This window comes from Enhydra lutris, unplaced genomic scaffold, assembly GCF_002288905.1.
Source record: "Enhydra lutris kenyoni isolate GAN:26980312 unplaced genomic scaffold, ASM228890v2 scaffoldscaffold19, whole genome shotgun sequence".
NCBI classification, from domain to species: Eukaryota; Metazoa; Chordata; class Mammalia; order Carnivora; family Mustelidae; genus Enhydra; species Enhydra lutris.
In genome coordinates, this window is record NW_019154103.1 from 7,208,710 (window position 1) to 7,352,888 (window position 144,179).

Sequence of the window (144,179 nt, forward strand, 5' to 3'; positions counted from 1 at the left end):
CCAGGGCTGCAAGGTTGGTTCAACATCCGCAAATCAATCAATGTGATACAACACATTAATAAAAGAAAGAACAAGAACCATATGATACTCTCCATAGATGCTGAAAAAGCATTTGACAAAGTACAGCATCCCTTCCTGATCAAAACTCTTCAAAGTGTAGGGATAGAGGGCACATACCTCAATATTATCAAAGCCATCTATGAAAAACCCACCGCAAATATCATTCTCAATGGAGAAAAACTGAAAGCATTTCCGCTAAGGTCAGGAACACGGCAGGGATGTCCGTTATCACCACTGCTATTCAACATAGTACTAGAAGTCCTAGCCTCAGCAATCAGACAACAAAAGGAAATTAAAGGCATCCAAATTGGCAAAGAAGAAGTCAAACTATCACTCTTTGCAGATGATATGATACTATATGTGGAAAACCCAAAAGACTCCACTCCAAAACTGCTAGAACTTGTACAGGAATTCAGTAAAGTGTCAGGATATAAAATCAATGCCCAGAAATCAGTTGCATTTCTCTACACCAACAACAAGACAGAAGAAAGAGAAATTAAGGAGTCCATCCCATTTACAATTGCACCCAAAACTATAAGATACCTAGGAATAAATCTAACCAAAGAGACTAAGAATCTATACACAGAAAACTATAAAGTACTCATGAAAGAAATTGAGGAAGACACAAAGAAATGGAAAAATGTTCCATGCTCCTGGATTGGAAGAATAAATATTGTGAAAATGTCTATGCTACCTAAAGCAATCTACACATTTAATGCAATTCCTATCAAAGTACCATCCATTTTTTTCAAAGAAATGGAACAAATAATCCTGAAATTTATATGGAACCAGAAAAGACCTCGAATAGCCAAAGCAATATTGAAGAAGAAAGCCAAAGTTGGTGGCATCACAATTCCAGACTTCAAGCTCTATTACAAAGCTGTCATCATCAAGACAGCATGGTACTGGCACAAAAACAGACACATAGATCAATGGAACAGAATAGAGAGCCCAGAAATAGACCCTCAACTCTATGGTCAACTAATCTTCGACAAAGCAGGAAAGAATATCCAATGGAAAAAAGACAGCCTCTTCAACAAATGGTGTTGGGAAAATTGGACAGCCACATGCAGAAAAATGAAATTGGATCATTTCCTTACACCACACACGAAAATAGACTCAAAATGGATGAAGGATCTCAATGTGAGAAAGGAATCCATCAAAATCCTTGAGGAGAACACAGGCAGCAACCTCTTGGACCTCAGCCGCAGCAACATCTTCCTAGGAACATCGCCAAAGGCAAGGGAAGCGAGGGCAAAAATGAACTATTGGGATTTTATCAAGATCAAAAGCTTTTGCACAGCAAAGGAAACAGTTAACAAAACCAAAAGACAACTGACAGAATGGGAGAAGATATTTGCAAATGACATATCGGATAAAGGGCTAGTGTCCAGAATCTATAAAGAACTTAGCAAACTCAACACCCAAAGAACAAATAATCCAATCAAGAAATGGGCAGAAGACATGAACAGACATTTCTGCAAGGAAGACATCCAGATGGCCAACAGACACATGAAAAAGTGCTCCACATCACTCGGCATCAGGGAAATACAAATCAAAACCACAATGAGATACCACCTCACACCAGTCAGAATGGCTAAAATTAACAAGTCAGGAGATGACAGATGCTGGCGAGGATGCGGAGAAAGGGGAACCCTCCTACACTGTTGGTGGGAATGCAGGCTGGTGCAGCCACTCTGGAAAACAGCATGGAGGTTCCTCAAAATGTTGAAAATAGAGCTACCCTATGACCCAGCAATTGCACTGCTGGGTATTTACCCTAAAGATACAAACGTAGTGATCCAAAGGGGCACGTGCACCCGAATGTTTATAGCAGCAATGTCTACAATAGCCAAACTATGGAAAGAACCTAGATGTCCATCAACAGACGAATGGATAAAGAAGATGTGGTATATATACACAATGGAATACTATGCAGCCATCAAAAGAAATGAAATCTTGCCTTTTGCGATGATGTGGATGGAACTAGAGGGTATCATGCTTAGCGAAATAAGTCAATCGGAGAAAGACAACTATCATATGATCTCCCTGATATGAGGGAGAGGAGATGCAACATGGGGGTGTTAAGGGGGTAGGAGAAGAATAAATGAAACAGGATGGGATTGGGAGGGAGACAAGCCATAAGTGACTCTTAATCTCACAAAACAAACTGAGGGTTGCTGGGGGGAGGGGGCTTGGGGGCGTGGGGTTATGGACATTGGGGAGGGTATGTGCTATGGTAAGTGCTGTGAAGTGTGTAAACCTGGCGATTCACAGACCTGTACCCCTGGGGATAAAAATACATTATATGTTTATTTTAAAAAAATTAAAAAAAAAAAAAATAAAAACATACTATAAAAAAATAAAAAAAAATACATGGATACTGATATAAAAACAAAGCAAGCCTGTGATTTAAACCTACACCACAACAATTACACAAGAGTTACTACCTATTCTTTTCCTTCCTGTTTCTGGGAATACCCTGAGAAGTTTGAAGTTCCTTCTATCACACCAGCATTAGCCTGATACCAAGACCAAAGACACAAAGGAGAAAGAAAAACCATAGGTCTGTATCTCTGAACATATGCAAAATTCCCCTATTAAACATGAGCAAAACAAATTCAACAACACATGAAAAGGATCATTCATCATGGTCAAGTGAGATTTATTCCTGGGATACAAGGTGGTTCAATAACCACAAATCAATGGGATACATCACATTAGTAAGAGGAAGGATAAAAATCATATGATCATCTCAACAGGTGCAAAGAAGGCATCTGACAAAATACTACATCTGTTCATGATACAAAGTCTCACCAAAGTGGGTTCAGGGGAAACAGAAATGAAGGCTCTATATGAGTAACTCAGAGCAAACCACATACTCAATAGGTGAAAAACTGAAAGCTTTTCCTCTAAGATCAGGAAGACAAGCACATCCACTCACCACTTTCATTCACCATAGTACCAGAGATCATAGCCACAGCACTCAGAAAAAAAAGAGAAAGAGAAGGCATCCAAAGTGGAAAGAAGGAAGTAAAACTGTCACTAGAGGTGACATGATACCATACAAAACCCAAGAGTTCCCATCAAAAATCCCTATAAAAAACCAAGAAGGTTATCAGAATACATGAACTCAGTAAGGTCTCAGGATACAATATTAGTAGACAGAAATGTGGTGCATTTTTATATAGTAACGTGGAAGCAGAGAGACAGATACTAAGAAAACAGTTCCACTCACAAGTGCACCAAAAAGAAAACACCACCTATGAATAAATTAAACCAAGGAGGTGAAAGACCTATCCTCTGAGAACTAGAAGTCACTGATGAAAGAAATTTGAAGAGGACATAAACAAATGGAAAAATGTATCACGCCCATGAACTGGAAGAGAAGTATCACTGGAATGCCCATACTGCCCAAAGCAAGCTACAGATTCAGTGCAATCCCTACAAAAGAGCACCAGCATTTTCCACCAAACAAAATAAATAATCTCCAAATTTCCACGAAATTGAAAAGGACCTCAAACAGCCAAGGCAACCTTTCGAGAGAAGAACAAAGCCGGGGCTATCACAATCCCAGATTTCAAGATGTGCTGCAAGGCTATAGTGATTTAAAAAGTATGGTACCAGCACAGAGATTCACAGAACAGGAGAGAGAGCTCGGAAATGAACCCTTGATCCTCTGGTCAATCTACAGCAAAGGAGGCAAGAGTATACAATAGAGGAAAGACGGTCTTTTCAGTAAATGGTGATGGGGAAACTGGATAGCTACATGAAAAAAAAGAACGAGACTGGACCACTTTTTTATTAAAGATCCATTCACTCATTTGAGAGAGAGAGAGAGAGTGCACACAGGCAGGAAGGAGGAGCAGAGGAAGAGGGAAAAGCAGACTTCCCACCAAGCAGGGTGTCCAACACAGGTTCCAATCCCAGGACCCAAGATTATGACCTCAGCTGAAGGCAGATGTTTAACTAACCCATTGACCACTTTTTTTTTTAAAGATATTATTTATTTATCTGATAGAAAGAGACACAGTGAGAGAGGGAACACAAGCAGGGGGAGTGAGAGAGGGAGAAGCAAGCTTCCTGCTGAGAAGGGAGCCCAATGCAGGGCTCGATCCCAGGACCCCATGATCAGAACCTGAGCTGAAGGCAGACACCTAACGACTGAGCAACCCACTTGCCCTGCTGGATCACTTTCTTATACTACACACCAAAATAAACTCAAGATGGATTAAAGAGCTAAACATGAGGCACGGAACCATAAACTTCTAAGAGAAAACCAACCTGAACCTTTGGATATTGGCCTCAGCAACATACTTATGGATAGTTCTCATCAGGCAAGTTAAACAAAAGCCACAGACAAAACTGGGAACAGAACAAAATAACTAGCTTTTGCACAGCAAAGGAAACAAACCATCAACACAATGAAAAGGCAAACTACTGAATGAGAGATAATATTTACAAGTGATATTTCCAATAAGGTGTTCATTCCCAAATATATAAAGCACTCATACAAATCAACATGGAAATAACAAATCATCAGATTAAAAGATGGGCAGCACATCTGAATACACATTTTCCCCCAAAAAGACATACAAAGAAGCTGAAATAAGATGAAAAGATGCTCCACATCACTATCGTTAAAGAAATGGAAACCAAAACCACAATGAGATAGTACCTCACAACTATCAGAAAGGCCAGAATCACAAAGATGAGAAATAACAAGTATGGGTGGGGATGTTGAGGAGAAGGAGCCTTCATGCATTGTAGGTGGGAAAGTAAATGGGTGCAGCCACTGGGGAAAAATATGGAGTTTCCTCAACATATTAAAAATTAGAAACACCAGGGGCGCCTGGGTGGCTCAGTGGGTTAAAGCCTCTGCCTTCGGCTCGGGTCATGATCCCAGGGTCCTGGGATTGAGCCCCACATTGGGCTCTCTGCTCAGCGGGGAGCCTGCTTCTCCCTCTCTCTCTCTGCCTGCCTCTCTGCCTACTTGTGATCCCTCTGTCAAATAAATAAATAAAATCTTAAAAAAAAATTAGAAACACCATATGATCTACTAATTCCACTATTGGCTGTTGACCCAAAGAAAACAAGACATAAATTTGCAAAGGTATATCCACCCCATGTAGATAATACTGCAGCACTATTTACAATGTGGCAACTATCTAAGTGTCCACTGATAGGTCGAACAGATTAAGGTCACATGGAATATTACTCAGCTATAAAAAGAATAAGATCTTGCCCTTTGCAACAGTGAGGTTGGATCTAGAGGATATTTTGCTAACAAGTTGGAGAGCAAGCAAGTACCATATGATTTCACTTATATGTGGAATGACAAACAAAGAGAGATGAATAAAAATGAGACAGACCGATAAATACAGAGAACAAACTGTTGTATGCCAGAGGGGAGGTGAGTGTGAGTGTGGAATCAGTGAAATAAGTGATGTGGATTAAGACTTACAAATTTCCAGTTATGAAATAAAGTCAGAAAGATTTTTTAAAAAGTATAGGAATGGGAACACCATCACAAGAAAAATAAAATCTCTATCACAGCATCCCAAACAACGTAATTATTAACAGGAAGAACTAACAGAATATCTACAGCACAGGAAGTATAGTTATTATTTCTCTTGTTATGTTTTTACCTAATTCATTTGTCACCTTTGCCATTCATTCTACTCATCAATAACCAAACTACATCTGCATTGAATATTAGTTTGCCCACAGACTTTAATTATCTCATCTACACTTGAAACTATTGATATATAAGGCTATTTGACCTTTACTGTATTATCAGGAACTACTCATCTGTAATTTTCCTTTTTAAGAACAAGATATTCATAACTAAAGACAGTCATTTAATAACCATCTCTACAATGAATTTCTAAACACTCAATCTGGCATCTCAATTTTTGTTGAAATCTCCACATTCATTAAATATCCTTTCCTGAATATCCCTCAATTTTCAGATCATTTAAGAGCATCTAAATTGGATAGCAGAATATCCTTTCTCCTCAAGCATTGCCAAACATTTGATAGATATAATCTTGTTAGCAGAAGTCGTGGCAAGTTATACTTCTGCCACAAAAGGTAAAAATAAAAGATGTTTTATGTGAAAGTGAGTATACTGAAGGAGATAAAGAGACTTGTAAGTATTAAAATTCTAGTTGGGTGCCATATCTTCCAGCCTAAGTAGTCATAGCAAGCAAGTAATTCTTATTTCTAAAGGTCTAGTTCAACCAATCATGAAGCTGAAAATAACATCGTTCCTAGTCATGGGACCTTTTCAATTTGCTGTATTCCCTGTATCTGAAGCAGAATGCACATTAAACAGGGTTTGATGGCTGGGAAATTATTCTGGTTCTCTTTCATGGAGGAAGAGAAATCTAGATCCTTCTCCTTGACTTCTGCACTGCTACAACATCATAAGTACGTCTGCTTATGGGGTTATTTTCCCTCAGGCCAAAAGTCATTTAAGAACATGTTTTGGAAGCAACCACAAGTTGTTTTAAGATCAAAAGATTTGCCTTAATTTCAGGCTCTGCCACTAATCAACTATATGACTAAGGGCACATTTTTTTATACTTATTTTTCTTTTTCAAATTTTTATTTAAATTCCATTTAAATTTTTATTTAAATTCCAGCTATTTAACAACAGTCTAATATTAGTCTCAGGTTTACTATTTAGTGATTCATCACTTCCATATAACACCCAGTGCTCATAACAATTAGTGCCCTCCTTCATGCCCATCACCCATTTAATCCATCCCTCTGCCCACCTTCCCTCCAGCAATCCTCAGTCTGTTGTATGGTTTGCTCTCTTTCTCCCCCCACGTTCATCTGTTTTGTTTCTTAAGTTCCACATATGACTGAAATCATACGGTAATGGTCTTTTTCTGACTGACTTTTTTCACTTAGCATAATACACTCTACTCCAATCACATCACTGCAAATGAGAGGATTTCATTCTTTTGATGGATAATATTATATATAAAGGCATAAAGAAGTTTTTAATATATATAATATATATTATATATAATATATATTATATACATATAAATGCATAAATAAGTTTTGAATACACACACACACACACACACACACACACACACATAAATACTGAGGTGCATGTATCCCTTCAAATCAGTATTTTTGTATCCTTTAGATAAATACCTAGCTGGCTTGTAGGGTAGTTCTATTCTTAACTTTTTGAGGAACTTCCACACTGTCTACAGTGGCTGCACCAATTTGCATTTCCACCAACAGTTTAGGAGGGCTCCCCTTCCTCTGCATCCTTACCAACATGTTATTTCCTATGTTGTTCGTTTTAGCCATTCTGACAGATGTAAGGTGGTATCTCATTGTAATTTTGATTTGGATTGCCCAGATGATAAGTGATGTTGAGCATCTTTTCATGTGTCTGTTAGCCATATGTATGTCTTCTTTAGAGAAAAGTCTACTCATGTCTTCTGTCCTTTTTTTAAACTGGATTATTTGGTTTTGGGTTACTGAGTTCTATAAGTTCTTATATATCTTGGATACTAACCCTTTATCAGATATGCCATTTGCAAATATCTTTTCCCATTCCAAAGGTTGCCTTTTAGTTTTGTTGATTGTTTCCTTTGCTGTGCAGAGCTTTTTATCTTAATGAAGTCCTAACAGTTTGTTACTTTTGTTTCCCTTGCCTCAGAAGATGTATTTAGTAAGAAGCCACTTAGACCAAAGTCAAAGAGGTTAATTACTGCCTCGGTTCTCCTCTAAGATTTTGATGGTTTCTTATCTCATATTTAGGTCTTTCATCCATTTTGAATTTATTTTTGTGTATGGTATAGGAAAGTGGTCCACTTTCATTCTTCTGCATGTGGCTGTCCAATTTCCCCAACACCATTTGTTGAAGAGACTTTTTTTCCATTGGATATTCTTTCCTGCTCTATCAAAGATTAGCTGACCATTAGAAGGAAAGGAAAAGTGAAATGGGGCAGATTGGAGGGGGAGATGAACCATGAGAGACTGTGGACTCTGAGAAATAAACTGAGGGTTTCAGAGGGAAGGGAGGTAGGGGGATGGGTGAGCGTGGTGGTGGGTATTAAGGAGGGCTCATAATACATGGAGCACTGGGTGTTGCACATAAACAATGAATCTTGGAACACTGCATCAAACACTATGTATTTTATGGTGACTTAACACAATTTTAAAAGAAGATCAGTTGACCATATAGTTGTGGGTCCATTTCTGGGATTTTCATTCTGTTCCATGGATCCATGTGTCTATTTTTGTGTCAGTACCATGCTGTCTTGATCACTACAGCTTTGTAACACAACTTGAAGTTCCAGAACTGTGATGCCTCATCTTTGCTTTTCTTTTTCAAGGTTGCTTTGGCTTTTTGGCATCTTTCGTGATTTCATACAAATTTTAGGATTGTTTGTTCTAGTTCTGTGAAAAATGCTGTTGATGTTTTGACAGGGATTGCATTAAATGTGTAGATTGCTTTGGGTAGTATAGACATTTTAACAATATTTGTTCTTCCAATCCATGAACATGGAATGTTTACCATTTCTTTGTGTCATCTTCAATTTCTTTCTTAAGTGTTTTATAGTTTTCAGAGTACAGATCTTTTACTTCTGTGGTTAGGTTTTCTTCTTTTTTAAATAACTAGAGTCTTGATTTCATTTGTAAAATGCAAGTGACTCCTGCCTCAAAGTTTTTATGATGATTAAATAAGGCAGTGACTTTTTTTGCTGTAAACTATGTGAAAATATTTTGTATTAGAATACAGTATACATATATGAGTGTATAGTGTATAAATTTAAAACTGAAATGTTTCACATAATAATTACCTTTATTAGTTAAGATGCAACTAATATTTTTCTATTTTATAGTATCCTCTTTGTTTTTGAAAAACACCTGGGGTATATGGGAGGGAGATTTGTTTACTAATCTCACAGCCTATGCTGGAGGGGCACAATTCATTAGGAAACTTCTCCAAGAACAAAAGATCCCGCAGACCAGGAACCAGCACTCTCTTTGGAGTGGAAAGAGAGGGAAAGATAACTATACATATCAGAGCAGCTCTCTTCCCAGCAGTCGGCTGGGAATAGACATCTGGTCTGAATCCAAGCCCTATCCACCAACCAAAGCTTCTCAGGGGACAACAAAGGTAAAGCAAAGTGCAGTTCAGTGCTTCTGCAGCCCTGGTGAATACCTGCTCTAACTCAACTCAAGCCCTAGTGGCTCCAGATTGGCCCACTAACAACACAGGGACCAAACCCTGCCAACAACAAGTAAAGAGAGGCATTGTAGACAGCTTGAAGACAAACATGATTCAGTCACAACAGCAGGGAGCATGCAACATACATAGGAGACTCCCCTCAAGTGCAGGTTCTGGTGAACAGGGGACGATGTACTGCAGGGCACTACAGGACCTCTTCTCCATAAGACCACTGCTTTCAAGAGCAAAAGAGACAAAAACAGACACAAAGAGTTAGACAAAATGAGGAGACAGAGGAATATATCCCAAATGAAAGAACAGGTCAAAAATCACAAGAAGAGAGCTAAACAAAATGGAGATAAGTAATATGTTTGATACACAGAATATAAAGTAAGGGTGACCGTCATAGAGTTACTCATTGGACTTGAGAAAACAGTGGAGAACCTTAGTGAAATGAATGAGACAGAACATAGAGAAGAACCAATCAGAGAAGAATTTAGGAACTGAAATAAAAAATACATGAGATGAAGTAAATAGACTAGAGGAAGCAGAAGAATGGATGAGCAACCTGAAGGACAGAGTGATGGAAAGCAATCAAAGTGAACAGCAAAGACAAAAAAATAATAAAAAATTAAAACACATTTCAGGAACTCAGAGACTCCATCAGGTGTAATAACATCCACATTATAGGGTCCTCCAGAGCTCTACAGAAAGCATTCAGGGAACGAAAGTTCCTGAGAGCTAACCTGAGCAGAATACTTAGCCTGGCCCCTGGCAAGAGCAGCGCAATTCCACCCCAGGCAAAAACACTTGAGAATCACTACAACAGGCCCCTCCCCTAGAAGATCAGCAAGAACATCCAGCCTAGACCAAGCTCACTGACCAAGAACAGTGGAATTCTAGGGGCGCCTGGGTGGCTCAGTGGGTTAAAGCCTCTGCCTTCGGCTCAGGTCATGATCCCAGGGTCCTGGGATCGAGCCCCGCATCCGGCTTTCTGCTTGGCTGAGAGCCTGCTTCCCTTCCTCTCTCTCTGCCTGTCTCTCTGCTTACTTGTGATCTCTGTCTGACAAATAAATAAATAAAATTAAAAAAAAAAAAAAAAAAAAAAAGAACAGTGGAATTCCAGAGGAGGGACTGCAAGTTGGTTCAACATCCGCAAATCAATCAGTGTGATACAATACATTAAAAAAAGAAAGAACAGGAACCATATGATACTCTCAATAGATCCTGAAAAAGCATTTGACAAAGTACAGCATTCTTTCTAGATGAAAACTCTTCAGAGTGTCGGGATAAAGGATACATACCTCAATATCATCAAAGCCATCTACGAAAAACCCACAGAGAATATCATTCTCAATGGAGAAAAACTGAGCGCTTTTCCGTCAGGAACACAGCAGGGATGTCCATTGTCATCACTGCTATTCAATACAGTACTAGAAGTCCTAGCCTCAGCAATTGGACAACAAAAAGAAATTAACTGCATCCAAATCGGCAAGAAGAAGTCAAACTATCACTCTTTGCAGATGATATGATATTTTATGTGGAAAACCCAAAAGACTCCACTCCAAATCTGCTAGAACTTGTACAGGAATTCAGTAAAGTGTCAGGATATAAAATCAATGCACAGAAATCAGTTGCATTTCTTTTTTTTAAGATTTTATTTATTTATTTGACAGAAAGAGAGATCACAAGTAGGCAGAAAGGCAGGCAGAGAGAGAAAGGAGGAAGCAGGCTCCCTGCCGAGCAGACAGCCTGATGCGGGGCTCAATCCCAGGACCCTGGGATCATGAACTGAGCCAAAGGCAGAGGCTTTAACCCACTGAACCACCCAGGTGCCCCTCAGTTGCATTTCTATACACCAACAACAAGACAGAAGAAAGAGAAATTAAGGAGTTGATCCCATTTACATTTGCACCCCAAACCATAAGATACCTAGGAATAAACCTAACCAAAGAGGCAAGGAACCTGTACTCAGAAAACTATAAAGTACTCATGAAAGAAATTGAGGAGGACACAAAGAAATGGAAAAATGTTTCATGCTTATGGATTGGAAGAACAAATATTGTGAAAATGCCTATGCTACCTAAGGCAATCTACACGTTTAATGCAATCCCTATCAAAATACCATCCATTTTTTTCAAAGAAATGGAACAAATAATCCTAGAATTTATATGGAACCAGAAAAGACCCCAAATAGCCAGAGGAATGGTGAAAAAGAAAACCAAAGTTGGCAGCATCATAATTCCAGACTTCAAGCTCTATAAGAAAGCTGTAATCATCAACACAGTACAGTACTGGCACAAAAACAGACACATAGATTAATGGAACAGAATACAGAGCCTCAACTCTATGGTCAACTAATCTTCCACAGAGCAGGAAAGAATGTCCAATGGAAAAAAGACAGCCTCTTCAACAAATGGTGCTGGGAAAACTGGACAGCCACATGCAGAAAAATGAAACTAGACCATTTCCTTACACCGCACACAAAAATAGACTCCAAATGGATGGACTCCAAATGGACCTCAATGTGATAAAGGAATCCATCAAAATCCTTGAGGAGAACACAGGCAGCAACCTCTTTGACCTCAGTCACAGCAACTTCTTCCTAGAAACATCACCAAAGGCAAGGGAAGCAAGGGCAAAAATGAACTATCGGGACTTCATCAAGATCAAAAGCTTTTGCAAAAACAAAGGAAAACAGTCAACAAAACCAAAAGACAACTGACAGAATGGGAGAAGATATTTGCAAATGACATAACATATAAAGGGCTAGTATCCAAAATCTATAAAGAACTTACCAACTCAACACTCAAAGAACAAATAATCCCATCAAGAAATGGGCAGAGGACATGAACAGACATTTCTGCAAAGAAGACATCCAGATGGACAACAGACACATGATAAAGTGCTCCATATCACTCAGCATCAGGGAAATACAAATCAAAACCACAATGAGATACCACCTAAACAGTCAGAATGGCTAAAATTAACAAGTCAGGAAATGACAGATGCTGGCGAGGATGCAGAGAAAGGGGAACCCTCCTATAACTGTTGTTGGGAATGCAAGCTGGTGCAGCCACTCAGGAAAACAGCATGGAGGTTCCTCAAAATGTTGAAAATAGAGCTACCCTACGACCCAGCAATTGCACTACTGGGTATTTACCCTAAAGATACAAATGGAGTGATCCAAAGGGGCATGTTTGTTTATAAACCTGAATGTTTATAGCAGCAATGTCCACAATGGCCAAACTATGCAAAGAACCTAGATGTCCATCAACAGATGAATGGAGAAAGAAGATGTGGAATATATATATAATGGAATACTATGGAGCCATCAAAAGAAATGTAATCTTACCATTGGCAATGACGTGGATGGAACTCGAGGGTATTATGCTGACTGAAATAAGTCAAATCAGAGAAAGACAATTATCATATGATCTCCCTGATATGAGGAATTTGAGAGGCAACGTGTGGGACTTGGGGGGTAGGGAAGTAAAAAAATGAAACAAGATGGGATTGGGAGGGAGACAAACCATAAGAGACTCTTAATCTCACAAAACAAACTGAGGGTTGCTGGGGGGATGTGGGTAGGGAGAGTGTGGTTGGGTTATGGACATACCCAATGGGAGGTTATGTGCTATGGTGCTATGGTGAGTGCTGTCAAGTGTGTAAGCCTGATGATTCACAGACTTGTACCTCTGGAGCTAATAATACATTATATGTTAATTTAAAAAAATAAAGAGGAACCCAAGTATATTACTAATATACTTGGATATTATCAATATTATCAAACAGTGAGAGAAGAGAGCAAGAAAATAACAGAAGAACTATAAAAACAACTATAAACTGAGTAACAAAATGGCAATAACAATATACCTATCAATAATTACTGAGAATGTGGGGCACCTGGGTGGCTCAGTGGGTTAAGCCTCTGCCTTTGGCTCAGGTCATGATCTCAGGGTCCTGGGATCAAGCCCCACATCTGGCTCTCTGCTTGGCGGGGAGCCTGCTTCCTCCTCTCTCTCTGTCTGCCTCTCTGCCTACTTGTGATCTCTCTCTCTGTCAAATAAATAAATAAAATCTTAAAAAAAAAATTACTGAGAATGTAAATGGGCTATACTCCAATCAAGACACAGGGTGTAAAAAAATAAAAAAAAAATTTTTTTAATTTTAAAAATTAAAAAAATTTTTTTTAAAAATTTAAAAAATTTTATGGGGCACCTGGGTGGCTCAGTGGGTTAAGCCGCTGCCTTTGGCTCAGGTCATGATCTCAGGGTCCTGGGATCAAGTCCCGCATCGGGCTCTCTGCTCAGTGGGGAGCCTGCTTCCCTCTCTCTCTCTCTGCCTGCCTCTCCGTCTACTTGTGATCTCTCTCTGTCAAATAAATAAAATCTTTAAAAAAAAATTTTTTTTAATTTTTAAAAAGACACAGGGTGACAGAATGGATAAAAAGGAAATACTCCTCTATATGCTGCCTACAAGAGACTTATTTCAGACCTAAAGACTCATACAAATGAAAAGTAAAGAGATGGAAAAGCACTTATCATTCCAATGGAAGTGAAAAGAAAGCCAGAATAGCAATACTTATATTGGACAAAATAGGCTTTAAAACAAAGCAAAGTGGTAATTATAGAAGGTGATGGAGGTGTTAACTAAATTTAATATGGTTAAAATTTTGCAATATATACATCTGTTAAACCATCACACTGTACACCTTAAACTTACACAATGTTATATGTCAGTCATATCTCAATAAAACTGGAAAAAAATGAAAAAAAGACTATAACAAGTGACAAAGAAGGACACTATGTATTAAAAAAAGAAACAATCCAAGAAGACCTAACAATTGTAAATATTTATGCACCCAATGTGGGAGCATGCAAATACATAAAGCGGCTAATAACAAGCAAAAAGGAAGTAATCGATAGTAATACAATAATAGTAGAGGACTTTAACATGCACTTACATCAATGGATAGATTATCCAAACAGAAAATCAACAAGGAGCAGTAGCTTTGAATGGCACATTGGACCAGATGGATGTAACAGGTATATTCAGAACATTCCATCCTAAAAAAGCAGAATACACATTCTTTTCAAGTGCACATGGAACATTCTCCAGAATAGATCACTTATTCGGTCACAAAACAAGTCTAAACAAATTCACAAAGACTGAAGTCATATCATGCACCTTTTCTGACCACAAAGCTATGAAACTAGCAATGAACAGCAAGAAAAAATATGGAAAGAACATAAATACATGTAGGCTAAATCACATGCTACCTAACAATGAATGGGTCAGCCAAGAAATCAAAGAAGAAATCAAAAAGTACATGGAAACAAATGAAAATGCAAACACAACAATCCAAAATTAGGGGGAAGTACCTAAAGCTGTTCTAAGAAGGAAGAATATAGCAATGCAGGCCTAGCTTAGGAAACAAGACAAATCTCAAATAAATAACCTAAACTTATATATAAAGGAGAAAAGGAGCTTATAAAGGAAAAACAAAGAAAACCCAAAAGCAGTAGAAGGAAGGAAATAATAAAGACTGAAGCAAAACTAAATGAAATAGAATCTAAAAAATAAAATACAACAATGAAACCAGGAGCTTGTTCTTTGTAAAGATCAACAGAAATGATACACCTCTATCTAGACTCTTAAAAAAAAGGGGGGGGGGAGGACTCAAACAAAGTAAGAAATGAAAGATGAGAAATAATAACCAACACCAAGATACAAAGGATTAGAAGAGTATTACAAAAAATTATATGCCAACAAATTGGAAAACCTAGAAGAAATGGATGACTTCTTAGAAACCTATAACCTCCCAAAACATAATCAGGAAGAAATAGAACATTTAAATAGACCAATTACCAGTAATGAAATTGGATCAGTGATCAAAAAACTCCCAACGAACAGAAGTCCAGGACCAGATGACTTTGCAGGTGAATTCTACCAAACATTTAAAGCATTTCTTTCTTCTCAAATTATTTCAAAAAATAGAAGAGAAAGGAAAGCTTCCAAATTCCTTCAATGAGGCCTACATTACCCTGATACCAAAACCAGATAAAGGCACTATGAAAAAAAGAGACTACAGACCCATATCTTTGATGAACATAGATGCAAAAACAAACAAAACAGTAGCTAACTGAATCCAACAATAGGTTATAAAAATCATTCACCACGATCGAATGGGATTTATTTATGAGATTCAAGAGTGGTTTGATATTTGCAAGTCAGTCAACATCATACATCACATCAAGAAGACAATATGATCACTTCAATAGACATAGAAAAAGCATGTGACAAAGTACATGATAAAAACCCTCAGTCAAGGAGGTGTAGAGGGAACACACCTCCCCATAATAAAGGCCATATATGAAAAACCCACAGCTAACATCATACACAATGATGAGAAACTGAGAGTTTTTCCCCTTAAGATCAGGAGCAAGACAAGGATGTGCACTCTCACCACTTTTATTCAACACAGTGCTGGAAGTCCTAGCCTCAGCAGTCCAATAAGGAAAAGAAATGAAACCATCCAATTTGAAGCGAAGAACTAAAACTGTCACAACTTGCCGATGACATGATACTGTACATAGAAAACCTTAAATACTGCACAAAAGAAACTACTAGAATTGATAAATGAATTCAGTAAGGTTGCAATATCCAAAATCAATATACAGAAATCCATTGCATTTCTATATACTAATAATGAAATATCAGAAAGAGAAATTAAGAAAACAATCTCATTTACAATTGCCCCCCTCAATTATAAAATACCTAGGAATAAACTTAACCAAGAAGGTCAAGGATATATATTCTGAAAACTATAAAACACAGCTGAAAGAAACTGAGGATGACACAAAGAAATGGAAAAACATTCTGCGTTCATGAACTGGAAGAACAAATATCATTAAAATGTCTGCACTAGGGGCACCTGGGTGGCTCAGTGGGTTAAAGCCTCTGCCTTCAGCTTGGGTCCTGATCCCAGGGTCCTGGGATCGAGCCCCACATCTGGCTCTCTGCTCAGTGGGGATCCTGCTTCCTCCTCTCTCTCTCTCTCTCTGCCTACTTGTAATCTCTGTCAAATAAATAAATAAAATCTTTTAAAAAAAAGTCTACACTACCCAAAGCAATCTACAGATTTAATTCAATCCTTATCAAAATACCAACAGCATTTTTCATGTAACTAGAATAATCCTAAATCCTAAAAGTTGTACGGAACCATAAAAAACCTGAATGGACAAAGCAATCTTGAAAAAGAACAAAATTGCAGGCATTATAATTTCAGATTTCAAGATAAACTATAAAGCTGTAGTAATCAAAACAGTATGATATTGGCACCTAAAGAGACACATACATCAATGGAACAGAGAGCCCAGAAATGAACCTAATTATAGGGCCAATTATTCTTTGACTAAGGAGGCAAGAATATACAATGGGAAAAAGTCTCAACAAATGGTGTTGGGAAAACTGGACAACTGCATGCAAAAGAAAGTGGACCACTTCCTTACCCCATACACAAAAATAAATTCAAAATGAATTAAGGATTTAAATGTGAGACCTGAAGTCATAAAAATCCTTGAAGAGAATACAGGCAGTTTCTCTGACGTTGGCTGTAACAACATTTTTCTAGGCCTGACCTTTGAGGCAAGGGAAACAAAAGCAAAAATAAACTATTGGGACTACATCAAAATAAAAAGCTTCTACAGAGCAAAGGAAACAAGTCAATGAAATGAGAGAAGATACTTGCTAGTAACATATCTGATGAAAGTTTGAATTCCAAAAATACATGAAGAACTTATACAACTCAGGGCGCCTGGGTGGCTCAGGTGGTTAGGGATCTGCCTTCAGCTCAGGTCATGATCCCAGGGTCCTGGAATCAAGCCCCGCACTGGGCTCCCTGCTCGGTGGGGAACCTGCTTTTCCCCTTCTCCGATCCCCACTTGTGCTCTCTCTTGCTAGCTCTCTCTCAAAAAAAACAAATGAAGTCTTTTTAAAAAAAAATTTATTTTTTTTCCAGTGTTCCAACATTCATTGTTTACACACCACACCCAGTGCTCCATGCAATGCATGTCCTCCTTAATACCCACCACCAGTCTCACCCAACCCCCACCACCCTCCCTTTCAAAACTCTCAGTTTGTTTCTCAGTGTAAGGGTCTGCCCCTCCCAGAGGAACTGGCTTGTGGACCCTGGAAGTAGGGGCGGGGCAGGCCGGGTGGAGATGTCCAATCGGTGGGGCACGCGTGTATCCACTGGGGTGAATTGGGATTCAATTGGCGGCCTGCGTAGGGGTGGGGCTCAACCACCCCCATAAAGGTTGGTCTGCGAGGCTGCAGAGGAGGAGAAGAAGGAGAGCTGTCAGAGGAAGAAGAAGGAAGAAGAAGAAGCAGAAGAAGAAGAGTCGGAGGAGCAGCAGCAGCAGAAGAGTCAGCAGGAACAGCAGAAGAGTCGGTGGGAGCAACAGAAAAAGAAGAGATGGCGGGAGCAGAAGAAGAGCTGTAACAGCTCTTGCAAGAGCTATAAGCGCCGCCGGCGGTCTGGCCGCCGGCAGCCCCGAGCCGCCAGCGGTCCAGACGCCAGCAGTTCCGACGCCTGCAGCCCCAAGCTGCCAGCGGCCCCGAGCTGCCAGTGGTCGAGACGCCAGCAGCCCCGTGCCGCCGGCGGCCCCGAGCTGCCAGAGGCCCAGACGCCAGCGGTCCAGACGTCTGCGGCCCCGAGCCGCTGGCGGTTCCAGATGCCAGCAGTCCCGCCGCCAGTGGTCCCGAGCCGCCAGCGGTTCCAGACACCGGCGGTCCAGACACCGGCGGTCCCGAGACACTGGCGGTCCCGACGTCTGCTGCCCCGAGCCGCCAGCGGTCCCGACGTCTGAGGTCCCAAGCCGCCAGAAGCCCCGAGACGCCAGCGGTTGAGATGCCAGCAGTCCTGCGCCGCCAGCAGCCACGAGCTGCCAGCGGTCGAGACGCCAGAGGTCGAGACGCCAGCGGTCCTGCACCACCAGTGCCCCGACGCCTGCGGCCCGAGACGCCTGTGGCACCGAGACACCAGCGGCCCTGATGCCAGTGGCCCCGCCCACACACTGCGACCCTCCGCAGCGGCGCCACGGGGAATGGCCTAGACGGCAGCCTGAGCCGCTACCTCGCCGGAGCTGTGTCATTCCGGGGAGCGGCCTCGCCAGAGCAGCCTTGTCAGAGTGGCATCATGGGGAGCAGAATCTGTGTCATCGGTGTTGTCCTCCTTGTCTTCGTCGCTATCATCATCGCCTCTTCGTCATTGGGAGCGGCCTCGTCCTGGGAGCGGCTTCCTCCAAAGTGGCCCCTTCTTGGGAGCAGCCCCAACCAGGGAGTGGCCTCGTCGGTGAGCAGCCTCGTCCAGAACGGTGGCCTCCTCTGGGGAGCAGCCCTGTCAGAGTGGCGTCATGGGGAGCAGAGTCTGTGTCATCGGTGTTGTCGTCCTTGTCATCGTCGCTATCGTCATCGCCTCTTTGTCATTGGGAGCAGCCACATCTGCGGAGCAGCCTCGTCCGGAACGGCCTTCTTGGGAGTGACCTTATTGGAATCATCGTCGTCGTCTTTTCGTAAGAGACAGCCCTGACCGGTCAGTTTGATTTTTGATGCTTGGTGTGAAATAAAGCTTTGTTTGATTTTTGCTTTATATCAGTCTCGTTCCTTTGATCACGGACCCTAACACTCAGAGTCCACAGTATCTCATGGTATAAATAAAGTCTTAAAAAGAAAAAAAAAAAAAACTTGTACAACTCAACACCAAAAAAAACAAATAATCCAACTGAAAAACAGGCAGAAGACATGAACAGACATTTCTCCAAAGAAGACATACAAGTGAAAAGATGCTCAACATTACTCATCATCACGAAAATGCAAGTCGACCACAGTGAGGTAGCCCCTCAACCTCTGAGAATGGCTAAAATCAAAAACACAAGAAACAACAAATGTGTTAAGAATGTGGAGAAAAAGGAACCCTCTTGCACTACCGGTTGGAATGCAAACTGGTGCAGCTGCTGTGGAAAACAATATGGAGTCTCCTCAAAAAATTAAAAATAGAACTACCATATGATCCAGCAATTCCACCACTGGGTATTTACCCAAAGAACAAAGAAATACTATTTTGAAAAGATATATGCACTCCTGCATTTATTGCAGCTTTATATGCAATAGCCAAATTATGGAAGCAGCCCAAGGGTCTACTGATAGCGGAATGGATCAAGATGTGGGGGGGATAGATATATACATATTTTTACACACACACACACACACACACACACACACACACAATGGACTATTACTCAGCCATAAAAAAGACTGAAATCTTGCCATTTGCAACAATATAGATGGATCTAGAGAGTAAAATGCTAAGTGAACTCAGTCAGAGAAAGATAAATACTTTATGATTTCACTCATATGTGGAATTTAAGAAAGAAAACAAAGAAAAAAGAAACAAGCCAAGAAACAGACTCTTAACTATAGAGAACTGATGGTTACCAGAGAGGTAGTGGGGCGGGATGGATGAAACAGGTGAAGTGGCTTAAGAGTACACTTCTCTTGATGAGCACTGAGTAATACATAGAAATGTTCAATCACTATATTACACACCTGAAATGAATATAACACTGTATATTAACTCTGGTGAAATTAAAATTTAAAAAAACATAGTAAGTCAAGAGAGATTGATATTCTGAAGACAACGGAAGATGTAAAACTTCTGATTTTAGTAACAGTCGGAAGACTTCTCAGCGAATATAACAACAAAAAACTACAGATGCATGTGATAAAACTGATCAATCTCCAAAACATAAAAAAAAAAAAAATTCAGCTGAGCCCATACAGCCCAAATAATCATAAAGGATTATAAAATGGTTCTTTTTTAAGCCCCCCCCCAAAAAGATGACGGGAGGACATTTTATAATTATGTACATGTAAATCCACTAAGAAAACTTAAAAACTCTACAGATGTATTCATCTAATAAGTTTCAAAATACAGGAAACCCAAACTGATAGAACTAAGAGGAAATAGACAAATCTACAACATTCCTTTCTCAGTATTCCATAGGACAAGTGAACAAAGTGTCAGGAAGAACCCAAGGGCCTGAAACAAGACTATCAATTGCATCAGGGTCCACCAGGAAGCAGATGCCATGGCAGGATTCAACATGATTACTTGTAGGAGGGAATATGAGAAAGGGAGAGCTGTTCAGAACATGATACTGAAATGAGAGGGAAGAAAGGAAGTCCCAGACTACAATGCAGGCCCAGGAAAGTTTCGTGCACGCCCATGGGGGTCTTCATGCCTCTTAGGAAAGTCTTGCATGTCGTACGGCAGGAATGGGCTTTGCTCATTCATGAGCTGAAAGCAGAGCATGGGAAACCTGGACTCAGGAGGAACATGATGGTTGATCCAGAGGGGTCAACCTGGAGTTGTCAACTACATCCCCTGCAAGGGGAGATCTCAGTGATAATTTTGCATGGCTATGACCATCTACTCTTTGTACCATACAGACTTCTAGGACAAGCTCCCTGTGGCTTCCATGGATCTCACTTCCTAAGGAACATTCAGAAAATGTGGGGTGGGGGGGTGGTTGGGTTAGTGGTATGAACTAAATCCCCCATTGTTCCAACTGGCATTTCTCTTCAGCCTCTTCCATTATCCTTTCTGTATTTCCCTAATTTTCAACTACCACCTTGGCTGACCTTGGTGCCTTATCTTCCACTGTGAGCAAAACCTTTAGTCCCAAGGTCTTGGCAATTACAACCTTCTTGGGTTAGGGCTGTTTTTACCTTGTTACAATAATACAAAGGAGTACCAGGGGGTGTCCAAGTGGATCATCTGGGTTCCACACCTATTTCTCCCCATCCCATTGTGAAAAAAGCAGCTCTACACCTCCTTCTGCTGTCAGGATAGATTATCCCTTTTACAATGATGATTCCCCTTCTCACCTGCTGGTCCCCACACAAAATCTTGATTCCTTTCTGTATGTCAAAAGTATTTCCTAACAGGGGCGCCTGGGTGGCTCAGTCAGCTAAGCGTCTGCATTTGGCTCAGGTCAATGATCCCAGTGTCCTGGGATCAAGTCCCATGAGTCCTGTATCAGGCTCTCTGCTCTGCAGGGAGCCTCGTTCTCTCCCTGCCTGCTGCTTCCCCTGTTGTGTGCATGCTCTTGCTCTGATAAATAAATAAAATCTTAAAACAAAAAAAAAAGTATTTCATAACAACTTTTTAAAAATTTTAAATGGAATAAAGCCTAATTTTTAATGTGAAGAGCTATATAGCTATTAATTTTAAAGGAGGAAAACACTGGTATAAATAATGCAATATCTATTGTATTTAATTCAATAATCAAGGTAGAAATGGGTGGCTCAGTCGGCTGAGTGTCTGCATTCGGCTCCAGTCATAATCCCTGGGTCCAGGGATCGAGCCCTGCAATAGGCTCCCTGCTCAGTGGGGAGTCTGCTTCTCTCTCTACCCCTCCCCCCAATTTGTGCTCTCTCTTTCTCTTTCTCTCTCCCCCCCCCAATAAAATTTTTTAAAAATTTAAGGGAGAAATCAAATACTCACCATCTCTCAATATTAAAAATACAGTCAATCCTTGCACAATGTGGGGGTTGGGGTGCTGATCTCCCACACAAAAATCCACATATAACTTTTGATCCCCCAAAACGTAACTGATAGTATACTGTTAATCAGAAGCTTTACTGATAGCATAGTCAGTTAACGCATATTTGTATTTGTATTATACATACTGTGTTCTTACAATAAAGTGAGCTAGAAAAAAGTCAAGAAAATCATTAAGGAAAATACATTTACAGTACTGTATAGAAAAGATCCACATATACGTGGATCCATGCGGTCCAAACCCATGCTGTTTGACAACCAACCGCATTTATTTTTCTTATATATGTAGAGACCCATACTTATACTTCTGTTGAGAAACAGAGCACATATGAGGGATCCTCAAAACCCTCAAGAAAAAAAGCTACAATTGCCATCTGAGAATTAAACTAGAAAAATCAGCACATAATGAAGATTAGTCCTCTGGAAGACCAAACGAAGAACTGCCAAGTCTACAATCAAAAGATTCAGAAAAGAAAGCCAAATTAACTATATTTTATCTTTTCTATAAAGAACCTGTATGAAGAGAAGGCAAATGGTTATCATGGAACCTAGAAAAGGGGGAGGTCACATCTGATGTGTCATATCATTGAAGAAAGCCCTACCCAATTGCTACGAGTGTCTAAATGCTATTGTTTTGTTCTACAGTAGGGACAGGGTTAGACGGTTTCGTATCTTGCTTTAGGCCCATATGTTCACGGAGTCACTTATCCTAGTGCTGTGAAAATACCCACACCAGATAAAAAATACCTCAAAGATTAAGGAGGTGTACCATAATTATCTATTCTTTCTGTAAGAATAAATTATACTTGACAATGAGTAAATCAGTTTGAGAGATGTAATTATGGAACTGTAAAAGCAGAATTTAAGAGAATGGGGTAGCTATATACAATGGAACATTACTCAGCCATAAAAAAGAATGAGATCTTGTCATTTGCAACATGGATGGATCTAGAGGGTATAATGCTATGTGAAATCATTCAGCAAGAGGAAGACAAATACCACATGTTTTCACTTCTAAGTGGAATTCAAGAAAAAGGGGGAAAAAAGAAGAAAGAAACAGACACTTAATATAGAGAACCGGTAGTAGCCAGAGGGGAGGTAGGTGGGGTGGGAAGGGAAATGGGTGAAATATGTTAAGGGGATTAAGAGTACACTTATGATGAGCACTGAGTAATGGATAGACTCACTCAATCATTATATTAGACACCTGAAACTGTATGCTAATTATATCTGAATTAAAATTTTTAATTAGTTCTATGAATCTTTGGGCTACAGTGGAAATACAGTGAACTGAGCCTGTCATTTACTTTTTAACGTATACACCAGACTCCTTACTTTTCAAAAATGCTTTTGACTTACATAGGTGCTCTGTATACTGAATCCGAAGATGGGGGAAGACAGGTTCTATTTTGGCATTTCTACGAAATCTGTTTGCACAGAACTTGCATAAAAGCAGCTCTGAAAATAGCAATCTCTTTTGCATAATATACGTGAGGTCAGAAAGAAGACAGCGGGTTCTGGGATGTAAAAGCTGTGCTGAAGACATGGATAAACACGCATGGAGTCGAGGTACACAGACATGTGATTTGCCATCTTGGCTTGAATTACTGAGAACTCATCAGTGCTGATGAGGCACTGACTACATTCCGGTGCACTTCAATCAGAACCAGATTATACCACTAGAATTAATGAAGCACTAGAAGACTTTAATGAGTAAAAGAGGGTTGTTTTTAAAGCCTTTTATGCACTTTATTCATTTGACAACAATTTGGTTGACAGTGCTATCACCTCTCCTGTAAAACAGGTAAAAAGTTTACTAAAGGTTTGAAGTAACAAATTATATTCAACACACTCCCTGGCACAGTTCAACATTCACTTAATGGTCTAATGCTTTAGCTTATTTAAGACGGATCAATTTGTCTTTTGCCATCCTGTGTGTGTGGGGCGGGGGCTAACAGACACGAAACAATTGTTCTCTCTCAGATCCCACATTTTCATTATACTGATGAGATTTTTTTTTTCTCTTTTAAGCTGCTAGGAACTTTCAAGCCAATAAGGCTCCTATTTTTCATCTTTTCTAGAAATATATTCATCATGAGTATGTGTTGGGGGGCTGGTGAGGGATGGGGAAGGGAACCACCCCCAAACAGGAAGGCAGTAGGAGATTCAGAAGAATATTAAACTGGGAAGGGCAGATGAGTATTTTCCAGGTATCAATGTGTATTTTAGTATGAACCTGAAAAATAATAGAATGAATTATTAGGCAACCACAGGAAGGGACATGGCCATATCTCCGAGTACAGGAAAGGGACCAGACATTTTAGATCCTGGATCCAGTTTTGGCAGATTTAATGTTAGTTATGCTCTCCATATCTTACTTTTTCCCAAGTGTAAAGGACTATTACTGTTCATGAGTACTAGTATGTAATGAGTACTACCATTCTTAACTATTTGGGAAGCTTTAGAGCACAAAATGCTTAATACATAGTGGGTTTTTTTAGATGCTTTGTTCTTCACAAAAATCGCCTTCTAAATTCAAAATGGTAACTGATTTTTTTTTATAAGAAAGGGAAATTACATGCAAATAACAACTCGATTCTTAAATTTAAGAACAGCTCCTTAAATAGTAAAAGATGTAAAAATGAACTTCAAGAGAAGCAAGATGAAAGTACTACTGTTAAAGGTTAAATATCAGTTTTTCTTTTTTAAATTGTAGTAAAACATCCATACAATTTACCATTTTAAGTATAAAGTGGTACTAAGCACACTTACAGTGCTCTACAACCATCACCATCATCCTCAATATGTTTTTAAGACAAAGACCCAATACAGGAAAAGTAGCAACACCTGCAGACTGAAGAGTGTACAATCTGGTTTAAAAGAAGTTCCACTATCTGGTTTGCTCTCCTGCTCCAAAACACATTGTGTAGTTATCTAAAAGCAACATATACTCAATGCAACTAATGTGCTATTTGAAAGCTTGCTAGTGATTTCCATATTGAGCTGCCTTGGGCACATATGCACACAATTCCAATAAATTCCATTTATTCTGTGGGGTATTACAGGCCTAAGTGTTTTTTCTGGGGGGTATGGACTATGCCCAAATTCATCTTCTTGGAGCTCTCCACCCTAGGTTCACATCTTCCAGAATATATATAATATCACTTTATACATTTTCCTGGTCCATAAATATTTCCTAAAATATTTGTGGGACCTCTCTTCCCATGACCAGTTCTTTTCTTAGTATTCAAATTCCATTATCAAACAAAAGGTATATTTAGTTTCAGAGGCAGTGTTCAATTTACCAGTTGCACATAACACCCAGTACTCATCCCACTTATTTTTCTATACCAAACCTTTTGGAGGGCTAGCTTTGTGATTCTCTTAAATTAGTTCATCCTAAGTCATTTATTATTTTTTACCCAGAGAATCATAGGTAGATTTCTTATGGTAGTTACTAAATCTGTACTATATATTTTGGTCACTTGGTTCTGTTCACTTTCATCCTTTATGAAGTATTACCTTAAGTTCTTCTCCTTCCTTCTGTGCACACACCTCATTTACACAAGGCATTTCAGTTTACTGGAGATCATGATTACATCGATTATTTCTTTTTCTATCGACGCCTCCCCATCACCTCCCTCATTCCCCTCTCCAGTTCTCTGCAACACAATCTATTGTGAAGCTTCCTAAAATCTCCCGGAAGAATGAATTTATCTGTAATCTTTACTACTAATGTAATTCCTTCATTTACTTCTTTCCCAGTGGTTTACCAGTCTGTGTATCTCACCCTCACAGGTTGTCGGTTGTTGACAGGCAAGCACTCTGTCATTTTTATATGTCTAGCATTTAAGAAGGTACTGGCATACAGGAGAGATCAAAAAATGGTTTTTCCTCACCTGCCTCATTTTATAGAATTCCATCTATAACTACAGACCTCCCACTGCTCCCTTTGAAGGGACCATCCGGGGCCCAAATCAGGTAGCATTTCCTCAGACATAAGAAGAGAAGCAGAAGTAAGTACTCCTTTTCAGACAAGAGAGCTTGGAAATCTTACCACTTACATGTAATTTAGGTTTAAGTATTCATTTGAAGCACTTGTCGCTGCCACTAAAAAGCATGATTAGGAACTTGAACTTGAGAGATAAACCAGAAGAGGGTTAGATTAGAGTCAGAGAGCCATATCACTTGTGATTAATATTCACAATGCTATTCTTACTCATATTTAAACAAAGAATATGAAAAAGATTTAAGCTTTTTCAGGGGAGAATACAAATGTCATAGTATTCCCATTCCCTATTGTTTAGTGACCTCAAGCAGCTGCCACTAATGGGTTTCTCCTGTTAAACACTTCAGATACTGTTTTTTTGTTTCACTTTGAAATAAAGCAGTACTCCTTATAACTTTGTTACTGAGAAAACCAACATGGCAAATGAAATAAAAACACAGGGCCATCTCCATGTGCATGTCAGGTAATAAAGCTGTCACTAGTAGTGTGGCAATCACTTAAGTTCTCTGACATTTAGTTTACTGACTTGGAAAACAAGAATGTAAGATTTTTAAAAGGTATGTACTTCTATAGATCTACATATAATTGGAAATTCTCATGTGCAGCCTCACAACTCTCAGGGATTAAAAAACTCTTTAGACCTCAGTGTGAGGCAGGAATCTATCAAAATTCTAGAGGAGAACATAGGCAGTAACCTCTTCGACATTGGCCAACTTCTTTCAAGACATGTCTCCAAAGGCAAAGGAAACAACAGTGAAAATGAACTTTTGGGACTTCATGAAGATCACAAGCTTCTGCACAGCAGAGGAATCAGTCAACAAAACAGAGGCAACCCATGGAATGGGAGAAGATATTCGCGAATGACACTATAGACAAAGGGCTAGTATCCAAGATCTATAAAGAACTTCTCAAACTCAATGCCCCAAAATCAGATAATCACGTCAAAAAATGGGCAGAAGACATGAACAGACACTTCTCCAGAGGAGACATGCAAATGGCTAAAAGACACATGAATAAAAGTTCATCATCATTAGCAATCAGGGAGATTCAAATCAAAACCACATTGAAATATCACCTTACACCACTCAGAATGGCCAAAATTAATAAGACAGTAAACAACAAGTGTTGGAAAGGATGTGGAGAAAGGGGAGCCCTCTTACACTGTTGGTGGGAATGCAAGTTGGTACAGCCACTTTGGAAAAGTGTGGAGATTCCTTAAAAAATTAAAAATAGAGCTGCCCTATGACCCTGTAATTGCACTATTGGGTATTTACCCCAAAGACACAGATGTAGTGAAAAGAAGGGCCATCTGTACCCCAATGTTCATAGCAGCAATGGCCACAGTCACCAAACTGTGGAAAGAGCCAAGATGCCCTTCAATGGACAAATGGATAAAGATAAGGTCCATATATACAATGGAATATTATGCCTCCATCAGAAAGGATGAATACCCAACTTTTGTGTCAACATGGATGGGACTGGAGGAGCTTATGCTGAGTGAAATTAAGCCAAGCCGAGAGAGTCAAGTATCGTATGGTCTCATTTATTTGTGGAGCATAAGGAGTAACAAAGAGGACATTGGAAGGAGAGGAGAAGGGAGATGGGGGAAATCGGAGGGGGAGATGAACCATGACAGACTGGACTCTGAGAAACAAACTGAGGGTTTTGGAAGCGAGGCGGGTGGGGGGCTGGGGGGTTGGGTGAGCCTGGTGGTGGGTATTAAGGAGGGCACGTATTGCATGGAGCACTGGGTGTGGTGCATAAACAATGAATCTTGGAACATTGAAAAAAATAAAAATTAAAAAAAATTAAAATTAAAAAACACATCAATTGGCAAAATCTGGTCCCAGCTAACCTTTCTAGATTTGCTATCCTCCATTACAAATACTCTACAATTAAAGAGCTTGTTTTGAATCTGCTCACCCTAATGTATGACTCAGCTAGTGGGCTAGCTCCCTGAGGCTGGGCCTTGGACACCCCTACTCCTGCAGCACCTCTAGCTAGTCTAGCCAATCACCTCTTGAGACAAGCTAGACAAGAGTAAGATTCAAAATTCTAATGGGAGTGCTTCCAATTTCAGGTAAGAAGGAATAAGCACACTCCACCCTGTGTCTCCCACTGAATGCATCAATAAAACATAACACATAGATCAGCTATTGGAGAACTTGAAAAATAAAAAGCAGCAGGCAAATTATGGAAGAAGACCAGAATTCAAAGTACCACTGAACCAGTGTAAGTTTACATCCTGGTTTTTATCCTGGGCATTGTGGATGTTATTTTGTATATACTCTCAATTCTAAACCTTACAGAAAAAAAAAAGTTTTTTTAGTAGGCAATTAACTTTTTTAGACTTGTGTTACAGGCTTTGTCTCATTTTTTATAGGTGTCCATTCCAATCTCAGTTCATTTCCTTAAGCCTCTGAGTTTGTCTTGTGCATGTGGGGTCAGGAGTTAGCACATGGGTTCACATACAGAAGTAGAAGAATCCTTTTTATGGCTCTCTCCCTTCCAGGATTCCCCCTCACTTTAGAGGTGTGGCTGTTACATGCTTTTTCACTCTGGTTCTTCCAGCCAGTAAAATGATGGCAGGATTTCAATTATAGTTTTAGATGCTCATGCATTTTGTGACTATGACCCACTCTCAGGGCCAAGACACACACACATACTCACCCATGTGCTGGTTGCTTTTATGGATTTTGACTCCCCTCCACAAGGGTCTGTGTTTACTTACTCTTCAGAGTCCTCACATAGTTGTTTTTTCTATTTTGCTCAAAATTTCTAATTATCAGGATGAGAGACAGTTTACAGAAATCTGCTATCATAACTATTTTGTTGGAAACATAAAAATGTATTGCCTGGGTAAAAAACTACGGTAATATAATTTAAATCTATATCTGGCAAGAGGTAGTTTCTTAAACTGGGTAGTGTTCACATGATAATTACTTTGTATATTTTTTATCCTTTTTTGATGTACAATACACTTGAGAATTTTCTAAAAATGAGGTACTTTGATCCTTCATAACCAAAACTTAAGCTCCTCACTTAAATTCACCCTGTAGAGGGGCACCTGGGCGGGTCAGTTGGTTAAGTATCGGACACTCAATTTCGGTTCAGGTCATGATCTCAGCGTTGTAAGACTGAGAGCCACACTGGGCTTTGGGCTGAGCGTGGCATCTGCTTGAGATTCTCCTTCTCCCTCTGCCCATCTCCGTCCCCGTCCCCCTATCCCTCTTGCGTGTGCATGCTCTCTTTAAAAAAAAAAAAAGAAAAAAAATTTACCCCGTGGATAATACTGTTATGAAAATAGCATACCTGTAGTATTTCAATAATATACGAATGGCTCAAATTTAATAAAAAGATAACCCCATCAACTGTAAAACTGAGTACATTCTAAGAAAATAAAGTCTTCATTTCAAAGAAGGTTCAAACAGGCAAACAATCTCCTACAGTATTTCAATGTAGCAGAGCCCACACCTTTGAATCGATATCTTCATTCAAATCATTAACTCTACCTCTTACTAGATGTGTGAACTTGGGTAAGTTACTTCAGCTTTCAGAGCTTGTTTCCTCATTGTAAAATGGACAAAATGTAGTACCTACCTCTCAGGATGAAGTGAAGAGTGAAGTAAGCAATTATGAAGAACATTCAGCACACAGCGCTAGGTACCTATAAAATGTTCAATGAAAGTTAGCTGTTATTAGTAGTGATATTTTCTTCTGAATCCCAAAGGACCTCCATTTATTTACTCAATTACTAATCTTCACTTGATATACTTACACAAAAACAATTTGAGATTATGTTCCTTCACTACCAGGAAATGAACTTTGTACAGTTTAAAATTCAACATAATACTAAAAAGACAAGTTTTAGTTGAATGCACCCTCTAGTGGTTTCCATTATGTGCAAGTACTTGCTTCTACAAAAGAAAACCTTTTTATGAAATGTCCCTAGTTTGCTTAGAACCTGAAGCCAGCTGGTAGAGAACATGCTATGAAGTGGATAATCATACAACTAGAAAGCTCCCTCTCTTCAAGAGCTGGAGGAATATTTTCTTTTACAACCCCCCCCCCCGCCACCATAAAACCTAGAATATTTGTGATATTCACCATACCAAATTCCATTATTTCTACAGCATTGACTTTAATCTTTACTCCTAAAGAAAATCAGGCCACTTCCCAGTTTGCTTTAACAAGCATTGCAGCATACTTATTCTTTGTCTAACAAAACCATACTGAGTACCAACTATGTATACCAGGCAATGGGAATACAATAAACAACTTATTACACAATTATTATGTAATTACTAATTTGAGCAGTGTTTTAAGTAAAGACTGCCACGAGTGTACAAGAGGGGATTGGTCTAATTTGGGTGGCAGGGGAGCAGAATAGGAAAGCTTACTTAAAAATAAAATGTAAAAAGACTTTAAGGGTAAATACTTTAGCTGAAAGAAGAAAAAGTGCTGTGCAAAGACAACAGCATATGTAAAGGCCTGGAGACTGCAAGGTACGCACAGCATTTGAGAAATTGAGGAAAGTCCCCGGGGTCAAAGAAGGGGAGATTGTACAGGGAGAGACTAGTGAAGTAACTCCAACTCAAGGAGTTTGAAGTTCATCTTAAATACAATGGGAGGGGGGCCCCTGGGTGGCTCAGTGGTTGAAGCCTCGGCCTTCAGCTCAGGTCATGATCCCAGTGTCCTTGGATCGAGCCCCGCATCGGGCTCTCTGCTCAGCAGGGAGCCTGCTTCCTCCTCTCTCTCTGCCTTCCTCTCTGCCTACTTGTGATCTCTGTCAAATAAATAAATAAAAATCTTAAAAAAAAAAACAACAACAATGGGAGGGGCACTTGGGTGGCTGAGTGCATTAATCGTCTGACTCCAGATTTCGACTGAGGCCATGATCTCAGGATCATGAGATTGAGCCCTGCCTGGGGTTCTGCGCTGGGCATGGAGCCTGCTTAAGATCATCTCTCCCTCTGTTTCTCCCCCAAGCCCTCTAAAATAAATAAGATCTCTTAAAAGAGAGAGAGACAGAGAGAGAGAAGAAAAAGATCAATGGGAAACTATGGAAGGGATTAAGGCAGAAGAGTAAAAAAACATTTTATTTAAAGATTTACTTATTGACCTGAGAGACAGAGTGAGAGCAGGAGCTGAAGGGGCAGAGAGGCAGACAGGGCTCAGGACTGGATCCCAGGACTCTGAGATCTTGACCTGAGCAGAAACCAAGAGTCGGCACTTAACAATGGCACCTACCCGGGCACCCCTGATTCACACTTCCAAAAATTCACTTTGCTAAGAAATGAAAATGGGTGAGGAAGTGGCGTAAAAAGTAGATGCCCAGACCATCTGCCAGTAATCCGGGTGAGATGGGATGAAACCTGGGACAAGGGAGGAGCAGTAGAGATGAAGTGGAAAGATAGTTAAGGGGCAAGATGGATCGACCATGATGATAGGTATGGAAGTAGCGAACTTGGTGAACGAAGTGATGTGACAATGCCATTGTCCCCACTAAGTACAACTGGTGGGGGTAGCTGTTTGAAAAAGATTTGAGATAATAAATTAACAAACTAGGGTTTTCCTCTTAAAAAGAGAACTTCTTTGGCCACAAAGTATAATTTTTTCAGTTGAAGGCTTAACTAGCATTAGGCAGGAGGATCACGAGGCACCACTCTCCTCTCAATTGGGCCCTAAATATCTTTTTTTTTTAATTTTTTTTTTTTAATTTCTAGGAGAATGACCCACTACTACTGCGCTAAGACTTTTACCTTACATCTACCTGAAAAGCCCTTCACTCATTCCCACCCCCAAATGATTTTAAAAGTACAGTTCAAAGGCCACCTTCTCCAGTCTTTACCACACCCCCATGCTGCCATGCAGCTCTTCTACTGAGCTGTGGGTTCCGGACAGCACGGATTAAGCACTCTTCATCTTTGCGTCCCCGTTGTGCAGCGCTGCACCCCTCAAACCCTCGGCGCTCCACAAATTTTCACTCAGCCGCACGCCCCGGCCCACGAGAGCAACTCTAACTAGCACACGTGCCCCGCCCCACATTAGCCTGCCGGAAGTGACGCACTCTCGGGGACGTATTTCCGATCCCGAGTGCAGACTCAGTCGCCGGGGGCGGGCTTCTCTGGCTGGCTAACTCAGCTGCCCTGGAGGATTCGTGCGCGGTAAGTAGCTGCGAGCGGCTCAGCGAGATAGGACCATGGGACACCCCCCACCCCGGCCGGTGCAGTGTGTTTCTCCCATTCGCTCCCAGGGACCTGCCGGGAAGGCGCAGAGACTGACTGCTGGGCCCCCAACAGCTCTCAACGGCAGATGGGGCTGGAGTGCCGGGATCCGAGGCCCGCCGAGGGTGCCGTCGCGGGGTCGGCTCTCAGCGGTCGGGTGCTAGCCGCCTGGGCTGGCGCATCCAGCCCTACCGGGACCCGGTGTCCAGTGGGCTCCCCCAACTACATCTTGATACTTAGAGCTTCCCCCTTTCCTTGTCCTCATAGGAAGGATAATGCACCTCTTGGACAGCTCCAGTCCCTACTGTGACAGTCGCAGGATCTGCAGTGAGCCGTGTGCGCGCGGGGTGTAGAAGTGTGTAGCGTCTCAGTGACTCGTTGGCTCCGCCCTTCAGCGTGTGTTTCCGGGAGGTTTCTAACCACGAGACTTGAGAGGTTTTAACCCTGTTTGGTAAACGGCATGCCGCCCCCAAAGGGGCGCGGCTCAGTAATTGAAAATGATTGGAAACCACTGGGCTCGAAGTGGTTTATAGTCTGATGAGCTAGAAGACCCAGCATCCTTACGTGACCATAAACAAACCCTTTTGTATATGTTACGTATCAATCTGCGGGAAGGGTTGTAATGGCAAACTTTGCGCCAAAGGACAGGATTTCTGTGTACTTAATTTGCTATGCAGATTGTTTGCACTGAACTGACTCAGCGAGAAGGTGGGATGAAAGTAGCCTTGGGACTTAACAGATAGGAAAACAGCCAGGAAAACTGCAGAATTTGGGAAGAGTAACTTCATTCACTGTATTACTTTGTGATTCAAATTTTACAAAGTAATTTGGTTACTTCATCAAATGTTTTACAGTTTTAAGCATTTATATATGTGTTGGGTTTTTTTGTTTTGTTTTACTGGTGTGGTAGCTCTTTTGGTAAGGGTCGATTTATTTTACAGGCATATCTGTGCCGCATATTATAAAATTAAATATACAGATATCTAAATGAAGTGTTTAAATAATTAAGGCTTTAACTTATGGGCATAATGTGATACAGTGTGGATCTTTAGTGGTTTTTGTTTTTTTTTTTTAATGGTTACTAACATCCATGCTTGTCTTAAAGCTTGATAAAGTACCGCTGATGAAATCATGACCAGGTGGGCCCGAGTTACTACCACTCATAACAAGAGACCTTTGGCTGCAACATCATGGGAGGACATGAAGAAGGGGTCCTTTGAGGGAGAAAGCCAAAATCTACCAAAGAGTAAACAACTTGAAGCCAAAAGGCTCTCCGTTAAAAATGATGCTCCCCAAGCAAAACACAAAAAGAACAAAAAGAAAAAGGAGTACTTTAATGAAGATGTAAATGGATTCATGGAATACCTAAGACAAAACTCACAGAGAGTTCATAATGGAGAGATGATAGCAGCAGACAGTGAGGAGGTAAGGGAAGAAATTGCAGTTGCTTTAAAGAAGGATAGTCGACGGGAAGGAAGAAGACTAAAAAGACAAGCAGCAAAGAAAAATGCAATGGTAAGATCATTACTTTAACTGAAATATTACTTTATATAGGTCAGAACTATTATTCATATACTCACACAATGTATATTCTAACAGAATCTGATGCTCTTACATACTAGATTTATAAAGCATCTTTTTGAAGGCTAGTAATAACATTAGGACTTTTTTTTTTTTAAGATTTTATTTATTTGACAGAGAGATCATAAGCAGGCAGAGAGGCAGGCAGAGAGAGAGGAGGAAGCAGGCTCCCCGCTGAGCAGAGAGCCCGATGCGGGGCTCGATCCCAGGACTCTGAGATCATGACCTGAGCTGAAGGCAGCAGCTTAACCCACTGAGCCACCCAGGTGCCCCACATTAGGACTTTTTTAGCACTTCCTGTATGCTGGGCACTTGATGTGATTAATTATCACAACAACACTATAAAGATAGTAGCATTAGTCTCATATGCGGATAAAACACTGATGTACAGGCAGATGTAAAAAAGTGCTGACAGCCACATAGCTAGTATAGTAGCAGAGATGAAATTCAAACAAGAGCTTGTCTGACTTCAAAACCTATGTTCTTATTCCTGCCTTCCAGTAGCTTCTTTTTAAACAGGCATTTAAAAAAAAAAAAAAAAAAGTAAGGTGGAGGGTTAAGTGCAACAGGTTAAATATGTGTGGTTCCCTTTACTTGGAAAGGATGTTTTTTGTCTTTATGCATGAAAAACTGAGGCACAGGAATGAGGTCTAATAAGACTCACACTAGTTAGTAACAGAGCAGAGTAATAGAGTTAAGATCCCTTGAGTTTGTTCCTAGTCATTGCTCCATCCCTTCTCCATACTACTCAGAGGAATGTTGGGGGCTGCACATTGATTTCTTTTGCCCACCCCTGGATTTTTAAACTGTCAGACGTAGGAAATGAAATACTTCATATAATTCTTTCCCTTCTCTAAGTGAATTTTCCAAGTCTTCTAGTAAGATGCTACATAAAAATCAGTATTTGTTATCAATTTACACCTTCATTTTTATTTGCAGGATTAGTTTTATACATACTTGCAGATAATCATTTAGAGATAATGCTAGTCAAACATTCCTTATGAATAAATATGGATAGAAAATGTAATCATTTTTATTTGGATCAGGATAGCTTTATTTAAATTGTACCATTATTTAAAAATATTTTAATTGGGACGCCTGGGTCGCTCAGTTGGTTAAACAACTGACCTGATTTGGGCTCAGGTCACAATCTCAAGGTCATGAGATCAAGCCCTATGTCAGGCTCTACACTCACTGAGGAGTCTGTCCCTCTCCCTCTGTTTCTCCCCCTGTTCATGTGTGTTCGCTCTCTAAAGTAAATAAATAAAATCTAAAAAAATTTTTATCAAGCTAATTTAACTTAAAGGTAATGTAACTTAAAGATAATTTCATTGACATAAGCACTATGATGAATTGCATAGTATTTGAAACATTTATATTGACTTTTTTTTTTTTTTTAAAGATTTTATTTATTATTTGACAGAAATCACAAGTAGGCAGAGAGGCAGGCAGAGAGAGAGAGGACAGAAAGTAGGCTTCCTGCTGAGCAGAGAGCCCGATGCAGGGCTCTATCCCAGGATCCTGGGATCATGACCTCAGCCGAAGGCAGAGGCTTTAACCCACTGAGCCACCCAGGCACCCCCATATTGTGACCTTTTAAGAGAAGTTTTATATTTGTAATTAAGGGAGAAAGACATTGGTTTTCAAGAAAAAATAAATGCTTTCTATTAAAGCATATATTTTAAAAGTATGTAGTTTGTTCAGTCTGAGCATCAATTCTTAATTGCTAATAAATTAAGATAATTTATGATGTTCACTGTCCATAGTCCCATCTAAGTTAAATTTAGGATCATTCAAGAAATTTGCATTTGAAAAAAAATAAAAAAAAATTTGCATTTGATGACAATTGGGTTTTAAAGGTGAAAACCTGGGGTGCCTGGGTGGCTCAGCTAGTTAAGCATCTGACCCACTCAGGTCATGATCACAGGGTGCTGGGATGGAGCCCTGCTTCTAGCTCCGTGTAGGGTGCCATACTCAGCAGAGAGTCTGTTTGCCCCTCTCCCTCTGCACCACCCCCACCTCGTGCTCTCTCTCTCTCTCTAATAAATAAAAAAAATCTAAAAAAAAAAAAAAAAAAAAGGTAAAAACCTAATCAGTGAACTGTCATGTTACTAGAGACCATGTTGACTTCACCAGGGTTTCCGGTCTTCTTCTTATGGTGATCTAGTTTTTAGCCATTAGCTTTTCCTGAACCTGTATAAAACTGCATTTTCTTTGTTTGGGCCACCTCATTCTAAATGTAAAAGTTAGTGAAGATTTAAAGGGGTTCATTCTTTTCCAGTATGTTATGAAATGGAAAAAATGAGGACACAGTTGCAATATATTATATGTTTTATCTGCCTGTTTAATTTGCTTTTTAAAAATCCTGTGCTTATTTTTAAAAAAAATTGTTTTAAAAAAAGTTTTTTTAAGATTTTATTTACTTATTTGACAAAAGAAGGAGAGAGAGCATGAGTAGGCAGAGTGGCAGGCAGAGGGAGAGGGAGAAGCAGGCTCCCCACTGAGCAGGGAGCCCAATGCAGGATCAGTGAGGGGGAGCCCAGGAGCCCAGGCCCCCGGGATCATGACCTGAGCCAAAGGCAGCCACTTAAGTGACTGAGCCACCCAGGCGCCCCTTTTTTCAAAAAAATTTTTGAAAAAATAAACCATTTGTTGTCCAAGAAATATATATATATACCTTTTTTCAGTTTATATAAAATAGTTTACATATCTTTGAGTATCCACCATATTTGATTATGATTATTGTTCTTATTCATTACAGCAAAAACTATTCTGCACATCAGTAGGTAGTATGTAAAGCGACCAAATAATTATTTAGTGTTATGTTGGAGCCAGATATTTCATGTTATAATTATTCTTTTAAAATGTATTGTGTAGGGGTGCCTGGGTGGCTGTCGTTAAGTGTCTGCCTTCAACTCAGGTCATGATCCCCAGGGTCCTGGGATCGAGCCCCACACTGGGCTCCCTGCTCAGAGGGTAGCCTGCATCTCTCTCTCCCACTCCCCCTGCTTGTGTTCCTGCTCTCGCTGTCTCTTTCTCTGTAAAATAAATAAGTATCTTTAAAAAATGTATTGTGTACATACTCTAAAAATGAAACACCTAATTCTGAGTATTAAAGATTATGCATTAAAGTTATGAAAACTATAAGATACATTTTTTGGTATGAAATATAATTTGAATCATAATTTAAATGGCATCATTTGACTCAAATGTATTCAATTATATGAACTTTGTAAGTACCAGTATGAATTATGCCTGATAATTTTTATGGTCATTTTCTATTTTTCACAGAAAACTCAGTTTTTCTAGAAAAGACATCCCCTTAATGAAATTAATAGTCCATATTTGCTTAATTCATTTAAGTAGTTTCTATGAAACCATTTTTAACTTTGTGTCTGAGATTGATGGATTTATGGATTGATGGTTTTCAAAAGTGCTGAGACCCTCTCCTGGAAATGACGTTTATTGTTTAGGAATGTATGGAACAACTTTTTTCTACAGATAAAACATTGAGATTTTTTTAAAAAGAGCTAGATAACAAACGAAAGACATTTTAAAGATATTTTTGAATTCAAGAATTAATAAAGCCAGTGTAGTTTTGTAATGTGGAAACTCACATTTTGTCTTCCCAGGTATGTTTCCATTGTAGAAAACCTGGCCATGGGATTGCAGATTGCCCAGCTGCCCTTGAGAATCAAGATATGGGAACTGGAATATGTTATCGGTGTGGGTCCACAGAGCATGAAATGACCAAGTGCAAAGCCAAAGTAGACCCAGCTCTTGGTATGTTTTCTTTCTATTGATTTTAGTGTGGTAAATGTCACAAGTGGGATTTTTGGGGACCGAGTTTGTCATGAGCATGCCACTTATTATTTTGAAATTGAGATTAAATTTTAAGTTGTATAAAAAAGGGTTTTTTTTCCAGATTATTTAAAATAATATGAATTATATGACTTGTTCTGTACTTAGCCAACTTAACAGAAAATGTTGATCCTTACAGGTGAATTTCCTTTTGCAAAATGTTTTGTTTGTGGGGAAATGGGGCATCTATCCAGATCCTGTCCTGATAATCCCAAAGGACTCTATGCTGATGGTGAGTACCGTTACCCTTATATGTCAGAAAAGGTGAGTTAGAATGCAGAGTTGTGATTTAACGTAGAGTCTTAATTAGCTCTTGAATCAATTCTTGGACAAAAAACAAAACCTTAAGAATTTCAGTTTTTATCAAACTCTATTCTATGTACTGGACTTTATGTGTAATATGACGTATTAATCAAGACAAAAAGCTAAAGTATATATTTTAAGCTTTTTGCTTGTTTCAGCATCATTTGTGAGAGTATGTTATAAATACCTACTTTTAAACACAACAGAAGCAAAGGGGGTATATCTCAAGCTAATATAAGATTTAAAAAAATAGTGTTGTGGATTTAATCACAGGTTAGCATACCATTTTGGATAGACGGGCTGGTAGACACTCTTCAATATGTATTGTAATCTTTGTTTCTGAATGTTTTCCTTGGGTAATCATCTAGCGTGGGATCATGTACCTCTCTTATCTTTAGCTCAACTAACATCTTAAGCTCCTTAGAGTCTGTGATGTCCGAAGCTTTAAGGAGGAAATTTTCTGTTACTATGAGTAAGGTGCTTATGTGCTAACTGATGCCATCAGGTTCCAGATACGTCTTGTATGTCATGTCCTGGGTCGCATGGGAGAAGTCCAGTGAAAAGGCACAGCATTCAAATCAAGCTGACGGGTTATAGCTCTAGTACCATCACTCACTAGTGGGACTTTGGCTGAGTTCTGTTATTTCTCTCAGTTCAGTTTCCTTGCCTGTTAAATGGAGATGAAAAACTATATTTCCTTGATTCTAAGATGTACATTTTCTCACATTTTAATGTCTCTGAACTCAGAATATATCTTACCAGTGGTGGGTGCCATGTAATTGGCAGGGATTTTTTTTTTTTCCCTGAGAGGTTTTAAAATATTATTTTTTAAAAATATTTTTTTTTAATTATTTTTTTTAAAGATTTTTATTTATTTATTTGACAGAGAGAGATCACAAGTAGAGAGGCAGGCAGAGAGAGAGAGAGAGAAGCAGGCTCCCTGCTGAGCAGAGAGCCCGATGTGGGACTCGATCCCAGGACCCTGAGATCATGACCTGAGCCGAAGGCAGCGGCTTAACCCATTGAGCCACCCAGGTGCCCAAAAATTATTTTTTTTTAAATAATGATATAGCTTATATTCAGTGTCTTAGATTTGATGAATTATGGTATTGATTGAATTATGGTACTGAAGAGCTACTGTTCAGTGTCCCTCTCCCATTTCACTCTGGCATCTATAACAGTAAAGAAGCTGGCCCTGGAAAAGGCCCACAGGTGCCTTTCTGTTTTAAACTTACGACACAGGTCTGATGACATGACTGATGATAAAGATGGCTTTGGATGGTTATGCAAAATGATTAGATGTTTTTTAAAAGTGCAGCAAAGGAAAGAAGAGATCACAGAGAAGTGAGAATTCAGCCAGGTTTACATCCTATAATGTCATATTTCTGGGTAAGTCACTTCACATTATAAGCATGTCATGATAATGCTTGACCATTAAGTAATAGTGTTTGACCATTAAGGGAAAGATTAATTTCAGAAACTACATGTGTGGTAATTCACAGTCCTGGAATGTTGTTTAAAGTAGGCAGACAGGCATTTTTATTAGTGTTAGGGTGCCTGGCAGATTGAAGGCACTAAAACAAAAGTGAATTTGGTTCCTTTTGTAACTGATCACCCCCATCTGACCTGTACAGATGAGCAATGGCTCCTAATCTTTTTGGGGTCATTGATCATTTGATAAGAAATATGGACATCCTCCTCGAAAAAATGCATCAGGACACGACTTTTGCTTACAGGTTCAACAGCTCACAAATCTTTGCCTATGTAACCACAGTTACGATCTTCTATGCAGTGGCTCTTGGACACTCCAGAGCACAAGTACCTTCTTCCATTATCTCCCTCCTCTCTGTCCCTCTTCTCCTCTGAAGGCCAGATGCAAGAACTAGTGGATAGGTACAGTTTAGGGCTCTGTGGGATCAAAAGGACAGAGAGTGGACTTATTAACAGGAATGGTGGCACCTACCTGTGTTCCTGTTTCCACCTCCCTGTGCACTGACAAGGCTGTGAGGACCAAATAAGATATGAAAAATGCTTTGAGACATTACAGTCCCTTGTAAGTATGAGAGGTTTTCAGTGACTTTGTTCTTTTAATAGGTGGTTGCTGCAGACTCTGTGGCTCTGTGGACCATTTTAAGAAAGATTGCCCTGAGAGCCAGAATTCAGGTGAGATCTCTGGGCCTCTATTTAGAAGGCCTGAGGTTATTATTCTGTGTTTTTGCTGAATTTTGTTAATACTGAGGTGCCACTAATTTTAAGACAACCTGGTTTCTTGCTGCAGTGACAATCTAGTCATTTCTCTGTCAGGAGTAGATGCAGTCGTAACTGAGCACTAGTAGCTGGTACTGTCAGGTGGGGAAAAGGTGACCACTAAGCCCTAGAGGACCCTCATCTTACAAAGCATCTTACTTATACACATTTTTAACTTCCACTAATGAATTTAATAATAAAGCCAGTTCTGTCACCAACAGAAAAATACTGATTCACTAAGAGGAAATAAAAAATATGAAAATAACTCAATATTTTTATGATTGAGCATTCTCACAAATGGTTTGCTTCATCTATATCTGAAGGATTCAGAGCTGAATGCAAAAACAGCCAAAAATACTAAAATTTTGTTAGGTACACATCATCAGGCCAGTTGTATTTTCTTTCTAATGAAATACTACTGTTGGTCATCAAAACTTCAAAAATGTTCACTATATGTATGTGAGGGAAGTGGATGTGATTATCATACTAGTTTACCTGGATTGGAATGATGATAATCTTGAGTGGAAGAAAGACAAGAGGGCAAAAGTAGTACTTCTTAGGGAAAAAGCACATTTCTTTTTATCTCAAATAGTGACAGTACTACACAAAATCTGCTCATTCTTACTTCCTACCTGAACATTTACCTTTGAAAACCCAGAGTTCTTATTTACGGTCTTGTAGAGAAGACGACAGTCTTTACTACATTGTAGGCAGGAGGACTGAAATGATGGAAGTGGAATTTGAATCCTCCCTCCTGGGAGGGTTGCCATTTCCCGAATGACAAGACTGACAAGCAGATGTTGTATAATTTCACAGGTGGAATCCTGTGCATTTAAAACCGATGCTTCATAAGTCATACTGTTTACAGATTCTTGGAATTCATTGACTCTATAATGATGAACTCTGGGAAAGAATGAAAGAGCTTTCTCATCAATTTGTGCATTGCAAAGCAGTTGCTGCATTTCCCTAATTGGGATGAGAAATTGCCTGCGGTACTCTGAAATCAAGGGTTATAATCAATTACAGAATGCTCACTCTCCTTTAGTGATGGGAGTCTTCCCTCTTTGTGATTATTCATGTCAAAACTAGTTCCTTTGCTCAGCCAGTTCCAAACTACAGGGATGTACTTGATTACCATTTTTCTTACATTCTAACTTCCATTCCTTAACAGATCGAATGGTCACGGTTGGTCGCTTGGCAAAGGGAATGAGCGCCGACTATGAAGAAATTTTGGATGTACCTAAACCACAAAAACCCAAGACAAAGATACCTAAAGTTGTTAATTTCTGATAATGATTAGTACTGTCATTAGTTACCACCTCATTGTTAAATATTCTGAACTGGGCCTACTTCGCAAATTGGAGCTGGGCTCCCTTGGAGACCTGTGTTGTAGATACCAGTATGATCAGGGAATGGTCGCATAGTTTCCTGAGTGCTGTCCATTAAAGAGTGCTTTTATCACTGGAGAAAATCACTGGAGAAGTAGAAGACGTTAGAATTGGATTCTCTAAAAGAACATTTTTAACAGAACTTAGGTATAACTAAGTGGTTATATGCTTGATTGTAACAATCATCTTTTTCTTAAAAACTATGTATTAATGTGAACCACCCCTACATAAAGTTTTACTGCTTGGCATTCGGAATTGAATTTTTAGTTAGATTGTTTTTTTTGTTCAAAACACCACCTTATTATTATGAATTTATTAATTGCCACAAAATCCACTATATTTTTAAAATAATAAAAATTCATTTGCTATTTACTTATTTTTCTGAATACCTGATTCTGGATTATACTAGCCATCCTCTCTTTATGTCCAGGTACAAACCCTTTGGAAATACCATCTTTTGTGAAGTCTAGATAAGATTAATTTTGGTTAATATTTATTTTAGTTTTGACATAAAGAAGTACAAATTATTGAGGTAAAATAGAAGAATACCTTAACAGCAGCTCTTCTTTGTTCTTGATTTTCAAGAGAGAAATTCTAGCCGAAATTTAGTTTCAGATATTCTGCCAGAATGATGTCACTTAACAGATTGTATATTACACTTAACAGCATTTTGTTCACATGTTTTAGATGCGTCCAGGTGAGAATGCAACTATCACTGTAATAGAGTTAGAACACTAATCAGAGACCCATTAGCTTCTTTGATTTGATGAATACATGCATACTTAATACATATATTTCACAAGGCTTAGGGCTCCCATTGTACTGTTTAATGGAATGACTCCAGTGGATTGTGTGTTTCATTTGGAATTTTACCTGATTGGATACATTTGTAACTAAAGGAAACAGCTGCGATTAGTCACTGATGCTTCAAAAGCAAAATATTTACCAAATAAGAAAAGAAACACTTATCTCTGTTTTAATGTCTGCATACCTCAACAGTTCTAGTTTTAATAGGAGCTGTTGTTTTATTTTTGATATGAGAGGAAAACAGGACAGAATATAGCTCAGCCTTCCAGAAAGGAGTGCCATTTAAAAGAAATCACACAAGTTGTGCAGCTGGAAGAGGGCAGCAGTACTGCCTTAGACATTTAGTACAAACACACCCAGATTTATTTCACCTGTCCTATGAGGTGCCAAAGACTCTGGAGAGTCAAAAGTCTCCTCAAGTGAGGAAGGCAAACATTAACTTTATTTATCCACTGCATCTTTCTCCAGTTCCTGCTGTGTTTCTGGTACTCTTTTAGGTACTTGGGATTATGGTTGTGATGAAGACAAACAAGGTCACACGCATTCTAATGCAGCTTTAGGATGGAGATGAGACTTGAGGGGAAAATACATATTTGACATATCAGTGTATCAGAAAAATAATATCCGAAATATTTTATTACATTTTAAAAATATTCTGTTGAGGGGCGCCTGAGTGGCTCAGTCAGTTAAGTGTCTATCTTCGGCTCAGGTCATGATCTCAGGGTCCTGGGATTCAGCCCCACATAGGGCTCTTTGCTCAGCAGGGAGCCTGCTTCCCCCTCTCCCTCTCCCTGCCTGCCTGCCACTACCCCGCTTGTGCTTTCTCACTATCTCTCTCTGTGTGTCAAATAAATAAATCTTTAAAAAATATATTCTGTTGCATCCCCTAGGACTTCGTCATTAGCATTCTTCCATCAATCCTCTGGAAATGCCACCTCTTACAAGCTTATCTTTCACTTTTCCAAGGCTGAATCCTAAATCCATCTGCTCTAATATCCCTGATTTCAGTTCCTCCTTGGATGTTTCACCAACACCTCAAGTCATTACTGCAGTAATTTTCAAAAAAAATATAAATTCAAAGACCTCTGATAGGCAGACGTTAGAAGCATCTCAGTTACAGGAGAGGTTTGAAATTATACCATACAAAATTTTAGTGTAATGCAACCCCTTTATTGCTAATTTTTTTACCTTTTTTAAAATCTAAAAATATTCTCAAAAATCTACTTCTGATCTGTATAGTCATTTAAACCTGCATATCCACTCTCTTACTGTATATCAATGTTAATTCATAAAATTGGAGCACAGTCCAAAGTTCGTGTAAATGAAAGCCTGCTGACACAGAACAAAAATAACCACCAGACCTAGGCTCGGAGAGTAGATGGGCTGGGGGAGGGGTAGGCAGGGGAAGCAGAGGTAGAGATTTGACCTACGGATGGCAGGATGTACCTAACTTCTTAATGCTCTAAACTCTCATGAAGTCCTTCAACTCTTAAATGTTGTTCTGTAGAGGAGGCCAACTTGACATGTGCTGGTTTGTCCTAGGAGTTAAGACAAATCACAGAGTAGAATAATGAATCTTGAAGTCTGGGGAATAAAGTGCTAGTATAATGGTTATGAAAGAAAAGCTCGGTTAATACCCTCTTTCTCTGTGATATCACATTTTGCAGGTACTTTTTGTGTGTATATATAGCAATAGATACTAAATTGGTCAGCCACCTTGAATATATGTGAAATGACACTAGTAAAGTAGTTCCTATTACTGAAATTGATTGAATTCCATTATGTTTTAATGTCTTCCTAATTTAAAGCTCTAAAACATGTAATACATCTTGTCAGATGCTCGTGACATACAGATATCTGCCGTATATAGAATATTCCCACACTATTAATCAACTAGCCAACTTACCATTTTTGATTTTTAAAATTTTATAAAATTTTAACCAGAACACGTTTCATCTCTGTAATGTAAAAATGCTTATGATCATTTTAAACCATATTTGTACCATTATATGGTCCATACAAAATTGCATATGGGCCATTTCCACTGCCCGTGCCCCTAGAAGGGAGGAGAGCCACAGATGATCTAAAACAGTGTTAAAACTCTTCTAATAATACAATCCAAATCACTGGTATTTGACCTGAGACCAATTTTATTTTTTAACCCCTTACTGCCTTTTGCTTAAGCCAAAATTAAATTATTTTGTGGCCCAAAATCTTGCCAGTTGTCAGGGCTAAGTGTACTCGGAATTAAAGGTGGGAAATAAAATTACAGGTAATTGAAAGTTTACCATTTAAAATATGTTTATCAATCCATCCTCAGTAGCATTCTCTAAGAATTGTATACAAGAGGCTGCTGTTTCTTCGATGGATTTTGACCAGCCACCAAGATTTCCAGCAAAGTAAGGAGAGATGCTAGCAGAAATCTGGTTGAAGTATGATACCTGTCTCAAAAAGAAAATACATTATTTTAATTGTTTATTGACTGAGACTTTTCCAAAAAAGTTTTTTTTTTTTTTTTAAGGTTTTATTTATTTGATAGTGCACAAGCAGTGGGAGTGACAGGCAGAGGGAGAAGGAAAAGCAGTCTCTCTGCTGAACAAGGAGCCTGATGCGGGACTCCATCCTAGGGCCCTAGGATCATGACCTGAGCAGAAGGCAGATGCTTAACCCACAGTCACCCAGGCACTCCCAAGAAAGGGAGTCAAGCAGGGATCTGAATCCAGTTGGGATAGGGGAGGCTATGGTCCTGATCTTCTGGGGATGTTCTGGAATGGAACTAAAAGGATGATCTCAGGATTCTCCTGATGTGGACACACGTTACAGAATTACACTTAACTAGGAAATGCAGGTAAAAGATTTCTCTGTATCTGTAGGAGCAAATTAACGTGCAGATGTTTCATCAAACTTACGGTACAGGAACTGCTGTCGATTGCATGGATGAGAAATCCAGCACAGATGATTTCACTTCTGATGTACTGTGGAGAAGGTGGGACTGATGGTAGAATAATGGATTTCACTGCCACCACGTAACTGTCACTGAAAAATGAAAGGACATTCTCTAAGTTATTGTGAGAAATGAAGGATAGTTGTTCAAAAACAAATTCCTGCAGTGAATTCCACTTATTTATTTAAGTAGAAGTGCAACTATGGAGACCCCTCTCCTAGATGAGGGCTCCACACATACATTCTCTATGGCTACCTTCAAGTGTAGGGAAGGGTAATAAGGGCCATAGGTATTGTCTGCCTAAGAATTAGTTACACTTTGCATAACTCCACAAGGCTGGAGTCAAGTTCTAAGCATGTTTTGTTATGCCCTAATGGGTTCTAAGGACCACCCTTAACAAATGTTAACATTTTGCTGTGTATCCCTTCACACCTTTTTATAAATATATAACACTGACGTAAGCAAATGCATGTACAGATTTTTGCATAAATGCATTTTATAAATATTGGCCTATAATTTGATTTTTCGCCTACCAATAAATCTTTGGATATATTTCTGAATCAGTGCCTCTATAGCTGCTTCATCCTTTTTAATGATGGCATAGTACTCTGCAGTATGGCTCTACCATAATTTATAAGACGGACCTTCAGTTTATTTCTCTACCTTTTGTCAAATAGATAAATACAGTGATATTATAATGAATGTCCATGTGCATTCCTAAACACACATGTGTGTGATTTATTTCCACAGGCCAGCTTTGACATTGGAAATTATGCCGGCCAGTTCCAGGTGTAGCCCTTAAACGTCCAAGAAGCTTCTACTGCTTATTTCTTTTCAATTCTTATGACACTTCTTAGAACGCAGACATCATGCCCGGAGAAGTCCAATGGCCACAGAGAAGTCAGGAACAAGCACTCTAGTGAACAGCCCTAGCTGGCAGCCAGGCCTTTTAAATGTCTAGCATAATTGAGCCTTTGTAAATTCTAAACCGCTCCTGATGTTTTATTTGGCAGTCACTGCATTTTTACTGATAATGGAATATTCTAAAGGTTTGCTAACAATGTGATGTGTGCATAGGAAAAGGAAAAAGGCAAAAGGAAAAGGAACTGCTTCAGGAATCGTGCACGGTGCTTTGCACACAGGTGGCATTTAATAGATGACTTTTAAAAATAACTAAAGGTCCATCTAGAAGAAATTCAGATGAACCTCATTCAAGACCAGAAATGCCAAAATTGCCTTCCTTATTTTCATATCAACTTTTTCATTCTACTCTTTTCTACAAAACATTACTACAGCACTTGGTTGCTCATACTCACCCATCTTTGAGAGGCCTTCTCCGTGATACAAGCACTACCAAGTCTTTGGGCTTGTCACCATTCACTACAGGACAAGTGATATGATATATCTGATCAGCTTCGCTCACCCAGTCTATGACTTCACAGGACCTGTGTAAACACAACAGTGAAAGAAAGGCTACACTTTCCCACCTGCTATGAATAAGGCATTCACTTCTTCTGTTTGTTTGCAGAACTACATTACTGAGGCCTACATTCACTCTTCTGTTCACATAACCATCCTGCCAAAGCCAGCATTATTTCTCAAAGTCTGTCTTTAGAAAGCTGTTTGGTCTGCAGAAATAATTATGCATGTGATGGAGAGAATGGTGGCCGTGTGATTCTAAGGTCACTGCCCTCCACACTTTGGAGAAAGGCATTTATAGTTGTTTTCCACAAAATTATTTCTGAATAATAATAATAACATCTGAAGAGTAGCAAATTATATGGACAGTCATCAAAGAAGGACTGTTAAAGGAATATGGTCTCCTGGAAAGAGCACCAAGTTCAGAGTCAAACAACCTGTCTTTGAATCCCAAATGTACACTTCCTATCTACGTTATGTTAGGCAAGTCACTTTATTTTTGTTTTCATTTGTAAAATATACATAATAACTATGGGGTTGTGGTGAGGATTAAATGAAAACACCTGGCACAGTACTGAATTAAGGCAGGTACACAAGACAAGTAAGTTGAATTAGAATTCATTCATTCACTCATCTATTCATTCAAGTTCACTTTGGAAAGTCAGGTGACCTAGAAAACAGTGCAAGAAACATTTGAAATGAATTAATACCAAATTTAACCATTGTTCCTGACAAAAGCTTTGTACTTGTAGAGTACCTACAAATATTGATGGAAGAAAACTGCAAAGTGTTTCCTCTTCTTTCAGAGTCTTTTATTACGATAGCACCAACCATGATGTATTATTTTGGCATCTATGCAAATGTAACCCATGACCCCAAAGGTGTTTCACTTTAGTGATATTAAATTGTCTATTGCAGGGGCACCTGGGTGGCTCAGTTGGTTAAGCTACTGCCTTCGGCTCAGGTCATGATCCTGAAGTCCTGGGATTGAGTCCCACATCAGGCTCCCTGCTCAGCAGGGAGTCTGCTTCTCCCTCTGACCTCTGACCCTCCCTCTTCTCATGCTCTCTCTCTCTCTCTCTCTCTCTAATTATCTCTCTCTCTCAAATAAATAAATAAAATCTTTTTAAAAAATTGTCTCTAGGGGCACCTGGGCGGCTCAGTGGGTTAAAGCCTCTACCTTCGGCTCAGATCATGATCCCAGGGTCCTGGGATCGAGCCCCACATCAGGCTCTCTGCTCAGCAGGGAGCCTGCCCCCCACCTCCCTCTCTGCCTGCCTCTCTGTCTACTTGTGATCTCTGTCTGTCAAATAAATAAATAAAATCTTTTAAAAAATTGTCTAATGCAGGGTGTCAATCATAATCAAGTTTAGCCATTTTATTTTTTTTTAAAGATTTTATTTATTTATCTGAGAGAGAGAGAGAGAGAGACGAGAGGGAAGAGGGTCAGAGGGAGAAGCAGACTTCCCACCAAACAGGGAGCCTGATGGGGGACTCCATCCTGGGACTCCAAGATCACGACCCGAACCTCAAAGGCTGACACTCAAATGACTGAGCCACCTGGGCACCCAAGTTTAGCCATTTTATTTTATTTTTTTTTTTTAAAGATTTTATTTATTTATTTGTCAGAGAGAGAGGGAGAGAGAGCAAGCACAGGCAGATAGAATGGCAGGCAGAGGCAGAGGGAGAAGCAGGCTCCCTGATGAGCAAGGAGCCCGATGTGGGACTCGATCCCAGGACGCTGGGATCATGACCTGAGCCGAAGGCAGCTGCCTAACCAACTGAGCCACCCAGGCATCCCAAGTTTAGCCATTTTAAAGATGAGCCTCCATCTCATCAAGATTAGGAAGTAAATCGTAATGCATGATATAACAGGAAGCCCATCTCACCAATCCCCTCCTTTCAGCAAGACGCCCAGTGAGGGCCCAGGAGCTGGGGCTCTATGGCCCCAGAGCTGGGACTCCTCGGAGGAGGAATGGGCATGGCTTGAGTGCAATCAGACCCAGCCGGTGCAGGTGGCCAGGTGCACAGCCTGTACTCCAGTTAAGAGGTGAAAAAGGCCGAGACTGGATTGGGTTGCAGGAGTCAGGAAGTAACAGCAGGAAGAGATATAGGCTGATAGGAGCGGGCCCTGATCAGACAGGAAAAGCAGGAAAGAATGCCTCTGACTTCAGTATCATCCAGCTGCCCCTCAGCTTCTCACCAGGGAACGCTACTTCACAGAAAGAAGGAGGAACCCCTCATCAAATACCAAGAGAGGGAGGTGGGAAGGACAATTTTGACAAACACTTCCTCAAGAGCAACAAAACTGTATATTAAAGTACAAGGGTGTGCAATTCAGAGCCTGATGGATCTGGGTTCCAATTCAGGTTCCGTTGCTTAGGAAAGCAATCTTGGCAAGCCCCAGAACCTCTCTTGTTAAGTGGAAATAATACCAAGTGTGGCATTGTTGGTAGGATGACACCAGATGTGGGTAAAGCATGTCAACTCGATAGAAATGATAAATAAATGACTAGCATGGGATGCAGTTTTCAGTGCAGTGCAAGTTTTAAAATATACTCTTTAACTTATAAACAATGGGTCCTATGTTGGGCAATGGAGATGGATTGCAATATGGAGGCTGCCCTTTACATGATGTCATTGAAGAAAATATTTTAAATAATTCTTACACATAATGGGGGTCCCACAAAGGTCTCTTGGTAAAGTCAGACAAGAGATGATAAGCCACATGTGCTGGTCTTTCCACGTGCTTTTCAACCCAAACAGATAAAATGTCATGCTCTTCCAGGGTATATATTTTTATCTAAAAGATAATAACAAGCAAAAAAATTACAAGAGAAAAATGGATATTTCGACTTTAAAAACCACACAGAGTCATACGTTGATTGTACCATCTAAGGCATCTTGACACCTGAATAACTAATGAAGCCAGACACTGGCAATGTTACTTCAAATGCTTGTGTGTCTAGAACTTGGACCAGGACGTTATCCTCTGCGTCCTCTAAATAATATGGGACTTGGGTTATTTAATTATTGTGCAACAAGTTTTCTCTTGAAAAATGAAAAAATGTAAGCCTTTCTCTTTTTATCTCTTTGTGATGTTTCCCTGCCTCTACCCAGCAACACCAGAGAAACAGCATTGGGCTGATAGGCAAGTCAGTGCTTCACCTCCCTCCAGGACCTCAGACACTTTCCTAGGATGTCAAGCATGCCAAGGGGACCCAGGAAGCAAGCCACCCACCTCCAGAACCAACTCAACCTTCCAAAAGGGTTGCTGAAGCACCACGCTTCTTCAGCACAAAGCGTTCTTTCATTTGTGAATCTCAAGGGCCCATCCTCCTGAGAGGCCAGTTCCTGGGTTTCTAATGTTGTTTTTCCTTAGATAAGAGGACGCCTGTCTTGGGAGCCATTTGACATAAACAGTAACGTATCCCCTATTACTACAAACTCTCCTGCTGTTGCACTTTTGCTAATAATCAGAGCTATGTGCTCAGCTAGGAACACATTTCTATCCTGCCCATTTTCTCCATCTCTTTCAGGGTGCTTTGAAGTTCGTGTTGAAATGTGCCATCTTATAATCATCCCCATGGCAACAAGCTGTGAGAAGACAAACAAACAGAGGGTTAAGACTTCACTGCAGGAATCAAGCAGATGGACAAGTCAGGCTGTGAGGGAGAAAACCTTTATTTAAACATAAACATCTTCAAGAGGAGAATGAAGAAATAAGAAATTGACTAAAGGCAGCCTAGAAAGAAAAGGAGTGGCTATCTTTTTACACCATTCTACCTTCCCAATTGACCTCCGTGCCAAGACTGTCTTTAAACTAAGCACACAAAGGAGGACATGTCCTGGGCTGTGGACATGTATCAAACAGAAAGCCATGAATGGGGCTCAACTGGTGGCAGACACTCACCCCCGGCACAGCCATGCCTACCTTTACTCCCTGTACGGCAGGAGTAAAAGGAGGGTCCCTGGTGTAAATCCTGAAGGAAGTCGTCTTCTCAGAACTCCGAGGCCGTGTGGCCCTAAGTCTGGGGCTCTGTAGTCTCAGAGGAGGTAAGGGCAGGTGGCCTGGGTGAATTCCTTACCTTCTGTCCAATTTAGGCCTTGGGGCAGCCATGATCTACATTAATGGAGTCAGGGTGGAAAGGGATGGAATCTAGGGCTGAGCCCTCACTAAGGGCTGAAGTGGATCTCCTCAAATTCCTATGTTTCAGGTCTCTGTGTACTTCAGAATGTGACCTTATTTGGAAAGAGGGTCACTGCAGGTGTGATTAGTTAAGATGAGGTTAAAGTGTAGGAGGGTGGGCCCCAATCCAGTAATGACTAATATTCTGACGAAAAGGAAATCTGGAGGCAGACGTGCACCCTGGGAGGACCCCATAGGAAGATGAAGGCAGAAATCAGGTGACACATTGACAAGCCAAGGTCTGCTAGAGATTGCCTGCAAAGCAGCAGCAGCGAGAGGAGAGGCCTAGCACAGCCTTTCCCACTTCAAGAAGAATCAAGCCTACCAACACGTTGATCTCAGACATCCAGCTTCCGGGACTACAGATAATACCTCTCTGTGGTTTAAGCCACTTGGTTTGTGGTACTGTTACAGCAGCCCAAGGAAACTGTCACAGCATTGTCCCGGGAAGCTGCTCCCCGGGCTGTAGACACAACGTTTCCTGCTTCCTGAAGCCACAGTGAACCCCAAGCTGAGCAGCCACCATTAACCTCTGTCCTGACAGAGCTCACTAAACCTATCCAGCACCAAGGACGTCATTGGACGAGTGAACGGGATCTCAATCCTTCCCCTAGAAGGTGAACGTAGCAGAAAGTCCTCCTCATCGCTGTGCCGTGAGAATCAGCAGCACCGATGTGGACAAAGCTGACAAGGAGGGTGGCGGTAGGTGCTGATCTCTTTAAACCCTAGTATTTTAGAAAAGCCAACTTCCACTGAGTGAAAAAAAATTCTCCAAGACCAACTCTTCAAGAGAACATGTTCTCTTTCACGCTCAGAAGAACACAGGTTAAATTCCATCTGTAACCAACTCAAACATTTTTATCACTTGATGCCTGGCGAATTTTATTCTATGAAATGAAGCTTAAAATGAATAAGCTTGCAATTTCTAACAATTCATAATGATACTGTTTTTTTCATTCTAATAAGATTCTGTTTAATGGATTTGGATATCTTCTACAAACAGCTGAAGAGAAAAGGATCTAATCTTGGAATTTTATACTATCTGTTTTACACTCTCTCTTGTTATTGAGACAATATTATGGGAAGGAGGACAAAATCATTTTATACAGAGACCTCGGTGGGGAGGGGAGGCTAACCTTCCTAGGAGGTGCCTGGGGAATGACCCCAAGGGCTCAGGGGAAAAGAACTGGACAGCTGGGGCTCTGGGACCAGCTCCTCCCCAGCTTCAGTGAGAATAGTGTCCTCTGGTCTGTTTTCTGTGCTGGGTTTTGTTCCGTGGAAAAGTTTTCAAGCAGTCCTTGCCATTCTGGCTTTCATCATCATCACTCTGTCAAGTCAGTCTTCTAGCCATGCTGATTCCTACCCTGAGGATTTGGCCGGAGCTGCTCACTTCCCGGACAGCCTCTTCCACCCTCCAGCATCTACATAAGCTATCTGCAAGGAGGAAAGAATGAGCCCCTCTCCAAAATTTTCTCTAAATATCTGTCTTGCTTTACTTTGGGCTGCCTAAGAGCTGATCTTAATGATTTAAATACTACAAATTCCCACTTGTTCATAAGCTACCTGAAAATCATTTTTCTGCTGTTGCGTGGGTATGTGTGATGTTGCCAAAATAGTCCACAAGCTCCTTTAGGGTGAGGGTGCTGCCTGTATTACTTTTGTCCCTTGCATTATTACTATTAATTCCATCACTGTACATAGAAATATGAGTTACAAGAATAAGTATTATCCAACTTAATTACAAATGCCAGAAATCATAGACTTTTGACATTTAACTAATTTGTATCAACAAGTATAGATTTTTTTTCTTTTTTCTTTTCTTTTCTTTTTTTTTTTTTTTGGTGGGCAGCAAAGCAAGATATATTGAGCGATAGCAAAGTGATAGTACAAAGTTCCGCAGGAGAGAGGGGACCTGAGAGAGTTGCCCAACAATAAGTGTGGATTTTAAAACCTGGAATAAGTATGATTCACAACAGACAGTGTAAGAATTATTCAATGAAAAGATGATAGAAAAAAGAGAGCTGTATTTTAAAATCAAAACAATGTAAAAGTTTTAAAAAGTAAGAGAGAAGAGGATAGCCTAGAACTGGAAAAAATCCAAGTTTTATCATAAATATAATCTAAAGAACTGGAGGGCTTCAAATTCAACAGAAATGATGTAAGAATGTTGCTTTGATTATATCACACCTCCTAATACGTATCTGTCCAAAAATTAAGAATTAAATATTAATGGCTCTTCTTAGACACTAACAAATGCAGCATTTTTTTTGTTTAGGTTTATTTTGGCCCCAAACTCCCAAAGAACTGAAGTTTTTATATATTATATGGCTTCACAAAACATGCTGTCTTCCTTCATTCCAGATGCATGTTTGCCCTTTCCAATGCTCCTTAGAAGCCAGCAAGAAGAAGATTAGAATTCTTAGAAGCAAGAAGCAGATTTCATACTAGTAAAAGAAAGCAAAGTCTTGAAGCATCTTTTATGTGGATAAAGAGAAAAAGAGCATTTTATAACACGAAGCCTATGTTTTTGCATCACTGAATTAGGCATGCATGGAAACAGAATTGGATCCAGAGAGGGTAAAGGGAGATCTTGAAAGGACTCACAAGTGAAGACAAAGACATAATAAAAGCCAACAACCCAGAACAAAACACTGGCAAGAGGTCAGAGTTTAAAAGAATCAGTGAAGTCGTATCTGAGTTTGCTTCAATTTTAAGGTAAGTGACCATGTCATTTATTGTCCAGACTGGGGCATGGAGGCTTTATTAGTAATTATGATAAGACAACTGATGATGATGGACCAATCACTAATTAAGATGGGACAACCAGGACTGTCCCAGGAAATTAGGACCTATGGTCACCCCATCGTAGAGGCTGTTGCTTCACTGAAAAAACCAGTACACACTGGATGTGAGCATAGAGAGCTGGTATGACTGAGCCCCTCCCAGGTGTGATCTGGGACTGCTGCAATCTGGGACTATTTATGCTGGTGACCTTACAGTCTAGTTAGTGTGGGCACCACCTGCCATGGTCTCCTAACATACCTCTGAAATTTGATAAAATCAGAACCAAAATAATACGTGTGCATTTAGGTTTGATGATCCTCAAAGCAATGTAAAAAAGTGTTAAGAAGTCAAGACGAGGCTTCTTTCTTATGAAATTCATCATCTAGGTAGGGGGAAAGACCATGAGTAGAAAGTTAAATTACTATGTAAGACCTCAACATCAATTCAGCATAGCTGTGGATGCAATGCCACAAGACGGTGCATAATTAATTGACAGATTCACTCTGAAGAAGTAAGTGCTAAGAGGGTTCCTACCAGGGGAGTTCTGCAGTCAGGGGTGACAGAAGAGGCTTCATGCAGAAGAATTTTGTCCTGGGGCTTAACGACCAGTTCATATGGGGGCTGATGGCAAGGAGAAGGAGAGAGAAGTGGAGTATGAGAACTAAGATCAGAGGCAGGAATATGCAGGGTGCACCAAAGGACCCCAAATCCACAAGCATGGAGGACTAGAGACAGAGCTGGAAAGATATTTGGCTTTTAGAAAAAGTCTCCCAGAAAAGTTTTTTACCTTCTTAGAAGCAGCAGCAGGAGCAGCAGAAACACCACCACCATGACCACTCTCATTTGTGAGGGACAGTGGGCTGTGTGTAAACCCAGATGCCTCCTACCTTTTCTACCACACTGGTAACCTGCCAACCACTTCTGGCTGCCAGATTCTGGAGAGCCTCCACATTGGCATTACTCAGGGTTCCCTAAAATACAAATATTATAAAAGCTGAGAGTTCAACCCACAGATATGGGATCAAAGAGTTTCTTTTTTTTTTTTTAAATAATTTTATTTATTTATTTGTCAGAGAGAGATGGCACAAGCAGGGGGAGCAGCAGGCAGAGGGAGGAGCAGACTTCCCTGCTGAGCAGGGAGCCCGATGCAGGACTTGATCCCAGGACCCTGGGATCATGACCTGAGCCGAAGGCTGACACTTAACCGACTGAGCCATCCAGGCATCAGGTGATCAAATAGCTTCTGCTTTGAAAATAGGAAATGTTAGAGCCAAAGTGGTAATGCTGAGCTTAGAACTAAGCTATAGGTAACATAATTTCTGTCTCCCAACTCTTAATTCAGAATTCAGACAAAATAACACAAGGCCTGCATGCTTTGCAAATTAGTGTCCGTCACATCAATGGGTGTCCGGAGGAAAGACAACATTACCTTTCAATAGGACTTGGAATCAACATGTTGTAAGGGCCTATTTAGCCAGAGCGATTCCATCCGATTCCATCCGGTTAAACAATGACTTTGTTGTTTATGCAGTAAAACTTAAACTGACCCTGCCCCCCCCCCCCCCCCCCCCCCCCCCGGGAACTTACTTAAAAGCAAGTCCGGGAAACCAGTCCCAGGTAACAAAGCCCAAATACAAGGGTGGATCAGGCCAGGTGGAGGTATCCAATCAGTGGGGGCCCATACTGTCCCCCTAGCTACTAAGGAGTATGGGCCCAGCCCTTTGGGTGCCTTTTGGGTGCCAATTCTGACCAAGGTGATAGGCTAGTTCAAATATCTACTATAGTGTAAATTGTGATTCAATTGGTCACTTATGTGTGACCTAGCATGACTGTGCAGCTTTCTCTGTGTTACAATCTCATTGGCCACCTGTGCGTGGCCAGGCCCAACCACATGGCCTTTGCCCTTAAAAGCTAGTCTGTAAGGCAGAGAGAAGTCGCCTCTTTGCAAGCGATGGCCCTGGCCGGTCAGTTTGATTCTCAGTGCTTGGCGCAATATAAAGCTTTGCTTGACCTTTGCTTTGTATCAGTCTCGCTCCTATGATTATGAACCCAACAATGTCATCAGTAAATTTGTATTTCCCTTTCTATTTTATGGTCAAAAACTTTAAAAATGCCCAATACTGGGGTGCCTGGGTGGCTCAGTAGGTTAAAGCCTCTGCCTTCGGCTTGGCTCATGGTCCCGGGGTCCTGGATCGAGCCCCGCGTCGGGCTCTCTGCTCTGCGGGGAGCCTGCTTCCTCCTCTCTCTCTCTGCCTACTTGTGATCTCTGTCTGTCAAATAAATAAATAAAATCTTAAAAAAAAATGCCCAATACTTTTGTTGTTGTATCATAAAAATGCAAGCTGGAAGGCATGGCATTCAGCACAAATCACTGAGAAGTCAGATCCCAGGGTCACGCTGCCTGAATGCATCCCATGACAGAGCCTTCGGGGTCTGTGCTTTGGAAACTGCTTACTGATTGGTTTTGTTTCGTTTTGAAAGGACTGGTTGATATAATGCTCCTTTTCCTCTAACCTGTGCAGGCACAACCTAAATCAGTTAAACATGGGATCTGTCATTTTTATAATGATGCCATCTTCCGCTTTATAATGACTTGATTCTTACACAAAGAGCTCCCAATAATAACACCGTTACCTGGTTGCTTATGTCCCAGTGTACACAGAGTGACACCTCTTCTTTGTGGGAAATAACGTATTTTCTGGAAAAAAAAAAGAAAATGTTAAGTAACATGTTATAATAATAATGTTTAATAATAAATAAGTTTTCTTCCCGGCATGCAGCACACAATAGTAACCATGACACTTTCTTGGGCCAGTATCAACAGTTTTAAAAGCTGCTTTTATTAGTGGAACAATCAGGAAGAACAATTTCCGTCACAGTTAGCCTCCAGCCAGGAAACATCAGACCTTCTCATTTGACATTATGTGGGAACACAGACCCAGAGAGGAGCCCTTTGTTATATAATTTGTTAGATAAGAGATGATAGCATAAAATCCTTACATCCACATCCTTACCTGCCGAGGCGAATTCTCTTGCGTGCAATAGCTCCACGATACCGTCTAAAATCTTCCTTTTATAAAAGACAAAGGAAAATCAATAAATTTCTAATATTTTAGTGCTGTAGTTCTTAAGTCTCTCCTAATTCTGTTGCAAGGGCTAGCTGGGACACACACAGTCTCTGTGTGAACTGTCCTCATCACCCACAAAGGGCAGGGGCATGGATAAAAACATAATCTTGACAGCCCTGTTCTCTCCTTTTTTAAAGTGGTGGTGGTTATCATTTCTGTTCCTAAAATGACACCTATGTCTCACTGCAGAGTTTGTAGAAAAGGTGAGAGTTGGCACCAAGGGGAAGATAGAGTTCCACTGGGCGTGGGACAGCAGAGAGAATCGGATGTAAAGCGGTGGGAGAAGACAATCAGAAGTACGACCCAGAAGATGATACACTGCCCACAGCAGCACGTGGCTGAGCAGAGGTGAGGTCTCCGGGGCCTCTGTCATTCCAACAAATGATCAGAGTGACTTGGGGAAGAAAAAGAAGAAGAAAGAAAAGAAAAAGTCCATTTTACGTTGTGATGTAGAAAAGAAAAAAAAAATATCCAAAGAGGAATAGCCTTGAAAGGCATTACTGGTGTGAGGGGATTCTGGGTGGAGCTCTGTACCTACCACTTCCCCCCCAGGAAGTGATCTGATTACTGAAACTCACGTGCTAATAACTGACCTCTGACATGGGTTTGATTCTGGGAAATGTGACCAGTTCTTCCTTATCATCGACAGCATTGTAAATGAGAAAAGCACTGTTGATGTGCCGGCCTTGGCCCTCAGACCACTCCTGACAGTCAAAGGCTTCCACACGCACTCCCACTTCCACACTGCAGAGGGCGACACAGGGCAGTGGGCAGAGAACCCGAGAGAGCCAGGCCTCCTCTACCCGAGGCCGCCACCACTACTCTCTTCCAAGTGAGAAAAAGAATGACGGCCTTGGGCTTTCTCTCTCCTCCGTCGCAAATCTATGCAACTGTTAAAAACTTCTTCATCAGGCTGACGGATCTGATGCTGTAGCCCCTGGTAGCATTTCTGCTTTACTTTCCCACCATCAAGTGGGAAAAAGGCCGGTTAGGACTTTATACACATTCATGAATATATTTTGGTAAAGTGATGTGGCTGGGAGTTAACTGGACCACAGTCAAGTTTTCTCCCCTAGAAACAACTATTCTACATTAAAAAGCATCAGACACTAAAACTGGATAGGAAACATAGATACTCTTTTCCACACTTTAAAAGAAAGAATACCAAATTAAATATTTTCCTTGTGTATCAAGAATAGTAAAAATAACTGCGAAGTGGTTTGGACTTCTTGGTGATAAACAGCAGGTCCATTATGAGTCAGTTGACTATGAAGTTACTGGGACTCTTTCGAGAGTGAATTGAAGAGTTAATAATGACAGGGAAATACCAAGACCATACTGGGCCAGCTGGGAGTCACCCTTATTAAGAGACAAAAACCAAACCACCACAATTTATCAAGTACAAAGAGGCTCCAAGCAGCAAAGAGGGTGAAAATGAGTGTGTACAGATGTTGACGACTGAGTGAAGTTTCAAAAAAACAATTAGAAGGAATGTGGTTACTTTGCAGGAGTTCCTACACTCACCTCCAGATAGAAAGAAAAATAAAAAAATTATTCATGTGCAAGTCTGAATTCATTCACAGCCACCTAAGAACACTAGGCGGACTTTACCAGGTCTGAAATGTATTGTTGACAATGGCGTTGAAAACAAGCCGATCTCCAACAGTAGACGGTCCCCGGAACTTAAACATGTCCACAGACTTCAGAAGGGGGTGTGCCCGACAGAGGCGTCTGAGGAAAGAAAGGGGAGAGACAGAGGAGACAGCGCTCACTCTCAATGTAGTTTCATGAGCTGTTGATTTGCTTAACACATGCAATCGATGAATATTCGATGTGCTTTCTAAGTAAACGTCTCTTTTAACTCTTTTAAGAAATGACTAGATGATGTATGTGGAGAGAGTCCATACACAGCCCGCAAATATTTTGGGAAAGACCATGTCCCCGAGCTGTGGGATCTTTACCGAGGTGCTTTGTGCTTCTGCTCTTGTGGTGACAGCCCTGCTCTTGTTGTCTTCCCTCTAACAGTCCCCCTGAAAAACAAGTCAGTGTCTTGGTTCTCATCTGAGGTTTCTGTTCATGTGGATAGCTTGTGATCACAATCACAGGAAGTTGTGACCCCCAGGTTAGAAGGGGGACAGAGGGAAGGAAATGCCAGCTCGTACGGTTCACACTAGTTCCTTCGCTTCATAGTTAACTGAATTTACTCATGTAGCAAAAGACCCCCCCCTTTTTTTTCCCTACAGGAAAATTACCTGGATTGCTACACAAAGCCTGAAGGGCTACCAGGTACACATTTTACAATGAGTGTGTGTGTGTGTGTGTGTGTGTGTGTGTGTGTGTGTGTGTGTGTGTGAAATTTTGAAATATTTATAAAGTATATTTGATCTCAGAGTTACTTTGATAATTTTCTACATTTTAGATTCCCAATGTAGTCATTCAGTTACTCAGAGGAATTGTGCCAACACCGAGTGAACACTCTGCCACACTTAATTATACTGTAAGCCTTTACAATAGAACAGGCTCAAATACTTTATTGTCATTGAGAATGACAATCTCATTTTTAAAACGAGCTCTCTTATTTGTGCATAATTTATAAAAAGGATTTCTACAGGTTTCTAACTATTGTCACCATTATAGACATAGTCACAATAAAATTCTTTTAACTTTGGGAAAATAAGATCTTCACAATCTTCAACAGTTACAAAAATTGTTGGTAGGACAATTCCTGTTCAAATGCATTTTCAGACAACACAATGTTCCTTAAAGCTGCTCAGTTGCCTACATGGCTCCATTAAGAATAAAATGCCTTTTGGGACACCTGGATGGCTCAGTCAGTTAAATGTCTGCCTGAGGCTCAGGTCATGATCCCAGGGTCCTGGGATCAAGCCCTCTATTAGGCTCCTGGCTCAGCTGGGGAGTCTACTTCTCTCTCTCCCTCTCCCTCTGCCCCTCCTCCTGCTTGTGCTTGCTCTCCCTCTCTCTGTCAAATAAATAAATAAAATCTTTTAAAAAAAGAGAATAAAATGCCTTTTTTTGAAACTGAAGAGTACTTAAAAGTTTTCTTCCAAATTTCTCTTTCTCGTCTTATTTTTCAGTTAATCCTCTGGCCATAATGATTGTAACCAGGGATGTGAGAGGTCAATCCTATTTGTAAACTGCCTTTAGAAAAGTTTGCAACTTGACTATTTTTAAATGTAAAGGCTGTCCTCTCTTTCTATTCTGCATCGGCTGTGCCATAACTATCATTACAGGGAGTTTCAGGATTACGTGACCAAAATCTACAATTCAGAATAAAGTATCAGAACAGTCATTTCATTTTTATTTTTGAACCAAGAACATAAACATTCACCTTCAAACAAAAGGACAGATTAATCGTAGGGTAAATGGGTAAATGACTTACTTTTTCTCTTTGATAAAAGGCAACACTCTTCTCTCCCTGTCTCCTTGACTATCTCCATAACCAGGACTCAGACCCTTTCTAATCTCTTCCCACTGGAACCCAACCTCATATGCCAAAGGTCAAAACCAAGAACCTTGCAGAAATAGTAGCCACGGTCTCCATCCAAGCCATAATTTGGCCACCAAATGTATTTCCATGATGGTTTGCGTGGGGTGGGAGGACAAGTTCAATGCTCTGAACAGATGTGCCACTTGTGGGAACCATTCCTTCCTCTTCGTCACAGATGGGGTCTGAAAGGTAGATGTAATACACATACTGGTGGAGTGAACCTCACAACCTGGGACCATGGCTGTTCCTTCCTAGCAGCACACTGAACCCAGGGGATTGTTAGAAAAATTAAATTATTCCCAAAGACTTAAATCTCCTGAGGAAATAAATGGATTTCGTTCTACAGAGTGACTTTCTCCTGAATGGTGGGTACTTAAAGGGAACTGGATAAGATAATGGATCAGAAAGGCCCGTTTAGAGATTGTATTCCAACCTATCCTTCCAGTTCACAGGAATGTTGATTTAAAGAATAGTCACATTTAAACTTCAAGTTGTTTGGAGTGGAGGAGGGGTGGGGAGAGGCAAAAAATCTGGGGCTTGATGGAGACGTTATTATCTTGATTGTGGTGATAGTTTTATGGGGTACACATGTCTCAAAACTTACCAAGCTGTACACTTCAAATACGAACACATGAATTTATGGTATGTCATAATTATTATTATTCATAACTATTCATAATTATTTATTAAATTATTTATAATAATTATCATTTGTGGTACATCGATTATACCTCCATAAGGTTGTTAAAATTAAAGGAATCAGAGCTATAAAGGGCCACCAACGCTGAGAATCCGGAATAGTTTGCTCCAGTATAAACTTCAGAATGGGAACGTGGCCTCCCACAGTTACTGTTTTGCAATGAATGCAGTCACAAACAGAAAAGACACAATGAGTACTTCGCCTGTCCTTCTGCTTCCTTTGAATTGTGTCTGCTCCGTTTACTGAGAAATTGGTTTTTACACTCAACAATGGAGAAGTCATTCACTCTGGCTGCAAAGTAGTAAAATGTATTCAATTATGCTTCCTGTGTCATCTAGTGACTCATCAGCTAGGCTTAAATCTGAGGTGCCATTGTTGAGGAGGATGGGGGAGGATTTACAAATCAGGGGTGCCATCCTAGTTGTGCTGCAGAAGGAGAGCCGGGCTGGCAGCCCAAAGGCACAGACTGGCCAGCTGTTGGGAACTGCGAATGGGGCCATTCTCGGCACAGCCACATATAACTCAGAAGCCTGATTACAATGACGAGCTACATTTTCTCATGAAATTTTTAGATTTATAATTAATTGATCGTCTTTTCATTTTCCCCCTCTTCATTCCACTGATCATTTCAGTCATTTACTTATAAACATGTCAGAAAGATCCTATAACATCCTAGTATAAACGCCCAAATCCTTCTGATGAGGGAACAGAAGGCAAGCTGAGGACAAAGCAGAAGCTGACATCACACAACCACCCCCCCACCCACCCAAACCCCTTCCACCCCCCACCCCCCCCCCTCCCCCTCCCCCGCCATGGGATATATGTGACATTCCTCAGGCACTCCTGGCTGTCTGAAAGGAAAAACAAATAGTCAACTTGTAGAGATCACAATCCTGTAAGACCTGAGTCTACCTCAGTTTACAAATGTCCTAGTGATTTACCAGGAAGAGGCTTTCGTATCAATAGCCTAACTTCCAAAGACCCATAACTCCAGTTCCTGCCCTAACATCATCTTCCCCTCCATAAAATTGAGGGAGGCTGAGACAGAGGGAAATGCAAATAAAGTTAAACTTCTTCTAAAACTAAAGCTCATTGATAAGGATGTGTGATAGCAGGAATGAGACATTCCTCCAGGAAGCTCTCAACTGTCTTACTCTTAGTGCCTTACTAAAAGGAAAAACAACCTTAACCTGTCAATGACAAGGCCTTTGGCATCCCGTAGGTCCTCTTTAGCATATGAAAGTTCTTTCAAACTCTCCCTTTTCCTTACCTCCCCAACCCCATAGTATATAATCAGCTACCCCTAACAACCCGGGGACAGTAGCTCTTTCTGCAGAAGGGTACCATCCCTGAGCTTTAATAAACCACCATTTTGCACCAAAGATGTCTCAAGAATTCTTTCTTGGTCATTGGCTCTGGACCTCACCCCACCCAACCTCACTTATTTTCTAAAACTTCATCATATCCCTTGGCCCTAAGCCCTTCCTTTCTCGTCTGGCCTAGGCCTACCACTCCATCCCCAGTGAGCTCCATGGCCACTCCTACCATCTTACCCCCATCATATTCTCTTTCAATCTCTCTCTTTGCTTCAGCTATGAGACCTTTTTTCAGTCCTATAACTAAGTACTGTCTTCAACACCAGGGCATTTACATATGCTGTTCTATCTGTCAGTTGCAATTCCCCTGGCCAAGACCACCTTCTTCCCTTTACCTCCTATTCTCTTATAGGGGAGCAAATTTTGCCATCCCAATATGTACCTCTTCAGGCTCATTGTTTTTAGGAAACTACAGATACAAGAGAAGCTCTGAAAACCCAGTAGAAGTTAGCGGGTGGTAAGAGACATTTAGGTGTATAAGAAAAATTTCCATTTGTAAGGATGTTTCCCTTGCTGTACCAGAAAGAGGGGGATGACTCGAAATCTAGAAACTTATCAGTGGAGAAGACAATGGCTTATATCTGTGTAATAACCTTATTCTTGTTTCCTGTGCTTTTCTTGGTAACCTCCCATAACTGACCCACCACCCCCAATATCATCTTTTGTCTTTGGCTGAAGATAGTATTTAAGGTGATGGCTTCAGCCTTTTCAGTGAGTTATTGTTTTTCTGGGTCTCTCCCACGTATATATGGAATTTAACTTTTGTTTGATTTTCTCCTATTACTCTGTCTCATGACCATTTAATTCTTAAACCAGCTAGAAGTAATTTATAGGATAGAGGAAAATTTTTCCTCCTCAGTACTCTATTGGCCAATCCCAGGCATCTTTTCTTCAAGAAAGCCTTCCCAGACCTAACAGCTAATTCCCACTGTTAGGAGCCTGCACACATATCTTCTTTCTTTCACAGTTATAGTTTTTTGGTTTTTTTTTTTAAGATTTATTTATTTATTTGATAGACAGAGATCACAAGGAGGCAGAGAGACCAGCAGAGAGAGAGGAAGAGAAGCAGGCTGCCCGCTGAGCAGAGAGCCCATGGGGGGCTCAATCCCAGGACCCTGGGATCATGACCTGAGCCGAAGACAGAAGCTTAACCCACTGAGCCACCCAGGCGCCCCTCACAGTTATAGTTTTATGTTTATTTGTGTGATCTTTGACTATCTGACCCACTAGATCCTAAGCTCTTTTGTTCAGGAACTGATTTTCTTTTCAAATTCTAATAATTTCTGAATATGGGCATTTGGTAAATATTTATTGAATGCATGTGCTGATTTATTCCACATTCATAGTTCTTGCTCTCAACAGAAACTTTTTAGGTAACAAAATGATTGTACTGATTTACATTTCTGTATGTTATTTTTTAGCGTTCCCACTGCTCCACATTTTCACTTAGACAATACTGTAGTTGGCTCAAGTTTTTCTAATTTTGTGGGTGTGAAATATCTAGTGTTGGTTATAATTTGCATTTCCCTGATTAAGGAGGTCCAACATATTTTCACATGTATATTAAACTTTGTTACCTCTGAATGAAATGTCTGTATCATTTGCTTCAAATGTTACTTCTCTCCCATTTTTTTTATTCTTTCTGGAGCTTTGATCAGATGCATGTTAGACTTCTTATTCCTTTCTCTATGTCTCCAAATCTTTCATACATTTCTCATTTCTTTGCCAATCCATCTGCATTCTGGTAACTCCCTCAGATCTGTCTTCCAGTTACTGTCTTATCTGCAGTTTATCCATTCACTGAGTTTTATATTTAAATTATTATATATTTTTATTATATATAATTATATATTTTTGTTATTATTATATATATTTTTGTATAGAAATTCTCTTTGTTTCTTTGTCAAACCTTCTAGGTAATTTTTTATTCCTGATTAATACTTTTGATTCTCTTTTATTTTTTAAAATACATTAACATTCTTACTTAGTGTTCTTTATATGATAAATGCAGTTAAATTATAGTCTTTCTGGGCCCCCTTCTATTGCCTAATTCTTCTCTGGATTTTGGTGATGCATTTATTATTATCCTTTATGATGTTTGTCTAAGAGTTCATATTCCTTGGACCTATGTGTGTGGGGATTCCTGAGAGCTGGGCTTAAAGTCATTTCTCCAGGGGTTTGCATTTTTGGCTACGGATCAGCTGGGGGAACTATATAACATGGTGCCACTTCCCACTTCCCCCTAAATTTGACATGGGTCTGTTTTAGTCCAAACAATCAAGTGAATTCTGAAACCAAGTCTACATGAGAATGTGCTTGTGATTGAATTCTCGAAGGGAATCAGTTTTTTTTGGGGGGGGGGGGTTGTTCTGTATATTTTTCCCATTCTGCCTAGGGCTATTGCTGAGATAGGAAAAAATCCCTACAAGAGCTCTCTGTGAATTGGGATTTTTCCACTTGACTCACCAAAAATACCATTTTTTTAGGTTTGCAGCTATATATAAGGTTTTCTGATCCAACCTTCCATGTAACATGGGCTGCTGGCTTTGTGTCCTGATTCTGTGCAGGCCCATTAACACACAAGTTCTAGGTCTTCTAGCACCAACAGAGTCCTGAACAAATGCCAGCTCTTCTATCTCCTCACATTGCTGCATTTGTGTTTTCTAATAGTTTCTGGACTTCGAGGATTTCTCTTATTTTTCTGCCTGCTGAGATGTGCTTGCAAACATGTTTGTAAATATTTTATCCAGAAATTTAAGCTTGTTCTAGATACAAGTCCGCCATATTGCCGTCATCAGGACTGGGATGATTCCTGAAGTGGTCTTCAAAAGGTACATGAAACCTTCAATCCCTTTCAACTTCTTTGTTTCTCTTTTTTTGCTATTACTGACTTTGTCAGATGATGTCCTATTATTATCTCAAACTAGTATTGATTGAGTTTTTTTAGGTCAGTATCTCTTACTTTTTTGTTCAAGATAAGTATAAACAATCTCTAAAATACAATGTTAAATGACAAAAAGAAAGGTGCATAGCTGTTTGAATACTGCCTCTAAGTAAGAGCAAGTGTGTGTGTGTGTGTGTGTGTGTGTGTGTGTGTGTGTGTGTAATATTCGTTGTCTTTGAGATAGGAACTGGTTAACTGGGAGATACTGATCGTAGGAAGTCTTAACCTTTTAACCGAATGCCGTCTCGTACCTTTTGAACTTTTCACCCTGTGCATGTGTACTACCTATGTTTAAATTATTTAAAGTAATTATAAAATTAAAACTGAGTAGGCCTTATATTATGAGAGACACTGTGAAGTCTCAAATATAAGGCGATTCCTTCTTTCCTAAGGGATAACCTTAAAGAAAAAGCTACTCAATTCTTATGAAGACGTCCACGGCATCCACGGGGATATACAGAAGTAGGTACTAGGGCAGGTCATGTGTGCATAAGCACCAGCGATGACATGTATGCAGAAATAGACGGAGTACAGGTGACTTTGGTGCTGAATGAAGCCTGTTTGTAGGAAATTGCCAATCAATGGAGAAATATGGCTCTGCCAGGCTCAGAGACCAAGTCAGGCTCACAGCTCTGGCTGTGTACTCAGGTTAAGTATGGTAAACAGACTTCACCCTTTCTGCAGGCTTCCAAATTAGAGCATACTTGTCCAGAGGTCAATTTCAATACTTGGACTTTGGATGTTCATTAAGAACTGTGTCATCATTCTGCTTGGACAACTTTTGCCTTCATCGTACAATTTTGTGTCAGGAACTTTGACCTGAATTGAGGATATTCCAGTTTTCCTTCTCATAACCAGAAAGGATCAACACAGGATAATGCTCATAAAAATTAGATTTCTTGCTAAAAAATAATTAAAATGCTCCAAATACGAAGTCTTTTCCTACAAGCCAAGCTTCTAAACAATGACCCAGGGGTATAAGAGCACATTCCAAAGAAGTCCTGCTTTTACATAATCTAATCTCATTTGTTTACCTTTTCTTCTGAAAGTATATGAGTTTGACTCAAATTTCTTTCTAACAATATGCATTTCAACCACATAAAATCTTGAAAGAGATTCCAACTAGTTGTGGTATTACTATCAATGTAGAACCCTGGGTTTTCTAAAACCATGGTTCAATAACAAAGATGATCTAGCTAACTTCCTTTAGAAGGTGTTGTCCAGTTCAAAACAAACTCCATCCAGATACACCAGGTAGCATGTAGACAAACCATGCCCTCATGGCAACTTAAAGTTCCAGGGTCCGGCTCTGATGCTAAGAGAAATTGCTTTTAGGTTCTACGCTACCTCGATGGCATGAAAGCTAGTAAATTTTCTAAAAAGATCAAATCAATGAAGTTAGGTTCAAAGTTGCTTTGTGCAAAGGAATGTGGAATAATCCATTTTAGGGTAGATCAGAGGAAATATGATAAAAACAGACTTCTAAAAATCTCTAATCTAAACTGAACTAGACCTCTAGTGTGATCTGCCCAGCTTCCTAATGAACTGAAACTGAAATCGAGTACAATCATTTTACCTCTATATGTGAATGGCTGTAGCATGTGAGAATGACTTCTGTATTCACAGTTCAATGGATAGTTTTTATTCCTAACTTTCTGGAACAAAGTTCACCTCTCATTTCTTCATGCAACTCTAATCCCCTGACTAACGATGCTAGTCTCTCTGGTTCTCCCTGCACCCCTTCCACTGGTCCTTCTAGGTCTCCTTTGTAGATCGATCCTCCTCCTCTGATCACCTCTTAAATGGCCATGTGCTCCAAGTTTCACTCTTGGTCCCCCAACCTCGTGCCACTGTGAGCCCTCCCTAGGTGACTATAGGTACTATTTCATCTGAATGACCATATGTCAGCTGTTGTGTCTCAAACGAAATCTCCCCACCCTGATTTTGTCCTTTTGGTTGTTCCACAGGCACGTCAGACTAAACTCAACTCATCATCCACGTCTTCAAAACTGCCCCTCCCCTCGCCCTCATATGCATTAGCTCAGTTCATGATACCACTATTAGCTGACCAGGTGGTCAGACCAGAAACCTGAGAGTTACCCTGAACAGCTTCTTCTTCCTCACCCATCTCCCCACATGAGCGACCCTACTCTGCTTTGTTATCCCTTGCATATTTTTGTCCTTTCCCCTCTCCCCTTTCTACTGTCATTGCCTAGAATAGCCGCCCCTCACCCCTTGCCTGGTCTCCTTCCCTCTAGTCTCCCCTCCTCTATGCAGAGTGACCATATTCAGTGCCAGCCTAATCATGCGACCCTGCCCAGATCTTCATCGGCTTCCCTCAAGGAGAGAATAAACGTCAAGCCTCTTTGCCTGGCCTATCTTTTCATGTCCTGCCTCCTTCCACCTTGAATTTTCTCTCTGGTATGCCTTTGCTTTCATGGTTCAGCCATTTCATTACTTTAGCAAAATGCATTTTAAGTATAGTTTGGTGCCGATACCATCTTTACAAAAGGATGGACTCTTCTCAGCATGGTAATTTAATGATAATGTCTTCATTTCTTTAAAAAGCTATCTTGGGGGGCACCTGGGTAGCTCAGTGGGTTAAAGCCTCTGCCTTTGGCTCAGGTCATGATCCCAGGGTCTTGGGATCGAGCCCCGCATCGGGCTCTCTGCTCAGCAGGGAGCCTGCTTGCCTGCCTCTCTCCCTACTTGTGATCTCTGTCAAATAAATAAATGAAATCTTTTAAAAAAAAGTTATCTTGGTAATGAGCATTGTCTTTTTAAAGGTCTGCAAGAATAGAAACCTTTGAAAAGCTTTTTTTCCAAACCAGAGTTCATCTGTGAGGTGGTCCCAGGACCATGATGGTGTCACGCAGGGCAGACCCACCCAGGTCGCCCCTGCCTTGGCCGTTCCTCTCTCCTCTGGCCTCTGTGTGTCCTCTTCCTCCTTCCTCTCTTTCAATATTCTCACTCTGATACTTTCTCATCTCCTTTCCTTCCTCCTCCTCTTTTTTTTTCTTTTTAAACAGATTTATCCCATTCCTATTTTATTATTTTATTTAAATTCAATTATCTAACATATAAAGCATCATTAGTTTTTGATGTAATGTTCAATGATTCATTATTTGTGGTTAACACCCAGTGCTCATCACATCGTGTGCCCTCCCTAATGCCCATCACCCAGTTACCCCCTCTCCCCACCCACCTCCCTTTCCACAACCCTCAGTTTTTTCCCAGAGTCAAGAGTCTCTCATGGTTTGTGTCTCTCTCTCTCTCTCTCTCTCTCTCTCTCTGATTTCTTCCCATTCAGTTCTCCCTCCCTGTCCCTGTGATCTTCTGTGCAATTCCTTATATTCCACATATGACTGAAACCATATGATAATTATCTTTTTCTGATGGACTTATTTCACTTAGCATAATCCCCTCCAGTTCCATTAATGTTGATGTAAATGGTTTTAAGTATTCAGCCTTTCCTTCTTCTTCTACAGGGATCTGCTTTCGGAGCTCAGGGGGAGTTGGACCTTCTGTGAACTTCCTGGCCCCTCTGGCAGTGGTGAGCAGAGCGACTGGAGCTGGACCACTCCACTTCCAACCTCACCGTTTTGATCTCCCCAGTAGGTCATCTCCCCTAGGGCTGCGGGAGATAGGGTCAGAAGAAAAGGAAGGGCAGGGGAGAGGCAAGGCAGCCCTCTTTTTCTTGCCATTCTGGCCCCACAAAGCCTCAGAGAGCCTGAGAGACCACAGCCGGAGAACTAAGACACTCTGGCTCATCAAACCCAGGGTTACGGGAAGAGCCAGGAAACAGGAATAGAAACTTAGCGCTTCTGTTCATAGCAAGAATAGAATCAGAGTGCTTCCTGTGACCTTTAGCAAGGGTGTGTACGGCTTGGTTTCCGTTTCCTCCTTTGTTGATATTATAACCAGCTCATCTGAAGTAATGAATGAGAGACTGCTTAGTAAACTGTGAAGCACCAGACGGATATAGCGTGTTGTCATTCCTTCACTGGTTGATCACTACTGAACGCATTCTTACCGATAAGGACTGCCTGGTCCCTGTCACCCTTCTTTCCTGTCTCTTCCTCTGGAGAACCCCCATTTAAAGAGGACTTTGGTGTCAGTGGTTACATATTGAATTGGCCAGGCCCTTCCTTCTCCGGCTATTGGGTTTGTTGGGGGGAAGACACCAAGCATCGCCAGGGCCGAATTGTAATAATAAGGTGAAAAGAAGTGTGTTCGAAGAAAGGACCCTTTACTTGTCACAGTCATGTAATTAAAGTTCCTGTAATAGGCTTACTGACCTTCAAACTTGCTATTTTCCTTCATCAAGTTCTTAAAGGTATCTTCATGATGTAATCGAACTTTCCTTCTCTCAGAAGCCAGATTATGTTCCATGTGATCTTGCTCAGTTAGAAGTGTGACTGGTTTTAAATCAATCTCGAAAAAGATAAACACGTCTCTTTCATTACCTTGTTAAGTTATCAGAGGACAACACGAGTTTTGTAAAACAAATGATATGTTACATTGTTTTCTAACTCAAAGTAAATAGAGCCTTTCTGGGTATTTTTACACATATTATATGACTAAATTTATTTCTTATAATATTTTGAAACTAAAAAAATCATTATAGGCTTAATTATTTCTACATACAATAAGATATGTGCTTTAAAGAGTTTTCTAAATATTTTTCCCTGATTTTTAAAATTTTCAAAAAAGCTATAAAATAAAAAAAGTTCTTCAAATTAATGAACGAGGTGGGGACTTTGAGGTCATTGAATTCCTACCAAGAAATGTTTTCTGCTCCTTGCAAAATTAAGATCTCAAAGGGAGGGAATAAACATGTTGTAGAGAAAGCTCTCAAGTACTAAGAGCTAGTTCTAATTTGGAAATTTCATCACATGGTGGAAGCATTATCTAATAAACAAACTAAAAGAATCAAAGGGTCAGAACAAAGCTTTAACTGACCTCTATAAACTTAAAAATCTGACGCAACACAACCAAGGGCTCAAGCTCTCCCATAAATACATGTCTGTTGACCTGTATGCATAGGGAAGTCACCTTGAGGCTGGATGGGGATAATTCCATGCTCATTTCCAGGACACCTGAAGGCTGGTACTGACCCGTCACCAAGAAGGCGAAGCAGCCAGTGATTTATAATATGCTGCTTTCAAGTCTAAAACTCCCGTAGACTGCCTTGTCTAATTTGTTTAGGGATATACAGATGTGATAACTTATACTGGCTTAACTCCATAGCCTTGTTTTATTTGTGTGACCAGTGGGGTAAAAAAGTCTACCTGGTGGTCTTGGCTCTCCAATCTATAGATGGAGCCTATTTTGTATAACTGAAAAGGATTCTGAGAGTGAAAAACTGAGAGCTTCTCCCCAAAGGTTAGGAACAAGACAAGGATGTCTACCTTCACCACTTTTATTCAACATAAAAGTGGAATCTGGAAAGTCCTAGCCACAACAATTATACAACAAAAGGGGAAAAGGGGCATTTGAATTGGTAAGGAAGAAGTAAAATTTTCACTGTCTGAAGATGACATGATATAGAAAAGTAACTCCACCAAAAAAGAAATGATAAATAAATTCACTTAAGTCACAGGATACAAAATCAATGTACAGAAATCTCTTCCATTTCTATACACTAATAATGAAGCAGCAGAGAATGAAATTAAGAAAATAACCCTATTTACAAATACACCAAAAACAATATCTATGAATAAACCAGACCAAAGACATGAAAGACCTGTACTCTGCAAACTGTAAAATACTGATAAAAGAAATTCAAGACAATGCAAAGAAATGGAAAGACATTCCATGCTCATGGGTTGGAAGAACAAATATTGTTAAGATGTCTATAACATCCAAAACGATCTACACATTTAATGTAATTCTTATCAAAATACCAACAGCATTTTTTACAGAGCTAAAACAAACAATCCTAAGATTTGTGTGGAATCACAAAAGACCTCGAATATCCAAAGCAATCTTGAAAAAGAAAAACAAGGGGTCTGGCCTTGGCTCAGATCATGATCCTGGGGTCTTGGGATAGAGCCCCGAGTCGGCTCCCTGCTTAGCAGGGAGCCTGCTTCTCCCTCTCCCTTTGTCCCTGCTTGTGTTCCCTCACTAGCTGAATCTCTGCCAAATAAATAAATAAAATTTAAAAAGAAATAAGAAAAGAAAAACAAAACTGGAAGTATCACAAATCTGGATGGCAAGTTATATTACAAAGCGCTAGTAATTAAAACGGTATGGTACTGGCATAAAAACAGACACATAGATGAATGGAACGGAACAGTAAACCAAGATATAAACCCACAATTACATGGTCAATTAATTTTTGACAAAGGAGGAATAAATATACTATAAGAAAAAGACAGTCTCTTCAACAAACAGTGGTGGGAAAATTGGACCGTCACATGCAAAAAAAATGAAATTGGACCCCTTTCTTTCACCATACAAAAAAATAAATTCAAAATGGATTAAAGACCTAAATGTGAGACCTGAAACCATAAAAATCCTTAAGGAAAGCACAAGCAGTAATTTCTCTGACATTGGCCATAGCAACATTTTTCTAGATATGTCTCCTGAGGCAAGGAAATTAAAAAACAAAACAAAACTATTAGGAGTACAACAAAATAAAAAGTTTCTGCAGAGCAATGAAAATAACTGTCAAAACTAAAAGACAACCCTGAATGGCAGGAGATATTTGCAAATGCCATATCTGATACAGGTTTAGTATCCAAAATATAAGAACTGATACAACTCAACACCCAAAGCCCAAACAATCCAATTTAAAAATGGGCAAAAAACATGAACAGATGTTTCTTCAAAGAAGACATAGAGATGGCCAACAGACACGTGAAAAGATGCTCAATATCACTAACTATGGAAATACAAATCAAAACTATAACGAGATACCACCTCGCACCTGTCAGAATGGCTAAAACCAACACCATAAGAAACAAGAGGTGCTGGCCAGGCTATGGAGAAAGGGGACCCCTGCTGCACTGTTGGTAGGAATGCAAACTGGTACAGTCACTCTGGAAGACAGTGTGGAGGTTCCTCAGAAAGTTAAATAGGGAACTACCCTATGATCCAGTAATAGCACTATGAGGTATTTACCCCAAAAGTACAAAAAGACTAATTTAGAGGGATACAGACATACATACACACATAGCCAAACTATGGAAACAGTCCCAGTGTCCACTGACAGAGGAATGGATAAAGAAGATGTGGATGTGGTATACACACATACAATGGAATATTACTCAGCCATAAAGAATGCTCTCTTGTCATTGGCAACTACAGGCACAGGGCAGAGATTATAATGCTAAGCAAAACAAGTCAGAGAAAGACAAATATCATAGGATCTCACTCATATGTGGAATTTAAAAAACAAAACAAATGAGAAAGCAAAAAAGAGAGACAAACCAAGAAACACTCTTAAATATGGAGAACATACTGATGGTCACCAGAAGGGAGGTGGGTGGGGGGGATGGGTGAAACAGGGGATGGGGATTAGAAAGAGCCTGTATCATGATGAAAATATAAATAGTTAAAAAAAAAAAAAAGGAAAAGGACCCTGAGAACTATGCCTAGAAGCCTTGAACTTCTCTGCTGTTTGTGCTTTCTTTCTCCTGCTATCCTATTTCTCTCTCTTTTTTTTTAAGATTTTATTTATTTATTTGACAGACAGAAATCACAAGTAGGCAGAAAGGCAGGCAGAGAGAGAGAGGAGGAAGCAGGCTCCCTGCCGAGTGGGGATCCTGATGTGGGGCTTGATCCCAGGACCCTGGGATCATGACCTGAGCTGAAGGCAGAGGCTTTAACCCGCTGAGCCACCCAGGCACCCCCCTCTCCTGCTATCCTATTTCTTTTAGTTTTAGTGAAGCCCTGCATAAGCATCCACTATGGAGTTTTGTGAGTCCTTCAGTGATCCAGTCTGGGCAACTGACCAACTAAGCCTCATCACGATCTCATCCTGGAATAAACTCACTTTGGACAGTGATGCAGCTCGGCCTGCTGTTTTAGACTGAACCACTGATTTTTCATGGCTTTCTTCATGATGTGCCACTGAACAAGAATGGTACTAGCTGGAAAGTCTGGGAAAGGTGCTTTGCAATAAAGGTTACCTGAGCCAGCCTACTATGGTAGCACTGCAAGGCATCAACCTTCCAGAACCACTTTCGGAAAACAGTTCTTCAGGCTCAGCAGAGACTAGACTGAAGTGAGACTATTATATTCTTAGTCCATGAGTCCCTGAGGTCAGAATGAGAACATGGAACAGGATGGAGAGGCAGGATCTTTTCTGTCACTTGCACTCACCCCCATGTCCTCTCTTTCTCAAGGGTTTGGAGATTTTGGAAAGACAGGATGGTTTGCAAGACCTATCTCAATGTCCTAGATTTTAATGAACATAGGATACCTGGGATGCTTTGTCAAAGTTCAGATCCCAAGTTCCTGCACTCGTGATTCTCATTCAGTAGAGCTGAAACACAGCCCAGAAAGCTGCATTTTAAATAATAGCTGATATGAACTTCAGTTTGAAAAAGAATGTCCTTGGGCACTGTGAATATGGCTTGTGGCATATCTCATATGGGACAGGGACTGGGAGACGTGTCCTGGGGCACAAAAGTCTGTAGGGACACCTACCAACCCAGGCATAGGGCGGAGTAACTCACACCCATCCATCTCTTTGCCTGCTGGCCCAGGTGAGGAGTAGTTTGGGAGTGAGTGCTGCTAAGCTGGGAACACAGAAAACATGGCTTTGTCCCAGCTCTAGAGTAGGAGTCATTCTGAGGAAGAATGCTTTTGTAGAGTGAGAAGACCTCCTTGTCCCTTCGAAGTAGAACCAGGAGAAAGAAGCCACTGTACCCACCTCTGGAGTGCTCCTTGCATTGAAAGATTTAAATTCCAAATTGGATGTCTGCATTTAAAATTGCTTAGACTAAATGTGAATCCTCTCCCGGATACCCTGATCCCAAAAAGGAAAGCCAAGAAACCATAATGAGTAAATTCCCAGGAGACTACAGACAAGCTGCTCTTGGCCAATGGCCAGGCAAGCCCGCAGGGCACACGTATCAGAACAACGTGTTTATTCGAAGGCTGTTTTTATTCCACACGCTGTGAAGCTTAGTTCAGCCTCTCTGACATTCTTCCTTCAGGTAGAAACAGACAATCCGACCACAACATGCAACGGCTTACTACGTCGCTCTTGCTTTTAAGAAAAATTATTTTAACTCAATTTTGAGTTATATAACCACAAAAGAAAAGAACAAAACCAGTAAACACTATTTTTGAGAAACGACAGACCCTTCAGATCATTTAAAACGGTGTTTTTTTCCTTTTTTCACCGACTGGCTATATCTATCTCCCTTTATCTAAGGTCCGTTAATACTCTACTACCACACAATGACAACTTTTACAGAAACAGGGGTGGATGACAAATCTTGGGAAAGCATATGTCACAGTAAGAGGAAAGGTCTTTTTGTCCATAATAATTCTGATGCAACTGTTAACATGTCCCTGAGTAACAAGCTAGACATTCCTTCACAGAGAAAATTTACCTTTTCTTCTCCAACTGGTTTGGCTACAAAGGTAGAGAAAGCCACACTGACAAGTTTCTCAATACCGGTCAACATGTCCTGGACTATGACCTTGATGCTGATCTAAAACGAAAAGAAAAATAAATCAGTAAACGTTCAGCCATCCAGATAACACACGAGATTGCAGCAGTCAAGATTCCATGATGTAATTCATCATTCTTTTGTTTTTGAATAAAATCAGCATTTTAATTTATTTTTAAGCAACACTATTCATTCAGTGATGTTCCATAAAATTAAAAAATAACTTTTTTTCTGATTATAGAAAAATACGTATTTACCATGGAGAGTTTGGTAAACATAAAAATAGATAAAAATGGAATCTCATTATCCAGAGCAAATATTATTAGCAATCCCACCACCCAGACTAATAATTACTAATGTTTAGGTGAATTTTCTTCCAGTTTTATGTATATGTATATAAAGCACACATAAAGTCACATACTGCATTTATAGTTTCATACTGTAATTTTAGAAACCGGCATTATCTGACAAGCATTTTCTAATCCCGTTGTTACTGAATATGCTTTGGAAACAAGATACTCATGAATGCCTTGTAGATTGTTGGAGAGATGGGCCACAACTTTTTAAAATCTTCAGTCTCTCGGTTTCATAACCAAGTTAATGTGGACAAAATGGCATCGTGTTATCTGTAGCTTTTCCCTGTGGCAAATTTAGCTTGTGTCCGAGAATAGAAGGAAGAGGACAGAGGAAAAGGAGCTGTTATCCATGTTTGGGTTGAATATAAAGAAGAGCACTAGCCCTCAGGAGAGAGGCCAAGCCCAGTGGCTACCATGGGGCAAACGTCAGGGCTCACAGCTGAGAAAGCGCCGTCCTAACTGGTGCTGAGAGCGCTGGTTTTTCGTTTTTTTTGTTTTTTAAGATTATTTATTTATTTATTTATTTGACAGAGATCACAAGTAGGCAGAGAGACAGGCAGAGAGAGGAGGAAGCAGGCTCCCCCCCTGAGCAGAGAGCCCAATGTGGGGCTCGATCCCAGGACCCTGGGATCATGACCTGAGCTGAAGGCAGAGGCCTTAACCCACTGGGCCACCCAGGAGCCCTGAGAGAGCTGGTTTTTAACACAAACATTTCTCTTCTGATTTCAAGTGTTTTGTGTCCTGTTCATATGGATACTGGGGTAAAGCCATCAAAGTAGGGAGGGTTACTGCCAAACAGTTCTATTGAAGAGCAGTATGGGTTGAGTGGTGTCCCCCACCAAATCCAGCACCTTATAACCTGACCTTACTTTGGAAGCAGGGTGGTTCAGATGTAATTGGTTATGATGAGCCAGAGTAGAGGGGCTCCTGATCCCATGTGCTGATGTCCTTATAAAAAGGGGGAATTTGGATGCAGACACACACACCATGAGAACACAATGCGAAGAGGAAGGCAGAGATAGGGCTGATGGAGCAGAAGCCAAGGGATCCAAAGGCATCAGCAAATCACCAGAAGCCAGTGGAGAGCCCTGAGCACATTCTCTTGCATAGTCCTCAGAAAGAGTCAACCCTACTGACGCCTTGGTTTAGGACTTCAAGCTTCTAGAGTTGTGACATGATACATGTCTGTTGGTTAAGCCACCTAGTCTGTGGGGACTCTGTTACTGTGGGCCTAACCAACAAATGTAATCCCTTCCTGTCTTCTGTGTCCAGAGATCAAAGGGACTGGTACTAACCAACCTAGAAGTTGCAATATCAGAGCCAGTAACTCCTTTCCTGCTAGTTTCACCTGGACAGCGATTCCAAAAGCCTCTGAAAATAGTTGCTATCACAACTATAGTAAAGAAATCAAAACCAAGTGGATGTAGAAGAGAAATCTTCTAAACTTCCCTTCTCACTTCAATTACTCTGCCTTTCAAAAACTAGCTAATTATGGGGCTGGTTTCCAGGAGAAGGTGAAGAGACGGAGAACAAGGAGAGTCAGAATAATTAAGAAATAAAACCATACTTTGCAAAGAACCAGGAGAGTGCCCTTCTCCCTTGTATGTTTACTTTCTGTGTACCCTTCTCTGTGGAAATAGTGCATGGCGTCACACTGAATTTTGGTAGCAGAGTCGGCTGGGAAACACAAGGCCCTTATTACTTACCTATAAGCCTGACCACAGATTCAAGGACCTTCTGAAATTCAGAATCTCACTCCAAATTATTCCAGAACTCCTCCTCTGTCTTCTGAAGAGATGGGCACCCATAGTCAGGAGAAATGAGGTCACTTACCTCCATGCTTGTGCTGAATGCTCTGGTAACTTTTGCTTTGATGGTTATAACTTGTCCAACTCTAGTTAAAAAGAGAGGGAGGGACTTTAGTAATCCTAGCACAGCTCATCTCAGACTTAAAAAGATTCACCTAAATGGACGTGCCATAGAGCAGTCCCCCCGTGTCATGCTGATAATGTTCATAGATGAAACCTCGGGTTAATGATAACAGAAAAAGGCAGCTGTAAAAACAGACCCCAGTCACTGTAAACCACCTGTGTGTTCACTGACTACTTCTATTCAAACAGAAAAGGGCCTTTGCAAAATGGTTTGCAAAATGACTTCCAATATCTGCAACAGATACTTGGATTACATCACAGCTGTTTCCTTGAGAGAAGTTAAAACAAACACACAAGCCAACCTATACAACTGATACTTATTTTTAAATGTTTGTTCACAAATAAATGGGATACAAATGAGCAAGCGTCAAACAGATCAATTTCACCAGGTTTACACGGACCCTCAGGACGGCCGGAGGATTCATTCACTCTCCAGGATTATAGGACTCCTGGTCATACCATCTGAAATTGTTTCAGACCTTTTGGGTTCTGGCCCCCCAGTTACCTCCTGTCCCCTTTACCTTAGGGTCTACCCACTGTAAGCCTGCTCAATTTTTCTCCCTTGCTTTCAAAGTTAAACTACACTCTCTCTTTTCTTCTTCTTCTTCTGTTTCAGAGGAAGAAAGACACGTCTCTTCCAGACCTCTTTCTGTACCCGTGCCCTTGACCCCCTCATTATCCGTCCTCCCTCCCACCACCTGCTTAGCTCTTTTCCCTTTTCCTCAATCTCTGCCCCTCCCCTGACTTCTTAACAGTCTATGAAAATGCTCAAGGCTACTTCTTTCTAAAGATCTTTCTCTCAACCCTATTTTATCTCAAAATCTTTTCTCTTCTCCTAAAATACTACTTTCTTTTTCTAACTCATGCATTTAGGAAATGTTTACTGAGTTACAACTAGTCCTGGCACTGAGCTAAGACCTCAGGATACAGTGATGAGCAAGATAAGGTTGCTGACTCCAAGGAGACCAGTCTTCACCTGGGACAGAGTCTATAGACAGATGAAGGGCAATGCTATGAAATTTCTTGAAAAAGAAAGGCTCGAGTAATACAAAAGCATCTATAAGAAGAGGCTAATTCATTATCTTGGGATACAAAACTTGGGAAAGGAGTCACAGGAGAGGTGACATTTGAGATGGGCCTTCAAAGAAGATGATTTTTCCAGGGGCCAAAGTTTGAGGGCTTCATTTCCCATTCACTTCTCAGCCCCTCAAATCTGGCTATTGCCTCCACATCTCACTTCTGATCCTTCCACAGTCACTTACTAACAGCTAATCCAACGTCTCACCTCATTCAATGCCTTTCTTCAGGAAGCTTTATCTTCCCTTGCATTCCAAAACAGTGTTCTCTTTTCTATTTCGGTTTCCTTCACTGATTTCTCTTCCTTAATCCATCCCTTCAGTGTAGACATCTCCTAAATTTCTGTCCTTTGTCCTATTCTCACTTCACTTTCTTTCTAGAAGACCTTGTTCTTGTCCATGATCCTGTCATCTTTATAGAAATGATTCTCAAACCTACATCTTTAGCCGGCACCTCATTCTTGAAACTCAGAGCCCTATTTCCAAATTTTTCTCAACAGATTCTGCTAATAGTCATGGAGGCTCTACTAGTCTCAGTGTTAGCTACCTCCACACACACCACCCAATTTATCTTAATCTTCACATGCAGCACACACAAACCCAAATCAATTTTGTTTTTTCCCTTGTATATCTTCCTTGTAAACTTCCTAGCTCTGTTCAGTCAACTTTCTAGGATAGATTCACAGTAATAGTGCCAGGCAGAGTTAGAGTCCCTCTCCAAAGCTACAACAGTACTTTGTACTCACCAACTACTAAAATCTTATGCCTGTCAGTCACAGTTGAAGAGGGGGAAGCACAGGCCACTTTTGTCTCTTCTGTGAGCACTGTCCTGCCTTTAAAAGTAGGGGAATTCCAGGGGCACTTGGGTGGCTCAGTCGGTTGAGTGTCTGACTCTTGGTTTCAGCTCAGGTCATGAACTCGAGGTCATGGGGTCGAACCCCTTTTTGAGTCCCATGTGGAGCCCCATGCTCAGTGGGGAGTTTGCTTGGGATTCTCTCTCTCCTTCTCCCTCTGCCCTTCCCTCGTGTGGTGTCTCTGTCTCTATCTCTCTCTCTCTCCCTCTCACAAATAACTCTTTTTTAAAAAATAAAAATAAATAAAAGTAAGGGAATTCCAAAGAATCTGGTTGTCCACCAAATGAAACTCTCAACGCTGAATGTCAGATGAATGGAATGACAAGAATTTCAACTCAAGAAAACCAGTTTCACAGCATGGCATTCAAGGTCTTCTGTTATCCGGCCCCAGTCTCTTGCTGGAGGCTCACCTCTCTGCAGACCAGGCTCTTCCTGAGCACTTTCTGCTCCTTCTCAGCCTCATGCTTGGGTTCTTGCACATACCTCATTATGTGAAGTCCTTCTCCTATTCACCAGATGAAAATCTATACCTTGTTTGAGGCACACATTAAATGCCACCCCTCTCATTGATTCTCCAGTCAAAACATGCACCTTTTAAAACTACCCCAGAAAATGGAGTTTATATTTCACTCTAGGCCTGCATCCTGTCATGCTTTCTATTCTGATGATTATGTATCTGTCTGCTCTCACTAGACTTAGTGACTGCTACACTCCAAAATTGTACCATAATCATTCGTATATCCTACGAAGTACAGAGTAGTACTTTTTGTATAGGCAAAAAATATCTGAGAATTTTAAAAATATCCAATATGGTTTATAACCAAATTATATGGTTTTCTATATGTAGCTTTCACTTCTCTCTTTTTATGGTTCAGGTCCCATGTTAAAAAAAAAAAAAAAAAAAGAAGGCCCCTTTCCATGATGTTAGTGGCCACAAATCCTTTCTGATTACAGAAACACAAAATGGTGCAAAATGGAGCAAAATGGAGCAAAATGGCAATGCACATTTCACTGATGAGGTCATTAGTTAAGTCTATTTTATAGAATTTAAGTTTGGAAAATATATAATAGATATTTTATTACAACACACCACTGGCATTCCTAAATTTAATAATGGTGCTTCTATCTAGTCTTAAACAAGTTTGGATTCGTAGTAATTTGTAATTTTATTGAGATACAAACCCATGTAATTTTTTTCTCCTTCAGGGAAAAATCCCATTGCTAGTATGTGAGCTTAGTCACTGGAACTTTATCTGCTTTTATAAGACTCTAGAATGTCCAGAGCTCTATCAGTGACACTCCAGCTACCTATGAGAACCACTGGGAAGTGTTCAATAAAAATTTGAAAAGTGTTCCAAAAAACCCCACAGAAGTGGGTCAGGGAAAGCACTGGATTAAGCTTAAGAAGATCCAGGCTCAAAGCACCCTCAGTCCCCTGGTTTGCTCAGGGCATTAGGCCTCAGTTTCTCCTTGGTACAAAAAAGAAGGTCGGGCTGATCTATAAAGGTCTTGCCATGTCTGTGATTCTAATTCCTGCCAAAAATTTCTTCTGTGTCAGTTTTGAAGAAGTAATTTCTTCATCCACGTGGTTTTATTAAACTTAATTTTGTTTGTATCTAAATAAATAAATAAATGTCAAATAGATAAATGTAAGAGTAAGCCTGGAGAGACAGACTGAGCATCTCACTGGACAAGACTACTCAGGGCTTGAAAACCGTGACAACTACCCCCACGGTCTTTGAGAACCATCCAAGACGAGAAACAGATGGCCTTCTCTCTTCCTTTTCCTTGTTAGTTATGTTCATGCCTTCAAGGATCAAGATATTCAGGGAAAAACAAAAACAAAAAACAGAGATACAAACATAAAATCAAAGAAATTAAGTAAAACCATACAATCCAATTTATTACAGGTATTAGAATAAACCCTTTAAAAAACAAATCATTCTTAAGTCTGTCCCCTGGAAAAAACCTAGAAATACTGACCAACCCTTTATAAATGAGTACATTTTCTGCCCACATTGTGATCTCTACTTACTATTTTTTTTTTTACTATTTCTTTTGAAGAAATTTATGACTCTAAGTTTTGTAAAAGGTGAGCCCACCCCGTCAAACCAGAAAGTAAAGAAGTTATTGAAGACTTCTAACTTTGGGGTTATGTCCAGAGAACTTAGGAACCAGACTGAAGAAGCTCCCACTCTTCAAAGACAAGGCAGTTTGAATATCCACAAGAATATCTACACCTAAACTGAAATGTATCAACTATGTTGAAGTCCATGGGCTTATGATGATATTAAATAAAGGAAAAGAATTAAGCCTGTCTTTCCCAGACAAACTTTGCTTAAGGATAACCAAGTAATTAATGAGACAAATGGTCTCTACACAAATATTTGAGAAAATAAATGAAGAAGAAATGATAGGATTGGCATATCACCATTTTATCAGTAACTAATGAAATAATGTTCTAGGTAATGATCATCAGACATTATGTGCTCTTGATAAGAACTGGCTTTACCAAAACATCAAAACTTCATCAAATCAATTTTTAGATGTAACTATCATTTTACAAGAAATACAAAGAATGGGTGAACACCTTAAATGGGGATACAATGAGCAAATACAAAATGTGGTAAACTCTATAGGACAAATGACCAGGTTTCTTTAATAAATAAACTAAGGGAAATGAAAGAAGAGAAAATGATATGTGAAAAGGCTTATCAACCATACTGAATCGTGATTCAAGAAATCAATTGTTTAATTAAAAAAAACCCATTTTTGGAGACCACTGGGAATAACGATTTCTGTTAATGGTGCTGTGATTACGTTATTATGTTTCCTAAAAGAGCTCTTATCATATAGAAATATATAATGAAATATTCACAGATGATGCCTTAGATTTCCTTCAAAGTCATCCAGGTGCGTGGGGGGGGCAGGCGGTGCTAATAAAACAAGAGTGTCCATCAGTTGGTCATTGTTGTAGTTGGGTGATGGTCCATGGGGATTTACTATACCAATCTCTCTACTTCTGGGTATGTTTGAAACCTTCGTTGATCTTGAAATTTTCTGCAGTGAGAGATGGTAAAGCACATACAAACTCCCTCACATAATATGTTCTTCCTAATTTAACATCTGTACTCAAGATGAATTAATGTTTACCAACAACCTAATGATGAAATTCACCACCACAGACCTGCTTATTATCATTAATTATTCTTCTAGTTGAGGAAAAAGCCATTATGAGGCAGCTTTCAGAAATCTTGCTCTGTCTCAAACCAGAATGCATTTTTTTAGAGAGCTATTTCTCCATGAAATCAGGACTGTGAATTTACACTTAAAAGTCTTTACTAAAAGTAGGTCCTGCAATTACTATTCTACTGATTTACACGAGGTCAACTGTTAGTGATTTTATTAACAAACTGGATCACTGACGACAAATAAATGAGCACAGGTGCCACAAATATATGTTGTAAACAAACCAATAAGCGTGGGAGACAGGTGTGGTAGAGCGATGCCACCTACCTCGCCATCTCCTCAAATTGTATGTCATCCACTGAGGCTGTAACACAGGAAACCCCGGCATGTTTTTCAGCTTCAAAAAACAGATGAAAATGGGCTGCATCAATAGTTATGTTTAAACATTTCAGCACAAGGGAAAAGAAATAAAAACTAAATGGACTTATTCTAGTAGCTCATCCTCTGGTTCAGGTAAGTACCACTCTGGGTACTTGGGGGAGTACACACTTGGGGGAGACCTGGGTCAGTTACAATTCTTCAGCTCTGTAAGTTGTGTTTCTATTGCATTGAAATGACTGTACTTTCTTCTAAGTTTTAACTTACACTGTCTTTGATTTGAAATTCAATACCGATACCTAGTATATCTAGCGATTGAAATAGTAATTTTAGTTCACTGGTGCCAACTTCAAATATTTTGACAGATACTACCCTCCTTTTGTTTTAAAAACAATGCATTAAAGCTGTATCCATTATCCCACATAACCAGAAGCTGCATATATTTTGACCGGTTAACATGTATAAGCACTGAATAGTATGGAGATCCTGAGATCATACTCCAAATCAGACAGCAGCTTCTCTGGGTGTCAGAGAAATACTCGGCACATACTAGGTATTTAGTCAATATTTATTGTTCATTATTATCAAATTCAGTATGTATTAATTATGTTAGAGAGGACAGTATTAAATAGGGTGGAAAGAGATTAAGGAAGAATCTCTAGCTATGTCCATATTCCAAGTCTGCATTTAATCCGTTAAAGTGGTTTTTTTTGGATTACTGGTTTTGTTTTATGTTTTTTTAAAGATTTTATTATTTATTTGTCAGAGAGAGAGAGAGAGAGGGAGAGAGCAAGTGAGCGAGCACACAAGCAGGCAGAGTGGCAGGCAGAGGCAGAGAGAGAAGCAATCTCCCTGCCAAGCAAGGAGCCTGATGCAGGACTCAATCCCAGGACCCTGGGATCATGACCTGAGCCGAAGGCAGCGGTTTAACCAACTGAGCCACGCAGGTGTCCCAATTTTGTTTTTTTGTTTTATATAAAAAAATGTCAGAACTTATTCTCTTCAGGAAAAATGTGAACATGTGCTTCTGCCAAAATCTGATTTTGATGAACAGTTAAAATCCAAACAGATTGTGCTGGCTTTTTAGGAACTTCTAACCCCATTTTAATTTTGGAGACATCGCTCCTGCTTCCACATGATGGAAGAGATGGTAAATTACATGGACATTGTCTTCTTCATGTGGATACTTTAACTGCAGTAATAACTGACCATGCGAGATAAAAAGAGGCAAGAAAATACTCCAGAAAGCAGGTTATTTAGGACACTCTGTCATATAATGTCATTTGCAGAAAACTGGAATTTTGGTTTTACCAGTTGGAAATAATGAACTGTTTTTCCAAACATGCACATAATGCAAACTGAGTTACCAAAAGGTAACCACAGCAGCACTCTGTGTATGAGGGATGGAGAGCAGAAGATTGGATTCCCAGCTATTAAGTTCAGTGAGAGGAAGGGAATGTAAAAGTATCAGACTCTAGAAATACTCAAGTTGGGCTCAACTGAATTCAGTGTGTCAAACACCTGTTAAATTCCTGATTTAACAGGAATTAAATCCTTAGTGATTAAATCCTTACTGATTTCCAGACACTGAGCTGAGTCAGTCCCATCTCTTACCAAGTCTACTCGGGGGCAATTAGAGAGCCAGCCATAGTCGGTGCCCTTTTGGAGCTTAATATTTTCAGAGAACTACTGGATCCTTGCAAATATGTGCTATAAAACATTAACTAAGGAGTACCTAAAGGACATTCATCCCACTTACCTGACATGAAGGAACAGGATGTTGAGTTTATTAAACTATTCTTGTTAAGAAACCATTATCACGTATGTCAACCTTAGTGACCAATTTTGAAAGATTTAAATGATAACTAAAGGGCAATAATCAGCAAGGCTAAATTTTTATTGTATATATCAAGCATCTATTATATATATGTATGTACAAATATATATAATTTTGTCACATATATATAGCACTATATATAATTTATATGACATATATATATAATTTATATGTTATATATATAACATATAGCATTATAGTAGATTGGGATCATGAACAAACATTATCATAATAATAGTTACCATTTATCAAACACGTATTATTGACCAGGCACTGAGCTGTGTATTTATGCATGTCAGTTACACGAGGTTGGTATCATTTTTAGTTTAACTTTACAAATGGGGAAATTTAGGCTTAGAAAGATCAACTGTATTGTTCTACATAGTGGATTTGACTACAGAAACAATAGGAACTCCCAGAAAAGAGCAGTCAAGGAACACTCTTCAGAGATCTGCTTAGCTAGATATGGGTTTCAGAGGCTTAATTTATGGTTTACCCTATAGACTTTTAAGGGTCATTAAATTAAAAACAAAAAACAAAACTATGGGGAACCAACATAGGACCACAATTTTTACATGTGTTTCTATGCAGTTTTTATTTTGTTTACAAGTGTGTTATCTATGAGTTCAATAGGACGAACTTGCTCTTGATTTTTGATTTTGACTGTCCTTTATACAATGACTGTCCTTCTTTACCAATAAAAGTGGAGAAACTCTAAAGCTATTACTGATTTTGTGGAGAAACTGAGACAGCTGGGAATAGTAGCAGACTAGTTAAATGGTTGTAATCCAGGTATGAGATGATGACTGATTAAAGTGGTGGTATCTCCATTCATTCATTCCTTTAACAAATGTTGACTAAAGACCCATGATATGCTAGCATCTATGTAAGGGGGTGGCAATATATAACAGCCATGATCTCTGTTCTCAGAGTCTAGTGGAGAAACCAGGGATTAATAAAATGAGTAAGTAATAACAAAATGAATTAAGTGCCATGAGGAAAACATGGTTTTTATGGGAGTTGTAACAGAGAAACTGGACATAGATGGGATGTCAGGAAGATGCACGTGGAGGGGATGCTTCAGCAGAGATCTGAAAGATGATTAATACTGAAACAGATGTGTTGGGGAGGAAGAACAGAAAAAAGGTGAACACAATGAGCAGAGGGAACACCATATACAAAGATCCTGATCAAAGTCTTTGAAGATAAAATGCAGAAAGCAAGAGGGGTGCCTGGGTGGCTCAGTTGGTTAAGCACCTGACTCTTGATTTCAACGCAGGTCATGATCTCAGGGTCATGAGATCGAGCCCTGACTTGGGCTCCACACTCATCATGGAGTCTCTTCAGATTCTCTCTTTCCCTCTCCCTCTGTCCTTCTCCCCACTTGAGCATGCACTCTAATAAATAATAAAAATCTTTGGGGAAAAAATTCAGAAAGCAAGAAGGAGAGCTGGTAAGGCTGAAGGCTTGGCTGAGAATGGACTAGGCACAGGGCCTTGAAGTTCTTGGTTGACAGTTTTATAATTATTACTAAAGATATTGTTCCACCGTCTTCTGGACTCCAATGTTTCTGATAAAGTCAGAAGTAATTCTAAGCATCATTCTCCTAGGTGTAGCATAGTGTTTTTCTCTGCCTGCTTTCGAGATTTTCTTTTCATCATAGTTTGCCTGTGATGTACTCAGATGTGAGTTTTTTAGTATTCATCTTGCTTGGTATCCTGTGATCTTCTTCAATCTGTAAATGTATGCCTTTCAACACATGTGGGAAAATTTCAGCTACTGTTTCTTTAAATATTTGTTTTATGCTTCATATTTTTTCTCCTCTCTTTTGGAGCCCCAATGACAAGTATGTTACACACTTGGAAGCATTTTTTCATAAATCTGTTTGTTCATTTTTGAAATTCATCTTTTTCTCTTTTCTTCAGACTATATAATTTCTATTGTCCACTTTTATGTTTACTCACTCTTAGTCCCCTTCAGTCTGTTGTTAAGCCTATCCAGTGAATATTTTTTTTAAAATTTCAGATACTGTAATTTTAAGTTTAGGAATTTCCACTTGGTTTTTTGTTTGTTTGTTTTAGGATTTGATTTATTTATTTGACAGAGATCACAGGGAGGCAGAGAGGCAGAGGCAGGCAGAGAGAGAAGGAAGCAGGCTCGCCACTGAGCAGAGAGCCCAATGCGGGACTCGATCCCAGGACCCTGGGATCACAACCTGAGCCAAAGGCAGAGGCTTTAACCCACTGAGCCACCCAGGCGCCCCTTGGTTGTTGTTGTTTTTTTAGTTTCTATTTCTCTACTGAAACTTATTATCTTTTCATTCTTTAGATCATAGTTTTTGATACATCTTCAAGCACAGTTATAACAGCTGCTACATAACCCCAGAAGCTTAATTCTAGCACGTGGGTCATCTAGAGATTGATCTCTGTTATCTTTTCACTTAAAAATGCATCATATTTCCCTGTTTCTTTGTATATCAAGTAATGTTGGACTGTATCATAGCCATTAGGAGTGATACGCTGTATAAATCGTGGATTCTTACATGTTCCTCTGAACAGTACTATTTTTTTTTCCAAGTAAGCAGTTAACTAAACTCAAACTATAAAACTCTTGTCTTCCTAGAGATTGGGATAGCCCTTTTTAGTTCTTTTGGCATTATCTAGGAAGGTTGGAGTTTCTCTTATGCATATATAATTCAAGGTTCGCCAGAGATTTGAGCAAAAAACAGATTTTAGGGTGCTGCCTCTCTGGTTTACTCCTTTCTTGAATTTTCCTCCTCACATTTCAGTAGCTGTATTTCCCCCAAATCCTCTGGTTCTTCAAATAAGCATGTCTGTAGGTTTTCCATCAGAAATTTAGTTGGCAACGAATGGAGTCTTTCTTCAGGCTTAAAGTCATTAAAAAGTAAAAAAAAAAAAAGAAACAAAGTTAGATCGTACCATTCTCTTCTTCTAAGTGTTGACTTCCAAATGTTCTAAATCTGCTTTTGTTCACTTGCTAGTTGCCAAAAGTAGCTTTTATTCAATGTTTTTTCCAGAGTTTATAGTTGTTATCTATGTGACTTTTTCTTCTGATAGGAGATACTTCCCATGCTAGCTAATTACAGCCCTTAATAAGGAAGACAACGGGGAAGATTAACAAGGTATGATACGATCAGATTAGCACCTTCAAGAACTTCAGATGCGGGGTGGAGAGGAAACAAGAATGAACGGAGAAGATCAATTTAGAAGTCACTGCTGAAGTTCACATGAAGGATGATGGTAGCTTGGCCTGGGCAGTGGTAATGGAAGCATAGTAAAATGGGTGGGTTTGAGTGATTCCTTGAAGGTAACATTGACAGGACTTGGTTCATGGTTTGAATGTGTATGGGGGAAAGCCAGGTAGAGAGAGGTATCAAGAATGGATGACTCCAAGATTTCTGACCTGCCCAACTGGATGGCTTGCATGCCACTCCTGAGAGAGTGAACCCTGGGAGAGATTCAGAAATGAAACAGAAGGAAATGAGAGTCTGTGGCATTTCAAAATAAGAAGTGGATATGGAGGGTGGAGGATCCCTCAGATACAACATCAGTCCTCTAGGCTTAAGGAACTAGAAAAAATGGGGCTACTGACAGAAATGGGTTTAATGCCAAAATAATAGTGAACATATTAAATCTTTCTGAAAATACTGAGAAGATATTTTGGAGTCTAGCAGTGCCTGGGAGTCATGGCCGTGCCTTGGGGGTTATGACTATGTGATCACTATTTATCATAGTAAGTGGCTGTAAAAAAGTGCTGGTCAATAAGGAACTCTGGCCAGGAAAATGCCAGGAAAAGAAGTTTTTGCTTTATAAAGGAAAGCACTATGGTGCAACATTTCTCTGCCACAGATTCTGTTACACCTTGGCTAAATAATGTCTCTTGCTTATGTGGTGCTTCTCACCATGGGGTGGTGAACACAGGTTATCTCCATGTGTCCAAACCAATGGTATCTTAAAGGTTTCTTTAATGTATTGTTAGTAATCTACCTATTCATCCAGAGTAACTGGTTATCAATTGAATCAATCTGTGGTCTGAGTTTCCCAAGAAATTTTTGTGACAGTTGCAGGAGGCCAACTGTTTATCCTTTACAGGACAGAGGCACTAAATGAGGTAACTAAAAGTCACTTCAAGATTCACATAATATATTCGGTTGCCTTGGCAATAGGCATCGTTATTATTAGCAACCTCAATGACTTTTACACTTCTCTTACATGTGAATTAATTTTATATTCATGCTTCCATTATTTATGTTATTATAATCGACCTCAAATACTGATAAAAACTGTTAAGACAGAAACCAAACAGACCTATCAACAAACAGAAAACAAACAAGCAGATTGGCATAAATATGTGACTGAATTTTGTGGGTGGTTTACACACGGGGGATTACAAACCCTATTGATGCTCGGTGAGAAAAGCAGGGTTCTGTAATCATCTGTGCTTTACTTTTGTCCTCTGTAAAATAAGAGTCCTAAGATAATGATTTTAAGCTCCTTCCAGCTCTAGTAGTTTATCCTAACATATTTTCCTTCAAAATGTACATTTGCTGAGTCTGTAAAGTGCCATATGCAAAGTCTGACTTCATTTTAGAAATGAGATTCCAAGGTATGGACCTATCTGTCACCGACATACCCATCCATAAAAGCAGGTTTTTATTTAGAGCTTACTAAGCACTGGAGAACTAGCTTCAGTTCACATGCTAATTAGCCAGACAAGAAATAAAGAGGTGAACAACAGATCCATACACAAAATAATTACAGATTTTGCTAAGTGGCATGAAGGGGGAAAAAGGGGCGTTGTGATCAAACTGCTTAAAGGGTAGAAATGTAAGCAGGTGGCCAAAAAAAGACTTCTGTGAGGAAAGGATATTTAAGCTGAGATATAACGACAGAAAAGGGCCAAGAGAAGAGCATAATAGTGAAATAAGAAGCAGGTGCAAATGTCCTGAGACGAGACTTAAATAAAGGTGTTGTAGCCACAAACTGAATGCAGGAGCCGGTATGAGAAGTGAGTAGTCTCCTCTCAAACCAGACATTAAAGAGAGGTGCAGAAACGTAAACCAGTACCATGCCTCTAAGTATATTTTTATCATTGTTGAAAATGTAGTGTTTTTTTTTTTTTTTTTTCAACAAAACTATGTCATGGGCTTATTCTTGTTCTTTTTACATGAATTAACTTTTAAAGATTTTGAATATAGTCAACATCAAAAAAATAACCCACATAAACAAAAGCTCTCGGGGTCCTCACTTAAATAATGGAGTAAAGTAGTCCTAAGGCTAAAACATTTGAGAATCACTGGTCTGGGTCATTCTCGTGTCGGATGCACTAGCTTAGTCCTTAAAGTTCCCCGCTGCCCCGGACTCACAACTGTAAAGACCTTCTCCTTCCTTCTCTCTCCTCACGAATCGCGGCTCCAGCAACTGTGCGGGCTGGGGCTCGAGCGTCGGCTCCCTCACTGGGGTGGGTCGACCCGCACCCGGGCCTCGGGATCCCCCTCCACCCCACATCCCCACAGCCAACCCCGCGCGCCAGTTCCCGGACACCCCCTACCACATCGAGCCCACGCGCCCCCACCACGGCAGGGGCGCAGGGCACCCCCGCCCCCCGGGCCTCCCGGCCTCCGGCGCTCCCCTTCCAGCCCCCACAGCACCCCTCCCGGGCAGCCCCTACCCGCCAGGCAGGCGGTGGCGTCGATCCACTTGAGCAGCTGCCCCGCGCTCAGCTCGCCGCGCGGGTTGGCGTGCGCGGGCTGGATGGCCTGGCTCATGCGCACCTCCCCGGGCGCCGGGCGCTCCATGGCCCAGCGCACAGCGAAGCCCCCCGGCCGCCGGCGTCCGGCCGGGTTTGTCCGCGCTGAGCCCGCCCCCGCCCCGCAGGGCACCCGCGCCGCCTGCCCCGCCGGCCCCGAATCCCGCTCCCTGCTGGCCGCCAGGTGCACGGGGAGGTGAGATCTGGGGTGCCAGGAATATCAGCCAAATCCGGGGTCACCGATGTTGGCAAAGCTGGGAACGGTCTGAGTTTCTTACTGTGAGGGGAGGAGAGCAGTGGTTATGACCGAGGACTGTGGAAAGAATTAAATGAGGTCACGGACGCAACCCTTAGCACGTGCCTGGCTGAACGGATCCAGGTGTTTGGTAAGTAAGCTGTGAGGTTAACACCGGTCCGAAGACGGCGGCGGGAGGTTTAGGATTGATTAGTTAAAAGCTGTCCAGAGAATGTGGACTTTGGCTTTAGAAGCTGGTTTTGAGTATTGGACTACCCTTTCCTCCCCTGGCTGTTGACGGACAGGTAGAGTGGGCGCTCACTTCTCAAGCCCTAGTTCAAAATACACCTTCTGTTTTGTTTTTTTCTTTTTAAGATTTTATTTATATATTTGACAGACAGAGATCACAAGTTGTCAGAGAGGCAGGCAGGGGTGTAGTGGGGTGGGGTGAGCCGGCTCCCTGCTGAGCAGAGAGCCTGGTGTGGGGCTGGATCCCAGGACCCCAGCATCATGACCTGAGCTGAAGGCAGAGGCTTTAACCCACTGAGCCACCCAGGCACCCCCAAAATACACCTTCTGGTTCTTAGGATGTTATCACAGCTCCCCCAAATCCTTTGTTATTGATAGTTTTGTTACGAAATTACCCCCTCTGCCAAACACACACACGCTAAGTTTTGTGGGTGGTTTAAACACACACACACACACACACACACACACACACACACACACACACACACGGCTTTTTGCCAGCACATTATAGTCACTCGACAGAGAAAGGCAATCTTTTGGTTTTAATCTAGAGAATTTAAGATTAGAAACTGTCACCTCACTATTAATGATCCCAACAAATCCCAAGACACTCTCATCTTTACAGAAGACAAAATCTAGACTATTAAATGAGAATTTGCATTCTTAGCTGCTAACACATAAAAGCTGTTACGCTTACTAGAGCTGAAATCAGTGACTTTACAAAGCAGTTCTCATTAAGGAAATGGTGACAGCAGAAAACCTCCAGCATGTAATACGTTCTCAGTTCCTGTATTTTTAGGACCGGCTGCCCCTGGGAGAGCATTTACAGGTGAAGGGAGGGAAGCCTGGAGAGACGACTCCATGTGTCAGACGTGCCGCTGACATCATAGCGGCAGCTAAGGGAGTAGGAGCATTCGGGTTGAACTCAGGGATCATGACTGCCCAGAGTAGCTTACCACAAAACCTAATTGACTCCAGCAAACTGGTGATGCTTTCTCCTGTCTGCTGCCTGCCAAGCCCCAGCCTAGAGATATCAGAATGGAGATTCTTCTCATTTTGTGTCTCCTTTAAAAAAAAATTTTTTTTTTAGATTTTTTTTGTTATTTATTTGACAGACAGAGATCACAAGTAGGCAGAGAGAGGCAGGCAGAGAGAGCAGGGGGGAAGCAGGCTCCCCGCTGAGCAGAGAGCCCGATGTGGGGCTCGATCCCAGGACCCTGAAATCACGACCTGAGCCGAAAGCAGATGCTTAACCCACTGAGCCACCCAGACGCCCCTTGCTTCTTCTTTTGAAGGTTATATGAAAGAGAACGACGGCAACATGGACTTAACAACTTTTAGAATCCTCTGTGGGTAGATTTCAGTCCCATACAAGCATAAATCAAACTTGGATGCTCTGTTAGGTAAACAGTAAGTTCTTTTTTTTTTATAAAAAGCATAAAAGCATAAAAAGGATTTTTCAAAACAAAGTAAAACTCCGGCCTCTCATACAGTCCTTACATGCAATTATAGCCTTATTTCAATAACAGCAATAATATTTACATCACCCTTCTTTGGAAAACACCTCTAGGATTCTTAATACCATTTTTTGGCAGATTTGAGTATTGTTGAACACGTATTCATTCTGTCCATGGATAACTTAATGGGAGGCATTCATTAATGTTGGGCTAGGCCACATGACTTGCTTTGGAATGGAACATGGGGAGGTAAGAGGGTAACACTTCCAACCCTAGTCCTTCAAAGCAACACGTGACCCCAGCCACAGTAGGATGATACGCCTGGATAGCTTTCTCCGGCAGCATCTGGGTACTATACTGAATTCACCTATTCCAGAACTACCCAGCCAACCTGCAGATTTGCAGCCAGAAGCTTAGCTACCCAGCAGGCGTGCAGACTCACGCATGAGACAGACCCACTCGTTGAATGCCCTGTGATTTGGAGATTACGTGTTACACAGCAATAACTGATGGTTACGTGTCTGAACTTCATTTATTAATATTTTAGAAAATTTATTGTTACCAGAAATAGGGGTTGCATTATGTTGGTTTTCTCATTTTGGATTAAAAAAAAATGGTGACTAAAATGGTAATATTACATATATATTCTTTAACTTGGTTTCTTTTAAACTAGAGGAATTTCAAAATGTTTTAAGCCTAGGTATGAGAAGGCAGCTTTCCAGAGTGACTGTCTGGAAGCGGACAGCTTGTATTTGCGTATGTATGTGTAAGGATGTTTGATCCAAAAGCAGACAAGTTCACAAACTCACTATTGTGTTTTCTTATGTGTGTTATCTCCTCTTTAGATGTCCTTTGATTATGGTTTCATATCTTTTGTTGGTTTCTCACTGATTTTCATTTTCAGCCTCTGCCTGAAACTACTGTTCTTATGTTTTTGTGAATGGTCTCTTTTTCTCCCACACAATGAAAATGTCATCTGCATGTGTGAACATTGGCTATATCCTTTATCTGTCAAGGATTTTTGCTATTCTGTTTAAAGAAAAGGCTTCCATTTTCCATTTCTGTTTAGAGACATCTTTTGAAGATGAGCAGAATGTGAAGCCAGCTTGATTTTTTAAAGGTCATGCACAAGAGCAGGAAAGCAGATTGGGAGGAGTGTGGAAAGTATGATAATCACTAGAATAATGAGAACTTCTTTAGGATGTTGGAGTGGGAAGGAAACTAGACAGTCTAACCCTCTCATTCTGGAGATGAGGAAATGAAATGTTTGCCCTGAGTCACATTGCAAGGTAGTGGTCAGGCTTATAGAAGACTGAAAACAAAGAACACAAAACGCCAAGAAGGGAGATGGAAAAAGGTATTTTTCCCAGAGCACACCCTCCAAAAAGAAATGTGAAAACAGTTTGTTTGGGGGAAAAGTGCAGAGAGCACTGGTAGGGGAATCCAAGTATGGTCCCCAGACCAGCAGCATAGGCACTGACTGAGAGCTTGTTAGAAATGTAGACTCGGGGTGCCTGGGTGGCTCAGTGGGTTAAAGCCTCTGCCTTCGGCTCAGGTCGTGATCCCAGGGTCCTGGGATCGAGCCCTGCATCAAGCTCTCTGCTCGGCAGGGAGCCTGCTTCCCTTCCTCTCTCTGCCTGCCTCTCTGCCTACTTGTGATCTCTGTCTGTCAAATAAATAAAATCTTAAAAAAAAAAATAAAAAAAATAAAATATTCTTTAAAAAAATGCAGACTCTCTGGCCCCACCCTACAGCTGCTGACTCGAAATCTGCATTTTATTCAGTCTTCCATGGGAGTCATAAGCACATGAAAGTTTGTGAAGAACAGCTGGAGTTGCCCTTCCTAGAGACATGGGAGCTGGAGTCTTTATCTTCCACCTTCCCCCCTCCCCAGCCCGACCCCCATCCTTCCTCGACTAAGGGCTGCTCTAACTCCCTAGCACTTAAGCTGACTACAGGGCAAGAGCTCTCGGGCAGAGCTGTCCCTCAGTCAGGAGGCAGTGGGACCGTGTCAGCTTGCACTGGCTACTGGAATGGTGAGGGCCAAGTGCATTCAGACAAGGCACAGAAAGCCATAATGCGTGATGCGTACACTGTGCTGAATGTCAGAGGCAGCCGGGAGTCTTTTCATTTTAGGACTTGCCAACTTTTTCCAGGTTCTCTTCCTCTTCTTTGCTCTTGGATCCTACTCTTGAGATCCATCTCACCTTGGAGAATTGGACTGTCTCATTTAGTACCTGGAGCCTCAAGCCAGCCTTTCCCCTGTTTGTCCCTGTGCTTCCAGTGGTCCCAGCTCGCAGACAGACAAGCATCAGGTGTACAACCTCAGAGTCACCAGCTGCCCAGGGAGTGTAGCACTTTATTTGTTCGAACAAAAGCCGTGTATACAGAGTCCATGTTTTTCTCTTACCCAGATTTGCGGCCCCACCTTCATCCCAGGCATGGCTCAATGGAGACCCCTTGATGCCAACACCACTACTTTGTCAATATGCTGGACTATAGTGATTGTTTTCAAATATTGAACCAGGCTTGTGTCCTAGAATAAATCCCACTTGGTTGTGGTGTGTAATTCTTTTTATACATTGCTGACTTCTGTTTCCCAATATTTTGTTAAGCATTTTTACATCTATATTTTTGAGAGATAGTGTTCAGCAGTTCTCTTTCTTTCTTTCTCTCTTTTTACTTTCTTTTTTTTGGGTCTGGTTTTGATGTCAGGTTCATAAAGTGAATCAGGAAGTATTCCCTCTATGTTCTGGAAGAGGTTGTAGAGATTTAAATGCTTTTCTAGAATTCTCCACTGAACCCATCTGAGTGGTTTCAGTGGATAGGTTTGATAGGTTTCTAAATTATATATTCAATTATAAAAATAGTTTTAGAGCTACTCCACTTAGGTATTTGTATGGGGTGAGTTGTGGTGGTTTCTGGTGTTCGATGAATTGGTCCAGTTTATCTCAGAGAAGGTGATTTACCAAAGGTAGAGATTGAACTAACGTCTGATCCGGGGCTTTGATGCCATGTGGCAGAAGCCTCCCATCTCCTCTTAGCCCCTGAAGTTGACCTTCCTTTTCCTCTAGTTACCTCTCAGATCTCTTCAGTCTCCTGCCCTCAGCATTCCCTTGTTTTCTAAGCTGGCTCTCGAATAATTCCCTAACAGTAGTTCTCAATATTTTCTGGCCCGACCCAGATATACTAACTCAGAAACTGTGGGGTGTTTGAACAAGAATTGCATGGGATCCAATTGCATGCGACACTAACGTTTAAGAAACACTGGGATGGATCTGTCATTGCAGTCTTTCCCAAGCACGTCTTCAGTTTAACGGGGGCCCTTTATCATCACTAAAGGAATTCATGACACGGGAGAATGAATCTCGGGTCCAGAGAGATGTGTTTGTATCTGAGCTGGATTCTACTCGATGGTGCTGATCTTGAATATGTCACTCAGCTTATTTGTGTCATTAGGTTTTCTTCCTTTTATAAAAGGGGGATGCTCTCCCTACTTCATAAGATTGTAATAACAAATGTTATTGTGATAAACACTATTTACTGAGGGTCCTTTAATCTTCACAACAATCCTGGAAGTAATAATCCCTTTTTAAAGTTGAAAACTTAAGCCCAGATAATGTAATAAATACTCATACCATGCCCCCCAGCCCAGTGAATTGGGGGAATTATTATAATGGCTATTTCACAGATGAGGAAACAGAAGCAATTTACCCAAGACCATCCAAGGAAGTCATAAAGCCAGGATTCAAATCCAGTAGTCTGGCTGTTGTCTCAGCTGGGCTGAGAAGTTGACAAATGGGGTCAGGACTGCACATTTAGAAAATGCAAGAGATGGGAGTTTACCCAGATCTTTCCAATTCCAAAGGCCATGCTTCTTCTAGTCTAGGCTACTTCGTTCAGTCTGTTCTCTCATTCATTTGTTCAATCACTCATTCAGTGCCTTCTGTGTCCTTCTGTGGGTAAGTGCCTTCTGTGTCCCAGGGACTGTTTCGGGCATCGGATACATGAAATGGTGAGTTAAATAGAAGGAGTCTGACTTTATAGAATTCGCAGTTTAATAGATAACAAAGGAGAGTGTGACAGAAACACAGGAGTCTGACTTTATAGAATTCGCAGTTTAATAGATAACAAAGTAGAGTGTGACAGAAACACACATCGTTCTAATAAGGATAAAACCGAATGATAAATATGGATGGAAACTTGCTGATGGCTGTGGGCAGCTCCTCAGACTATGTCCTACAGCTGACCATTTACTAGACTGAAGGTCAGTCTTGATTTGTGTACATGTTTTTCAAACAATCACAAACTTACAGAGAAGTTGGAAGTACCCATACAAAGAACTTATTTTTCCCTGCAACTTTTTTTTTTTTTTTAAGATTTTATTTATTTATTTGACAGAGATCACAAGTAGGCAGAGAGGCAGGCAGAGAGGAGGAAGCAGGCTCCCTGCTGAGCAGAAAGCCCGATTCAGGGCTCAATCCCAGGACCCTGGGATCATGACCCGAGCTGAAGGCAGAGGCTTTAACCCACTGGGCCACCCAGTCACCCAAATTTCCCTGCAACTTTTGAGAGTAAGTTGCCAACCTGATGACCTATTACTCCTAAATACTTTAGTGAGAGTTTCCTATAAACGGGGCATTCTCCTGTTGAACCAGAGTATACTGGCAGAGTATACTGTCAAAGTGAGGAAGTTAACCTAAACACTTTTACCAACAATTTTACCAATTCTCAGCTCATTTATGTTTCACCAATTGTCCCAATGATGCTTTGTGTTACACTCAGTGATTATCTCTCTTTGGTCTCCAGCTGTCTAAAAAGATTCTTCAGTCTTTTTTTTTTTCTCCCCCTACTTGCATGACCTTTACTGCTTTTGAAGGCTACACGCCAGTTATTTTGTAGAAAGACCCTCAGTCTGGGTGTTGTCTGACATCTCTGCATAACCAAGTAGAGTTTATGTGTCTTCAGCAGGAACGTCACAAAATGTTGCGGCGTTCTTTGTGCATTATCAGGTAATGCCCAGTTTCAATCTGTCCCATTTTTGATGATGTTCATTTTGGTCACTTGATTAAGGTGCTGCCTGCAAGGCTTTTCTCCAGAAAATTTCCCCTTTGTAATTTATAAGCATTTTGTGTGGAGGTACTTTGAAACTATCTAAATATCTTACTCTTTCATTAAGCTTTTGATTTATACATTAACTTATTTATATCTCTGTGGACTCGTGGTTTCCTATTCTAATCAATGGGATATAATCTTTTATTATCATCATTTATTTTTATGCTCCAATTGTTGTTGGTTGGGCCAGAGGAAACCCCCTCAATCTGGCTTCTGTGTTGTTGTTGTGGAAATATCTGTTTTATTATTTTGTAGTTCTTCATTTTCCAGTACAAACAGATGTTCTAGGCTCATTTTGTATTTTTTCCTTCCTCAGCCCTAGAACTAGCATTTTTTTTCAAAAGATTTTATTTATTTGACAGACAGAGATCACAAGTAGGCAGAGAGGCAGGCAGAGAGAGAGGGGGAGGCAGGCTCCCTGCTGAGCAGAGAGCCGGATGCGGGGCTCGATCCCAGGACCCTGAGATCATGACCTGAGCCGAAAGCAGAGGCTTTAAACCACAAGCCACCTACGTGCCCCAAACTAGGCATTTCCTGAAGGAAGCCTTGGTCCTTTTAGTGGGAAACAAAGAAGATGCAATAACGTCTCATAAAACAACCTAAAAATGATATTTTCAGGCAATTCTACACTTTGTGAAGAGCGCTTATGCTTCCTGCTTAATAATATACTGCCTTAAATTTTAAAATCATTTAATACAAGCATGTCTTTTCTCTCCAAATAGATTATTTGATTAGTTTAACATATTATTTGATAACACATTATTTGATCAGACACTGGGCTAAGCGTAAGCTAAGACCCCTGTTCTTAGGGAGCTCTTAGTCTGGTAGGGAACACAGAAGGATAAATCAGTAGTGTAATGTATTAAGGGCCTATCAAAAGATATGATGCACAGGGCCATGGGGACCCAGAAAAGGGAAGTTCTCCTCTGCAAGGCCATGCCCAAAAAGTCTTCACAGCTTTGGCAATCAAGCAGTAGGACCTAAGCATCCAAAGCAAGGGAGAATGCTTTTGGGGCTCTAAGAATTGACTAGATAAATGGAGAACCTGGTCTGATAGTGGGCAGGAGCAAAGACTATGCTTCAGAGCTGGGAAGCAGAGCAAAATTGCTTATTACAAAGATTCTGGTACGTCCTGTCTCTGCTCCTCCCTGGTGGACCATGGTCAAGATCTAAAGGCCCAAAAGAGAACATATACCTGATTAAGCTTAAGTCATATGTCTGTTCGTGACCCTAGGGCTCAGGAAGAGCACAGGAAGGGGTGAAGTCTGTTTCTCGCAGTTTCAGTAGAAGCGAGATAGGTGCTTGGAATTACCTTTTTTTTTTCCTTTTGAAGATTCCACCCATTTATCGAGAGAGAGAGAGAGAGAGCGAGAGCACAAGCAGGGGCAGCAGCAGGCAGAGGGAGAAGCAGGCTCCCTGTTGAACAAGGAGCCTAATGCAGGACTTGATCCCAGGACCCTGGGATCATGACCTGAGCTGAAGGCAGACCCTTAACCAACTGAGCCACCCAGGCATCCCAGAATTACCTTCTCACTAAAGTTAAGCAGTTATTCTCCAGAGCCACCTAGGAGGATCAGTCAGCTAAGTATCCAGCTCTTGATTTTGGCTCAGGTCATGATCTCAGGGCTCTAAGGCCGAGTCCCACATTGGACTCCACGCTCAGTGTGGAGTCTGCTTGAGATTCTCGCTCACTTGCTCTCTGCCCCTTCCCCACACATGTGTGTACACATGCACTTCCTTTCTATCTCTCATAAATAAATAAATCTTTAAAAATCAGTTATTCTTCAAAAGGAAAGTAAGCTCTGATTAGGAATGGATAGTGAGAGCTAGACAAATTTTTAAAAATTACCAATGAGGTGCCTGGGTGGCTCAGTCAGTTAAGTGGCTGTCTTTGACTCAGGTCATGATCTCAGGGTCCTGTGATCGAGCCCCACATTGGGCTGCTCAGTGGAGAGCCCTCTTCTCCCTCTCCCTCTGCCTGCTGCTCTGGCCTACTTGTGCTCTCTATCTCTGTCAACTAAAAAATAAGATCTTTAAAAAAAATTACCAATGAGCCATACAAGAGCATTCTGTCATGTGGAAGGCTATGGGGAAAGGCAAGTTCTTCGTAACGTTGTTGAACTGCTGGATCAAGCTTCACCTGAAAGCAACACTTTGGAGCTTTCTGTTACATGAACAAATAAATCTTTCTTATGTCCCCTCCTATTCTCCCTCCCCCACTTTTTGCTTTAAGACCATTTGAATTTGGATATCTGTCATGTGTAACCAAAAGATTTCTGATACGCTATACAATGTTCTTACACAATTGCTGGCAATTCTTTTTATTTCCTATGAAAATATTCATTTCTCTTTACTTGTTCAATATCTGAGTGACACAAGAGCTGCTCATTTTTAGCTCATATCAGGTGAGTGATCCAGCTCATAGTATCATACTTTTATTTTAAGTCATTTTTCTCAGGTAGGTGATATACTTGTATAATGATGTTGGATTGTACCCTTTGTAGCATCCTAATAAAACAAAGGAAATATTATATTGGAAATAGGTTTTGTTTTTTTTTAACATCAATTTTGAAATCAGTTTTTCAGCCATGCAGCTGATTGTGCTAGAGTAACAGAAGCCCACACAGTCATCAGTGTGTCCTCAAATCAGGCAACTGCTCAGTCACCAGTGGGCCTCACCTCACACACCCAACACAGGTGCTATTGGGTACAAAAAGCAGTGTCAAACAAATCAAGGTCAGTTCCCGTCCCTATAGAAGACTAAGAAAATGACCTAAGAAGAATGGGGACTTGCCACATCTCCCATTAAACGATGGGGTCTGTTTCCATTTCCCTTAAACCTGGGCAGGCTTATGACATCTTCCTACAATAGGGCGTACACTTTGTGACTATGTAATATGTGACATCCAAGGCTTGGTCATAAAATGCTGTGAGTTTCTGCCTGGTTCTCTTGGGACTCTTTCTGAAGGCAGCCAGCTTCCCTGTAAAATCCCAAGAGCTTTGAGATTGCTATGCTCAATCCTCTGTCAACAGTCCCAGCTCAGCTCCCAGATGATGGCTTCAACTGTCAGTCATCAGAGTGAGCCCTCTTGGATAACCAATCTGGCCAAGACTTGAGAAAGACAGAGCTTAGTTGACATCTTCTTGCAAGTGCATAAGACACTCCAAGCAACCAGCCAAAGAGTTTCTATATTCCTGATATAGGATACAACTGTTTTCATAATAATATGGTTGTTGTAAGCTGCTGAGTTTGGGGGTAATTTGTTATGCAGTAATAGTAACCAGAACAGGGATTCGGAGTAGGCACATTCTCTCCATTTGCAACCCTGTCTCTAAAAGTTGTAGATCTTAGAGCAAGAGTCCAAATGGAGGCCCACACACCACATGTCTAAATATTTAAGGCTATAAATCAAGTGAGCAAATTGTTAAATAAAATATGTGCTATCATCTCATCTTAAAAATATACATTCATGATGACAAAATAGAAAGTTGGCAAAATGTAAAACAGAACCGAATTTAATTATTGTTACACGTATCTGTTCTGTGGATGCGCTGGTGATGTATGGATGAGTAACTGTTCCATATTGTAGAAAGTTAGGTGCTCGCTGTGTTCCACTGTGAAATGTACTGCCTCATTTCCCAAGGTCTCTTGAGTCAGGAATTAGAACAAGAGGGAGGAAAAAAAAAAAAAAGATAGCTTTCCTGGGAAATCTCTTGGCATGCCATAGAATCTATTGCATACATAACCATCCCACGGTAAAGTTTTGTCAAGTGAGTTAATTTCTCATTTCACTTACCTGAGAAATTCTCCCACTCAGATTCTCATACTCTAAAGCAGTGTTTATTGCTGATACTGAAAAAAAAATAAAACTTTATTAAATTCAAACACAGCCCCCTTTAGATTGATATCATAGGCACACAAGGTGAAGAGGCATTTTCCTAGGGCCTGTACAATATTACCCATCAGATTGATATTTAGGCTAATGGATCATGCCGTTGTCAGTGCTGTGGGCCTGATCCCAAGAGGCAAAGCATCTCTTATATGCTTTAATACACATCTGGGGGAGTGCACTTGTGATACATGTCCCCCTTTAAAGTGCAGGATCGGGGCAGAGACCCCCGTTTCTGTAAGGGCATTGGCACTTCATTGTTCCGTGACATAGGGACAGGTGTCTGGGGAACAACGGTGGGCATCTAATTATGTGAGATTTTACCCACCTCCAGCTCCCAGACCCCAGCCATAGAGAACAATGGTGACACTGCAAACCTACTGTTGAGTGATTCATATTCAGCCACTGTTTTCATTCATTCAGTCCCTACTATACACCAGCTGCTCTTCTAGGCACACTAATGAGCAAGGCAGATCTCCTGGTCTCAGAGAGCTCACATTCTAGAGAGAAAAGACCAAGGATAAGCACAAAGTAAACAAAAAAGTAAGATAATTTGACATCAAAATAAACGCTAGGAAGAAAATAAAGCACACAATGGGGCGAGGGCAGGCAGCTCTGGCTGTGAGGTTGGGAAGGAGCACTCTGGGGCAGGTGACCATTGGGTTGAGACCCAGTATAAGAGTGGGAGGCAGTAAAGCAAACATTGGGCAGATTAGCTAACTGGATTTCTTGATATTAGAGGGCTAAAATGAACCCCTTTTTAAACCTCAGTACCTGCTGCACTTAAATACTTTCTTGGCCCACTTTCTTGCCATAGTGTATAGAATAACAAATATAAAATCGTTCATACTTATGGAACTTTTGCCACCTTGATGATTAATGCAGAGAATATAGATGTAGAATCTGTTGTGATTAGACCAAATCTAACCCAGGATCCAGAACATACCCTACAAAATAAATATCTCTACTAGACTTTTTTATATTGGCTTACTTTTCTGCTTCTTTCTTAAATAGCAAAGCAATTCCTATTTTATATTTGAGAAAATAAACATCTTGCTACATGGTGGGAGATGGTGAAGCCAGGAACTGAACCTGACTTTAGAGTCAACTTAATGATTGAGATTATGAAAATAATTTTCCAGATATTTTTTACTATTTTATTATTCTTTATAATATTGCCACGGTTATAGCCTTACTTTCATAATTAACTTGAAATTTATTTTATTCTTAAGAGTTAGGTTTTTTATTTATTTATTTATTTATTTTTTTTTTTTTTAAGATTTTATTTATTTGACAGACAGAGATCACAAGTAGGCAGAAAGGCAGGCAGAGAGAGAGGAGGAAGCAGGCTCCCTGCTGAGCAGAGAGCCCGATGCGGGGCTCGATCCCAGGACCCTGAGATCATGACCTGAGCCGAAGGCAGAGGCTTTAACCCACTGAGCCACCCAGGCGCCCCAAGAGTTAGGTTTTTTAAAAAATAATTATAGCTTCAGAAATTCAGCATATTTTATCAAAATTTTTTTTTGGTAAAATAAAATTTTTTCTAGAACATAATCAAAATTGCAAGACAAAAGTATCACTGAAACAGGAAAATGTATATGTATAGAGAATGGTTAAACATAAAAAATGTAATTTTAGCCTTTTATTTTATTTTAGTTTTATTTTTTATAAACATATAATATATTTTTATCCCCAGGGGTACAGGTCTGTGAATCGCCAGGTTTACACACTTCACAGCACTCACCATAGCACATACCCTCCCCAATGTCCATAACCCCACCCCCTGTCTCCCAACCCCCCTCCCCCATCAACCCTCAGTTTGTTTTGTGAGATTAAGAGTTACTTATGGTTTGTCTCCCTCCCAATCCCATCTTGTTTCATTTACTCTTCTCCTACCCCCTTAACCCACCATGTTGCATCTCTTCTCCCTCATATCAGGGAGATCATATGATAGTTGTCTTTCTCCGATTGACTTATTTCGCTAAGCATGATACCCTCTAGTTCCATCCACGTCGTCACAAATGGCAAGATTTCATTTCTTTTGATGGCTGCATAGTATTCCATTGTGTATATATACCACATCTTCTTTATCCATTCGTCTGTTGATGGACATCTAGATTCTTTCCATAGTTTGGCTATTGTAGACATTGCTGCTATAAACATTCGGGTGCATTGCCCCTTCGGATCACTACGTTTGTATCTTTAGGGTAAATACCCAGCAGTGCAATTGCTGGGAATTTTAGCCTTTTAAAGAACTCTTCATCAATAAAGCCCAACTTAATTTTTTGTTTTGTTTTGTTTTAAGCAGTTTAAATTATATACATTAACTCTGGTGTAATTCTAAAAACATAGTCAAAGTAAAATACAAAACTATATAAAAGATGTGAATTCAAGTACAAAAACAACATATATATCTATATTTGATGATTCTGTGTAGCTATAGAGTACATCAAACTAACTGTAGTCTAATTCAGAACAAATTGCACAACCAAGTAAAGAAAATGTCCATAATAAATCATAGACAAATGAATGAAGGTTTTTAAAAATGACTGTCAAGGGATTTATTTCTAAAGTCTCCTATATGATCTGGCAACTGCTTCGGCTCAGGTCATGATCCTGGGGTCCTGGGATCGAGCCCCAAGTTGGGCTCCCTGCTCAGCAGGGAGTCTCCTCCTCCCTTTGCTGACCCCTTACTCATGCTCTCTCTCTCTCTCAAATAAATAAAATCTTAAAAAAAAAAAAATCAGGGGCGCCTGGGTGGCTCAGTGGGTTGAGCCGCTGCCTTCGGCTCAGGTCATGATCTCAGAGTCCTGGGATCGAGCCCCGCATCGGGCTCTCTGCTCAGCAGGGAGCCTGCTTCCTCCTCTCTCTGCCTGCCTCTCTGCCTGCTTGTGATCTCTCTGTCAAATAAATACATAAAATCTTAAAAAAAAAAAATCAGATTCTGTCAAGTCTGATGTTTGCCACTGCATTGCTTATTAGACAATGGGCATTTTAAGACCTTTTCATTAAAATTACTTTTCTGTGATATCTTTTTCTCATCAGTATGTCTTCTTCATTTTCTAAACATTTCAGGTATTAAAATCTCATTACATCATCAGTGTATTCTTAAGGTGGCCTTCTTCCCTGAAGTGGACATTTAAAGTTCTCTTCAAATGAATGAAAAAGAGTAGACAATCTCCACAAGAATATGATGATGTCATAAAATATATTTTTATGCTTTACTACCTCAGTTCTTGAAATAATGTTAGCAACTTCACCAGGTCAGAGTTTTAGAGCTTAGATACAATAAAAGTTCAGAATGTAGTCAAGGGGATAAAAGTCTTGTACAGATAGAGGCATTTAAAAAAATCCTTGTTAAATACATGAATAGGCTTAACACATCAAGTCAGGAACATATTTAATCACATTACTTTGGGCTTTCATTACCTCTTAGGTGCTTCATCTAAGGGGATGTTGTTTTCTTCCTTTTTGTTTTTTTTCCTAGAGGTTACACATATTCCTTATTAGGAACATATCTCTACCCTCCTGTTTGCGGGAGTCAAATTTTTATGTTTTGTTTCACTTAAACATTAAATCTGAAGCCATAACACTCCTAGAAGAAAATATAGAGTAAAACCTCATTGACAGTGGTCTTGGCAATGATTTCTTGGTTATGACACCAAAAGCACAGGCAACAAAAGCAAATTAAGTGGGATTATATCAAACTAAAAAGCTTCTGCACAGCAAAGAAGTAATCGACAACAGGAAAAAGTAACCTACAGAATGGGAGAAAATTTTTTTTAAAAGATTTTATTTATTTATTTAACAGAGAGAGAGATTATAAGTAGGCAGAGAGGCAGGCAGAGAGAGAGAGAAGGAAGCAGGCTTCCTTCTGAGCAGAGAGCCCAATGTGGGGCTTGATCCCAGGACCCGGAGATCATGACCTGAGCTGAAGGCAGAGGCTTTAACCCACTGAGCCACCCAGGTGCCCTAGGAGAAAATATCTTCAAACCATGTATCTGATAAGGGGTTAATATCCAAAACATAAAAGGAATTTTTACAATTCAAAAGCAAAAAAAAAAAAATTCTGATAACCTGGTTAAAATATGAGCAAAGGACCTGAAGAAGACATACAGGTGGCCAACAGGCGCCCAACATCACTCATCATCAGGAAAATGCAAATCAGAACTACAATAAGCTATCACCTCACACCTGTTAGGATGTTACTTATTAAAACAACAACGAGAAAAAAGTGTTGACAAGGATGTGGAGAAAAGTGAAACTTTGTACACTGCTGGTGAGCATGCAAATTGGTACAGTCATTACAGAAAACAATATTTAGGTTTCTCAGAAAATTAAAAAACTACATGCGGTCCAGTTATCCCACTCCTGGGTATTTACCTCAAGGAACTGACAGGATCCCAGAGAGATACCTGCATTCCTCTGTTCATTGCAGCATTATTCACAAAAGTCAAGATCTGGAAACAACCTCAATGTCCATCCACAGATGAATAAATTAAAAAATGTTGTTCATATTACAATGGGAAATTATTCAGCCTTAGAAAAAGGGAAATATTGCTATTTGCAACAACATAGATGGATCTGGAGGATATTATGCTAAATGAAATTAATCAGACACAGAAAAACAAGTACTGCTTGATTATACTTATATGTGGAATCTAAAATAATAAAACTGAGAGAAACAGAGGGTAGAAAGTTTTGGTTGTGCAGGGTAAGTCTGGAGATCTGATATATGGTATGGTGCCTCTAGCTAACAATACTGCATTAGAGACTTACAATTTTCTAAGAGGGTGTATCTTTTGTTAAATGTTTTTACCACCTATATACACACAAGTAATAATAATAAAGGGGCAGGAAGGGTGTGTACTCACCTCCAGACTCATTGAGTTGTATATATTATACAGGTTTTCTGTCAAACATACCTCAATAAAATGTTGAAAACAAGCAAACAAAACATAAAAGCTTTAAAAATTTCAAGAATTTTACTGCTCTTTGATGTCAGTCATTCACTGGAGATATACTAATGCTGATATTTCTAGACATTTTTAATGCTCTCACACCTCTTTGATGTTCGGGGAGAGGAAGGTTACTTTGGCCAGGAGTGTGTATACTCATTCTGTGCCCAGCAGACATGTCTGCCATCCTGGCCAGCGGTGTTCTCTGGGTTCGCTCTCTACCTTGCCTACCCCCACCCTTTAATTTTAGCCTTTGAGTGGACATGTGAGTCATTTGGGACACAGTAAGATCACCCCATTTTAGTCGGCATACTCCCTCGTTAATTTTACTTGCCTACCTGTGAAGGAGGAATTCTTATCTCATGGACATAAGCATTAATTATTCTAAACAATCATTAAGTACTCAAGTTTCAGAAATATGACTGTGATTTAACTATTTTCCTTAAGAACATATTATTTTAATTTTTGAAAGCCATATAATTAATTAATGAGTTATAACTCGGTATAATGGGCTCACCACCAACAGTGCCCCTTCCCCCTCTTATCAGGGGTTGAAATAACTGAATGAATGTGTTCGGATGAAAACTACTGTATTGGCATGTTTTGATGAATAAGAGTCACAGAAAAAAAATTCATAGATGAAATGAGCATGCATCTAAAGTTTAAGTTATTTATAGATTTAAGTTATATTTACAGTTTTTTGTGAGTCTTAGAAGCCTGGATACATTTACTGTTGGAAATGTTGATTGAAGAAGTGAGTGTGGCTTGTTGTAAGACAATCAGGTCATAACTTCATTCACGTAAGGACCAATAATTAAAGATGAGTGGACATGCTGTTTCCCTCCTCTGATCTCCCCTATTGTTTAAAAACAGAGAAGGGACGCCTGGGTGGCTCAGTTGGTTAAGCGGCTGCCTTCGGCTCAGGTCATGATCCCGGCGTCCTGGGATCGAGTCCCACATCGGGCTCCCTGCTCAGCAGGGAGCCTGCTTCTCCCTCTGCCTCTGCCTGCCACTCTGTCTGCCTGTGCTCACTCTCTCTGACAAATAAATAAATAAAATCTTTAAAAATAAATAAATAAATAAATAAATAAAAACACTGAGAAATATTTGGCTGAAAGTGTTACTATACTTTCAGAATATTCCATTAGAGCTAATATATAAAATATTAATAGACATTTGTTTCAGTGTTGTAATATGCTATATTTTAAAAAATTTATTTATTTATTTATTTGACAGACAGAAATCACAAATAGGCAGAGAGGCAGGCACTGAGAGAAGGGAAGCAGGCTCCCCGCCAAGCAGAGAGCCCGATGTGGAGCTCGATCCCAGCAGGCTGGGATCATGACCTGAGCGGAAGGCAGAGGCTTTAACCCACTGAGCCACCCAGGCCCCCCAGTGTTGTAATATGCTATTAAAAAGCAGAGTGAACTTCAAGGATCATATGCCTACCTAATACTGCATACCTAACATTTATCAGTAGAAACCAGAATCATGTTTAAGAAAAAATGTAATCAGCTCATTGTAGCGCTCTCATTTCCTACCAATCACAGGAAGATTTCCTTGTTCCTTCCCTTAAAAGCTGCTAAAACCCAGACAGGCAAGTAAAAGTAAAAACAAAACCAAACCCCAAAAAACAAAACCAAACTTATGCAATATAAACTATAAAATCCTAAAAATGTCAATAAGGGATTAGAAGTTAAAAGTAAGATTTGCAATAGGTTTTGTAGGTTTCTGTGGAAAATGACAGAGGGGGCTGGTGCCAAGGAGGCTGGCAGTTGTGGTTCATTCTAAGGAGCTGCTAACTTGTGCTGTATTGACTCAAGGAACAACCTGATCAGCATTTAGTAACATTGTTTCTATAAAAGGACTCCAGGGACCAATGGGGAGAGATATAAGAGAAAGATGACTGACAACTGGCTTGCATGTACACAGTGGGTCTGGTGATAGAGATGAGTATGGTTAGCCCCGAAACAAAACATCTTGAAAAATTGCTTAATGGTGAGTTGAGTTCTTTTATCAAAATGTAATCATTCATCATAGAAAAAAATTACAACAATTGTGAGACGTCATTACCAGTTGTTATAGTAGTTTAAGATCTGTATTGACTTGGCTTTTAGTTACTGTGTTTTCCTGGAGTCTTTCTTGTCTTAATATTCCAAAAAAGATTGGACTTTTTTTCCCAGTGTCTAAGTTACTCCTTGAGGAATAAAGTAGGTGTTTCAAGAGCCACATTAATCCTTTTGAACTAATAGCTACTCATGAAGGTGCATTAACTTTTCAATAATTCTAAATAGTACCTTAACTTCAAGGACTAACTCTAGGTACTAGAGATAATAGAATTCCCAAATGAGATAAGAGAGAGAGAGAAGCAGATACATAGAGAGAATTTAATGCAATTCTACTCACAAAACTTACGTGAATTACTTGCTGAGCAAGTCAGATTTCAGCTGATCAAGATAATGAATGATTGGATAACTAATTAATTTCTTCACTGAGCTGCAAGAGTATTCTCTATGCATTCTTCTAACTGTGAGAGGAAAATAGGTGTCTTTTTAGTCCTTTTTTTTTTGTTTTTGAAGTTGCCATCCCCATGCCCATCTTAATTCACACCATTTGCCTTAAACTTGGCTTGAGAAATGAGCCCTTGTGATCCAGGCAGAGCCTGTCAAACTTTTCGCTGAAGGAAAGGGAGTGTAGTGCTCAGGCCCGGTAAGCAAATGGGATTCTTTCAAAGGAAGAGGGAGGAGCCAACCCTGCCAATACATGTCTTGGTCTTTTGCAGTAAGACTCCTCCTCTGGCCTCATTTCTTCTGAAATGTAAAGGTCAAAGGAAACTCCACATGGCCCCCTTTACATCTCAGTGCACCTGCTAAATGTCTTAGAAGAATAAAGAATTCCTAATGGGAAACTAATCCTATAATTCTTTGTTTGCATTCCTGAATCATGCAGATTCTACTTTCCACTTCAAACAGTTCTACATACAAACCAGTTCTTTGACATCTTGGATCTTGTAATTGAGGCTGAAAAATTTTTCTACATACTCTTTTAACATAATTGCTGGAAATAAAAATTAGTAGCCAAGTAGCTATGGAAGGAATGTCTTGAACTCTAAACACATTTTGAATACTTAAGCTCATTTCCACCTTTTAAACAAATGGTAAAATATAAATTCAACTTATGAAGTAAAGAAGCATTTAAAGAGTCTGAAAGCTGAAATATGTTAATAAATCACTGTACTTATATACTTTCTCTCCCCAAAGCCAAAATTACTCAGATATTTTAAAAATCTCTTTTGGTGAAGTCCCTAGTTTCTGAATTCTGTATAGGTTTTTATGCCAGAAATAGATATGAATTGTCTTAATTATTGGCATTTGTATTGAAAAATAGTTATCATGTAGCTTATTTTTAACAAGTGGAATCAAGATCACCACAAAGCGTTCTATAATATAAAGCCTATAGTACACATTTTCATCTACAGCAGGAAGGAATCTGCACAACAGATTAGGAATTAACTGTATGCCTTTACTTCTGAAGTTTATGTAGCAGTTTATGATTAATTACTCATCTTGCTAAATGTCAATTTTTCTACTCATTAGGAGTGTTACCCATAAAAATAAAGCCATCAGTTATCTTACCAGTAAAAATCGGTTTATTTGGGAATAGCAGAGAATTGCCATTCAGGACGTGCAAGCCATGGCAAAACCATAGGCAAGAACTGAGAACAGGTGAGGAACACTCTCTTTTAGAGGAAGGGGGGAGTGGTTGGGAGGGACAGTTATAAACAAAACATCCATTGGAGTCAACTAGGAGTTTGAAGTGTAGTGGCTTTCCACTGGTTGTGTTTTGACAATCTTTCATTGGCTAGGCTGTTGCTGGACCAGAAGAAAAGGTTTCTTCTTTCCGCTGGGGTAGTGAAGCGTAGGCTTCTTCCTGTCAGGAATGCAAGGTCCGTCTCTTCCTGTGGAAGGTATCCAACTGACAATTAGCAGTAGAACAAGCAAGCTCCCCCTGTTGGCGTCCTCACTTTCCCTTCCTTTCACAACTTTTTCACAGGAGTGAGAACATCTATTTGTGCAATGACAACAAAGATTATCTACTTTAATCATTTATCTGCTCCAAAACTCCTCTTCAGTTGGATAAACTCATACATTTCCAATGCCACTTTAATGCACAAGTGGGATGAACAGAACCTCCTTTTTGAGGCCCAGTATAAACTTGATGAGAAGCAGTACTGCCAAGTAAACCAGAAAGATATTTTATTTTAAACAGATTTCAAATGAACATCTATGTTTTCTGGAACATAAACTTTTCCAATCTGTATTTCATGTTTTCTGAAGTGCCTACTGCCAGAGCGAAACAACACAATATTTCTGGTTACTTGAAGGAAAAACTTACTATTAGTTATTCATTTTTGCAAATACACAGTTCAGTAACTCTCTTTTACACAGAAACATTATGCAAATCTTTCTAGCATTTGAAAATATGGTAGCAAATACCTTTCCAAACAACAAGGTTTTAAATCATCTGGGAAGTGAGGTAATCAGAGACAGCTTGCCAGACCTCTGTTCACCCTGGACCATTTTCCCTCCGAGATGATTTAAGAAGCTCATTTTAGAGCTACTCGTGGCATACAAGTTCTATAGAGATTTGGGCTTTGCATGCTTTACATTCTAAAGTGAGCTTTACTGGACCATGTAATTTTGCTCCCAGAATCTTTCAGCAAGATTACTATTTTTGAGAAGAGTCTGAGATTATTGCACTGCCTCGATTTCACACAGTATTTTTGCTAAAAGGATTGAATTTTCAACTCTGATGAGTCAATATTGAGAATTTGGTTATGGTCTGATTTTGTGGAGTAATTATTCCTAGACACACTGGCAGTGGATTTACAAATCTATCTTTGGTGCAAATTAGATTTGGCTCCTATGTTGGTTTTGATTTGGTTATTTATTTGGTCCAATAAATTTCTTATTAGTAGCTGTTATAGTGAGCATTTCAATTTTGAATCTGGGAACTTTGATGGTGAGATAGATCTCCTGAAATTGCTAATGCTTCTATTTTCATTTAACACTTTCATATATGCCCTATATTTTTTAAAGTGCTAATTGGATTCTCCTTTTTTAATAGATATATAAGTTTAGCTCTCTGGGGTTTTTTCATCGAATCACAAAGTATGCTGACGTAAATACTTCTCAACTAACAATGAAGTAAATACACAAAAATTTGACTAGTAACTGCTTGTTGGAATAGCATGCTGAGTTCTCAGAATTAAAGTTAATATCACTTTCAATGACTAACAATTTGTTCTGTTAAAACAGTTTTGAGACCATTTAGTATGTGTAATATCCCTTCAGTCACAAGTGAATAATAATTAATTGATAACAAAACAGTGAGCACCACGAAAGAATATATAGAGAATAATACATTTGACTTTACAATTTTTAAGCCATTTCTTTCTCTGAAACAATGTTTACATAAATAAGTAATGTTGGATTCTTTTATACAATGTATACTCATTTATATATTATATGCGATAATTGAGATTAAATTGCAAGCACATTTAAATGCAGTTTTTTTCATGTGACATAACTAGACATCAAGAGGTTCCTCCCTGTTACCGTCAAGAATTACATGCTGTAAGATGCGAAGACACAATCTGTGAGAAAAATTTGAAACCGTTGTAGATTGAGAAGAGCAGCTATAGCCAAGCAGAGCCAGACACATACTTCAACGGAAGCTTTGCAAACTGAATAAGACAGCTAAACATTTAAATGTACAATGTCTATTGGTTCTACATCTTTCCAGAAAGGGATGCCATATTTCTCGTCAGACAATTTGTGTAGGGAGTAAAACTTCTGGAGTTTCTTTATAAGTCTCTATGCCTCTTTCAGTGTAAAGTGTTTTTTTACTTTGAAGAATACATTGAAAATGGGGGGAAGGGGAAATTGGAGGAAGGTGGTCAAAAGGTTAAAACTTCCAGTTATAAGATAACTAAGTACTGGAGATGTAATGTACAACATGGAGACTATGGCTAACATGGCTATATAATATGCAGGGAAGTTATTAAGAGAGTAAATCCTAAGTGTTCTCATCACAAGGAAAAAAAATTTTTCCCTTTCTTTTCTTTTTATTGTATCTATAAATTAGTTGAACCTATTCTGGTAATCATTTCATGATATAGGGAAATCAAACCATCATGCTATATGCCTTAAGCTTATATAGTGATGTATTTTAATTATTTCTCAATACAAGTGGAAACAAATACAACAAATACAACGCAGACATTTGGGGGTGACTGCAAACATTGAATCTAGATTGGTTGTTAGATAATATTAGAGAATTTCTGTTAACTTCAGCTATGGTAACACTGTTGTTATATAGTATAAATCAGCAAACTAGCTGGTGAATCACATACCTACTTTTGTAAATAAAGTTTTATTGGAACATAAAAAAAGAACACACTGAGCTATGAGAACAAATACTTGATGACTTTTACTTGATACTTGATACATATTACTTGGGGCTGGGTATGCAGACACTTTAACCCCTTTTCCCTCCTTTTAGACTCTAACACTGTTATCTCATTTACCAAGAGGAGCTGAGAATTCTGCTGGCTTTCATTTATCTATGCTAAATCTTATCTTAGTTATAGGACTCCTACCTGTTTTAAATCAGGGACCATTCATTTGCTTTGTTACCCACCCTCCATCTCCCAGAAATCTAGACACCTTGCTACAATTGCCTAACAAGTTACTTGAAGTAACAAGATATCTGGCCATTGGAACTTACTGCATTTTCCTTTCTAATCACTATGTACAAATGTGCTGCTTTGCTGAACTGGAAAGCCTCATTTGGATCAAAACCAGAACACTAGAAACGCTTAATACTTAAACACTCTTAAATACTATGGAGCCAGTATTAAAGAATTTATTGGAAAAAGATATATTTAATTTATATCTAGGATGAATTTTAAAATCTCAGTTATAGATCTTCGTCCTCCTAAGTTTTTATTTATCTGTAGAGTAGTGTGCAGGACCTACTTCAAAATCTCTCTCTGGACAGTGGTGAACTGAGATTACCATCTGTACAATTCATCAGAAAGATAAATGCACTTGAGGAGAAGCACAGTTTTGCATAAATTGCCTGCATAATTGCTTCAGATTTCCACATTATATATAATACTGTTTGGAATAAAATAGAAACTATTATCCATTAATAGATATTTGATAACCATATTAATTCAGATATTTGATAACTATATTAATTCTTTCTGGTATTTGGTTTAGTTATCTGACCACATAGAAGCACCCACATTGACTTTTCTTAGTGCATATAAATTCTTCAACAATTAGACTCTGGTTTTTATGTTAGGCATAATGTCTACCTACTTCAGTCATATACACAGATTCACATTAGTTGTATTTTGATTTATCATTCAGAAACACTTAAGCCTGCTTCCGATGAATAATTTTCCTTACTTTTTCTATAAGTAATAAAGCAGAGGCTAGAAATGAAAGGGTAGAAATTGTAAATGAAAAGTTGTATTTTTAAAATTAAGTGTGAAAACAGGTGCCAAATTAAGGGACATATATGTACATTTTTATGGCAACTTTCCCCATTACACGAATAGCTCAGGTATTTGTACAAAGACATTAAGTGATAAATCCATTTGAGAATAAATGCCATTATGGCCACGTGCGCATGCACGCACACGCACACACGTGCATGTTAAATTTACAGATTGTGTCAGGTAGCTGATGACCACGGTTGAATTAAGGATAGCAGATTACTAAGAATCATCCCAGATTCCAATTATATTTATACATAATTTGTGCATTTGTAAAAACCTTATAAATAATTCTATTTTTCCAGGATGACATTATGGGTAACAATTTAACACATGTGGTAAAAAACAAACAAACATATTAAACCTTAAAATCATAATTAGGTAAATTAAACAATCCAATTAGCTCATAGCTATCGTAAGTAAAGAATTCTATGAATAAAGACTTTTCCATTTTCCATATCAGAAAAAATAGCATGTCTTTTATTCACTCTAACATACAGATTCTGTTAAGTTTTTAGTTTTGTCAAGGCAAGGAAAATGAAACATTTCAAAATATGACCTGGTAGAAAGTACTATACACATTTTAATCTGTAGTTTATATTAAGAAAATTTCTAAGGTATTGCTAAATGTAAAGTAGATTTGTTTTCAAATTATGTAAACTGGACAGATTATTTGAATTGCTTTCTAATAACTAGATAGTTAATTACATATTACTGAGCAATTTTACCAGGATGTGATGGAAATTTAGCTGATGACGTATTGTATTGTGTTCTGAGAACACTGTGAAGAATCCAAATTTCACTTCTTTGGCAATGTAGTGAGGTCATATGATGGAAAAGAGAAAGTGGGGTAAAGTTTTAATGTTAACTAGGAGTAAGTACTTGGTGGCATTTTTAAAGAAATATTAATACTTACTTTTCCTGTGTTCATTATACATTTCATTTAAAAAATGCAACGCTAAGTAGTCTAGGAACAGATCGTAATATTTCAATGCCTGGGATAATCAAAACAAGTCCAGTTTACTCTGAGGATAGTAAAGCCACAAAGGAAGAAGAGACAAACTATAATTCTATACATGAAAATATTTAGTCCCACTTTAAACTTTATAGTATCTACAGATGAAACTATTTCATTTTAAGGATGTAGTCAGCAAAAATATTTACATTAAACTACTTAGGGAAATTATTTTTTTTCTATTCAGGAAGACCAATTACATTAAGTTAACATTAATATAACATAACATAATTCTCCTTGGGAGAATTCAACTTATTCAACTGAGAATTTCTCTTCAGAATATAGTTTCGAAAAAAAATTAAAGTGGTCTAAGGTGTTTTTTCTCTGTAGGTCATCTCTTTCAATCTGATTTACACAGTTCATAGATAAAGCTGATGCTATGGGTGAACTAAATTAAGAATGTCAATTCAGTTTCTTGTAAACAAGTATCTACGTTAAAAAAAAAACAACTATGATTATTGCATGATTACTGGCAGTGAAGTAACCAAGGAATAAAAGATCATTTGTGCTCTTACCTTCAGATGCAGCGCCTTCCTATGAAGGTCTGAGTGGAAAAGCTAACATGGGTATTGTTAAAGCTGGATACGGAAGATTCCACCTGCTTACGTCTTGTATTACTGTCTTTTCATCCCAAATCATGCTTATCAGCTACTTTACCAAAGATATAAAAAGCCGTCAAAGGAAGAATTCTGTTTAATCGTTACCAGTTGTGGTATAACATAATGTAAGTCCCAGTAGGAGTATTTTGTGAGCAAACCTCCTATCGCCACCCCCGATATATGCAAGTGCGTATGCAAACAAGTTGAGTATGCAAAACAAAAGTGTATTAATAATGGGGTCACCATTGTTTCTTCCTCTGGTCTGGTATTTCTCAAATTATGCTTCAAAGACCCGGGAGCCTCTTACACTTGCTTAGGACTGGGCGTGACTGTTTTAAGCAAATGCAGACTCCTGCTCCTCATTGTGAGCAAGAAATTTACACCACCAGGAGAGGGAGTTAAAACAAAACAAAACAAAAGGCTAATTTACCTTTTGGAGAATATGTGGCAAATCTTCCCCACCTCCATATTGACCTTCTCCCTCCCAGACTATACACTCATGCATTACCTGTATCGATTAGTATTTTCAAGAAAAGTGCATTATGGTATATAAAACATAAAAATGAATGCGAAACCAGTGTTAAAATACTATAATGGCTTCCAAAATCAAGTAGCTATGATTTCTGGCACTGCTTCTAATCAACAGTGAGAATCAAGAAATGGAAATCGCAATTATGTCTCCTTGGAAAACTATATACTGTATGAGAAAGAAAAGTTTAGGGTCTGAGAAGGTAAAAACGTCATTTGGATCTTGTTTCTACTGAATGATGCAGGGATTAGGAAGGAGGTACAGAGGAAGACATGGAAGAAGCCAATCAAAACTTCACAGTAATAAGGACTGTATAAAACTCTGCCAAGGGAGCAGTTCTGAATGCTTTCCTGCACATGCCCAGAATAATACGAAGAAGAGGTGTGGAAAGATGAAGGCCTCCTCATGTCCCAAGCTGAAATTTATTTTCTTTGCTGTTTTTTAAGCAACGGAAGAATGTTAACTGAATGATCCTATGAAATGCAACAGAGTTGAGCTATCTTAGAGCATCATCAAAAAAAGAAATGGAAGATTCCTTTGCTCTAGTCCTGGAAGGAAAAGGGTGTTTTGGGCACTTTCCACGGCTCAGGGAGCAGAACTGATTTGTCAATCTTTTGGGTAACGAGAAATCTAATCCTCAGCTTCCTAGCGGTGCTGTCCCTAAACATCAGCAACTGTGTCCAAACCGGGCCCCTGTAACACAGCACTAGGATTCACCCATCAAGTGTGCGGGGTATTACCAGGTCAATGGCACTCTACAGTCTTTGTTCCCATGGGCAACTTTGTTACAAGACAGCTAGACGTGAGAAATAATTGGGCATGTATTTTCCACTGTATGAGTCTGGCAGAATGCAAAGCAGAGTGATGAGAATTAATGTTTTCACTTCTTACACATTTTCACATTTCATATGTGTATGTTATGTATTCAGTGTGCACAAGAATTGCTGACACTATTCCTGTGAGGTGACATATGTAAAAATAACTCAGGAACAGGTAGTATATATCAAGACTAATATCATGCATAAGTGGAGATGGAAAACCAAGAGTAAAGAATAAAGTTTAAATGATTCAAAACCTATATAAAAATTACTATGCAGATAATACTATTCTCTATCTGGAGCACAAGAAAGTTATTTGATAGTAAAATTTAGTATTCTTATTTTATGATTTTCTTAAATAGAACTTCCTCTTCAAAAATAAATTTTCAACTATTTCAGGAATTTAAAAAAGCTTGAAATAGCTATTTGTAATCTGGATTGCAATAGAGAAGAAATAAATACTTATGAAGAGTTGATTGTTATACCTTGAAAAAAATCAAATTTTACTTTTTTTCTTTGACCACGTAGACTAGAAATAATGGGACCCATATTGCATTTATATTCTAATATTACCCCTAAAATAATGGCAAGTAAAAGTGGGTTCACGATTGTTTGTGATATTAAGAAACAATACCTTCTTAGAAGGCAAATAAAAGAAATTTAAGATCAGTAACAGTGGAGTGAGTAGTCAAAAAACGTTTGAAATTTCTAGCATCATTAGATTAAACTTAATAATCACAGGGTTGAAAGTGTTCACACAATTATCATAAAAAAGTGAAAATTAAAATTATTTTTGGTAAATTCACATGTCTATCCAAAGTGTCATCTTTGGATTACCTTGGCTTGAGTTAAAGACCTTTTAATTTGACTTATTCATGAAAGTTCTCTGCAGCTTTAAAGCTTGACTCTGTTCTCCAGTGTGCAGTCCTAGGTCCCTGCACACTGTGGGATGAATGGTGACTCATTTGATTGGAGTTTAGCTCTGGAGCATACATTTAATTCAGTTTCTTTCCCCCCCCCTTCAACAGTTCTGCCCAGCATCCCCATCATGCACAGGCAAAATCTTTACTTTCAGAAGAGATAAATCGTTACGAATTTGAGAGAATTAAGTCATCTGGGACGAGGAAATAGCAAATATATGGCTAAATTTTCAATTTAGAGACCGTAAGCCTAAAGAAAGAAGGATTACTCTTACCTGAGATTACACAACGCTTTTCAGATTCTCTGGAGTTTGAGATACAGCTGATGTTTACCAGTGGTTATTTGTATCACAGTTTTAACAGAAAGGATCACCAACTTAATCTTTTGGAGTGCAAAATCAAAGTCTTCACACTTTTCCTATGATGATTTCGGTGTTTGTACGTAAGATTAAACACAAAACCCCCAAAAGTTCTGGCAAATGCCATAGAACAATGTGCTTTCGTAAGGGAAGCATTTTTTTTTCTTTAATTTTTAACATTTACACATTCTTTTCTGAACAGTTACACAACATAGATTGAGCCTGCTGAAGTCAATGGCCAGATGAATATTAGTTACTATAAATGATTTTCCTCTAAATAAAAGTCCTAGATCCTGGGAACAGAGCAGGTGCTAGCTGCCAGTGAGAGGTATGCACAGATGGGACCGTTACCAGTTAGTTCTGCTGCTAGTAAGCAAGCTACAAGGATAGAAAAGCAGCACGTCAGAGCCCCTCGGGTACAGTAAAAACTTCTTTTCCCCTTCTGCCAAAAGTCTCAGTCCTTTGAATGTATCTTCTTTGGAGTGTCTATGTGGAAATGTTCACAAGAAGTCTGAGTAAAAATCAGATACCATTTTCCATTAACATGTTATTAAAAATTTAGCTCTACTATCCCCGGTGAGAAGTGACGAATTCAAGCAAATGGTTTTGTTATCACTTCTGGGCTTTATCATGTGAAAGAGAAAATATGTTTCTAAAAATAGGATGACCTCTGTCATTTTATTGCTATGGTGTAAGCAGCTGGGGCTAATTAATGATTTTCTGTATCATCAAAGACACGTCACGAATTTCATCACAAGCAGTTATTGCAGAAATATACTGTGTTAGGCCTTAGTTGAAGTATTTTTCCTAAATAAAAAGTACAAAAATACTTCTCACTAAAGGTAACTGAGAAGTTGTTTGATTTGACATAGCATGAGGACACACCCCCCCTTTTTTTTTTGGAGACAGTACACTTTGTGATTCACAGGAGAACTTGGATCAGACGCAGTTTAATGAAAGCTCTCAAATAAGCAATTTTATTCCTATCCATGACTGCAGACATTTACAAAACCATAACATCTGAGTTCACCTTAAAAAATAACTTATATAAAGCAGTGATATACACAGCACAAAATAGTTCAGGGAGGGGCAGGAGCAACTTTTAATAATTAAAATGTAAACGTGAAAAAAAGGATGGAATAAAAGTCCCTACTTATTTCTACTTAAGATGTCATGTAATAATATTTTACAATGTCCTGTGGGCCAATGTATGTATGTGCATATGTCCATATAACATACACATATGCAATACATTCTTTTTCCCACACATATACATACACAGATAATTATTTGCAGTTCAGTTTAGGGCAATTCTAATATGCCGCTCTGTACAGTTGTTTGAATCATGTTTGGACCCGCTTTCTTCAAAAAATAGGGGAGAGAGCAGGAAATAAAAAGGTTGGTTTGGTGTGACTGAGATTCCTTTGTTTAACTGTACACTGTGATGAATAATTTTCTTCCGTAGTAGTTCTGTGAAGGGCTGACTCACTGTGGTTTTCATGAGGAGACTTGGTAATGGATCACACACTCATTGTCATGCTAGGGGAGTACTAGAAAGAAAAAAGAATCCATATTTAACAACAATTCTTTTACAGGCCGCTAATGTTCTTCTTGGTAAACAGTAGTAACTATGAATTTTAATGTCTTAAAATCTTTTATGCTCAAGCTTTTAACCTCATATAACATAAAAATAAGAAGCTATTAAAAAAGTAAATTTATATGGAATTGACTAAGTCCTAAAATTCTAAATATTTCTGCTGGAAAGCAACCAGTCTCCTCCTTTCCCTGAACTTAGGTGGTTGATAATGGCCCAGTCCCTCAGTCTTTTCTTTCTAGCTACATTCATGTTTTGTGGGCATTTGTAACATTTTGGGTAAATCCAATCCACAATAAAATAAGTATGAGGGACAGTCTCATGACCTACCAACTACGTAAACTTGGAAGGTTACCTAACCTCTCCGTGTTTTAGTTTCCTCACCTGTAAAATGGGTTTAAAGGGATCTGGGGGAGATTAAATATAAAATTCTTAAAACTACGTATTTCTTGAATATATAGAAAGTGTTCAGCAAGTGTTTAATTAATAGTGTAAGGGAAATAAAACAAAATAAAAACCAACTCCCAGCTGGCCCCCAGAAGTTCTCATAAAGCATTTAGAGTGCTTAAGAAACTGATTTATACTTTAGGATATACATGTCTTCCTCTAATCTGTGGCTCCAATTTCAACCCACAATATTTTTAGGGTGGGAGCAGGGGGCTCTGTAGTTACACATTACTTGTCAGTTTGATCAGGCTTACAGCTGGTAAAAGGTGAGGCTTTCAGAAATTTGGAAAAGAGGTCTCAAAAATTATTTAGAGAGGAACAAAGAGCCATTATTGTGATAATTATGGCAATCTAGGCATATTCCCGAGGGAACAGACTGTGACAGAAAAGTTCTAGAGCAACACTGTCCAAAAGGACTTTCTTCAACCATGGACGGGTTCTATAATCTGTGCCGTTCAACATGGAAGCCACTAGGCACAAGTGGCCACTGATCACATGAAATGGGCTAGTGTGACTGAGGAACTGTAATCTTAATGTTATTTATTTAAATTTAAATATCCCCATGTAGCTGGTGGACACCATTTTGGACAGCACAGTTCTAGACTGCCTGAGATGTGGGGAGGATCCCAAATGGTAATGGTCTCCAGATGAAGAGAGTTTCGAGATGAAAATATCAATGTAAACCCTTAAATATTTTAAATATTTTGTTAAATATATTTGGTGAGGACCTGGTAAGGACCAGGGCAAAGGGATTCCTATAAGCACATTAGTAACAAGGGTGGCTGGGTGGTTCAGGTGGTTGACTGTGGGACTAGTGCTTTCAGCTCCAGTTGTGATCTCATGGGTCATGGGCCCATCCTCAGTTGTTGGGCTCCTTCCTCAGTGGGGAGTCTGCTTGTCTCTTTCCCTCTGCCCCTCCCCCGACTCTCTCTCTAAAATAAATAAATCTTTTAAAAAAATGTTAATAACCACCATGCCTCATGGAAAGAGGCAGGTGAAGTCAAGAGGATTGGTCTTGGACAGCAGAGCCTTCAACAGGAAAAGTGATGATCCTGGGAAGTGGAGTGTGAACTTTAAAAAGAGAGCAGACAGAACAGAATGAAGTGAGTTCTAGATGAGCTGAGTTACTACAGGACCCAGAAAAGAGCTATAAGGTGTGTACTGAGGATTTCATAGGGAAAGGAGGATGTCCTGAGGAAAAGCACAGGGTGACAACGGCTCAGCTGACAGAAGTCTGGACAGAAAGTCGTTAGGGGTCAATCTAGGGCTCAAACCCAACCCCCACATTGATCCTGAGTAAAGGTGAATGAGGAGGCCTAAATAATGGGCCAGTGGACCCTTGGGGGATGATTATTCATCCTTTAAATGCAGATCAAATCATAGAAAATCTATTTGTTAATCAGTTAATAGCCTCAAATTTCCTTTCAGTATAAGAAAGCTAAATTATATATGCTACTGACTCTAATGTTGGATTACAGCGAGTAGGGTGATAAAAAGGGGCGACTTCCAGAGAAGAGAAGGGGATTTGGTTTGACAGAAGAACCTCTGCCTTTACCTTTGAGAGTGGCAGCAAGAAAGCAGAGCAGAGCAAAGCAAAACCTAAAACCCAAAGCAATCAGACAAAAACTGATGAAATGAGCCCACCCCCGCCCCTGCCCCCGTGCTTGGAGGAGGACATCCCCTCATTTCATCAGATGAGACCATGCAGATCTCCCACTGTAGATAGCAACAACAAGCATCAGTGAGCTATCTATAGCCTTTGACAAAACAGAATTATATTTTGATATTTGATCTTTAGGGGTAAGAATAAACAACAAGAAAATACATGGATACCAAGGTTTTATTAAAAGTAGAAAAAATTAAAGAGTATGGCAAAATGGGCACAGAAAAGTTTAATCTAGGCTTTCTATAGCTACTGGTACAATAAGAATGGTGATCCAATCAGTGTTGCTCAATAGAGCTTTCTGTGATGATGGATATGTTCTATTCTGTGCTGTCCAATATAATAGTCATTAGCCACACATGGCTACCAGACTCTTAAAATGTAGCTAGTATAAGTTAGGAACTGAAAATTTAGCTGTATTTAATTTTAATTAGTTTTAAATTTAAATAGCATCGCTAGAACATCAATCATTGTTTTAAGAAAAAGATTTTGTGGGTCTATAGTGCCAGGTATTTAAAAAAAGTAAAAGATACTGATGCATTTCAGAAAGGACTTCAAAGGAAGTTTCTGAAAAAAATTTTTCAGGATAAGTCAGAATTAACTCTAGTGACCATCTCATTTAATACATATCCTGAATAACTGAGACCTTAAAAAGTAAGGGCCAACTCTTAATCTCACAAAACAAACTGAGGGTGGCCAGGGGGAGGCGGGTAGGGAGAGGGTGGTGGGGTTATGGACACTGGGGAGCGTATGTGCTATGGTGAGTGCTGTGAAGTGTGTAAACCTGGCGATTCACAGACCTGTACCCCTGGGGCTAATAATACATTATATGTTAATAAAAAATTAAAAAAAAAAAAGTAAGGGCCAGATTCATTCAGAAAGGATAGAAGCATCTGCTCCAAGCAATGCAGCTCAGAAAAGTTAGCAAATATCTAATATAGTTTAATTTGTGAATAGTACAAGTAACTGTAACGTGATGCTCTAAGTGGATCAGGTACAATATGTGTGTAGTGTGCGGGCAACTATACGTGTGTGATGTACGTGTGTAATGTGCGGGCATCTATACGGGTGTGATATACGTGTGTAATGTGCGGGCATCTATATGGGCAATGTGCCACTTGCACCGCTCAGGTTGTAAACTCCTCATCTGTGGCTGCCCTTTACTGAAATGGCTTCATCTACGTAAAATAAGGGAAAACTCACAGAATGTACAAGCAAAAAGGAATTCCGTTATTGATTATTGTTCTTCAACATATAGGAGAAGTGTCCTACAGTTTTCCTAAAGTAAAGAAGAGTAGGTGTTAAATGGCGTCTCCTATTCAGAGACCTTTCCACAGGCGCTGGCCTGGGACCACACGGCAATGTCGCCATCGTATTGCTGCGTCCATTCAGGATGGAGTATTGTGATGTTTGTGTTCAATGCTGTGATAGGCGGCTGCCCCGTTTCCAAACTATACTGTGAGTCTGGGTCTCCTTAATCAGATGATGTAATGGCTCTTACAAAGCCATTAACTCTCTGGGTTAGCAAAAACAAACAAACAAACAAAACAAACCCTAAAGGTATAATTTCAAACATGTACTAATTTATTCTGCCTTTTTATGTAAAATAGATTTTGAAACGGCATGCTTTGGTATAAACTAGAGAATCTGTGATTTTCTCCTTATTGTACACAGCTCACGTACCATGGAACCCACTGCAGAGATCCATTAGGTCTTTGCACAATGTGCATAAGCTCTTATTTCTATGCTTCAAGAACACTTCAGATCTCACTGTATTTCTATTGCTAAGCATCTCTCTATATTTTCTTTTATCTTTTTTATTTATTTGAGAGAGAGAGAATGAGCTAAAGAGAGAGCATGAGAGGAGAGAGGTCAGCAGGAGAAGCAGACTTCCTGCCAAGCAGAGAGTCCAATGTGGGACTCAATCCCGGGACTCCAGGATCATGATCTGAGCTTAACGCAGTCGCTTAACCACCTGAGCCACCCAGGCGCCCTATATTTTATTTTCTTAACGAGAGATATATAAAGAATAGTGCAGTTACCCTGAACTAAACTAAAGTGAAATAAATTTAGTGTTTATGTGACTGTGTAAAAGAAAATTTGGGTATACATTTCTTTATAATAGAAAATGACAAAAGGGAGTAAGGTAATAGAAGATGACCTACCACCTTGTTTAGAATTCCTATTAGATATCATGATTTTTAATTCCACTTTTACTCAGTTGATTATAGTTCAATGCCATGGAGAAAATATTCTGCTAGATTAATTCAATAAATAGGACTAACTGCTTTCTTTACAGCAGAAACAATGAAAAACTACTTTCCGAAAGAAGCTTTTTTGTATTCTTGATTTTCAAAAACAAACATCTTACTGAATTTGAACACTAGGGGGCATCTTTGTTTCTTGAAATAAAGGTCTTGTTTACGATTCCCAAAAAGAGGCTGAGTAGTGTAACATTTGATTCACATTTTTCTGTGTGTCGCATGTTGGCACTGCAAGGTTTCTGACTTTGGGTTGGGTATTTTGTTTCTATAAATATTAATTAAATGAACTAGCATGTGTGAAGTGACTAGGATAGTGGCTGGCACATAAAAAGCATTCAGGAGATGTTCTCTCCCTTCTCAGGCCTCCTTCTGTGGTTTAACTTCAAGATTTGACCAACAAACCCTCAAAGGATAGACTACTCAGAAGTAGGTGCTTTTCAGAGTTATAGCCATTTAAAAAACCACTAGAATTTACATGTTCACTCATCCAAAAATGTTTTCTTTTTAAATTCGTTAAGAAGTTCTATTTCTCCTCGGTTACAGGAAACCTCACTCGTGGATACCTAGCCTATTTACTTCTTTAAAGCCCTACATTTGTCAGCAGGGAATGTGCTTAGTCTTCCTTTCTCATCTTTTGAAAAGGTCTCAACAAAATGTGTGGTGATGTGATGCCGGAAGCCATAGATGACAATGACATCATTCATAACCGAGTGGAGCCCTCACCGGGCAGACAAAAGAGTGGAGCAGCCAGTGTGGACCTGCTTCCAAGGCTGCACTGTCTCTGGGTGGTGGGTGAGCTCCTCAGTCGCCATCCAATTATTCTTCTTCTGGGGACTTTTAGGGTGGGGACAGGACGAAGGGAGGGGAGTGGCAGGGAGGGAGCTTTTGTTTTCTGCTAACTCTGTACAGAGTCTGGCATTTTACCTTCTTCTTGGCTTCTGGGATAGTGAGGCTGGGCCAGGAGTCAGGGATGGGAGGGGCCCTGCTCCAGCTGCTCTCTCTCCTCAGCACACGTTCACAAAAGCATCTGCGGTTTTGCACATGCCGAGTCCAGTTAAGCTTAAAGGGTGAGGTTTGTGTTTATCCCGTGGAAAGAAGTGTTTCAGGTCCTGTTATATCTGATTCTTTGATCCCCACAAAAAGCTATCAGATGCCCGTTCGAAAGAGGCAGCCCTCCGCTGACAGATAAACAAGGCAGCAGTCCTCAGTGACAAATCTGGGAAAGAAGGAATAGGGAGGAGGAGAGGTCCTCTTGTCCTTGTCCCTAAAGCTAAAGTCATGTGGGACGTTTTTAAAAAAGTCTTCTTCTCCAATCCAAGATTAATAATTTCCTCTATACTTTTTTTTTTAAAAGCCCGGTTTATATCTATTATAGCATCTGCTAATCTGACATATGGTTTAAATAGTTTTGTAACCCATCCTTCCCATCAGATTGCATTTTGTTGGGGTTAGGGATATGTTATATTTATCTCAGAATACTTTGTCCTTAACCAAGCACACTGCATATAAGAGGCTCAAGAAATGTTGAGCTGAACTGAATTATTATATACCCCATTGAACGATACCATTTTATTGTTGAAAGAATTCACAGAAAAGGAAATAAATGTTTCTAATTAGATAGAGTGAACATTAACTGATTAAAATGAACTAATTTGTCCATAGTCTTGAAACAAACTAAATTATCTAAAGAAGAATTCCTATAATCCTAAGCATCATGACAAACTACCTATTTCATCATGACCGATGGGCTAATCTTTTGATTTTTTAATACGAATTTTTACATATACATTCTTTGTCCTCACTAATAAATCATATATATATATCCTGCAAATAAAACAAAGATCAGTATAACTTTATTTCCAGTTTTAACAGAAGTAATGTTTAAAAACGGGAAGTCTTAGCCCACACAGGCGCGTTAGGTTGATGCTTGTTAGAAGTGAAAGAAACCACAGAACACTTAGTCTGAGGCTCGAAGCAGCCTTTTCATGCACAAGCAGATATGTTATTAGCCGCTGCTTCACATTCTTAGGGTATCATCTCTGGTAAAGGCTGAGTTAGGGCAAAATGAAGGAAGTTTTCTACTCTGATTTTAACGATAGCAATCCATATGTGGGGGCACTGATCCAATGAAGATGAAATTGGTTTGGATTCTGAAATCCTTTACGCTGTATCCAGACTCAGTAGTTCTCAGCAGAGCATGTGCACGAGCATCACTAACGAAGCTTTTTCATTTGCAGGTATGACCGGTCCTACTCCTAGAAATTCTGGTTCACGAGGTCTAGGGAGAGTTCTGGGCAATTATATCTTAAAAAATTCCATGGATGTTCCTAATGTGAGATATCAGGTTAAAAAAATCACTGTAGCATGTAATAACTCCTTGAAAAAGACACCATATTGTCTTTCTCATCTCTCCGGTGCGTCGCCTGTCGCTTTGGCCTGCGGTAAGTGCTCAGTAATTGTTCAATAAGCGAATGAATTTTACTGCTTCTCGTTTTGCTCCTGTCTACTTCTGTGGAGATTATGGAATGATGATGCCTTTGCTTAACACCGTAATCATACTCAAAAACTGACTCTGGTATCCAGCTCGGGTTAAAAGTAAACAACAGGTTAATAGACCACCAATACTGGCCTTCGGCCCAGTGAGGCCAAAGTGTGAAGTAAAGACCTCTTATAGAGAAGATTCAGAGTCTTAAGGTTAGTACTGAGGACAGACCTGGTTTCGCCACGAGTCAAGACATTTTAGTAACGTGAAAACTTGTAAAAACTATCAAATATGCAACCTGTTTCCAGCATGTTCCTTTATAGGGAATGTTCTCTATAAGAAAATTAGTATTATACTTTTTGTTTTTGTAACTATGTACATAGGACAGGAGCAAAAAAGAAAAAGTTAATTAAAACAAATTTTTCCAAAGAAATTCCACTTAGTTTTCTAAATTTTAAAAGATCAACCTATTAAGCTCTAGGTAAACAGTCATAATAGTGGCTTTATGAATATATTCCAATAGAAAAGCTTCAGAAATAAATTTTGGATATAATAATGTAGTCAAAGGAATACTTACACTCTCACTCTGAAAAGGATTTAAGAAATTTCCCCCCATTTCGCCATCATCCCTTGGAGTGCCCGGTTGATTACTCAGGCTCATATTATTGGGAGAATTCTGTAAACAAGATTTAGAAAACAAGGCATTGTTGAAGATTTTAATTTCCCTCTTGCATTATACTGTTTCAAAAATGGAATCTACAGCAGCATCTCTAAGGACAAAGCAGACTTATAATTCTAATCTCAGACTTCTACTGTGTATTCTAGTTCATTCTTTACACCTTGACAAGTACTAATGCTTTCCCAAATAGAAATTAAAAAACAAACAAAAAACCCAAAATACCCAAGCACAACTGTTTTCTTAGTCTCAGAATCAATATTTATTCAATTTCCCACCCTCAGCTTACAGAGTTCTAGTACTGCATAGAGTTTAAAAAACATTCCCAGCAGGGGCGTGATGAAGAGAGCCTACCCACTGATCAGGCATGATGGGACAATGACCTGCCTTGGTAGTTTTACTAATCAAACTTCAAAAGGTCACTGTTCCAAAACATTTCCCCTTAATACGACATGTGGTTTGCATAGTAATACTCTTTCAACTTTTTTTTTTTTTTTATATGAACCATAGGAAAAAAGGAAGATGGTTCACAACTATAGTGAGGAACAAGAGAACTACCTTAGGACTTGAGAATTCAATATGCACTTGTAGAGGAAGAGAAGGCTCAAAGCGAATTGCTTTAGAATCTTTTCCTTTCATTAGTTTAAGAGTAGATTTACTTGGAAACTTTAAGATAAAATGGCTGATATTAGCAACCTAATGAAACCCTAAGTTAGCCGCAGATTGCTTCATATTCTACTTAAATTTGCTAGTCTTGTTATTACGGTGCGATTTTAGCTATGGGAGGTCATCTGCTACTCCCCAGCAACAGGAAATACAGTATGGCATTGCCATACAAAGCATGTTCACACAATATTCTGACTGAGGGACTCTTTCCATGTCTAATTTATTGACTTATAAAAATAAACCTCAAGGTTAAAAATTTTTATTTGTTATTTTAAATGGAAGAAAGATTGTAGGTTTCTTTCTGAGCCATTTCTATTTCATATTCTTTTTGAGTAAGTTCTAGATTTTTAAAAGAAAATTGCTCTGAAGATTCTGACTTAACTAAAACAAAGTTATGTCATAAAAATTAAAATTTCATGAATGAGTTATTCCCAGAAGAATATGTGCTGTTTTAGAATATGGTAAAACTGTAAAGCAGAGACAGGTAGATGAACTGGTGTAAATACAGCTTATATCTTGTCCTGCTGTGCACCCCACAGGGAAGTTCTGAGAACAAGGATCCTCTGAAGTCCATACGAGCTCGTTTTGCCAATGAACCCCAAGGGCTGGGGAACCACAGTTAATAGCATAAAGAGGATTCTTTTTTGGATAAATTTTTCTCTCAAAATGTTAGTTTCCCAAATATACAGAAAAGCAACTGTACTTTCAAATGAACATGGATAACTTTGTTTCCTTAAAAAAAAAATTAAGTAACATTTAACTAAGTATTATTTTATAGCTCCTTAATGATTAAAGTTATTAATTAGATAATCAACTGTACTTTGGAAACAGGAATGCTAATGCTGATTTAGTTCAAAAAGAAAACCAAATTTATAAAAATGTGGTAATATTTAGCCAAAATCTCTTTGGTGAAGGATTTGTCATTTTATACATAATGAAGAAATTGGTAATTTCAGAATAAAAAATAATCTAACATATATACGGGGGTATTTAAGGATACACTTGGAAGCTTTCTCATTTCTGTATAACAAACACACTTCCTGTGGCACCTGAGGTGCCCCAAGATGAGCAGTGCATCTCTGATGGATTTGGGGTGCTCACTGTCTCTGCTTGCATGGTTCCATGAATCATCTCTTAATTTACAATTTTGGAAGTGTAGCTAGCTTCAAATCTAATTTCTGACTCAAAATGTGGATTTCAAAATATTCAAAATTTGAAAGTAACACTGCATTAGTATTTAAATACTTCAAAAACAGCTCTTTTATTATTTCTGTTTTCCATGCAATCTGTTCATGGCATGGTGGCTCAGCAGTATAGACTTTTTTGGGGTGGGAGGAAGATATATAAGTACATGAAAGGAGATTAAAGGACACATTTAGCATACAAAACAGCTATCAGGTCTCTGAAATTTATTCTTAACCAGCTCCGTGGGCGTATCTGAAAATCTTCAAATGATAGGGCAAATTTGTTTTGTTTTGTTTTTTTAACCTAAAGTTATCTCTGCAAAATGTGAAAGCAGAAGTTTCTCAATGGGGAGTCTTACGGAAATTGTGCCGTCCATGATTAAGGAGTGACCTGATGAGGATACAGGCCAAAGGCATACTTAATACTGGTGTCTAAGGAACAGCTAAGATAGTGGTTCCAAACACCAGTCCAGAATAGGTTATGAGTGTGGGTGGCAATGAACCGTGCGTATGTTACATTTCGCTGTAGCTGTGTTTGTGTGCAGAGTTTCTAGTAGATTTCATCATCAAGGCAAGAACAAAGGACTTAGATCAGGTCTACACAAAAAGGTTTAGATCAGTCAAAAAGGTGCTCTGATAGCTTAAGCACATAATTAGGGAGTAGAGAGTACAAAAGAATCCAAGTAAAGATCACTTTTAGCTACATTAGGCATTTTAGTTACATTTCTTACTTCAGTTAATGTGTACTGTATTTCCTACCTATACTTTAAGAATTTAGCTTATGAAAGTACTGCTATATTCCACCAATCCCAGCTTTAAGGGATTTTATTATGTTCTCATTTACCCTTTCTTCTAGCTGGAATGTTTTTCCCTTAACATGACAACACACCTGAATGTTACATACAAGTGTATCCATGTGTGCATATGCATGTGCCTGTGTGTGCACACACACACACACCACACACACACACACACACACACACACACACACACACACACGTGGTTTCATCTGTCAACACGTTCAATTCTCTTAGAACCTCTGTTCTCTGATTTTATCTTGCAAGCATTCTTCCATATCATCTTTTCTTTTTTAATTTACATATCATCTTTTAATTAATTAAATTATTGTTCCTTCTTCCATCCACCCTCAGAAATTATTCCAAACTTTTTCAAACTGCTATTAAACAAGTGCTCATTTACAGAAATTTTGACTGTGCCCATAACTGGAATAAAATAATACTGACACTATCTGAAGCCCCCATGAGGTGGATTTTGAATTGATTTCTCAGAGACTGCCAATAACAAGTTTTACAGAGGGTTATTTTGACTCTTCCAGCCCCCCAAAAGAACGAAATTTCAGTCATGGTTCTCTCAGGGGATATAGTAAGCTAGAACCCAGGTCACACCGGGAAGATGATGGGAGCACAGTTGTCTATTAGCTGCCCTGTGATGGGTGTGGGTGGGATCTTTAACTGGAACTAAAGTTCTTGAGTCAGAAGGCTTCAGACTGAAAAGAGTTCTTTGATAATTTATTAAGTGTGGTACGATCAGATCTGGCCTTCTCTGATACAGTTTTTTTCCAAATTCAAAAATATAAATGTTAAATGTGTTCATGTGAACTGCAAAACTTATTTAGATGACCTCCTTCTAAGAAAATAAACCATATGCTCTTCTCCACCCCCAACTCTAAAACAACTCCAAGGGAAAATATTTTTGTTCATCGATTAAATGGGGGGCTTCTCAGCTGCAAAAGGGATGAAAAGAATTTCACATTTGGGCTTCTAAATTACAGATGAATTCTGCATTTTGGAGAAATATACATAGGAGTTTTACTAGATAATCCTCAATTGAGCAAGAAATAATTTTAGAACTCTTCATTTGGAGTTTTGTGCTCCTTTTACCATTGAAACAAGTGCTATCACAATGCAGGTGACAGTGTGGGTTCCCAGCCTTGCCCACAACACATAGTCTGATCACGAAGAGGAGAATACTTAGCATCTGTATAATGTTTCAGAGCTCCTAGCATATGTTCATACTTGACTCTCAACAATTTTGTGAAGAAGGCAGGGAATGAACTACAAGCTCTCGTTTAAAGCTAAGGAAACTAAGCCTAAGAGAAATTAAGTACCATGTTGCCCCAGTTTGTAGGTAGTAGAACCAGGTTTTCTGATTCTCAATTCAGTACTCTTCATTACCTTATATAGAAAAAGAATAAAATAGAGTATATTTACAATAAAAAGGTAGAAAAAAGTAGAAGTAGTACTAGTAAACAACATTAAAAATGGAGTAAGAAAAAAAAAGAAGAAACACATTTTAAACATTTAAAAAATGGAGTAAGACACTTAAAGAAATACGTAATACTGGTACTCAATAAAATACAGGTTTAATTGAAGAACTAGGAAGGTGAAGCTGGAGACCTAAGAGGGATTTTGAACAAAACCGTTGAGCGGTAATTGTCACAACTATCTTATGATTCACAAATAAGAATGACTAGAAAAAGAACAGGATGAAAAGGAGTGAAGCCAGGACACAGGAGAAAAGGGAGGGGAGTTTCTTAGGATAGTTGGTCTTGTGTTGGAAAAGGAAGAAGGTGGGGAAAATGGAGGTAGTGATAATGTGGACAGTATGGAGTAAAAATCTCAAATAATTAGGCTGTGAGTGGAATGAAGGAGGGAGAGAAGGGGTGTACATATGATGCTGCTGATCAGAGGAAAAATAACCACAGTGTAGTGGAGATGTGAGACACACCAGTGGTACATCATCCAGACATCCTGGTTGGAGCCCAGGACCAACAAGCCTGGACAGGGGGCAGCACAGAAATGAGCTATGTAGGACCCCATCCGAAGGCAGATACAACTAGTCATTCCTAGTACATCGTTAAATGACATGTTTTGGGGGGGAAATTTTTAAGTTAGTTGAAATGTATTTGGACTTTGCTTTGTAAAAGTTTTTCCTTATTGTCTTTGGTCTCCTCAGTTACATTGAGCTTCTTGAGGGCAGAGATCATACCATGTTTATCCTTGGCTTTTCAGAGCCTGGAGTAATGCCTTGGTGCAATAATGTTTATTGATGCCTAACCACTTGAGGACAGAAATTATGTTTGTATTTAAAGAAGTCTTCTATATCTCCCCGTGGTGCACAGGATAATACTCAGGACAAAAGTACACATTGGGTGGTCAATTAATGCTTAAAGAATAAGCAATACATCACCAGGCAAGAGAATGTTAACAGCAGTGGGCACAATGTAATGGAAAAACTTGTCTCCAGAAATAGGAATGGGAAAATGAGCACAGAAGGAATAGCAATAGATCTGATATGAGGACAGATAAGAAGACAGTATTTAATTTGTCATTATGAATCTATTTAAAAAGTTTTAAAGTGCTCTATGAATAAATTACAAAGAACTTTCCCATAGGTGGGAGGGGATGGGCTAAATGGGTGTTAAAGAGGGCACTTGTGATGAGCACTGGGTGTTATATATGTAAGGAATGAATCACTAAATTCTATTCCTGAAACTAATATTACACTATATGTTAACTAACTTGAATTTAAATAAAAACTTAAAAAAAAAAACCCAAAGTACTTTCCTATATAGTATTTTGTTTAACATCTGTCTAATGTAGAAAGTTGTGGGTAGTGAATGGAAATTTTAGAAAGATGACGGTAAGCAATCTGGAGGATCCCACCTTCGTGTAAGATACTAGAAATGCTCCTCAAACACAAAATTAGAAATTTTATTGGTGACCACAAAGCACAATTCAGTGAATATCAATTCTCGGATACCTAAGACAGCATGTACAATCATGGTCATTTGACTTGTCAAGGGGCTTCCCAGAGAGATGGCTCTAATGGAATTGTACAATGAATCTTATTTCGAAAACGGGCCTTTTGCAGGTTTTACCTATTTCTCACAGAAGTAAGCTAGTGCTTATTATAAATATGTGTCTATTTTAAGAAGAGAAAAAGACCTTGCTGATTGTCCCGAACCATAAATATCCAAAGTGCATGTAGCACTTGTGAGGCCAAGCAGCCAGACAAGGTATATATGATGTCAGAATGCCAGTTCAACTCCCTCTCTCTCCCTCCCCCTCTCTCTTTAGCTTGAAGTCTTAATTTAAAAGGTTTTGTAGCCCAATCAATCTTACTGTATTTTCCTTGGCACCAAGAATTTTACATTATTATACATGAATATAAATTAGAAGTAGGATTAAAAATGAAGTTACCCTTTAATGAATTTCGGTATTTATTGATATAAAGCAGACTTCTAAGAGAGTCATTCTAATGGTTGTTAATAGTTTTTATCAGCCATTCTAAATGTATTTTTGACCCACAGAGAACTATTTTAAATTCATCATGACCTAAAAAGTATTTAGGTATTCCGAAAAAAATATAAGGCATCTTAGCAGAGTATTAATTTTAAACACTCAAACTATTGGAAGGAAGAAAAACGCAGATACATGCTATTGGAAGGCTCTCTTTCCTACTTGTATTATTATACTTTTCTTCTAATTACTTTCCTATTCTATTTTGGGGAACTAGAATAATGATTGAGAAGATCAGCATTGCCTAATAAAGGCTTGGAAGACAAATGAGATGTATAAATGCAATGCCCTTATATAACAACAAATTCTTCAAATTTACTTCTCATTTTGCTCTAGACTTCTTTACATTTTCAAAAGATTATCTATATTATGTCAATTTGTTTTATATATCATAAAGGTAATTAAATTATTACTTGGGTGTCAACTGATCATGTATATAGTATGTCCTATAAATGAATCTTACCATGTTAAAAAACTCATTTTACCCCTTCCTATTATATGCATTAATATTTTTAACTTCTACTTAATTATATGTGGACCTCTACTTTCAAATGCTTGTTCAAGAACAAAATTCCTAAGGCTATTCTAATAATTTTAGTAAGAGTCCCATGTAGAATAAAATGCAAATAAAAAAAGCAACACAGATGATATATAATACTCACCTTGGAAATACTGTCCATATCTCCTGAGCCTGAAATAAAATATGAAAAAAAAAATCCTTATTAGGTAATGATTTTGTATATAAATGAAGCAATCCTTTAACATAAATAAAAAGAATACACTCTTTGTATTTTCTAGTATATATCTCCTGAATTTTCTAATCTTAAAAAATTTTAATCTTAAAAAATTCCTTTTCTCTTATATTGCCTGGTAAATAAGTATCATCTGATGGCACATGCAAGGATGAGCTGTACCTCTAGCTCCCATCATCTTTTTTTATTTTTGTAATGGCAGAATGAGGAAAACTATTGTTATCCTAAATTCCTGAAAATGAAAATATTAGATCACTTCTAAATCCTATTCAATCCAAATTTTTTAAATGTATGTACATATGTGTATGTATACCGAGAACAAGAGAGAGAAATATATTTTCTGAAATGATACTTCTAAATCTGATAAAATATAAAATGGACATCTGCAAAATGTTCTCATAATATTCTGAGCCATATTATATGTCAAATTAAAAATCTGACAGCAATCAATATTCACAGCAATCTATCAAAAGTAAGAATGTCTTCAAAACACACTATAATTTTATGTTGATTCATAAAATTTTCATAAAATTTATAAAATTAAAAAAATTTATTAATTTTTAAAGGATTTTATTTATTTACTTGATAGAGAGATCACAAGTAGGCAGAGAGGCAGGCAGTGGGGGGAGGAAGCAGGCTCCCTGCTGAGCAGAGAGCTCAATGCGGGGCTCCATCCCAGGACCCTGAGATCATGACCCAAGCCAAAGGCAGAGGCTTAACCCACTGAGCCACCCAGGTGCCCCAAAATTTAAAAAAATTTTATGTTGATTCTTGGCAGAAGTGAACAATCAATACTAATTTCTTGCTTAGGAAATGGAATCAGACATTAGATAACAAGGAACAATGATCAGAACTTTGCCACAATATTAGATTTATTTTTAACTATTTTAACAATTTTCTTGGCATAAAAATATTATATTATTTTAATAGGAAAACAGTTAGTCACAAAAAAGTTAGTGCTTACAAACAGAGATAAATTATTAAATATTCAATGTATATATGTAATTATGTATATAAAAATATGTATAACAATGTTTATTATAAAAGTAATAAGCCACATGCTAAGCCTATGTGAAACTCTTCTGCAAATTCTTTTATTGGAAATAATATAACCGAAAATCTTCTAACTGGATTAAATGTCACCTTTTGTGAATAATTTTCAAATGGAAAGATGGGAAAGTGAATTATATTGCAATAAAGGAAAAAATAAAGTTCTAGAATAAGTGCTGCCCAGTAGAGCTTTGTTTGATGATGGAGATGTCTCTGTGCTGTCCATTAGGTAGCCAGTAGCTTTGTGTGGCTATTGACATTTGATATGTGGTAGTGCAGGTGAAGAAGTAAACTTCACATTTGACTTAATTTTAACTTAAAATTAAATAGTCATACATGGCTAGTGGCTACTATAATTGGAGAGTGCAAACTAAGACTTTGAAATCTAGGCAAAATAGATATATGTAAAATAAGTATGGACCTTAAAAGCTCAAATATCTATCAATGTGTTACAAATAATTTCTTGATTATTGAAGTTACAATCCTTTTCAGAGTATTAGAGGATGGCATTTGGTTAGAGTTGTGAAATCTGTGCATAACCTAAGTTACTTGTGGGCATAGTTACTCCAACCTAAGTAAAAGGTGGTCCTTTTCCAAAAGAAAAAAAAATTATCATAAGCTTCTATCCCCATTGTCAACTTTTAGCTTATGATAATGTTACTTAAACATATATAAACATAAATGCGATTGTTTTTTGGTTTTGGTTTTGCATTTCACCTTGAAGCTATTTGGCTTCATTCGGTAAGAAGGCATCATTACGAAGTCTGTGTCCAACCATTAGTTACAGTACTAGAAATCAGCTTTATGACAAATGCAGAGTATGTTCCACTGTTCTCTCTTAAGAGAATCCTTCAGATTATTCAGAATATGATTACCGATTTTATTTTTAAAAGAGATGAGAATTAAAAATATAAAAACAAAGTTAAGAAATTCCTGCAGAGAACCTAAGTTCCTCTGAGACCGTCTCTATACCTTCAGAGACAAACCAGTTGGGAAGATATTGTAGTCCTCCAGGTGAGGGAGGCAGCAGTATCTCCTTTTATCTGCCCAGATATACTGCCCAGAGCAGCAGTATCTCCTTTTATCATAAAACACCCAGACCATGATAGGTTACAGTAAACACTTATGAATAAGAGCTAGGTGAGAACAATTCTACACTTTTGATTTTCAAATGATCTCCAGTCATCATAACCTATATACTGCCAAATATCAGTCTGAAGTGAAAGTTGCATTTAAAAATAGATTGTTGTATACGAAAGCACTGTGCAAACTATAATATCCACTATGTAGAATTAAGGTTTTTGTTTTGATTTCTAAACATCAAACTTAATATCCTTACCTAAAGAGCCATTCATGTGATGTGACTCCATTCCTCCTAATCCACCCATGGGACCATCTGACCCGGGGCCCATTGGAAACTATTTAAAAAATGAAGAAAATTACTATGATCACATTGAAAACAACTGTTTATCTCAATGTTACAATATCTAATCTTTAACATGAGAAGATACTTCCACAACTCATTTTCATTTTCAAGTACTTGAGGTTTTTTCCAGCCTTAGAGATTCTCAACTGGACCACCCCACTTCCCTCATACCATCTTCTCCAGGTTCTGGAAATTCAGGCTAATCCTCATTCATATCCCAATTTTTCTTCAGATATCCTCAACTAGAAAGTACATACATTCCAGTGCAAATGAGAAGATAAGTGGTCTTTCCTATGCTGTTGACAGATTTTGCTATTATAAACTAGAGATGATTCTTAAGAAGCTGCTAAAAGTATTGGCTTGTTAATAAGAATAACTCAGCATTCTTATGCCAACATTAACATTTTTCTTAGCAGACAAACTATCCTTGTTCAAATGGACATAATAAATAATTTCATCTTGCAGGTTAAATACATTTAGCTCAGTGTATTGAGGGGGCAGCTCAATACAGTTAATTCTTGGCAGTCTCAACTATGGCAGTTCAATGGCAACTGGACATTCTACAGCAGTTGTACTTAACATTTTTTAAAGTAGTGGGATTATTTTATTTTCAGCTGGAAGCCCAGTACGAAACAGATGAGAGCTGACCTACTGTGGTAGAGCAGGTGAAGAGGCCATGGCCCGCCCACTCGGTCTTTTCCTTATCTCCCCGGAATACTCCTAAGGAAATCTAAACCCCGTGTGAAGACAAGTTACCTATCTTCCGTTTACAGTTAAAATAACCTATTGAAAAATACTCGCTCTTAAAATTTCCCATGCCAAAAGCATCTCTTCCATGTTGTATGGTACAGAATACTGAATGTGGTGTGTGTGTCTGTGCACAGTTATGTGTGCAGATGGGGCAGTGGTGTTTTGTTAGTCATACAGCCTTTTGGGAGAAAAACAGGTGCCCTCAGCAGACAACATGTAACTGTATATAATCTCTAATCTCTATCTATCTATCTATCCCTGTTGGTTTGGAAATAAGAAGGCTTTCCACCACCAGGATCATACAAACCAAATGCTTGTACATTTTCCCAGGATAATGACTACAATTTTGTTGCCTTCAAGCACACAGATTGATTTTCAGTAAACAACTTAGAATGAATATATATATATATATATATATATATATATATATATACCTCAAATGATATCTTAAAGAAATTAACTTTGAACTTACTGTTTTATTCAGCTTTTGTTAAAAGCATTGTTTAGATCTGGGCTGAGAAACCTGTGCTGGCAAGGCCAAGACCCTCTGAACTTATTTGGTTCAGTCCTTTTATCTGGCCCCTACAGTGTTTTCAAAGACACGAAGACTATCGGTATATACCCTTGAAGCACATAAAACTACAGACCTAGCCCTCAGCAGGCATTTGCTTTTACTACCTCTGGCAGAGATGAATGACATTTGAAAAAGTGACACGTTCAGCTTCTACTTTTCTTGGATCTCTTATCTTTGTATCGAGTTAGAGGACCAGAATGAAATATACTTGGATGATAACGGCTTAGCTGCCCAGAGAAATGTCTTCAGTACCATATGCTCTGGGTTTCTTCTCTCACTCCCTCCATTTCAAATATCAAGTTCTAAGATATGAAATTTGCACTATGAAGAACTTTTCTGTATTTTTGCTGGATTTCTACAATGAACATTTTTGTTATCATATTCAATGTTCATTAAGATCACTGTGGAAACACCTTTTAGAGTATACTCACAGGAAATTGTTTCTTTTTTCCTGAAAACCAATTTATTTGATTATATAAAGAGAAGAGTGATAACTGAAGGCAGTACTGCTTCACAAAAATAATATGCAAGCTGCAAATGCAAACTTACAAAAGTAAATTTAGATTTACTAGCAGCCATGTTTGAAAAGTAAAAAGAAACAGGTTAATTTTAATATATATTTTATTTATCTTATCAAAATGATCATTTCAACATGTAGTCAACATAAAAATTTTAATGAAATATTTTACATTATATATGAACTAATGCCTCAAAGTCTAGCATGTATTTTATATTTACAACACACTTCAACTGGGACTGGCCATATTTCAAGTATCATAATAATGGATGGATGTGTTGTCTTCACTGCTAGTAAGCTCAGTTATAATAATTATTTCATTCCTGTGTCTTGGTATACTTACGTAAAATTCCTTTTATGTCTTCTAATTTTTATTTCATTTTAGTGACCTTATATTCATATATACATGTATATATCTATTAATTATACCCTGTTATAAATATTTTTTGTTAATATGTAGGTCTTATAGATAAATATTCTTCTTTAAGCTTTTACGGAAAAATCATAACCATATGCTTTATTAAGAACACCCAAATTCTTTATGTAGACCTGCTTCATCTTCATATTTAAATTCCAGATTTCAAAAATCTAAAAAAACAAGCATATCAAATTTCCTAATTTATTTCAAGTTAATCAGGATAAAAGAAATAAACAACCACAATGAAAAAATTAGTGATACTAAAAATGAGGTAAATATAAATGATTATGTATTACCTGTCATTTTCAAATATTATTATTAAGTATGTAAGAATTGAGATAAAACTATGCACCGACATTTTATAATTGATTAGGTGCAGTCTTACATTTAGGTCATATTGATATGAAACCCTTTGTTATATATTTTATGTATTACATTTTTTTCAACCCAGAACCTAGAAAGGGTTTGATTTTGGGGGGTATCTAATAAGTTCCTGGATAATACAATAGAAAGCTTAAATAGTATCTAGGAAACGGAATGCACTTAAGAGTTTGAGCCTTCAACTACATTCCAAAATTTATTAAAAGTTCGTATTTACATTAGGCCTGTTAGGTCCAGGAGGTACTGCATTCATTAAAGTATACATGTTGTCTCCAGAGTTGGTTGAATCTGAAACAAAACATTATGTAATTAATATCTTTCTTTATAATTTACACCCAAGTCAACACAAAGTAATAATAAAGATAATCTGTGCACAGACACATATTAATAGCTATAGCACTTGAAATAGTCATTACTAATGTTCAGAAACAAATACTTGTATGTCATTTTCCAGCTCAGAAATTATCATTCTGTGGTTGTAAATGGGAATAGTTACCTAATATATTAGGAGTAATCACTTGAATAACTCAGGTCGAAAGGAATATTACTTCAAAAATCTAAAAAATTACAGTAAATTTTTTCTTTTAAAAAAACATGGGTACTTTGAGATTTCACTACACAATTTGTATGTATAAATATAACAAAAATATCTTAAAATTCAGATTCAGTAGCTTTTCAATGTTCATTATTTCCTTAGGCTTCTTATACACCAATTTATAAAACAGTTTATTTATCTAATAATTATTAATAGCTGGTGGGATATCCTTGCTTAATTCTAAAAGAAAGAAAGTAGGACAAGACTATAAAATTGGAATGAAAATTTCTCTTGCTTGAAGTAAAAGCCAGCTTCTTCCTGTACAACTTTCGATGAAATTTTTTTCATGCATTTTATTCTTGATTCATTATAGTAAAAGCAACTATAGTATATATCCATAGAAAAATACACAACATTTTATAGTATTTTTTTAAATTTACATTTCATGTCTATTAGCTAATTCTAATTAAGTCTCTGAGTACATATGTTTTTATAACATATTACCTGGAGTAAAAGGCCATATATTTTACATTTAGGAAAAGTTTTCCTATTTTCCCACAATTATACATTTTTCTTAAATATAATGCATTGGGCCTTTCTATTCTGAAAAAAAAAATGTGTTTCACAATTTTTGTACTGATTCAAGGCAGAAGATAAAATTAATTTACTTTCTCATGGCAATAAACATAGAGTAAGAAATGAGCAACTAAAAAAAAAAGAAATGAGCAACTAATTTTCCTTTTATTTTGTAATTGCTTAGTAGACATTAAAAGTTTATTATTTTAATGGATACCACGTAGAGAGTAGGTTAGTCATTTATCAGTTGTTTATAAACAGTGATCCACAAATCTAAATATTATTTTTCACATCTAGATTAATATATCATACTGCTGAAAAAGCTGAAATGCTCACCTCAGATCTCTGTCTGTTTATACTAAGTAAGGTCCCAATTGACTTTTGTGGCCTTGGCTATTTTTATAGCCTTATGTACATCATACTCCTCTCAACTCAGCCTGCATATGATCAACCTCTTAAATCTCCGTATTTTTGTTCTTACTTCCTCCACTGATCTTCTGTTCAGTCTCCATCTATTAAAATTCCACTTACTACTCCAGGCCCACTGCAAATGTTACCACTTACATGAAATTTTGTTTTTTCTGATACTTCCAAATTAATGAATACTCCCCCATCATTGAATTCTGCTTTGCATTCTAGTTAATATTTTGTCTTATTCTTCCCTCCTGCTTCCAACAAGATTCTAATAAGTTCATTGACAGAAGGAAAGATCACATTTTATATTGTGTGCCTTAGACAGTAACTATCTGCTGAGATTTAACTAACAGAATACACTTTATCCCATAAAAATGTATTTTTCAGAAAATCTTGGATTGCTTCTTAAACATAGGAAATCTTCAAATGGTTTCTCATCTTTATTAGCCTTACTAATTTTTTTAGACTAATTTTAGTAATTAATTTGGCAAGGAAATGTGTTTTTTACTTTGTACTTTAAATAGGTAAAAAGAAAAAGAAATTTATTATTCTTCATATCAATCAAAAACATAATTTCATCTAAAAAACAAAAGGAATAAGGTTGCATCTTCCAGAAAATATCTAACTTCTTTTTATATACAGAGGAACTTTATAATAAAGTGTATCTTCTGGCATCTATTTTTTTGCAGGGAGGGTACTGGCTTCATATTGGAGGAATGACTGTGAAAAGAATGTATCCACAGGAGTACGCACAAGGCTAGGAAGACATACTGCTGGCAATTTCTGGCTTGAAAGGATGGAATGTAATCAGATTGCTTATCACCTGCAAAGTTTAACAGTTTCTCTGAAAATTTTTTCTTAGATTGTAGTGAAGTGTTTATTAATCACATGCTACCTTCATAAATTAAACATTTAACTTCACCATACAAGAATGCAAATGTGTGCAAGATGTTCAATTCACATAATTGTATCTTGAATGAATTCTGTTTCAGTTCAATGAAGATGCTCTGAGGACAGAAATCCATGAAATATTTATGATATATTCCAAAGAGTTAGTGAAGCAAAGCAAAATTTTGCGTTAATTATCAAATTGATGCTTTTCAAAATGAAAAAGATTTAAAACTTAAAAATTACTATTTATTGGTATGATTAATGATATTTAATTCCAACCTTCCATATGTCTTAGATTTCAACAAACCAACTAAGAACATATGAATTGAACAGTACAACATAATTAAAAATTTTTCCTAATAACAAAAATGTCCCATCTATTTCATTACCTAAAGTTAACACTGATAAAGCCCTATTTCTTTGTTTTCTACTTTCTACATTTCTGTGTTATATATGTTTTAAAGTAAAATTGGGATCATATTACATTGAATCATGAACATTTATTGTCCATTAAATTCTTTGGTTATAATCTTAATGGCTATACCATATTCCACAAAAAATTAATTTATTAACATCACTAAAATTGGATTAGGTTTGAAGGTTGTATCTATTATTTCACTATTAATTAAGACAAGTGAGAACCTCTCCACATAAATCTTGGGTTGTATCACTAATTATTTCTCAGAGAAGGATTATGGAGGCAAGTGGTATGAACTTTTTCATGGTTCTTGATACATGTTGCCAGAGCTGTTCCAGGGAGGGCTGCACCAATGTCAACTCCCACCATTAGAATCCTCAAGAAACAATGCATTTAATAGCCAAATTAAAGTCTCGAAAAAAAGGATAAAGCTATTTAAAATCATCATGTGAATTGATAAAATATTGAGGTATTTTAGTTTATGAAGATTAAAAGAAAAAAAATTCCTGTACTACATAGTGAATCTATTAGCTAATAAATCCATATGGATGTGTAAGCACATCTACATCCACCTTCGTAAGATAATGGTGGATCTTATTAAATCTAATGGACCCATGTATTTCATGTGTTACTCATGCAGAATTTTTCTAAGTTGTGAGATTTGGATTTTTTTTTTTCCACAGTCTCAAGGAATCTTTTTGTCAGATAAATTATTGGGCAATTCATAGAGATTAACACCATTTTAATCCTGATTTTATCTGTTACCACAACAGGGATTTTCTACATGCTTAAAGTAATTGGACAATGGTTATTTGAGAACCTTGTTTCTTCCTACTTGCTACCTCTAGTCTACTTCTGTTACCATCAATGAGATAATGAATACTACTAACCTTCCGTCATAACAATTTTTATATTTTGTTATTTACTCTATTAATCAAATGCCCGTGTGGCTAGTGTGATTACAATACCTGCTGGACTAGGCATGATGGGTGTTCCTGGTGGCCCTCCACCTCCTGGAGGACCCTAAATAATTATACAAAATTTCAGTAAAAATAAGGCATTTCATTAAACAATATAAGGAAAAACAGAAGAAAAGTTAGACTTATCTATAATAATTCAATTTGAAAATCACAGAGGAAATATATTTTCTCCATAATTTATTTTCTTTGAATGCACAATCATTTCAATATTATGCAAAATATAATTTAGCTTAAATACGTTGAGACTGTTTTGACAAGTTTCCAAAAACAATGAGCCTGTAACACTGATTTATTATTCATGACTTAATCACATCAGGTATAATGAGGTTAAGGAGAAGCCATTTATTGGGGCCTTTACAAATCCATACAACAGCATCATTCATGGGTATTTGTGATTTAGTTTATTGTGATTTTCTTATGTTTCATATCAGGGTTTTTTATAGGAAGCTTAAAACTCAAAGATTCTCGTATGTTTAAAAAAACACACTGATGCTCTTTCTTTCTCTATTGGTATCAATTATAACACTTCTAAAGTATTGTACCTTCTGCTATCATGTCAATTAGAAATGAGAGGCAATGTTGACTAATACTGTGGGTTACTAATCAATCTGAAATGGAAATTAAGTGATTCTAAGGTTGATTCAGTTATTTCAGACAACCAAAATGGATAATTCAGGCAAAGGGTTTTAGAATTTTTCAGATGTACCGTAATTAATCTGGGTAAATTACTAAGTGGATAAATTTGTACTTCATTCTGAATGTGTAGACACAGCCCACTAATTATTTCAAATGATATATTTATTTGCTATTTAATAAGCAACTTAAATTTCCTTTCAGATAAAAGTCTATAATTTCCTAGAATTACATATTAGGCTTATTCTCAAGTGATTTAAGAAAAAAATAGGTTTTACCCACATGTTCTTACTTTCATTTTTGCTTCATAGAGAATGTGAAAAAAGTTAGACCTTCTTAGTTTGTACAGCTTAAGAGGACACTGAGCACTAAGTTCATAGGTCCAAAACAGCGTGTGCTTTTTACTACATTCATAAAACATTAATTCTAAGGGGAGTAAAATACTCATTAATCTTCTTAAGCCCTCCTTTTTTCCTACCCCAGTTAGCTACCTCCTCCAAAATTTCTTAGGGAAAGGTTTTC

General features: G+C 38.9%; 3 protein-coding genes across 12 annotated transcripts in view; 1 reads left to right on the forward strand and 2 right to left on the reverse strand.

Moving 5' to 3' along the window:
• The first annotated feature begins 31,998 nt into the window (after positions 1 to 31,998).
• Positions 31,999 to 42,949, forward strand: LOC111148413 (zinc finger CCHC-type containing 9). 6 transcript variants are annotated; one of them, XM_022504940.1, is made up of 6 exons: positions 31,999 to 32,075; positions 33,241 to 33,650; positions 37,349 to 37,499; positions 37,717 to 37,809; positions 39,975 to 40,043; positions 41,299 to 42,949. In XM_022504940.1, exons 2-6 carry the CDS (start codon positions 33,267 to 33,269, stop codon positions 41,415 to 41,417), a joined length of 816 nt encoding a protein of 271 aa, XP_022360648.1. In that variant the 5' UTR covers positions 31,999 to 32,075; positions 33,241 to 33,266; the 3' UTR covers positions 41,418 to 42,949. The 6 variants fall into 6 exon arrangements, with proteins under 6 accessions (XP_022360648.1, XP_022360644.1, XP_022360645.1 ...); XM_022504936.1 differs by having other exon boundaries at positions 32,012 to 32,075; positions 32,403 to 33,650; XM_022504937.1 differs by lacking the exon at positions 31,999 to 32,075 and adding an exon at positions 32,191 to 32,570.
• Positions 42,950 to 43,175: 226 nt separating this feature from the next.
• Positions 43,176 to 90,382, reverse strand: LOC111148302 (acyl-CoA thioesterase 12). The gene is made up of 15 exons (XM_022504793.1): positions 90,256 to 90,382; positions 82,677 to 82,746; positions 77,133 to 77,193; positions 74,884 to 74,985; positions 69,613 to 69,748; positions 60,320 to 60,476; positions 58,398 to 58,517; positions 57,380 to 57,530; positions 56,673 to 56,728; positions 56,293 to 56,356; positions 54,546 to 54,629; positions 49,355 to 49,488; positions 46,583 to 46,711; positions 45,232 to 45,358; positions 43,176 to 44,763 (listed from the first exon to the last, which is right to left on the reverse strand). The coding sequence occupies exons 1-15, from the start codon at positions 90,380 to 90,382 to the stop codon at positions 44,614 to 44,616; spliced, it is 1,668 nt and encodes a 555-aa protein (XP_022360501.1). The 3' UTR covers positions 43,176 to 44,613.
• Positions 90,383 to 118,945: 28,563 nt separating this feature from the next.
• The window catches only part of LOC111148293 (single stranded DNA binding protein 2), a 304,545-nt gene continuing 279,311 nt past the window's right edge, over positions 118,946 to 144,179 (reverse strand). For all 5 annotated transcript variants that reach the window (XM_022504780.1, XM_022504779.1, XM_022504777.1 and 2 more), the window contains 6 exons: positions 143,013 to 143,067; positions 139,428 to 139,498; positions 136,484 to 136,562; positions 134,005 to 134,033; positions 127,072 to 127,170; positions 118,946 to 119,594 (listed from right to left, as the gene is read on the reverse strand). In XM_022504780.1, the coding sequence (XP_022360488.1) occupies positions 119,565 to 119,594; positions 127,072 to 127,170; positions 134,005 to 134,033; positions 136,484 to 136,562; positions 139,428 to 139,498; positions 143,013 to 143,067 (363 nt within the window). In that variant the 3' untranslated portion in view covers positions 118,946 to 119,564. The remainder of the gene's footprint in view (positions 119,595 to 127,071; positions 127,171 to 134,004; positions 134,034 to 136,483; positions 136,563 to 139,427; positions 139,499 to 143,012; positions 143,068 to 144,179) is intronic.

Bases quoted from the DNA above. Each gene is read 5' to 3' on its own strand.
- LOC111148413 (XM_022504940.1), top strand. From the start codon at position 33,267: ATGACCAGGTGGGCCCGAGTTACTACCACTCATAACAAGAGACCTTTG. The intron at 37,500-37,716 runs GTATGTTTTCTT...TGATCCTTACAG, and splicing joins CAAAGTAGACCCAGCTCTTG to GTGAATTTCCTTTTGCAAAA. The intron at 40,044-41,298 runs GTGAGATCTCTG...ATTCCTTAACAG, and splicing joins CCCTGAGAGCCAGAATTCAG to ATCGAATGGTCACGGTTGGT.
- LOC111148302 (XM_022504793.1), bottom strand. From the start codon at position 90,382: ATGGAGCGCCCGGCGCCCGGGGAGGTGCGCATGAGCCAGGCCATCCAG. The intron at 56,357-56,672 runs GTAAGGATGTGG...TTTTTTTTCCAG, and splicing joins AAGAGAATTCGCCTCGGCAG to AAAATACGTTATTTCCCACA. The intron at 46,712-49,354 runs GTAAGAATTATT...GTGTTTACACAG, and splicing joins TTGTGGGACCCCCATTATGT to GTCCTGTGAAGTCATAGACT.